The sequence below is a fragment of the Erinaceus europaeus genome, chromosome 1 (assembly GCF_950295315.1).
Source record: "Erinaceus europaeus chromosome 1, mEriEur2.1, whole genome shotgun sequence".
Taxonomy (NCBI): Eukaryota; Metazoa; Chordata; class Mammalia; order Eulipotyphla; family Erinaceidae; genus Erinaceus; species Erinaceus europaeus.
In genome coordinates, this window is record NC_080162.1 from 37467571 (window position 1) to 37589466 (window position 121896).

The window sequence follows — 121896 nt, forward strand, 5'->3', positions numbered from 1 at the left end:
TTACCCCATCCAAATACCTGGACCCTTCCCTGCTTTTTTAACGTATCTCAGTACTTCGCACAGACCACTCCTATCTGAGTTGCCTTCCTTCTATTCTGCAGTCGCATGGGAGCAACCTTCAAAGCATGGTCCTTCTGATCACCCTTCTTTTATACAATCAGGCTCCCCTTGTAGATGACACTCCATGATGATCAGATTTTATCTACTGTACCTTGCTTCACCTATAACCTAGCACAGTGCTTGGATCATACAGGTGCTTAATTAAGATTTGCTGAATTAGCAACTTTCCCAAAGTGGAATTCCAGGCAGAGAGAACAATTTTTATTTTATTTTATTTTACTTTACTTTACTTTATTTTTGCCTCCAGGGTTATCGCTGGGGCTCAGTGCCTGTACCATGAATCCGCTGCTCCTGAAGGCTAGTTTTCCCATTTTTTGTTGCCCTTGTTGTTATTGCTATTGTTGTTGTTGTTAGATAGGTCATCAGACCTGCTTCACCACTTGCAATGCGACCCCTCTGCAGGTGGGGAGCCAAGGGGCTCCAGCTGGGATCCTTGCACTGGTCCTTGTGCTTTGTGCCATTAACCCACTGAGCTATTTACCTGGCCCCCTAGTTTTTCTTTCTGCCACCAGGGCTATCACTGAAGCTCAGTGATGCCTACACAATGAATTCACCACTCCTAAGGCTCTTTTCTTCTTCTGTTTTTCTTTCTCTTTTACTTTGCTAGACACAGAGAGAAATAAGAAAGCAGGGAGAGAGGGAGAGAGCTGTAGCAATGCTCTACTGCTCATAAACCTTTTCTGCCCCTGCAGGTGGAGGCTGGATGCTCGAACCCAGTTTCTTGAGCATGGTTACATGTGCACTATACCAGGTGCAACACCATCCAGCCCCAAGGGTGACGTTTTTGAGGTGATGCCACAATCAACTCTTAAAAATCTACCTGTACATAATTCCAGCTTTGTTAAAGTCACTCACGAAACCAGATGAAGCTGATGAGATGACAAGCTTTCTTTCCTTCCTTCTGACCACCGATGGGACTGATGAACATGTACGCCAATTTTCATAATGAATTCCACTTCTCTCCTAAAAATAAAACAACCTCTTATTGTCATGTGGAAAACTGAGAAATGTTACGCATGTACAAACTATTGTATTTACTGTCAACTGTAAAACATCAATCCCCCAATAAAAGAATAAAAAAACCCCACCCCTTGTTGGAGCGTAAGGTAAGAGACTGGGGGGTGCGGATTGGGTGGTAGTGCACCAGGTTAAGGGCACATAGTATGAAGCTCAAGGACCAGCGCAAGGATTTGAATTTGAGTGTCTGGCTCCCCACCTGCAGGGGTTCTGTTCACAAGTGGTGAAGCATGTCTGTAGGTGGCTATCTTTCTCTCCTCCCTCTCTGTCTTCTCCTTCTTCTCCCAATAACAGTAACAATAACAACAACAAAAATGGGGGAAATGGCCACCAGGAGCAATAGATTCATGGTGCAGACACCAAGCCCCAATGATAAGCTGGAGGCAAGAGAGAAAGAAACACTAGCTGAGTCCTCCACACTGAGATTCCTCCTGGAGTATCACTGTGCATTCACCAGATTTGCAGAGAACTCTCCAGAACTCGCTACAATTACCCCAGAGAGAAAGCATGGGTCTCTGGCTGCAGCAATTTCTTCCTGCTAGTTCAGCTGCTGCAGCTGCTCCATGTGCCCTATCCCACCCACTGTCCATGCAGTAACCTCATACTTGGGGAATGCTGTTCTGTAATTAGACCCCTCCATCAGGACCTGGCTGGAGCTGTTTCAGAATTCTGTAGTTACTTCAAATGCTTGAGGTCCCCCCACCCCCGCTGCCTTCTTAATTAGATAATGTCAGAGGGAGGTAGTCACACCAATTTCACCAGAAGAATCCTTTTCAGCTTGTGGCTTTGCTGTTTGTCCTTAGAGAATTCATTTTTAGCTTCTAATAGGATACTAAGCACAAAAATTCTCAAAGTAATTCCCATGTTCTTGAACATTAGTGATATCCCATCCAGCAAAGACCTACAGGTAACCCACCTATGCCCACCTAACAGGATAGGGCTGAGTGAGATGCCAGAAATCATGGTGCCCCCTCACCTTGACTTCCTCCTCCACTAGCCCTACACTCTCTGTATCAGCTATTCTGCAAGTCCTATTGTTCCCTGAACACACCATAACCACCATACTGAATGCCAGCTCTGAGTCTTTGCATGTACTGCTTCCATTCCCAAAGAGAGCTTCCTCTTTTACCAAACTCCAGAGCTTCTATGCATGCATCCAAACTCAGACTCAATATCCCATCTTCCAAGGAGCCTTCTCTTACTCCAACCAGAAAATTCAGGTGCTCTTCTCTATGTTTCCCTAGCCTGCCACACACAACCCAGATTATCCCCCTGGCAGTGGGGGTGACAAAGTCATCTTTGTACAGCATCTTACACATAAGGGCTTTGGAGTTAGCTGCTAGATAGTGGGCACCACTAACTAAGCACTGCACTTAGAACCATTGGCTTAACACTTAGATTGGACACTAATTACCTATATAACTTTAGGCGAGTCATATCACTTCCAGGTCCCCCAAATTTCTTGCCAGTAAAATAAGGGCTAAACGGGATTCAAGAGATGGCTCATCTGGGAGGGTTCCTGCATAGCCATGCACAAAACTGAGGTTTGAGTCCCCCAATATACCACATGGCAGTACTACATTACAGAAGGAAGCTTTGATCTGTCTATCTACCTATGTGAAAAAGTAGACCTGGTGCAGTGATGTTCCACCACCAACAACAAAAATTTGAAATAAAGAATGCCAACCTGGCTGGGTTGTGGTGAGGAGGGAAAGAACGAAAGGTACACCTTTATTTTTTTAAATAATCACTCCGAGAAACTGGGCGATAGTGTACCAAGTTAAGTGTACATGGTGCAAAGCTCAAGGATCCCAATTCCAGCCCCCAGCTCCCTACCTGCAGGGGAGGTCACTTCACAAGCCATGAAGCAGGTCTGCAGGTGTCTTTCTCTCCCTCTCTGTCTTCCTCTCCCCTCTTAATTTGTCTCTGTCCTATCCAACAAGAACAGTAGCAGCAATAACAACAACAATGGGAAAAAAATGACCGCCAGGAGCAGTGGATTCACAGTGTAGGCACAAAGCCCCAGCGATAACCCTGGAGGCAAAATAATAATAATAATCACCCCAATAAAAGGGTTTTCCACTGTCTCCTGTCTTCTTTTTTATTTTCAGTGAAGACTTATGAAACGTCCCTAATTTTATCCAAGTTATAGTAATAACACATGTGTGTACCTTTTTACATTCAATTATAACATATGCTTCAGGTTCTCACCTTTAAAACTATATATATATATATACAGGCCACATTAAGTTCACCACTGAAAGTCTTATTCTATCCTTCAAAGTCTTACTCTATTTTTCATACCCTTTTACTGAAGGTAATCACCTCCCTCATCCCATTTACCTCATGGTAACAAAGTAATTGGTCTTCTGAATATAAGTGAAATCACACTGTGTTTGCCTTTCTCCCCCTGGCTTATTTTACTAAGCAAAATACCCTCTAGGTCCATCCATGATGTTGCACGGAGGCAAAGCTTAATATGTGAATAGTATCCCATTGTGCATGCAGGCCACATCTTCTTTAACCATTCATCAGTTGGTATGCCCTTAGGCTGTTTGATTATTGCAAATATTGTTTCAGTAAGCATGGGGGTGCACATACTTCTTCAAATTTGTGGTTTTTCACTTTTCAGATAAATATCCAGAAGTGGAAGAGCTGTCTCATAGATTTTCTATTCTCAGTTTTTTTTTTAACTTTTTAATTTATTTTATCGATAGAACCAAGAGAAATTGAGAGGGAGGACAGAAAGACAGAGATACTTGAAGAACTGCTTCTCCATTTGTGAAGCTTTCCCCCTCCAGGTGGGGACCAGGAGCTTGAATCTGGTCTTATGCAATGGTAATACATGCACTTAACCAGTTGGGTTAACAACCACCACCCAGCCCCTAGGTGGGTTTTTGGTTTTTGTTTTGTTTGTCTTATTTTTTGAGGAACTACTACACTGCTTTCTTTTTTCCTTTTAATTTTTTTATTGGAGGGACTAATAGTTTGCAGTTGACTGTAAATACAGTTGTTGGTACATGTGTAAAACTTCTCAGTTTTCTGCAAAACACTCTAACGTTCCACCTAGTTCTTTTTCTACCATCATGCACCAGGACCTGAAACCCCACCCACACCATGATTCCTTTACTTTGGTGCAATACACCAAACCCAGTCCACGTTTTGCGTTGTGTTTCCCCTTCTGTTCTTATTCTCAACTTCTTTGAGTGAGATCATCCCATATTCATGCTTCTCGTTCCGGCTTATCTCATGATTCCTTCAAGCTCTATCCAAGATGAGATAAAGAAGATTAATTCATCGGGAGTTGGGTGCTAGCACAGCAGGTTAAGTGCATGTGGCACAAAGCGCAAGAACCTGAGTTAAGGATCCAGCCGGTTCCCCACCTATAGGGGAGTCGCTTCACAAGCGGCGAAGCAGGTCTGCAGGTGTCTGTCTTTCTCTCTCCTCTGTCTTCCCCTCCTCTCTCCATTTCTCTCTGTCCTATCCTACAACAACGATATCAATAACAACAACAATAATAACTACAACAATAAAACAGCATGGGCAACAAAAGAGAATAAATAAATAAATCTTTTTTAAAAAGAAGATGAGTTCATCATTCTTTTTTTTTGCAGCTATTTTGAATAAAACTTTTTTTTTTTTTTAGACACAGGAATCAAGAGGGAAGGAAGGGATAGAGAGGGTGGGAGACAGAGAAACACCTGTAGCACTGCTTCACCACTTGTGAAGCTTTCCCCCTGCAGGTGGGGACTGGGGGCTCGAACCTGGGTCCTTGCGCATTATAATGTGCACTCAACCAGGTGCGCCATCACCTGGCTCCCTTGAATTGATTTTTTAAATTTCTTTATTGGGGAATTAATATTTTTACATTTGACAGAAAATACAATAGTTTGCACATGCATAACATTTCCCAGTTTTCCATATAACAATACAACCCTCACTAGGTCCTCTGTCATCCTTCTTGGACCTGTATTCTCTCCACCTCCCCCCCACCCCATCCACCCCAGAGTATTTTACTTTGGTGCAATATGCCAATTCCATTTCAGGTTCTACTTGTGTTTTCTTTTCTTTTCTTTTTTTTTCCATTTTTATATTTTATTTTTTTGTAGAATTCATTTGTAAAACCATCTGGTCCAGGACTTTTATTTTTGGGGAGATTTTTGATAACTGTTTCAATTTCATTAGCTGTGATGGGCCTGTTCATGTTATCTACTTCCTCTTTACTTAGTTTTGGAAGTTGGTAGGTATCTAGGAAATCATCCATTTCTTCCAGGTTCTCTAGCTTGTTGGCATATAGTTGTTCATAGGAATTCATCATTCTTAATAGCTGAGTAGTATTCCATTGTGTATAGGTACCACAACTGGCTCAGTCACTCATCTGTTGTTGGACACCTGGGTTGCTTCTATGTTTTGACTAGTACAAACTGTGTTGCTATGAACATAGCATAGGATGGGCATGTTTGGTTTCTTAGGATATATCCTCAGGAGAGGAATTGTACAGTCATTTCTAGACTTCTGAGAGTTCTCTAGACTGCTGTCCACAAGCGTTGGACCAATTTACATTCCCACCAGCAGTACAGAAGGGTTCCTTTGCCCCCATGACCTCTTCAGCATTTGTTGTTGCTATCATTTTTGATATCTGACATTCTCACATGGGTGAAATGGTATCTCAGTGTTGTCTTCATTTGCATTTCTCTGACAATGACTTGGAACATTTTTTTCATATGTCTGTTGGCCTTTTGGATCTATTATTTGGATGTTTATATCCTCTCCCCATTTTCTGATACAGTCATTTTGTTATTGTTATTGCTCAGTTGGGTGAGCTCTTTATACCTAAAATAGTCAAAAACAATCTTGAGAAAAAAGAACAGAATAGGTGGAGGCATGATACTTCAAGATACAAACTATATTACAGAGCTATTTTAATCAAAATTGCCTGGTACTGAAACAAAAATAGACTCACTGGCCAGTGGAATAGAATTGATAGGCCTGAAATAAGCCCCCACACCTATAGACATATAGTTTTTTATAAGGGGGCCCAAACTATTAACTGGAGTAAAGAGAGTCTCCTCAACAAATGGTGTTGGGAAAATAGGGTTAAAAGGTGCAGAAGAATGAAACTACATTTCACCAGAAACAAAAGTAAACTCCAGATGGATCAAGGACCTGGATAGTTAGACCAGAAACTATCAAATACTTAGAGGAAAATATTGGAAGCACTCTTTCCATCTAAATTTTATAGGCATCTTCAATAATACAAATCCAATTGCTAGGAAAACTAAAATAAAAATAAACTAATGAGACTACCTCAGATTGCAGAGCTTCTGCTTAGCAAAAGAAATTACCACTCAAACAAAGAGACTCTTTACAGACTGGGAAATCTTATTTTCTTTGCAAGTGGTGAAGCAGTGTTGCAGGTGTCTCTCTGTCTCTCTCCCTCTCTATCAACCCCTTCCCTCTCTATTTCTGGCTATCTCTATCCAATAAGTAAAGATAATACCAAATTTTTTAAAAGAATTATTAAGAAAAGTACCAGCTTGAAACCCCAAAGCTTCATGGCTCTGAAAGGGGGCCTCCCTCTGGGTGAAGCTCTGCTGGAGTTAGCCACCCAGTCCCTGCACCATTTCACCACTCTGTTAAGACTCAATCGATCTCTCCAGCAAAACCTCCTGCAACAGCAAAACTGTGGCCAACAGATTATAGAAGGATTAATCACCCACGCCCCCATGCTCCCACGACATTTTGTATCTAAGTCCTCTAAGTACAGTTAATCAAAGGATGTACAGAGGGCCTCCCCCACCCGCCTACCTCAGTGACTTTACTTTGTGCTGTAAGACACCACTCAGGCATTAACTCCCAAGTGGGGGGGTGGGGGGCTCTGAGTCCCTGTGCCTGCCTGAGCACATGCTTCAAGCAAGATGAGCTCCACCCACCCCCATTTCCCTGCACACCCCATTGTCAAACTGTCTTGTTGGCCTTATCTGCTGATTTCTCTTGTAGCCCCAGGGGCCTAGAGTCCTGCATGGCAGGGTATAGGGCCTGGAAAGCTGACTCACATTTTCTTAGATCCCTTTAGACCCACTCAGAAGGGGGTAAGTTGAAAAATTCAAATCCAGGCAAACCAACTTCCTGAACCTCTAAGCAATTATCTAAAAATTGTGATTTTTTTTTTTTTTTTTTGCAGGAGACCCAGAATTGGTTTTCCTACTCTGGTGCTCAGTTTCTTCATCTGCTAAATGGGGGCGGCGGGGGGGAGTTCATCATGATTCTCTTGCCTCTTAGGGTTGACAGAAGCTCTTAAGGAAAGCTCAGGCATAAGACCCAGGTCTTTTAAAAGCCCAATAAATACAACTGAGTTGTGTTGATGTTATAATCAAGACAAATACATATTGATGCATCTCAATGGGGACATCAGGAGTCCTGGCGGGAGAGAGAAAGGAGTCAGTTTATTTTGATGGATGAAATGCAGTAGGTTTCCACTATTGCCACAAGTTTAAGGTAGGGGTAGGGAAGTGGGGAAGAAGGTGCTGAAGAAACAGTGGGCCTTGGGGTGAAATTTCAGCAGTTCACATCCCCCATACACACACACACACACACACACACACATTCACCATAGCCTAAGTGATATTTCACTTCATCAAGGGAACCAGGGGAACACAAACAGCACCCCTGGAGTCATCTTGAGGTGGAAGCACACGTCTCATCTGACCGATGAGAAATCTGAAGATCAGAAAAGGGACAACCATAAAAGGGAAGGAAGTAGTAGTACATCGTACAAAGCACATGAACCACCAGAACATGACGCTGCATGAAAGAAGCCAGACCCAAAAGGACCAGTCATGTGGGGTCATTTATATAAAATGTCCAGAACAGACAAATCCATAGAGACAGAACTCAGATGAGAGGTTGCTTTAGCTGGAGGGGATGGGGAGAACAAGGTTTCTTTATGAGGTGATTAAAATGTCCCCATTTGGACTATTGTGAGTGTTACATATATCCCTGAGTATCGTTTAAAACTCATTGAGTTCTATGTGTTAAATGGGTGACTTGTACAGTATGTGAGTTATATCTCAATAAACAAAAAGAAAACAAGAAGAGAAAACACATTAGCTCAATGCCACACAGCCAGAAAATCCCAGAACCACAAGTTAACCCAATGTGCTGCCTGAAAGACCTTCAGCAAGCTCCCTGGGCTGTTTCTCCAGCCCCCAGTCTTCACAAACAACACTCAGGACTCAATATTTGGAGAATAGCTCATTCAGGACAAAGCCCATCTACCCCTTTCTGCCCACCCCACCAGACGCTGTGTTTTGAAAAGTGTGAGTTGATGATCCATTTCCCGATTACATAAACAATCTGAGGATGGTACTTTCTGGAAGCCCCCCACCTCCCTGAGCCCCAGCTGATCTGATCTGGCGCAGATGACTATAAATAAACAGTTACAGACTGCCCTGTCTGGATGAACCATTTTCTGAATTCGTATGAACTTGCTTTTAAGTAGCAGCTTTTCACAGATCGGTTGCTATGAGGCACTTTATTAAAAACCACCCATTTGCAGCTAAAAATCCAGCTCCGACCAAATCCAATTTTCATATCTAATGCTTTTTTAGACATAATGATCAGGACATCATTTCTGTTTCTATGGGGAAGAATGGATTCAAAGGGTTGTTTTTCTGTGTATTTTCTCTTTCTTAACAGGCAGGTGGACTCTGCATGTTTAAGGCTGCTATTTGCCATGGCCCTGGAGGCCTTCAATAGAGAACAAATATTTATGCTTTGTTAGTGCACACAGACTTCCTCAGCAATGCTGATTAGCGTTCTGGGCTTATCCAGCCAAGGTCAGGGACTTATGTTCTCCCCCACTCCCCCAAACTGGGCCCATTAGCTTCTCTTAGAAGTAAAGTTTCTGCTTCCGCCCCCACACCAACCTCTCTCTGACTAATATATATTACCGAACATACTGGAGATCGAACAAAATACATTGGTGGGTGGAAAATGCGCTGCACCAGGTGAAAACAAACAACATGTCCTTTTCCTAATGGGTCCTCAATGGAACTTCTGTACCCTGCAATGTTTTTAGAAACCTGGAGATGACATGCATGGAAGAGGGAAGCAGGAAGCCACGTTGATCAGCATGAACGCCATTGCTTAGTTCAGGCTTATTGCCTGGTTCTGTAATATTGGCCAAGGCTGTCTGAATTTCTACCATTTCCCCTCCTACAAGAGTCAGGACAGAATTTCTTGCTGAGTGCTAGATGAGGTCTCTGATGGTCTATAGGGATATAAATGATGTTCAGCAAAGCCCTTGTCTCAGAGTCTAACACAGACTAGGCGTTTGATCCGTGGGAGTTATGATGACAGTCACGATTATCAATACATCCCCAAGGTGCCCTTGGGACACTGAATATCTTGTCAACTTTTCAAAATTGTCATTTGGTTTAATCATGTGGAATAAAATAAATCAGGGCAGATTAAATTTAAAATTATTTCTTAGGCTAGTGTACATCAAATCCTCCTTTGAATCTCTTTCCCTACCTTCTGGATTTGAATACACACCAATCATTTGATAAATATCAATACTTGCAGAGACCTACTGTGTATCAAACATTACAACGGGCAGGGGCAGACCATGCTAACAGGAATACATATCTCTGCAGAAATGGCAATTGGGTAGGGGTGGGCTCATTTGCACTTGATGGAACAAGGACAGGAAGTTTCCACTGGAAGTGACAGCCCCAGAGGAAAGAAAACCTATTCCAGTAACATAACATTTTAGTGTTATATATGTTTCAGGTGTGCATCATAGAAAATTGGCATGTACATACACTACATATGCTCACCACTGAATGTCCAGTTCTACCCTTTGCCATACAGTTGTTTCTTTTGTCCAGATTCAGCCACTCCCCTTTTCCCTTTTATTTCCAGTAACCACTAACAAGCCTTATAGCCCAAAATTTTACTTTCATTTTCTCTGTTTTCTTTATACACTACTAAATATGTGTGAAACCATATAGTATTAATCTTTTTCTCTTTGGGTTATATATTTTAAAAATCTTTTTATTTATAAAAAGGAAACACTGACTAAACCATAGGATAAGAGGGGTACAACTTCACACAGTTCCCACCACCAGAACTCTGTATCACATCCCCTCCCCTGATAGATTTCCTATTCTTTAACCCTTTGAGAGTATGGACCCAAGGTCATTGTGGGATGCAGAAGGTGGAAGGTCTGGCTTCTATAATTGCTTCCCCGCTGAACATGGGCATTGACAGGTCAATCCATACTCCCAGCCTGTCTTTCTCTTTCCCTAGCGGGGAAGGGCTCTGGGGAAGCAGAGCTCCAGGATATATTGGTGGGGTTGTCTGTCCAGGTAAGTCTGGTTGACATCATGCTAGCATCTGGAACCTGCTAGTTGACAACAGAGTTAGCATACAAAACCAAACAAATTGTTGACTAATCATGGATCTAAAGACTAGAACAGCGCAGACGAAGAGTTGGGGGGTGGTCTCTGTTTCTCTGTTTTGTAGATAGCTAGTAGGCATATTTTAGTTATATTCCAAAGGACCTGTGGCTATACTATTTTGGGTTTTTTGTTTGTTTGTTTGTTTGTTTGTTTGTTTTGCCTGAGCCTAAATTCCGATATGCAGGTGGATCCTAATTATTGTCTGGGGAGATGATATCATGGCTGGCAGAAGGACCAGAAAGCTGGATCAGGGAAGAGAGTAGCTCCCAAATATGGGAAAGGTGTATAAATATTGTTGACTGTAAACCCCATCGATTTGATGTGATCTGGGGCCCATATTCAGCTTAGGAGCCTATGTGATCTCTGCATCCCTGTATATCTGAGCTCACATTCTGTAGTCATAAGTAGGAACGTTCCAAGCTGCCCCAATATCAGGATTCATCTTCTTCCTCAGGTGTAGCATAGAGTATATTGTCCAGCCTCCCTTCAGAGGATGAAACATTCTCTACTATTGTTGATCCAGGTTGAGGGCAAGGTCTTATGGGGGCCCACAAAGGGGTCTATTGTATTGATCCTGATAGAAATGACCAGTAAAAATGGAGAGAAGGATTTATTTGAGGTCTAGGCTCATCATGTCTGTTTGGGAATCTCAGGACTCCCCGAATAGGGCCCCAGTTGATGGGGTGGCCTGATAGTGACTAAAGAGTCATTGTTAAAGTATGCCAGTCTCTTGCCCTTATTCAGCTTTTTCAGTCCTTGCTTTGATAAGGTTAGCTTTGGAGTGAGTGAGAGAACTGTAATAGGAAGTAGGTGAGGAGGGTATCTAAGTCTAAGTAGACACTATTTCATTATGAACTTTATACTGACTCACTACAGACTATTGTGTATTTTTGCTTCCAGGTATATATTTTGCCTTAATTTATGGATACATGTGAACATAGGCTCTAACTCATGGGACCTGGTCTATATCTAGGTTTTGGGATTATGTTAGGAAGTGAACCTCCTGGAATGGAGTTAGAGAATACTATGAAAGGAAAGGTCTCAACTGAGTTATGAGGGTGAAGGGTTGGCATTCCATGCCTGACTTCTCTGGACACAGTCTAAAGTGAAGCATGCTGAGGTGGAACTCGTTGCATTGATTAGGTTGGGACTGGCGGATGCAATATCATTTGGTATGAATTGAGAGAAGCATACAGGAAAGTGAGCCCCACCCTAGAGGTTCCAGGACTGGGGGAAATACAGGCTCTACAGAGGAAGCAGGAGGTTCCTGCTGTTTTAGGATTTAAGAAGACAATAGACAGTTATTGCTATAATCACATTATTCAGCAGTTGGTTAACTCTGAAATATCCCTTTGTTAGGATTTGCTGTATCATACACAACATCACCATAACTTATGTCCATTGACATTATTTGTATATAGGTGTGCCACCGGTTGCTTCTGTTCTTCCTGGTCTAAGCTTTTAAGAGAGTCAAGATTTCAAAGACTCAGCCTATGTTTTAAAAAGACTCAGTCTGTGATTAAAAAATTTTGAGACATTCAATCAATTTTTGCCCTCTCATATTAATTAGTCATTTATATGACTACAAACTGATAGGAGTGTACATAATCACCATTCCCACCACCAAAAGACTGTGTCCCATTCCATTCCCCCTGCCCCCCTACCCCGTGAAGCTGAACATCCACCCTCACCCTCCACCCAGGGTTTTTACTTTGGTACCCTACTCCAAATTCAGTCAAATCCTGTGTTGAGTTTCCCTTTCTGTTATTCTTTCTCAACTTCTGTTTATGAGTAGGATCATCCCATACTTATCTTTATCTTTCTGACTTAGCTCACTTAACATAATTCCTTCTAGCTCCATCCAAGATATCTGTGAGTTTTAGGTGAGAAAGTGTTTTATCAATGTTTTCCTCTAAGTATTTGATAGTTTCTGGTCTAACATCCATGTCCTCAATCCATTTGGAGTTGATATTTGTTTCTGGTGAGATAAGGTATTTCAGTTTCATTCTTCTGCATGTTTCATATTTGGGTTATTTTTACTCAGCATAACATCCTTTCTAGGTGCATCCACGATGTTGAAAATGGCAGATTTTTATCCCCTTTTATAGTCTGTTTGCATCATGTATATATAGAGAGAGACCAAACCTCCTTTAGTGTGTTGTTTGGTTGTTTGGGTACTTTGGTTGTTTCTAGTACTTGGCTGTTGTAAATAATGTTGCAGTACACATGAAAGTACACAGATCTCTTCAGTTAATGTTTTCATGCTTTAGGGCATAATATCCAGAAGTGGGATAACTGGAGTGTATAGAATTTCCATATGCCCAGAGGGTTAAAGAATTGGAAAGCTATCAAGGGAGGGGATGGGATACAGAGTTCTGGTGGTGGGAATTGTGTGGAGTTGTACCCCCTCTTTTCCTATGGTTTTGTCAGTGTTTCCTTCTTATAAATAAAGTAAAATAAAATAGAATTTTACTTTAAAATAAAATAAAATAAAAAAGAAAATTTTACTTTAAAATAAAATAAAAAAGAATTTCTACCTTTAAAGTGTTTTTTTAATCCCCAGTAACACTTATTTCTATAATGGTTTCATCAGTTGACATTCACACCAGTGTTCCCTTCTCTCCATATACTCTCCAATACTTGTTACTTCTTCTCTTTTGGGTAATAGTCATGCTCATGGACATAAAGCAATATATCATTGTTTTGATTTAAGTTTCCCTTATAATGAGATATGATGAACATCTTTTCATGTGTTTATTGGTCATCTGTATATGTTCTTTGGAGCAATCACTATTCAAATCATCTGCCTACTTTTTAAATTGGATTGTTGTTGTTGAGTTTCATGAATTCTTTGTATATTTTGGATATTAATCCTTTGTTGAATGAATTGAAACAGTTAACATTACCAAAATAGCTATACTGTCTAGAATAATATATAGACTCAAATCAACCCCTATCAGAATCCTAATGGGTAGCCAGGTAGTGATGCACTTGGTTAAAGACACATATTACCATGTACAAGGACCTGAGTTCAAGCTCCTTTGGGGAGCCCATAGATTTCCCTAAAACCCTATCATCATACAAACTAGCAACAGCACTAAACCAGCTCTTCAAGCCCTACACTAGGCTGTGTTCAGAAATTGGCCTCTGGACTTCAGTGTTTGGGGAGAAATAACTCACTACTTTAAAAAATTAAAACACCAAGTCATTGGACTGAAATAAAACTCTTTCCTCTGCCAACAACTTCAAAGTAGAGATTAAAGGCTGATCTTAAGACTTAAACACACTGGCTGATGGCTTTGGGTGGGAGCCTGTTTCTGCAGAATTAATAGTAATAGCAATTCTAGAAACAGGTTATAATAACAGCACTCACCAGAGACACACTATGTACTAAGGTCTCTGGATGATAAAGTGGATGGAAATAGCTTATTTCCATCCCCAAATTCACTAACAGCGAGCAGTTAGCCAGGGCAGATCATGGGTAATGACGCTCAGTTGTCTGTGAATTAATTTCTGGACGGTACTGCCAGGAGCTAATGCATTTTTCAGTGAAGAGGAACGTCAAGAAATCTTGATGCTAGTACAGACTGGTTAATCATTATATTTACATCGTCTCGGTGGGGTGAGGGGCCAGCTGGAATGTCCTCTGGGGTTAATGGACATTTTGGAAAATGTGAGAATGCAGGCTTGGCAGGGCAAAGATACGTAAGCCATCTATTTCAACCCCGGGGCTGAGGCCTGTCGTCAGGACTGTTGAATTGCCACTAGGTCATTTCGAAATTAAAAATGCATTTACTTTCTGGTTAGCAGAGTTCAGCTTCTTTTGTCAAACTTCTTGGACAGTTTACTCCATATTTATTCTCAAATCTTTCCTCTGAGAGGACAGGAGTGTCAGGGCAGAATTGATTTGGCAGCCTGGTGTGAACATGATTTATTGATAGCAGTGTGAGATACTAGACAAATTTGGCTTATCATTTTGATATATTAACCATACCTGATGATAAGGCATGCATTACTATAAAAATAAACTTATTGTGGCTTCTGAATGCCTTCCCCCCCCCCTTTTTTTTTGGCTGCACAGCATTCCTGGGAAATGATTAATAAGATGTTTCATTTAAATACCTAGCAATCTAGACACTGAGCAGGAGCCCAGGAGCCCAGATGCGGGAGAGCTTGAAATTAACAGGCAGCCATAGAAAGTGTAAGATTAATTTCATTTTCTTTCCTTATCTTATGCTCTCTTTTATGTCTTTCCCTCTGTAACGGAGGAGATTAATTAATCCAGAAACGATCTTTTTGTTGGCAATTTTATATTATGTTTGACTACTTAATAGAAATCTGAACTATGGTGAGGCACCAAATAGAAAGCATGTCCCGCAGGAGGAGAGAGAGAGAGAAGTCATTTCTGAACAGAGGCTGCAGATTTCACAGCTACTGTCAAAAGCCAGGAGCTGGGAGAGTAAAGCAAACACCACTAGGCATTCATTCATTGGCAGGTTCTTTCATTCCCCAACATTTCTTGACACCTGCTGTGGGACCTACCTCCCTCTACCCTCTCGTTGAGGAAACCTTTGAGCCATACCTGACCAAGTTTTTAGGGTGATTTGGAACTGATCTGAAATTCATTTCCATTCAGTAAATATTTATTGAGCAGCAGCCATATGTTCAACACCATCTTGGCTGTGTGGGGAATATCAAAAGGGGGTGAGACACTGCGCCTGTCACTGAGGATGGAGCATCTAATTGGGGAGATGAGATATATGCACACAACACAAGGCAATTATGGTAATAGCACACATTTAAATACCACTCTCCTTTTTACCCACATTTTCATATCATTCGCTCATACATTGTTAGAACCTCTCCACAACTCAGGGAGGGGAGGCAGGGCAGATATGATGAGTCTCATTCTGCAAATGAGGGATCGCATGCTCAGCAGGGTGGGTAGGCCGACCTCAAATCACCCAGCCATAAATGACAGCGGTGGGCTGCCAGCCAGGGTACTCACCATTCAGAGCTACATTTCAACTAATCAACTAAACTGATTAAATGTCCAAAGAGGAGGCGCGGGAGTCACGCTGGAGGCAGCCCCTCCGCTGCCTTGGTTGAAGCTGACCTCTAGTCTGTACCTGGGATGGGGTGTGTGACATTCATCTGGCTTTGAATTCTGCCTCATTTTTTCACCAGTGACCCTGAAAGTGACCTTGAAGGAGAATCCCACTCCTGGATGAATCCTGCCCAGCTAGCACAGCAAGAAAATACAAGTCATCCTGAAGATGGCATAGGAAACAGGTGGTCCATCCAAGGACACTGGGCATTGACTGACAGGTGGTGCTGAGCACTTGCAGACTCCCGTCTGACCACAGGGGGAGTATCACCTTTAGGGTACTAAATCAGCAAGGGCACAGATGATACTGAAACCCAGGTTTCTGCAGGGTCCTAGTGTGGAACACAGCACTCAGTAGGGACTTTGGGATAAGTGTTGGAATAAAGAGGTCATACCACACACACACACACACACACACACACACACACACACCAGCTCTCTAATACCCAGTCTGTCTTTTCTCCATTTCTCCTTCTGCCTCTCCTTCTGAGTCAAAGGACACATGAAATCATTTCTCCTCGGGCCCATTAACCACAAGGATCGATAGCAAAGAATAAAGTTTGGAGTTTTCAAAAATCTTCTCAGCAGACAGTCCCAGGAGACCAATATGACAAGGTTTCTAATGAAATATAATTAAATAAGCATTAAGAGACAGACTGATACTCCTTTCCCCACGTAACACTACGGTGTGCCAAAAAATACAAAACCAGACATGACTTCCTCCAGTAAAAACCACAGTGATGGTACAGCTCCACACTCCTTGGGGCCCCACTGGGAAACTGAGAGCAAGGGGGCATAAATTCCATCCACCAGGGTGTACAGGAATGTGGGGCCAAAACCAAAAGGTTGATTAGAAGGAGAACCCAACCCAAGTGCCCTATTCTAGGGTCCACCTGTTAGCGTCTCAAAGGCCCAGTCACAGCACAGTGTGCAGCCTTAGTCATTTAACCTCTCTGTGTTGCCTTCATTCCTCCAGACCAGCACCAGCCAAGCAGCAAAAATAGCATGTGAACTTCATTTGTGATTTAAAAATATATATATTCTAGCAGTCAGCATTTTATAAGCTGGAAAAGCAAAAGCACAGAATCTAATAATACAGTTTATGTAACCCCATCAGGTCCGTCTATCTAGTGTGCAGTCAATATAGAAAATGATTAGAGGAGCTGGAGAAATAGCATGAAGTTTATGCAAAAGGCTTTCATGCCTGAGCCTCCTAGGTCTTTGGTTCAATCCCCAGTACCACCATAAACCAGAATTGAGCAGTATTCTGGTCTTTCTCTCTGTATCTCTCTGTTTCTCATTAAAATAAAAGATATATATATATATATATATATATATATATATATATATATATATATACATATATTTATTTTAGATTATTAGGTCACACTAGGAAGGGCCCTTGTCTGGGGGATAGTTGCGGGTGGGGAGTGGATGTTACCATCATAGTCCCTCTCAGTTTAGACCAGTGATAGTCGGGTGCTCAAAGAGTCACCTGTCCATGGCTGCCCTGCAGGAAGGGCTGATGTGAGTCCAAAAGCCAGGCCTCAGAACCAGCTCTAACTTTGCTGTGAGTTTTTAAAATAAACAAGACATGGAAAGCTCTTGGCAGTGTCTCTACATGTCATTAGCACCCAGTAAACATTAGCTTCAATTATTATCAGAAAACCAATGTCCAAACAGCTCAACCAGAAAGGACTGTGTTCCCCAGCTCCTATTTACGAAATTTCCTCTCTCAAATCCTTTCCACAAAAATAACCTCAGACAGAGCAATTGGTGGGATTTCTATAGTCTCTGGGTAAAGCTACGGAAAACAAATGGGGGTTTGTGGCCCTGGCCCTTGAAGCAATTGGTGAATCCTAAGATTAAAATTCAACTGCAGCCAAATTCTGTTATAAACGGCTTCACTCCACCTGGGGTCTGGGAGCCAGGCAGATGTAATCCCCTCTCCTGGGCATACACTGATGAAAACCCCGCCTCACTCCATCACCCAAAGCCTTAAATCAGCCGTTATTCCTGGGTCTGACATCAGAGTTATAACAGGCTTTTGCTGGTCTTCTGTAGAGCTCTCTCAATTTTGTGGCTGCAGCTTCCTAGGGCTTGTTCTTCCCCAGCAATCCAAATAAAAATAGTGCTATTGATCACAGAGTCATCAATAACGTCAGCCCTAAAGCTACTCGTGCACATTTTTAATTGTCCTGTCCCTTTTTATATCTTTAAATATTACTGTAAGCTTCTAGGAGACACTACCCCTTGTTGGGAGGGAGGAAATCACTCTCAGCCCTACACATCTGAGAGCAGCGGGGAGTGTGACTCTCCCACTATTCATAATGTGAGGTCCCTTATTTTTTTATGGGAGAAAGAAAGAAAGGAAGGAAGAAGAGAGGAAAGAAAGAAAGGAAGGAAGAAAGAAAGAAAAAAGGAAAGAAAGGAAGAAAGAAAGGAGAGAAAGAAAAGAAAAGAAAAGAAAAGAAAGAAAGAAAGAAAGAAAGAAAGAAAGAAAGAAAGAAAGAAAGAAAGAAAGAAAGAAAAAAGAAAATCAAACACTGGCTAATCCCGTTTGGGACTCAGTGTTATAACTCGTCAGGAAACGCAGTCCAATTACACCTAATTTCTCATTGTTTTTCCGACTAGTTCACATCCCAGAGACTATGCTTCATTTGCTGTAACAGAGAAAAGTAAAATGCCCAGCTGGTGGGCAATTTCCCTGTGATTAAAGCATTGGGCTGATCAGAAAGCTGACGTCCCAGAAATTAATCAAGAAATAAGGAATGAACGCCCATGTTTGATGTTTGCAGATCACACATGTGGATCTCCAGATGTTGCCACTTAATTTTTTTCTCTACCACCATAAAAACTATGAAAGGGAAAAAGAAAAGGGACCTCAACAGCCAGCGACCTCCCTCCCCCACACACATCACCCCAGCAAAGCAACCACAGCTGCTTCTAGAAGCTTCTCACTTCCAGCAAAGACTTAGTTTTCTCCTCAAATCTTCAGTTTCGGGTCTTTCTGGGGCCTGTTCAAGTGTGTGCAATGTGAAGGGGAAAAAAAATTATTGACTCCACAACTCAACAAGAAAGCAGCAAAATCAAAATTAATAAATGCTTCATTAAACACCTGCCAAATGCAGCAATGAGGCCTCCTGGCCGCTTGTTGGATGCAGTATTCATGATGTAGTAGTCATAAAAACTTCATTACATTTGAGAAAATAGTCGCAAGAATTCCTACAGACGCTATTGGTTGTGGGGGGAATCACAGGTAATTGCGACTTTGATGAATTACCCACCGCTGGATAATTTAAGAAGCAAAATCATTAAACTCCTTTCAAATATTTTTACTGCAAATAAATTATAGTTAAAGTAAAGTGTGGGTGTGTTTTAATTTGTTGGAGATGATGGGGAGCCAGGCATCAAAAGAAACACTGCCTGAGGCTTCCAAAGAGCCTATGTTGACATCCTTCAAATACCTCCTGGGCTGGAGGGCCAATGGCAGACTTCTTTCCCACACTGAAAAGCTCAGGAAACACTATGCATCCACCAGGACACAGAGCCTGTGTCTGGAGAAAGAACTGCTCCATGTACCTCTTCTTCATCATCTTTGACATTCTCATCACGCTTGAAAGACACCACCACCACCCTGGAATGAACTACCATTACTGCTGCTCTCTTGCACATCCATGGCCTGGGGTGCAAGCTGGCAATTTGCATGCTTGCTCAGACATTGTTGTTTTCAGGTAACACCAGAGAGCTGACGAGTCACCTGTTTTGCAGGCACAGACTAAAGGGGTGTCTGCAAGGCAACCACACTCACAGGTAGCATGGTGGTGCTAGCAGATACACAAGAAGTGCTCTCAGAGTCTGAAGGCTCCATTCTCCACCACCCCTCAGTCTTAGTTGACCAACCAGATACCCTGAATATTTTAACTATTCCTGGGTGACCCTTTTATCTGGTCAGCATGAGAAGCTAGCCAGGGACAGTCTTGAAAGAGTTTGAAGCCCACAAATGGCAGTATAGCAGTCAGGAGAATTTTGCATGTTTTCTAGCTGAGCCCAGCCTCACCCAACCCGCTCTGAGTCTTTTGGCAATGTCTGAAAACAGGTTTCCCTGCTGCAACGCCTATTTGGGGGAAAACAGCGATGCTGCTAAACATCCTATGACATAGATGACCTTCCCAATGCCAAATGACCCTGAAACATACAAATGTCAGAAGCTTCCTGATTGAGAAGCCCTTATTTAAGAGGACCATCTAGATTAGTGTGGATCTTGGGAGCTGTTTACTACCTAAAGGGACTGGAAAATTCAACTGAGGGACCTCCCAGGTCTCCAATTTGGGCTACAGAGGCAGACCCCCCTTTTTTTTTTTGTAGTTCTTGCCCTGGACATGTTTTTGATGGAGTCAGACCCCAAATGAGCTCATGAATCACTAACTTTAATGGGGGGGATTTTTTTTTTTTAAAGAGCTCTTCATTTCTAAGTCATAAATTACAAACCAGACTGCTGAAAATCCCCTCAGCCTCAAGCCCCCTCTCCCCCCATCACTGCTGTGTTCATGCCGTTCTCCCCCCATGAGCAAAGCTCCCTTCTTTCACGGAGATTTCCCTTTTCAGGAACATTGATTCTGTCTGGGGCCGGTTTTTAGATTATTCTTTCAAATAAAATAACACCAGAAGAGATTAATCATAGCCTGAAATTGAAAGGGATGGAGCTATATCCCATTGTGACCTTATAATTTCCATTGTGATGTGGGCCCTGCCTCAGATGAAAATGGATCCGGGGGTGGGTAGTGATTTTTTTTCAAAGTGGCCCTCAGCTCTCTCTGAACCCCACTCACTGCAGTGACTGTGACAGCTTCTTGGATTTATGAATTAAGTGGCGACCTCATAAGTATTAGTTGGGAGCCTCACAATGGAGATAGTGATAATAAATACTGCTCATCAGTGGCTGTGCTATCAGATATAATTTGGAGGCTGCAGGCGAAGGTATGAGATTAGCACTCAGAAAAACAGTGACTAATTCCTGTGCTACTGTGAGCAGGGTGGATATTAACTCTATTTTCCAGGAGATGAAACTAACACACAAAGGTTAGGCCAGGTTTGGTCCACTCCATGGGGAGTCAGTCCTGGGGTGGAAATTAGAACCCCAATGTTGTAGCACCAAACGATATAAAACCTCTATCCACTTGATAAATTACACTTTGAAAAATCCTTGCATCAGTGTTCAGGCATGAGAGCACAACACAATCATTGATTTGAATGAAAATAAGGCTGGGGAAAGAGCAAGGGGGCTCCAGGAGGAAGGGCAGAAGTGGGAAAGGGCCTGATTCCCAACAGACAGAAATGGGAAACCTATTGGCTTAGTGTTGACAATGTTCCTACCTCAGCCCCTGCTTCTTTCTTAATTCCAAACCCCTTCCTACTAAGTAGGAGCATCCAAGAGGTATCTTTGGAAGCCAAGCCAAGCCAGCTAATTCCATAGCTCACAGCTCAGCACTGAGGTCCATTAGAGACTCAAGACTGATGATTATTAATCGTGAGAAACGGAGTTCTGAAAAATGACCCCTTGCTTGCTTTCATAACTTTTCAGGAAACGCTGCACAATTATCCTTTCTCTACCCTCATTTAAAAGTTGAGCTGAAATAAATTTTTTTTAAATGAGCCGGTTATAAAAGAAAACCATAATGCCTTGCCACTGGGTAATTCCTTTCTGATTAAAGACAGGAACTGTTGATAAAATGGATGCCCACAAATGCTCATAATGGATGAAGACCTGTGTCTGATGCTCATTTATGACTGGATGAGTTTCCCCAGCAGAGAATGAACATTTGGGAAAGTAGGCTTTCTCACAAGAAAGAGGAACAAGGCAAATAGAAAAGGGATCATTAGGAAGGGGATAGTAATGAGTGGGGACAAGAAAAAGGTACCAGTAAACTAGTGATTTTTTTTTCCTATCTAGAATTAATTTGCAATTGTTCATGTAAGATCCCACTTTATTTAGTGTTGAAGGCTCTCAGTGCACCACAAGAGTCATATGATGTGGGTTTGCAGAAGTGATACCTCCCAGCTCTACCCCCTCATCCAGAAAAGACACAAAAACCAATTCAATTCTATACCCTCAAACAAATTCCTACTTCAATAATTGGAAACAAGGTGCCCCCCCCCTTTATTGTAGGTGTCACAAAATAGGCAACTTGCCTTTTACTGCTGAAAATCTTTTTTGACACCTAAAGGAAGAACCTCCTGAGAACAGAAAAATTCCAGTTCTGATGCTGAGTGGTAGTACCCCTGATTAAGTGCATGTGTTATATACTATACCCAAGGATACAGGTTCAAGTTCCCAGTCCCTATCTGTAAGGGGAAAGCTTCAAAGCAGTGAAGGAATGCTACAAGTCTCTCTCTCTCTCTCTCTCTCTCTCTCCCTCCCTCCCTCTTTCTCTTTCAATTTCTCTGTGTCATATCAAAGAAAATTAATAAAGTTTAAAAATTTTAAAAAATAGAGAAATTTAAGTCCTGAGAATAATCCTGGGGCTACCATATACAGTTGGGCAGATTGTGCACTGCACAAGCAAGATGTTCCAGTTGAAGGGCCAGTGAAGACAGAAAACATGCCCACAATGTACTTATCAGGCTACACACCTGGAAGGGTAACAATTTCTAATTTTCTCAAAGGTATGAGCTACTTACTGGAAAGGATTCTTATAGGACCATGTCTACCAAGAAGGATTGTTCTTCAAATTCACAGAAAATCACCAATATAGGACAGTATTGACACAAATACAACTATGTCTGAAGCCACCATGGCCTGAAACTCCTAGTTAAATAAACCAATAAATGATTGGTTGACTGATTGCTTAGCAAAAAAAAAAAGAGATTAAAGACAATTACCAAATGGCTTCACTCAGATGTGAAATCTAGAGAACTGAAACTTGGACTTGTAAAAGCAAACAACAAAACAGAAGTAAACAATCTCAAAGGCTTTGTGAGAACTATGGTTATCATTGGAAAGGGGAAGGAAGGAAGGAGGGAAGGAAGGAAGGAAGGAAGGAAGGAAGGAAGGAAGGAAGGAAGGAAGGGAGGGAGGGAGGAAGAGAGGAAAGAAAGGTGAAGGCACAGAATTTCAGAGGTGGGTTTGATGAAGAACTATACCTTGTAATCTTACAATCATGTAAACCATTATTCATCACAAATATAAACAAATAAACAAGCAAAAGGAGTGAGCAGGTGGGAGTTTCCCTGTGGGTGGAAATCACCTAGTAAGAAGACCGGAGGGGTGTTTTTTTTTTATTATTTCTTTATTGGGGAATTAATGTTTTACATTCGACAGTAAATACAATAGTTTGTACATGCATAACATTTCTCAGTTTTCCACATAACAATACAACTCCCACTAGGTCCTCTATCATCCTTCTTGGATCTATAATCTCCTGCAGCCCCTCCCCCATCAACCACAGAGTCTTTTACTTTGGTGCAATATGCCAATTCCAGTTCAGATTCTACTTGTGTTTTCTCTTCTGATCTTGTTTTTCAACTTCTGCCTGAGAGTGAGATCATCCCATATTCATCCTCCTATTTCTGACTTATTTCATTTAACATAAATTTTTCAAGGTCCATCCAAGATTGGCTGAAAATGGTGAAGTCACCATTTTTTTCTAGCTGAGTAGTATTCCATTGTGTATATATACCACAACTTGCTCAGCCACTCATCTGTTGTTGGACACCTGGGCTGCTTCCAGGTTTTGACTATTACAAATCATGCTGCCAAGAACATATGTGTACACAGATCTTTTTGGATGGACGTGTTGGGTTCCTTAGGATATATCCCCAGGAGAGGAATTGCAGGGTCATAGGGTAGGTCCATTTCTAGCCTTCTGAGAGTTCTCCAGACTGTTCTCCACAGAGGTTGGACCAATTTACATTCCCACCAGCAGTGTAGGAGGGTTCCTTTGACTCCACAACCTCTCCAGCATTTGCTGCTGTTACCTTTTCTGATGTATGACATTCTCACAGTAGTGAAGTGGTATCTCATTGTTGTCTTTATTTGCATTTCTCTGACAATCAAAGACTTGGAGCATTTTTTCATGTGTTTCTTGGCCTTTTGGATCTCTTGTGTGGTGAATATTCTTTCCATGTCCTCCCCCCCCCTTTTTGGATGGGTCATTTGTTTTCTTGTTGAGTTTGGCCTACTCTATATATTCTGGTTATTAGCCTCTTGTCTGATGTATGGCATGTAAAGATCTTCTCCCATTCTGTGAGGGGTCTCTTGGTTTGGGTAGTGGTTTCTTTTGCTGTGCAGAAGTTTTTTAATTTGAAGTAGTCCCATAGGTTTATACTTGCCTTAGTCTTCTTTGTAATTGGAGTAGTTTCATTGACGATGTCTTTAAAATGTATGCGGAAAAGAGCTCTGCCAATATTTTCCTCTAAGTATCTGATAGTTTGCGGTCTAACATCCAAGTCCTTGATCCACTTGGAATTTACTTTTGTATTTGGTGAAATACAGTGGTTCAGTTTCATTCTTCTGCATGATTCAACCCATTGTTTCCAACATCCTTTGTTGAAGAGACTCCCCTGTCCAAAGGGGTGCTTTTTTCACCAAAACCCAGAGATGCTGTAAAAAGGACACTAAGATAAGCTAGACTTCTCCTCTGAAACATGAAAACTATAAAATCACTGATACAATTACAGGATAAAAAAGGAATACTTAAGTGAAATAATAAGCAGTTTAAATGAGAATATTTGCAAACAAAGAATTAGGAACCTGTTTATTAAGTTAGTGGCTTAAGCCAGGGGTCAATAAACCATATCCCACAATGGGTCAAATCTGGCCTGCTGCCTCTTTTTGTAAATAAAGATTTATTGGCCTGCAGTTTTATTGTAAATAAGGTTTATTTATAAAGCCCAATTCATTTACACTTGGCCTATCTAGCTGTGTTTGCACACAAGGACAGAGTAGAGTAGTTGCAATGAAGAACAGAAAAGGTATAAACTTCAAAACTGAAGGAAAAAAATTCACTCTTTGGATGTACATCCTGGTGGGACAAAAAGTACCACAAAGAAACCTGAAAGCTACATTTTAGGAGTAATAATAATAGTGTTAGTAGTATTATTGGCTACTGTTATTTTAAAACATACACACTTATGAGGGTCAGCCGGTAGAGCAGTGGGTTAAGTGCAAGTGGCACTAAGCTGCAAGGACCAGCGTAAGGATCCTGGTTCCAGCCCCCGGCTCCCCACCTGCAGGGGAGTCACTTCACAGGCCGTGAAGCAGGTTTGCAGGTGTCTATCTTTCTCTCCCCCGCTCTGTCTTCCCCTCCTCTCTCCATTTCTCTCTGTCCTATCCAACAACAACAACATCAATAACAACAACAATAATAACTACAACGACAATAAAAAAACAACTAAGGGCAACAAAAAGGGAAAATAAATAAATAAATATTTTTTAAAAATACATGCATAAAGTCAATAAGCAATTATTCTAACTTGAAGAGGCTTCTCTAACCAAGGATGGGATCATTTAAACATAAGGAAAAATAATCACTATAATGAAATAAAATATATCAACTATATTAAAATTCATTAAGTGTATAACTGGCATAGTGACAGGAAATTTTCCCCTACCCCTCTGGTCTCCTCAGGCTAGTTGAATAATCAGTCTTAAATTACAGATTAGAAAGAGGAAACAAATTTAATTACATACATATAAAGAATCTACATGGGTGTAGAGTCTTAAGTCAGTGGGGCTGGCTAAAGAAATAACTCACTTAGGTGGTATGTGGCTTTGCCGTGTGCACAAACTAGGTTCCCAATGCACTGAAAGAAGCTTTGGGGGTTGTGGTCCCTTTAACACTCTCTGCCTCTCTGTCTCTATCTAAAGTCAGATAAAATAAAGTCAGTGGGCCAACATGAGTATATAGTCTGATCTAAGGAATGAGATGGGTGGGGGTGACAGGGTAGTGGAGCACCAGCTAAGCACACATAGTACTATATGTGAGGACCTGCACAAGGACATGAGTTCGAGCCCCTGCTTCCCACCTACAGCAGGGACACTTCACAAGGGGTAAAGCAAGTCTGCAGGTATCTATCTATCTTTCTCTCTCCCTCTCCAACACCCCCTCCCCTCTCAATTTCCCTCTGTCCTATCAACAAAATGGGAAAAGAAAAGAAAAAATGGCCACTGGGAGTGGATTCATAGTGTGGCACCAGAGCCCCAGCTACAACTTTGGAGGCAAAAAAATAAAAAAAGGAATGAGATAGGCAACCAGGACTTCAAGAGAAAGGAGAAGGACACATAGTGAGGGGAGGCCAACTAATGACAAAGACCAGATGCTTAGATGTCCCCACCATTTAGAAAGCTTTCTCTGATAACAAAGGTTCCATCTGGTAAGTAATAAGTTATATTATAAATTAAGATCTCCATTTTTCACTCTTCCAGGTTGTTAAAGTAGTAGTAAAAGTCTCTCATGAAACTACAGGGCTTCAAAGATATAGCTCAAAGCAATCCACATGTTTGTGTATGTGCAATCTTTACACCAGTGGTTGCTTCCATAATACCTCATCATCCCATTCATGCTCCAAACCCCCATTTTCAAGGAAGATTCCCTAAAACCCTACTATAAGCTCCTATGTCACACTAGAAAGTCATTATTTGTCATCAGCGTGTGTATGTGTGTTATTTGTAAGCCCCAGGCAATGCACTCATTACTGTATCACTGACATAAGCATGCCTGGCATATGGTAGAGGCTCAACACAAACTTATTGAGAGAAATGTTGAAGACTTAATAATAGTTGATGTTGAATGAACATTTACTATGTGCTAGGTTCTTGTAAGTATTCTCTTTCCTAATCCTCTCAACCACAATGTGTCACAATAGCTAATAACAATACATATATTATGCCAGGTCCCATCTTGAACACTTGACCTATGAGACTTCATTCACTCCTCACATCAATTCCATATTATGTGTTCTGGTCAAGTTCATGGATCAGTTTAATGAGACATTCTACCTCATTGTTCAAACACAACCCTACATGTTGTTGTGAAGTTGTTTTGTCAGTGAATTGGCATTTACTTTGAGGGAACTTAAACTTAAGGAAATGACCCTGAATAATTTGGGAGGCCTCATCCAATCTACTGAAAGGCAAAGATCAAGTTTCTCTGAGAAGAATTTCTATCTGTGGGCAGTAGCCTCACCGGCTGCCTACATGTTTCAGTCTGCTACCCTGCACCAAAGAATTCAGACTTAGTTGATGAGACACCACCAGTAACCCCAGCCTCATGAATCAATTCTTTAAAACACATTATCTTAGTACACACACACACACACACACACACACACACACACACTTTTATTCCATCTCTAGAATAACTCTGACCAGTGCAACATCTAAGTTTATAAAAAGGGAAACTGAGGGAAGGACATGTTTCTAGAGCTGTCCAAGGTCACATCATATAGCAGAGCTAGGACTCAAACCCTGTCAAGCTCCAAGCTAGTACTTAATAACCAGCATGTGCTCCATGCCTAGCAATGAAACCTTTCCCCACCCATTGTTCTGAACTAAGGAAAGGTGTTGTTTCAGGGGCTCAGGGGTGAGTCAAATTCTACTAGAGCCAGCGTTGAGTTAGAGATTCTTGACACAGTTGGATATGTGTTGAGTTGGGCCAAGGATAGCGATCAATAAGATTAATAAAGCATAACTTGAGTTTTTAGTCTCACTGTCATGATGGATGAGGCCTTTGAAGCAACTGGCGGAGGCCTCACCCTGAGCATCCAGTGAAGATTTGTGGACACATTTGTATGAAGGATCTCTTTCCAGCTCCCAGGAGTGTTTAAGTCAACTTGCTTCAAAACAAGATCAAAGAACAGACTAGAGATATTGTTTCACCAATTTGTATAAATCAGTCAGATAAACTGCGGCCTCGACAACTACTGATGTTTCTTCAGTTGGAGGCAACTTGTTAAGAAATGTGTCAGGCAGCTGCAAAAATCTGAGTGCCTCCTTGGGAAAGAAACTTCAGGAAGAATTGATCACTTGCCACTTGCCTCTACCTTAACTATTTCTGAAATAATTGAGAAGGCCCTGAGGTCCACTCTTGAGATATCCTTCAACCTTTCAGAATGGATCCGAGTGATCGTTTTTAGCATTAATGCCTTAGATATTTGTAGAATTTTCAAGTGGTCACAGACATTGTCTTCTTTCTGCCTCATACTCACTATATGAGGTAAGCAAGGGCAACAAAGATTTCTGCCATCTTGCTGATAAGAACTTAAAGCTTGAAGAAGTCAAGGGTCTTGTCCCAGATCAACCAGACACATGACTGACAAAAGTGAATCAAAGCTGGGGGCCTATGTCCAACCTCTCTCCAACTGAAGATTTCTTTCTTATTATTATGTTGCCAGTGTTGACTGAATGATTGCTTTCTATAAGCCCAGTACCGTCCTGGATATTTCTACCTTTTCTGAATCTTTTCAATATTTCATTGAATACACATTTCCTCTTGCCTTAGGTTATGTTTCCGTGGTGGGAGGAGTGATAGAACCTTGTAAGGAATTTCTATCAGGGTCTCATAAATACACACACCAGCAGGAGTCCAGGAGAACTGGGAAATCATACAGGGTAAAAAAAAAAAATCAACTCATTTTACGCAGCGGGTTAAGCACACATGGCACAAAGCGCAAGGACCAGCATAAGGATCCTGGGTCGAGCCCCCAGCTCCCCACCTGCAGGGGAGTTGCTTCACAGGCGGTGAAGCAGGTCGGCAGGTGTCTATCTCTCTCTCCCCCTCTCTGTCTTCCCCTCCTCTCTACATTTCTCTCTGTCCTGTACAACAATGATGACATCAATAACAACAACAACAATAACTACAACAACAATGGAAAATCAAGGGCAACAAAAGGGAAAATAAATATATAAATATATTTAAAATTTTTTAAATCAACTCATTTCTTCACTGTGTACATCTGTAGCTTCCCATGCTACAAAAATGGTCTGCGTATCTATGAAAATTAATATCCCACTGACAGAACACTTCCCACAAGCCAAGTACTTTTACATATTAACTCTAAACCTCTAGCATAGATCACCATTGTACAGATGGGGAAAATGGACACTGAGACTCAGTGAAGTCACATCCCATCCTCAAAGTCTTTGGATAGCATGAAACAGAATGCTAGTTCCAAAGTTCTTGTCCCTGAACCAGTGTTTCCCCCAATCACCTACAAAACCTCCCTATTCTTTCCCCTATCATCTATGAACTCTACTACCTCTTGTACAAGTTTATTATTATACAATAACAAATACAGACAATTTGAGTTTTTTCAACTTTTTCTCAAATTCAGCAGGTTGCTGAGGAGTTGGCAGAGAAACCAACCAACCTGAAATCTAAAGAGTGTCCATAAGGAGGGAACAGCAGAAAAGGAACTTCTAAAAAAATTTTATTTATTTATTCCCTTTTGTTGCCCTTTTTTTTTTGTCATTGTTGGATAGGACAGAGAGAAATGGAGAGAGGAGGGGAAGACAGAGAAGGGGAGAGAGAAAAATAGACACCCGCAGACCTGCTTCACCACTTGTGAAGCGACTCCCCTGCAGGTGGGGAGCCGGGGGCTCGAACCAGGATCCTTAGGCTGGTCCTTGCGCTTCATGCCACCTGCGCTTAACCTGCTGCACTACTGCCGGACTCCCAGAAAGAGAACTTTGCCTGCATCCTTCTCCCTATCTTCCTCAAGTCTTTTCTGGAAAGCACAATAGAATCCAATACCCTGGGGGGCACCAGTGGCAACCAATCAACTCAACTAATGGAAACAGCAACAAACACTTCAGTCCTGAAGTAGGTGGGATAGTGGGGAATATACCCTGAACCCAGACCTACAGCAGGAAGCTGAATGGGGTCAAAAGTGCTTGGCTACGTGGGTTGAGAGTGGGGCACCCCATTAAGCACACACATTACCATATGCAAGGACCTAAGTTCCAGCCTTCATTCCTTATTTGCACAGGGAAAACTTCACAAGCAGTGAAGCAGTGCTGCAGGTGTCTTTCTTTCTCTCTCCCTATCTCCTTCTTCCCTCTTCATTTCTCTCTATATATCCAGAATGAATTTAAAAAATTTTAAGTGCTTCCTTGTCTGAGGTAAAGGCATGTTCAGAACAACAGAAAATACTCCCCAATCCCCACCACTAGGCAGGCCAACTTGGAGTAATAAGCAACAGCAGCTATACTACTAGAAAGAGTAAGAGTATGGAGAGAGATTCCCCTTAGCAAAGCGCAATGGAAGACTTACAGTAAAGACCAAAGCACAAATGGAAGAAAGCCTTCTAGCAAGCACAAGCTAGCACAAGAGGACTTTGAAGCTGCTGTTGTTCTTAGAGTAAGTATAACAATAATAAAACCTAAACCCACCTACCTGGAGATAGCTCACCCAGTAGAGTGCATATGTCACCATGAGTGAGGATCCAGATTCAAGCTTTTGACCACCCCCCAACAGGAGTACCTTCACAGAGAAGCTTCATGAGTGATGGAGCAGTGTTATGGTATCTCATCTCTTCTCTCTCTCCCTCTCTCTGCCCTCCCTCCTCTATCTAAAAGTAAAGAGTCTAAAGCTGGGAGATAGCATAGTGGTTATGCAAGAAGACTTTCATTCATGCCTGATGCAACAAAATCCCAGATTCAGTCCCCCACACTACCATATGGCAGAGCTCTGATAAAATAAATACATATTTAAAAAAAATTTTTTTAAGAGTCTGGCAAAAACAGTGGAATAGTGCAGGCGTGCAGCCCCAGTGAAAATCCTGGCAGCAAAAAACAAATAAATAAAATCTAAACTCAGCTGAATTCCTAAGAAGATTGACTCAACTTTCTATATTAGCAGAATCACAAAAATAAAGATATGCTTTATTTCCATACATAAACACCAAGCATCTCAACCTATTTTCCTACACAATGTCCAACTTGCAACTAAAGAAAAAAAAAAGTGAGCCTCCAAATATACTGTCAAGAGACTAAAGAATCAATAGAATCAGACTCAGATATGGTGCAGATGTTAGAAGTATCAGGCAGGAATTTAAAATGACAATGACTAACTTATTACAGATTCTAGTAGAAATGATAGCACCATGAATTACTACATGTGTAATTTCAGCAGAGTAGAAAACTACAAGACAAAACAAGGCACTTCATGTCCCTCCTGATCTCTCTTTCACTCAGAGGGTCACACACACCTAAATAATGAAAAAGTTCAGAAGGAAGACTGTCATGTGAGAGGAAAGCCACTCCTGCTAGTCTGTGTCACCTGCTGTCACCTCTTATTTGCTAATTGCAAATCCTCCTCCTATCAACATCCCTAAGAAGCACCAGGATCACTAAAAACATTCTCCGCCTTGGGTGATGGAGGGGAATGCCAATGCCTAATGTGCATCTGTTTTAGTTGTTCCCTAAAACTAATGGCATATTTCCTAATTTCCTGAAGCTTTGGACAAATGGGGGAGCTACACAGGAGAATAGCCTCTACTTTACCTTTTCTCCACATTCTGAAAATGAAAGAGAAAACCAAATGAAGGCTGTGATTGATAAATGCCAAGCGGCTTAAATCAAACCTCTGCTTCCCCAGTTGAGCCAACTACGTAGCTCCCAAGAGAGTTGGAAGCAGCTCCTCTCAACAGGTTTCACTGAGAGCCTGCCAGCCACAACTGCACAAGTGAGTCTTATCTGTTCACATCCAAGTGGATACCACCCTGAAATCTCATGGGAAGATGCTCCAGTGTGGGGAGAAGGTGGTGGAGGATAGGTGAGACCGTATCTTGTTAATCCTTTTTCTGGGGGCATTTTTTCATTTTTATATGCCTCACCCCACCCCCATCAGCACCACCACCAAGTTGAATTGACCTTGGCCTCAAAGAATTAGGACATTCTGCAGAACAGACTATAAATTCACTTTTTAAGCTAGTCTGAGCCAAATATAACAGGTAGCTGTCCAAACCTGTTTAAAAAGGATAAAACCCAGCTAAGCACATAAATAACACCCCACTGCTTTTATCACATAAACATGGCCAGAGAGCCAAATGCATGAAGGAACCTAAACACAGGTTCTCATTGTTATCTCATTAAGTCCATTAAATATGTAGAAAAGAAAATGCCTCACATCTTGGGTCTGGTTTAAGCTATCAAGGAACAGATTAGAGTTAATTAATGTCATGAACTCTGAAACCACCAGCAAAGAGGCTCTCCATGGAATCCATACCTGTCAAACACACACACACTCACACACATTCCAAATGGACACTGATGTCCCATCCTGAACACCTCATCTATAATTCCCAGATCTGGTTCTAGAGATAACCCTCCCAACCCTTGAGACAGAAAAATGGTGGACTCCAAACAGAAGCCATGCTCAGGTCTCTTGCTGGCAATCCACACATTGCCAGGGGTTCCCAGCCACAAGGCGAGACTGCTAAGTTGCTTCTGGCAAGTTGGAAAGCTTATCAATTATTCATGCAACTGGATAAACAGGGATTTTATCTTGTAGCATGAATCAAGAGATAAAAATTCCATTTCAAGAGGGAGGGTGGAAACTAAGCCCTGAATGTTAATTGTAAATTGGGGGTGTGGGTGGAAGAAATATGCCAGATCTTCTGCTGGAGTTGTTCCATGAGCAACTAGAAGCCCTCACCCCTAACCCCAAATTTCTGTGTGTTCACCTTGAATGTATGTAGCTCACCTGCTCCTAGGGCAATGTTCTAAACCTCTCCTACCGACCTAATGAACCAGCTAGAAAACCCTCACTTGACAGTTGATTATGTGGGCCCTTTTGGATGGCTCTTTTAAAAACCCTCAGACAACACCACCTTTAAGGTATTTCTATTTAAAATCAATTTGCAGCTTCCAGTCTTATATCAGAAGCAGAAGAAAGTTTGTAAACAGCTGCCTAACAAGGCAAAAATCTCAAACAAAACAAAGGCAAATCCAATGCACAAAATATTTAGGCCAACAGAGAATGTGACTATGCCTTCTGCTCTCCTTTCTCATTCCCCTATTGCCCCCACCACCACCATGACCTTGCACCTGCCAGTTCTTTAAAAACTGGGAAATCAACTGGAAAGATGACATTGGGGAATTCGTGGTTTATTTAGGCAGTCACATGATCAAATTGATTTGACCACAAAGTAGGAAAATATGCATACATTGAGGGAAAAGGTGCATCCCTATGGCAGCAGGGCTTGCCCGCAGGCAGTAGGTCCACCTACAGCTAGCATTTTTATGAAATAAAATTGTATATTTAAGTGCTGTTAATTTTGCAATGGGAAAGAAATTTGTGAGCGTGTATGGATTTCTATGGTGAGGATAACAAAGCAACTTTAATTGGTAAGGAAATAGTAACTCAATCTAAAGGCACCTAAGTGCCCCAACTTTTGTTTTATTAGTGATTTTAATAAGGATCAATAAAATTGTGGGACAAGAGAGATTCAATTTCACTCAATTCCCACCACCAGAGTTCTGTGTCCTATCCCCTCCATTAGAAGCTTCCTTATTCTTTATCCCTCTAGGAGTTTGGACCAAAGATCTTTCTGGAACCTGGTGGCTGAAAGAAGAGTTAACATAAAAAGCCAAACAAACTATTGACTAATCATGAACCTAAAGGCTAGAACAGTGCAGATGAAGATTTGGGGATCTCTGTTCTATAGATAGTTAGTAGGCTATTTTAGTTATATTCCAAAGGGCCCATGACTATACTAGTGGGTTTTTTTTTATTTGTTTGTTTGTTTATTTGTTTCCTGAGTTTGACATCTGATATGAATGTGGATACAAGTTATTGTCTGGGGAGAAGATGTCATGGCTGGAAAAAGGACCAGAAAGTTGGTAGCACAGCAGGTTAAGGTCACATGGCGCCAAGCGAAAGGAGCTCTCCACCTGCAGGGGAGTCACTTAACAAGCAGTGAAGCAGGTCTGCAGGTTTCTCTCCCCCTCTCTGTCTTGCCCTCCTTTCCCCATTTCTCTCTGTCCTAGCCAACAATGATGACATCAATAATAACTACATCAATAAAACAAGGGCAACAAGAGGGAATAAATAAATAAATAAATATTGAAAAAAGAAAAAGGACCAGAAAGCTGGATCAGGGAAGAGAGTAGCTCTCAAATATGGGAAAGGTATACAAATATTGTTTACTGTAAACCTCATCAATCTGGTCTGATCTGTGGCCCGTATTCAGCTTAGAAGCCTATGTAGCCTCTGCATGCCTGTAGATCTGAGCTCACATTCTGTGGTCATGAGTAGGAAAGTTCCAAGCTGCCTCAATTTCAGAACCCATCTTCCTCAGGTGGAAGACAGAGTATGTTGTCCAGCCTCCTTTTGGAGGATGGAACATTCTCTACCGTTGTTCATCCATGTTGAGGGCAAGGTCCTCTGGGGGCCCACAAAGGTGTCTATTGTGTTGTTCCTGATAAAGATGACCAGTACAATGGAGAGAAGGATTTATTTGAGGTCTAGGCTCATCATGTCTGTTTGGGAATCTCAGGACTTCCCAACTATGAAACAAAGATCTTTATTGGGTGCAGAAGGTGGAAAGTTTGGCTTTTGTCATTGTCTCTCTGCTGGATATGGGCACTGACAGGTCGATCCATACTCCCAGACTGTTTCTATCATTCCCTAGTGGGGTACAGCTCTGGAGAGGTAGGGTTCCAGGACTCATTTGTTGAGGGTGTCTGCCCAGGGAATTCAAATTGACATCACAGTAGCATCTGTAACTTGGTGGCTGAAAAGCATTAAGATATAAAGCAGAACAATTTGCTTAGTAATCAGGAACCTAAAGGATGTATATAATCAGATGAGATTTTGGGCCTTCATGTTGGAAGAAGCTAAGAAGTCTATTTTAGGTATATTCCAAGGGGCCTATGACTTTAGTAAATTTTGCCTGAGCCTAATAGTTAACATGCAGGTAGGCTGAAATTATTATCTAGGAAGATGGTGTCAAAAGAAGACCCACTGGTCAGAAATTCTAGCTCCAGTGTGACACCCAACTGCCACCTATGCTGCCCCTCTGTCTCATCCTGTGCCTTCCTGTTCTTATGCTCTTTTGCTCAGGAAAAGAGAATCCACACTTTCCTCTCCATTTTGCTCATCTTGGGATCTTCCATGCAGAAAGCTGTAATAATATTCCTGAGTTCATGCTATAGTAATCACCCCCCAACTGTGTAATGACCCTTACTTATTATATTTTAAAGTTGTTTTCCTTTCCTCAAACCTCCATGCCCATTTCCCTCCTCTCTCTCCTAGAAGGTGTCCACTCAGTGCCTGTGCTACAGCAGTTCAGATGACTATGTGGATGAAAGCATATTATCTGTGCAGGTTTGTGTTTGGAGTTTACATAAATGGGTGTTGCTTCCCACTTCTTTCCTGAGACACTGCACTTTCTAGGTCTCTCTATGTTGTCCTATTTGAATCCCATTTAGTGCTTGACAGGTACCTGAAGACAACACCTCCCATCGCCACAATGATGTTAACACTGACATCTCTTGGCTTAGGAGGTAACACTAGAGCCAGACTTACAAGCATGAGGTCCTAGGGAGTCAGGCAGTAGCGCAGCAGGTTAAGTACAGGTGGCACAAAGTGCAAGGACCAGTGTAAGGATCCTGGGGATCCCCACCTGCAGGGGAGTCGCTTCACAGGCAGTGAAGCAGGTCTGCAGGTGTCTATCTTTCTCTTGCCCTCTATGTCTTCCCTTCCTCTCTCCATTTCTCTCTGTCCCATTCAACAAATAACAACATCAATAACTACAACAATAAAACAACAAGGGCAACAAAGGGAATAAATAAATAAATAAATATTTAAAAATAAAGAATGAGGTTCTAAGTTTGATCCCTAGTATAACATAAGCCAGAGTGATGCTCTGGTTTTCTCTATCATTAAGAAATAAATATTCTTTTTCACCCCATAATGATCCTGGGTCCATACTCCCAGAGGGTTAAAGAACAGGAAAGCTATCAGGTAGGGGATGGGATACAGAGTACTGCTGGTAGGAATTGTGTGGAGTTGTATCACTCTTATCCTATGCTTTTTGTCAGTGTTTCCATTTTATAAAAAAAAAAAAAAAAAGAAAGAAAGAAAAGAAATATTCTTTTTAAAGACCTGAAAATAAATAAACAGAGACTTTTGGAGAAATGGCTATGGAGTAGGAGCCATTTCAGATCACTCTCCTGTAAAAGTAGGGGGGAAAAAATCACCTGAAAACTCAACAAAATACAACTAGGATTTCTTGAAATTACTAAGCCATAGTCACCAAGCTGTAGATGCTACTATGATTCCATCCTGAACTTCCTGGGCACATGACCTCACCAATGTGTCCCAGAACCTCATCTCTCCAGAGACTTATCCTACTAGAGAAAGATAGAAACAGGCTAGAGGTATGGATCAACCTGCCAACATCCCTATCCAATGGAGAAGCAATTACAGAAGCCAGAACTCCCACCTTTTACATCCCACAAAGAATTTTGGTCATACTTCAGAAGGTGGCTCAATAGATAAAGCATTGGGTTCCCAATCATGAGGTCCTGAGTTCAATCCCTGGCAGCACATGCACCAGAATGATGTCTGGTTCTTTCTCTTTCTCCTACCTTTCTCATGAATAAATAAATAAATCCTCAGGGCTGTGCAGTGTTATACCAGGTTAAGCACATATAGTATGAAGCGTAAGGATCCCGGTTCAAACCCCTGGCTCCCCACCTGCAGGGGAGCAAGGGGGTTTCACAAGTGGTAAAGCAGGTCTGCAGGTGTCTATCTTTCTCCCTCTCTATCTTCTCCTCCTCTCTCAATTTCTTTCTGTCCTATCCAAAAAAAAAAAATCAAAAAACAATGGCCAAAGGAACAGTGGATTTCACAGTTCAGGCACTGAACCCAGCAATAATGCTGGAGGCAAAATAACAATAACAACTTTGGTCCACACTCCAGAGGTGGAGAAATTTTAGGGGGAGATGACTCCAGAGGTGGAGAAATTTTAGGGGGAGATGACTGAACTACAATTCCACCAGGACCCAGAGAGAGAAGAAAAAAAGAAAAGACATTTTGAAATAGTAACAGGTGTAGGTGCAACTTAAAAAGGAAGAGAATACAGGACTATAGGAAAAAAGGATATATATATATATATATATAGTCATAGAAATAATATATGTTTATATATATGGATAGATAGATAGATAGATAGATAGATAAATAATAGTCAACCCATATCTGTGATGTTGGGAGAACTGCAGTTTCCAGTGGTGGAAATGGGGACACAGAACTCTGGTGGCAGGAAAGGTGTGGAATTATACCCCCTGTTGTCTTATAATTTTGAAAATCAATATTAAATCACTAATAAAAATTAAAAATAGATAAAATTAAATGGCTGGCATATCTATGTTCCCATCTCTGTAACCCACCCAGTTCCCCCCCCCCCAGCAGATCTCCTGGACTCTCTGGAAATCAGATAAATTACATGATCCCCGGGAGTCGGGCTGTAGCGCAGCGGGTTAAGCGCAGGTGGCACAAAGCGCAAGGACCGGCATAAGGATCCCGGTTAGAACCCCGGCTCCCCACCTGCAGGGGAGTCGCTTCACAGGCGGTGAAGCAGGTCTGCAGGTGTCTGTCTTTCTCTCCTCCTCTCTGTCTTCCCCTCCTCTCTCCATTTCTCTCTGTCCTATCCAACAACAACAACAATAATAACTACAACAATAAAACAACAAGGGCAACAAAAAGGGAATAAATAAATAAAATAAATATAAAAAAAAAGTTTAAAAAAAAATTACATGATCCCCGGTGACTCTCCCAGCTCCCACACCCTGCAGTGGCTCCGTGTTCAGGAAATGCAGCCATAGCTGGTGGGCACCTAAGCAAGGACCTCACAATAAGAACTTTTTTTGCTTGATTCTCACTCCAAACTCTGGGGGATTCTCACTTTTTCACATGAGCAAAAAGGGCAGCCTGCAAGTCCTGGTATAGCCAAATAATTCCAACTCTTCATCAGTTCTATGAACAGAGGTAACCAACTGTCTACATGCTGTATAAATGAAGCTGTTGGTGGCCAGACCAAGTGGAATCAGCTTCTTCCCAAGACTCCATCTCACTCCAGCAATGTAACCATGAACTTCTCTGCAGAAAGGCCTGAGGCCTGAGAAGAGGACATCACATTTTTATTTAAAAAACATAATTTTCCTCCTTAAAGATGCATTTATTTATTTATTTATGAGAAAAAAGTAAGATGAAGGAGACCAAAGCATTGACCAGCTCTGGCATATAGCAATGTTGGGAATTAGACCTATGACCTCAGACAAATAGGTTGGCATTCTAAAAGGCTGAGCTATCTCCCTGGCCTGATGCTGTCTTTTTAATTCTACAGGGAAGCATGGGCATTGTCACCCCCATGGACATTGTCACCCCCATTTTTTGTAGACAGGAAACTGAGGTATTCATCCGCCCTAGCCCTCCCTGCATGAATCTAAAAATGACTGATACAACCCAGACCCTGGTGTGTTGCTAAATGGTAGCATTCAGATCCACAATCAACTCTTCTGACATGAAGGCAGTGCTTGTGCTGTGACAGTTGATTTGCTCATTCATTCATTCTTTCAACAGATGTGTGGTGAGATCCTATTGTGCACAAGTCCTAGCCTAGAGAAGCAAGAGAGCACCAAGACAAAGACCAAAGAAGACACAAGAGTGTAAGTTACTCAAGGAACATGGCTTCCTGCCTCAGTGTCTCCATCTGTAACATGGGGGTGGTGAGGAGTGGTCGCCAAGGGGTGCCTCTCTGAACTGTCCCTTACTTCATCTAGCGCACCCCCCCCCCACTTTCTCACCCCAGGAAGTTTCCTGGATGTTTATTTGGTTACTAGATAACCAGACTCAGGCACCATTTCTTTGATCAGACACCCTTGATAACAAGCAGAGGAAACAGACCATTTTATAGCAAGATTTCAGGGAGGGGGGTATGATCTTATCTCCCCATGATGTTTTGAACAGGGAAGGGGATGAGGTTGTGGAGGGTCAGTGGGGAGGTGGAGGAAAAGGTTCTCTTCTCTGATGCTTTCCTATCAACCCACCCCAGGGCTCTGATTTCAGGGAAGTGGGGTGGGGGTGGAGTGAGAAATCAACACAGACGTCTCCCATCTTGGACATCTAGTTAGTGGTCATTCCTCTCCCTCTACTCCCCCTTCCAATGTGCATGACCCCAGAAAAACCCATCAATGGCCTCCCCTTGGCCCCATAATTCTAAACCTGGGAGAGCCCCTGTGGTTAACAACCCAGAAAAGCCCAGTTCTGGAAACCGAGATGCAATAATGCCCATGAACTTGACTCTCTCCTACAAAACTTCAGGGCTCAAGAAAGAATTTGCTTCTCCCCCAAACAACCTTATAATTACTACCATTTCAATGTTCCCTGGTTACAGTTCCATGTGTAATGGGGTCAGGAACTGAGTATACACCAGCTTTTCCCTAGAAAATTGCAAAGTCTGGACAATATAGGTGTGTGAGTGTGTGTGTACGTGTGTGTGTGTGCGTGTATGTGTTTGAAGCCAATAAATGAATTTTAGCTTCAGTTCCTTCTTTCTACTTGTTTGATCTCCTTGTAACTAGAGGAGAGACTTGTTCAAACACTATTTGTTCATTTTCTTTGCTTGTTTATTTTTCAGAAGTAAAATCAGCATTGCTTGAGAACAAGTCACTTATCTGCCCTGTGCTTCTGTTTTCTCGCCTACACATGGAGAGGCACTACACAAGTCCACCTCAAACACTTCTCCCAGCTTACCCCATTCTCTCAAGTGTCACCCATTATTAGTGTGAGGATCAGGTAGACTTGCACCCCACCTGTAGCTCTCAGTTTCAATCACAGGATTTTGCTAAGACTTAGGAAGCCTTTTGGAGCTAGCATTCCTAAATCTCTTCAAGGGACACTGTCACTACAGAATGACCTTTTTCAGATAGAATCTTCAGATTCAGAGTGGAACTAACAGCAAGGGGAGATGGGGCACCCCAAGGGGCTGGTGAAACAGCTCACTTGGATACTGTGCTGCTTTGTCATGTGTGGAGCCTATGTCTGTGCCCAGTCCCTACAGCATTGAAGGAAGCTTTGATGTGTGGTATCTTCCTCTTTCTCTCTCTTCCTCCTTCTCTCTCTCTCTCTCTCTCTCTCTCTTCTATCTAAGACGAGAGCATCCCACAGTAATGTGGAGTTCTGGGTCACAAATGAGGCCTTAAGAATTCTGTGACCTTCCTGCTGTGTGAGCTTGAGACAGCAGCCCAACCTCTCTGAACTCAGTTTCTTGTTCTGTAAAATGATAATTCCTACCTCTCATCAGGTTATTTGGACATAAAAAATAGATGAATGTAAAGCACAAATACCACACTTGGTTTTCAGTGATTTTCAGCAGTTCCTCCTTATTTCCAAATTAGCTGATCTCATGACTAGAACTTGAAGTCCAAACACTGTGAAGGAAGTTCTCACTTCTAATAGTAGGACAGTAAGTTCTGAAAGTGATAAATTATAACCACACCTGGGCCAACAATGTAGGCCCCACCACACACACAAACACACCAAACCACAAGTATTCAAACACCAGCCCAGAGTCTCAAACTTCAAGACATCCACCTTTAAAGGGCCCAGCAAGTACACTCTCAAACTGCTAGAGAGAGAATTACATGCAATTGTTCAAACTATCCGTAATAGAAAATTTTGCTAAATTAAAGAGACATGATTGCCACAAGCATTCATAATTATACAATTATAATCACCTTGTACAACTCTCCTCCTGCCCATAAGTTCCCCTCCCAACCCCCTTTGAAGGGAACTGTACCTGTGGTGGGTGCATTGTCTCCCAGAGAGAACTGGTACCCACCTAACTTTCAGCAAGGTCACCTCACAGCTCATGCTGTTCTCAGTAATCCACAGAGACCAGGAAATAATGTCATTTTCAAGAAGGGAATTGATCTTTTCTCTCACATTTCCATTTGTGTAAGATCATGCTGTGATCTCATGATCCTCATTCTGTACTTTCTGCTGTTCTCTGTGCCTCTGCCTATGAGGCAAGCTAAGGCTGGTTCAGGGGGACCCAGGCTGGGGGTCTCTGTGGCTGATATTATAGAGCTCTGGAAACCTCTGGTAAGGCACCAAAAGGAAGAGGCTGTCTCTAATCTCCAAATCTTGGGCAGAATGACCAATAAGCTCTTCAGAGGGGTATGCCAGCTGCTTGGACATACACCCAGGGATAGTCTTGGCCTCCAAGTTCCCAAATCCTTCCCCAAGAGGACAGTCTCCATCCTCTTCTCTTAGATTCTGTTTTTAAAATCCTCCTTTCGCATTATTTTTTCTCCCTCCATTTCACACCCTTCTCTCTTCCTATTTCCATGCCTTTGCCTCATTTTCTTTGTTTTGGTCTCTTTTTCCTTGGCCCTTTGCTTTCTCTCTCTCTCTCTCTCCTCTTCTCTCCTCTTCTCCATCATTGCTCTGTCTTATCTGTTTCTCTCTTCATCAGTAAATGGCAAACAGTAAAAATGGGTACCATGATGGTTATACCTCTCCAGTCTGCCTTTGCCCCCACACAGCTTTGTTTCAGTATTTCTGATGATCCTTGCAGGAAAAAATAATTCAATCACACTTTTCCAACCAAGTGACCATCTTATTTCCTTCATGCCTGAACCCTATACACTGCTGTGAAGGTCTCCCTGCCCAGATGCTTAAACCTTCTACACTTGCCAGCACTACTCCAAGGGTAGATCCAGACCAGGGGTGGGGCCTGAGGGTCATTTGTTTGGGGCACCCTACCTACCCTCTCTTCCCACCATTTGGGGGTGCGGGGACCCACAGGGGAATAGAAGAACACACACACACACACACACACACACACACACACACACACACACACACACACACACACACACACACCTTGCCCTTTCCTGGGAACAGTCAGACTAAGGGGTGCACGCCCCAGAGGCAGGATGAGCGCACGACTCCCATCTGGGCCTGGATAAAGTTTGAGAGTGGTCTCTCTGCTCTCAGAGAAGACATTGGGGGAAGGGAAGGGCAGTGGGGACGGAGGGAGGGGGCTCAGCTGAGGGGTCTGAATGGCAGGAGGAGCCGAGCAAGAGGGCCCGGCCCGGTGTGAGCAGCCCGGGGCTGTCTCCACCTCTTCTGGCAGTTGGACCTATGAGTGCGCAGCTCGACTTAAAACTATCAACAGCAGGGGAGGGTGAGCGCGTGTGAGAACCGACGGGGGCGCGGGACCCTGGCAACTTCTGCTCAGGACCCCAACCCGGACGCCAACGTGCCCTGCCCGCTCCAAGAGCCCCGCGCCAGCCAGCGCCTCCCCACCTCCGAGGCGCCCCGCGCCCTCCTGCCAGCCCCGACGGGATGCCCGCAGCCATGCTCCCCTACGCCCGCGTCCTGGTGCTTTTGGGAGGTAGGTGCCACAGCTCGGCTTGGCTCGCCTGAAAGGGAGGGAGCTAGATTTCAGACTTCCCCTGAGAGCCTTTGGGAACTATTGTGGAGGCTCTGAGCACCTTTGCTGGTGATGCTGAGCAAGAGCTTCTGCAACCTCACCTGCATAGGCACCTGCCCCACCTTCTAGGAAGTGCTGCATATGCCCCATAGTCAGGCCCAAGGTTCTCCTGGACACTGCTTGAAAAAGCAGCATCACAGGGGCATGTGCACTTCTCCTGAGAGCTTGGTCTCCAGGTAACAGGAGCAATCCCTGCTGCCTGGTGCCAGGAGGAACAAGACATCCAATAGGATGCAGGAGGATCTCTGGACTTACTGAGAACCTTTCCCCCTTAACCCCCATGCATATATGCATATACGCCTCAGCCGCAGAGGAGAGCCAAAGATTTGGTCTTGCCTGTTGAATTCTACACCTGTGGGTGCTCAGACCTCTGTCCTGGTACAGAAATAGAGAGGTTGGGAGTAACTTTGAGCCCAGACTGATGTCCAGTAGACTTAATGGAGATTCAAGGACTGCAAATTCCCCTGGTATAGGAGACCCTGCCTTCACTGCCTGGACTAACTGTTCCCCATAGACTCTTCTTGGGGAATAAGAGGAAAAGAAGGGAGGGGCAAGACTCTATAAACACAAATGAACCACGGTGTGTGGGCATGGGTTCCCAATCATCAGCATCAAAACTGACTATAGCAACCGCAGTCATCCTCACATTGTGAAGGGTTAGAAATTCTGGCTCTGGGATCAAACCACCTGGCTCAGAAGCCAGATGAGCCATATATTAACCTGTGCGGCCTTGGGCAGGCATGTCCATTTACCCAGTTAACCTCTGGTTCACCATTTCTCTTGTGTCAAATGGGTTGCCAAATGCAACCCCCCCCAATCTGGGATCATTGTAAGGATTGCAAGGAATTTGGAGGTGCAACTCGACCCCAAGGAAGTGCCCCATACACCCAGTAGGTGCCAAAGACCAACTGCCCAGGGCCCCACCCATTAGGTTCTCTTTGCAAGGAGTAAAAAAGTCACATCTACCTCCAGAAACTCTTCAGTCATAGCCTTTACCTTCCAGCTTCCAGCAAAAAAAGAAACAAAGAAACAAAGAAAGAAAAGAAAAGAAAAAGATGAAAGAGGTCTGAGGGAGGGTTAAGGCAGGATGGGGAGGGGAGATAGATTAGAAGTTTTAAGAGTCACAGATGCATTCATCAAAAGGGTACATTCATCAAGGCTGGAAGCAAGAGGTCACACAGCCTCCTTTGCCATGGAATCTTCCATCATTGGTGGGGAAAGAAAGCCTGTTGTTCACAAGAAGGAAAAGAAAGGAAGACAGGGAGGGGGTGGTGAGGGACTGATGAGAGAAGGGAGTCTCTTCTCCCATGGGATGCTGAGATAGTAAAGGATGAACTGCGTGTGTGGGAGGGGTATTTTTATTTATTTATTCCCTTCTGTTGCCCTTGATGTTTTATTGTTGTAGTTACTGTTGTTGTTGATGATGCCGTCATTGTTGGATAGGGCAGAGAGAAATGGAGATAGGAGGGGAAGATAGAGAGGGAGAGAGAAAGATAGACAGTCACCTGCAGACCTGTTTCACCACTTGTGAAGTGACTCCCCTGCAGGTGGGGAGCTGGGGCTCGAACCGGGATCCTTACGCAGGTCCTTGTGCTTTGCGCCACCTGTACTTAACCCGCTGCGCTACCACCCAACTCCTGGGAGTTGTGTTCTTTAATGCGTGATCCACCTCTTCCCTGAGCAGCTCTGTCCTGAGAGAGGAAGATAGTCAAGAACAGTAGGACAGCTTACCCCAGACCTGCAGGATTGGTCATAGCACAAGGTTGTTGTCCTTGGCAGACCCTGAGCTCCCTGAGCTTCTTGTCATGCCAATAAAATCACTGCAAATTCAGCATTACCACTTGCTCTTGGGGGGTCCTACTGCTTCTCTCTTCAGTGACCTTTTGCCATAGCCAGTCAGACAGATTCCACAGGAGAGCAGCCAAGGGCACCTGATAGGTCCAGGCTGATGGAGAAGGAGGTTATGGACCCCTGGGGTTCTGACACAGATGTTGGGAAGGACAGTGGATCAGCCCTGCTGCCTTGGCAGGACCCATTCTCCATGCAGCCCTTTTCTAAAAGTCCTTTTTATCACTGGCTGCATCATCAGGCAATGAGAGCTTTTTTTTTTTTTTTTTGCTTTAGTGAAAGGAAAAAGAACCCAGTTTATCCTGCAGATAATTACCTAATTTAGATATCTGAGCTGAAGCATGCCTGAACTTTATGTCTCCATGTTCCAGAAACTTTATGTCAGATAACACACCAAACACCCCACCAACTGCACTCATGTAGAGAATACACACATCAAGATTTCTCCACCTCATCACTGTTGGTGCTGCGACTTAGAATATTCTCTCTCTCTCTCTCTGTCTCTTTTTCTCTCTCTCTCTCTCTTCTCTCTCCCCCTCCTCGGGGTGTGTGTGTGTGTGTGTGTGTGTGTGTGTGTGTGTGTGTGTGTTCCTGTCACTTTAGGACAGTATTGCTGATCTTTATCTCCCAGACCCCAGTAACAACATCAACCCAGGTACTCTAACCACATACCTTGCCCAAGTTCCCTCAAGGAGAGGAGACGAAACAGTCCAAACTAGTGAAGAGCCACTAGCTTGGATAAATCCAATTCAATTGGTAGTTTCTCCATGGATCCTTGTCAAAACCATTAGGTTGGATAGATTTTGTTATTCTTGCCCTAAGCAATCAGGAAATCAAAGGCACAATGGGACCCCAAGAAAAACAACACAGCTTAAGGAGTTTCTAGTTTGAATGTTGAGTTTTTCCATTTGTTCCCTCTCCCTCTTGCTCACGAAAATGCGCTCTTTACAGACAACAGGAGCCAGGCAGCTAGCTAGTTCCCCAGGCTAAGAACCCTCCTGAAAGCCCTCTCCTGCCAGATGTGCCAGTTCTCCAGCTCCCCATTCTTGTCCACTCCACAGCAATTTCTGGCTTTTAAAAATCTCCTTACTCAACAATTTATGCTTAAGGGGGGGGGGGATGAGAAACCACAGCTTCTTTTTCTCCTCCTTTGTATTTTTCCCCCTAATTTTGCCCCTGCTTTTATCTCTAGCCATATACTCTGTAATGGTAAGTTATCATTTAGAGGCAAATTAAGGAGGACAAAATCATAGGCTACTCCATAAGAAATTAGTTGTCGGTGTGGAGCTCTGTTTTGAAATCCAAAGCAAGAACTAGGGGTGATGGGGGTGGGGATTCACTTTAGGACACTCATCCAAAAATTAAATGTGAATAGAGGTCAGTAGTTCTATGAATTATTTAAAATAAACAAAAAAAAAGATCAACAGAAGCTTCTTCTTGCTTTGTGAGGCACCCAACACAGGCGACCCATCACAACCAGCTGTCTCACATTTCTTTTGACCAAAGGAAGCTGTAATCTTCAAATTCAAAATAGTGAGCTCAAGGCAAATACAGCAGCTTCCTTGATTTCAAAACCATCTGGATGGCAAATCAGTTAGAAGCTACACATGAGGAAACATTTGTGCAATGTATTGGAAGCTAACTATGTTAATGAAAGCTTGAAGCCAGAATGAACCCTTGATTAAACTTCCAAGATACAGTGGTTCACCACCACAGCCAGTCTGGAAAATGAAGATCAAGAGCCCATTGCGAAGGAGGGGAGGTTATGAAAGCACTTTGAATTTGAGGGCAATGAAGCTCAGGGACTCTGGGGAAGGCATGGAATTCTGATGTTGCTCTGGGGTGTCTCTGAGTTGTGGCTGGCAGGTTGGTAGGGTAATTCTTTAAACCAAAATGGCTTTGGGAAATGTTCTGTGCAAAGCTAGTTCCCATATCCCATGGATTTTCAGGGTTTCCTAAAAATCCTGACACATCTGGTAAATGAGTTCTGCAGTGGGGGATGAGCATCACCATGTTAAAGCATGCCCCACTTAATGCCAATCTTCCCAGTTGGAGAGGTGACCAGTGGCCCAGTGGGCACTGAGACAACTAGGGGATTGAGGGAATAAGACTGCACTCTTCTCCCCACCCCTCAGTGACCATTACCTGAAGTTCAGCTAGGTGTGTGCCACAGAGAGATAGAGAACAGCATTGTAGGAATGAGAGACTTAGGCCTCACTCTCTGAACCCATTCTCACTAAGCTGGGAATGGTTGTAGCTCTGGTCTCAGGGACCACTAGAAGGACGGACTGAAATGATGTGTGTCAGTACTGTATACCAGGATCCCAGTGACCCCTCCCTGTTGTTACCATGAAGAGCCAGGTCTGCAGGAAATTCTGTAGGCCCTATGCTCAGCCAGTCACCAGTTCAACTCAAGTTTAGCAAAGTGAATTCCCATCTAGCACCCTCAGGCTGATGATATACTTCCTTGCTTGGGTGTTCTGTGTCTCCTCAGGGGTACCTATGACTGCTTTCATGATACCCCCCTCAGAAACAAAATTGATCCTGTTTCCTATTTAGTGAGGCAAACTTGACCCTCCCTGTACATTTTATTCTCTGAACCACCTTCAGTCCCTGCCCAAAGGGCCATCATCGTGTGCTTCCTTATCTATGAAACTAGAGTGGGAACTCACTCAGTAGAGTCACAGAAGGCTCATAAAATGAAGAATTGTCTAGCAAAAAGGTTCCCAGTTGAGTTTCAGGTCAGCAAACGTGTATGGGGTACCTGACTACATTACTGTGCTGCTTTCCCAGCTGAAGTACTGAAGCCAAAGGAACAAAAAAGGCACCTCTTGCCCTCTTTGAAGGCAGGGTCAAAGAGGAAATTAAATTTTAAAAAGAGCAGTTAATGTCAAAAGTGTTAAGCACCAAAGAGAGAGCACCAGACTTGGGTTAGAAGGGTAAGGAATGTCTCCCTAAAAAAGGTGATACAGAGATCTGGTGGTGGGAATTGTGTGGAGTTGTACCCCTCTTATCCTATGGTTTTGTTAATGTCTCCATTTTTAAATAAATTTTGAAAACTTTGTATGGACAGCATACTATATGCTACACCTGAGGAAGATGGGTCGATATTGGGGCAGCTTGGAATGTTCCTACTCATGACCACAGAATGTGAGCTCAGATCTAGAGGGATGCAGAGGTCACACAGGCTCCTAAGCTAATTATGGGCCCCAGATCACATCAAATCGATGGGGTTTACAGTCAACAATATTTATACCCCTTTCCCATATTTGGGAGCTACTCTCTTCCCTGATCTAGCTTTCTGGTCCTTTTTCCAGCCATGACATCATCTCCCCAGACAATAACTTGGATCCTCTGGCATATCAGAATTCAAGCTCAGCGGCAAAAAGAAAAAGGAAAACAAAAAAAACTAGTATAGCCACAGGTGCTTTGGAATTTAACTAAAATATGCCAATTTGCTATCTACAAAATGGAGGACCCCCCCCCAACTCTTCATCTGCACTATTACAGCCTTTAGGTCCATGACTGGTCAACAATTTGTTTGGCTTTGTATGTTAACTCTCTTGTCAACCACCAGGTTCCAGATGCTAGCATGATGCCAACCAGACTTCCCTGGACAGACAACCCCACCAATGTGTCCTGGAGCTCTGGTTCCCCAGAACCCTTCCCCACTAGGGAAAGAGAGAGGCAGAGTGGGAGTATGGATCCTCCTGTCATCGCCCATGTTCAGCGGGGAAGCAATTACAGAAGCCAGATCTTCCACCTTCTGCATCCCATAATGACCTTGGGTCCATACTCCCAGAGGGTTAAAAAATAGGAAAGCTATCAGGGGAAGGGATGGGATACAGAGCTCTGGTGGTGGGAACTGTGTGGAGTTGTACCCCTCCTTTCCTATGGTTTAGTCAATGTTTCCTTTTTATAAATAAAAAATTAAAAAAAAAAAAAGAACCAGGATTTAAAGCAAAGTCTGGGCCCCAGTAAATACACATACTTTCAAGCATCAAGCCAACCACTTACATAATACACTTTAATGTGCAGGATCGAAGTGGGGAGACCACAAGCTTGCTAACAAGAACAGATTTTAAATCCCCCAATTAAATGCCCATCTGAGAGTTGCTGAAGAGGGAAGGACTCTAATTGTCCATCTGCAAAGACTGCAGAGTGGGCTGGGCTCTGGAGTATGACTGCCTATTTGCATATTCCAGACTCTCCACCGACTCACTGGCTACTTAATCCCTCCATGCCTCAGTTTCCTCCTTTGTCAAGTAACATCCTCCCCACAGGGTTATTCTGCGGACAGGTGAGGAGAATCTAGCATAGTAAGCAGGCACAGAGCAAGGGGGTGGCAGACATCATTCCTATTATTGTTAAAGTGACACAGCAGTTCCAATCTTAGGGCCAAGAGGCACTATTTCTCTCTCTTTTTAAATTTTATTAGGGATTTAATATCGACTTACAAAATTACAAGATAACAGGGATACAACTCCACACCGTTCCCAACACCAAAGTTCTGTATCCCCAGTCCCTCCATTGGAAGCTATGGCAAGTCTCCTAAAGTGGCAGATATGGGCTATTATTTCTACAACTATCTGTCTATATTTTTATATATTTGCCCATTTTTTTTTCCATGGTCCCATCTTCTCTTCCTTTCAAAGTCACACATACACCTGTTACTATATCCAAATGTCCCTCTCCTTTTCCTCTTCTTTCTCTGGGTCCTGATGGTGTTGGAGTTCAGAGTCCTCCGGTCATCTTCCTCCTATCTCTTCTCCCCTGCTGTGATTATGGACCAAAATTCTTTATTTATTTATTTATTTATTTTATTCTTGAGAGAGATGCAGACAGAGACACAGAGAGAAACACCAGAGCACTGCTCAGCTCTGGCTTACAGTGGTGTCGGGGATTGAACCTGGGACTTTGGAGCCTCAGGCATGAGAGTCTGTTTGCATAACCATTATGCTATCTCCCCCAACCCTGGACCAAAATTCTTTATGAGGTACAGAAGTGGGAGTTCTGGTTTCTGTAATTGCTTCTTTCCTGGACAAGAGTGCTGGCAGGTCGATCCATACCCCCAGCCTGTTTCTATCTTTCCCTAGTTGGGCAGGGCTCTGGAGAGGTGAAGTTCTAGGACACAATGGTGAGATCATCTGCCAAAGGAAGTCAGTATGCCAAGGGGACTGTTTTGTAGGGGGGCTGTAATATATACTGGGGCATAAGGTATCTGGGGAGGAAAGAGCAGGTATGGAAGTTAGATAGGGTCAGAGAAGTATGGGTTGCTAAGCATAAAGCAGGGAAATCAGAAACTCAAGTCCCTGCTTTTCTAAGGTATAAGGAGTTGGTGTTGCCTCCTACTGATGATCCAAGCCCACTCTGATGGGTGAGTCTGTCTCATGTGTTTGGGGAGAAAGGATTTGTTTCCTGGGACTACTGTATATAGAGCACCACAAGCTAGATGCCTTACAGCAACAACAATCTCCTGTTTCACTGCTCTGGAGATCTGACATCCAGAAGTCAGTGGGGTCATGTTCCCCTAACACCTCTAGGGCACAGTCCTTTCTTGCCCCTTGTAATGCCAGGGGTTTGCCAGCAGTCACTGGCATCCTTGATTTTGACTACAACACCCATCTCTCCTGCCATCATGTGACCACCTTCTCCTCTTACAAGGATGCTAATCATGTTCCTGTGCTACCACTCTTGTCCCCCCTCAGCCCCCTTGTCCCTTGCAGTGGGTTATCAGCATAAGTATTTACATCTGTAATGATCAAGCTCCTAAATAAAATGTTCTTCTTTTTTAAGTGATTTCATAATTATTTACAAGACTATAAAATAGTAGAGGTATGGGAGTCAGGTGGTGGCGCAGCAGGTTAAGTGCACGTGATGCAAAGCGCAAGGACCGTCGTAAGGATCCCAGTTTGAGCCCCCGGCTCCCCACCTGCAGGGAAGTTGCTTCACAGGCGGCGAAGCAGGTCTGCAGGTGTCTATCTTTCTCTCCCCTTCTCTGTCTTCCCGTCCTCTCTCCATTTCTCTCTGTCCTATCCAACAACAATGACATCAATAACCACAACAATGTTAAACAAGGGCAGCAAAAGGGAAAATAAATAAATAAATATAAAACAATTTAAAAAAATAGTAGAGGTATTATTCCATACCACTCCCACCACCGAAGTTCTGTGCCCCCACCAATGGTAACCACCATGGTTCTCTCTCTCTCTCTCCCTCTCTCTCTCTCTCTCTCTCTCTCTCTCTCTCGCCTCTAGTCACTGGGGCTCAGAGCCCATGCTATGAACTCATCACTTCTAGCAGCCTTCATTCAATAGGACAGAGAAAAATTGAGAGGGGAGGGGAGATAGAGAAAGGGAGAGAAAGATACACACCTGCAGATCTGTTTCACCTTGTGTACGTATTATCCCATAGTCATCCTTCCTTTTTCCTAAGATTAAGGTCTGAGTTAGTACTTGAACATAGCTTTTGGAGGAACTCTGTCCAGTTCCTAACATTCACTGTTGTATCTGGAAGGCCCACTCTGGTGGGTGAATGACACCAAGTTAGTGTCTAATTTTCCTGCACATGATGTACTCTACCACTTTTTTCTGCTAAAACTAAGTTGTTCCTCATTGGCTAATCCTGGAGAATTTGTCAGTCAGAATATATTACTTCCAATGCACATTATGACATGTGCACTCAACCAGGTGTGTCACCACCCAGCCCCTGTTTGGGGAAATTAGATGTTAACCCAAGGGTCTATACACCGTGTGCAGGAAAATTAAACACTAACTTGGTGTATTGCACAAAAGTAAAGGAGTCTGAGACGGGGGTCCAGGGGAGTGTTCATAAGCTAACCCAAGGACATGCACGCCATGTGTGGTAACCAGAAGCTAAAAAGCACTCACACCCACAGAAGCATCCTGGAGAAATAGTAGAATAGTTTCCACTAACTGGGGCAGAGGGTAGATAGCAAATGGTTATACAAAGAGAGTCTTGTGCCTGAGACTCCAAAGTCCCAGGTTCAGTCCCCCATACCACCATAAGACAGAGCTGAGCAGTGATCTAGTAAATAAATAAATAAATAATTTAAAAAATAGTTTCCACTAACTGGATTCCCAAGCATCCCTCAGTGCAATATCCTTCCAGAGGATTCCAATCATACCCTCCTCTTGTTTTTAGCTCAGGTGAGTCTGACCTTATCTTGTTGCCTATAATCAAAGCTCCTAACCAATATAACTCAATGTCCTTTCTGAAATCCTGTTTCCTGAGCTGTTAGCTAAATGTCCTAAGAATTCAATGTGCATTACAAAATCTCAGCTACCCTCCACAAGTCTCAATATTAAATTATACGTAAAAGGGGAAGAAAAACTCACACCCAACACCTTTCTTTCTCCAAAATACGCATAAACACAGAGAGCAAGCTATGGGTATATTTAGCTTGGAATTACCAGGGACCACAGTAAAAATAAATTACTTGCTCTTCAAAATATACAATTAGAGTTGTTTTAACATGTGTTCTTGGCTGTTGGGTGTGGTTTCTGGATAGTTTGAAACTTAAGTCTACTGTTTGGCCCATCATCTTTAACCAACTTCTCATGGGCTCCAATTTCCTTAACAGCAACCCACAGTTACTGAAATGAAAACTAACTTATTACTGAAAAAGACTTGGGCTTTAACAACAATCAACATTTAGACTTGTTCCTTTCTCCAGCAGTTTTCTAATACTTTTGCATTTTCATCTGCATCATGCTAGGAGTTGACTTAAAGCAACCCCGGGAATCTCAGCTGGAGTAGTAAGCAATTCAGTGAGGAAGTGGCCAGCAGCATTTTCCTTGTAAACCCTACCCACCCACCCCAAGCTTTGGGGGAAACATCCATGCCTCTTTGGGACAATTCAGAGATTTGTGAGTTTCAACCTCTGTCGATGTTAGAGGTAGCATAACATACTAAAACGTCAGAGTTCTGAGTTACTTGTGAAGAGCTAAACCTATTCTCATCCAGGGCATTCATTCCTACTGCCTATAGTGTCCTGAAGAAGTAGGATCCCAAGCAGAGACAGCATAATGATTATGCAAAGAAACACTCATGTCAAAGGCTCCAAAGTCCTGGGTCTAATCCCTCATATCATCATAAGCCAAAGCTGAGCAGTGCTTTAGGGTGGGGCTGGGGGTTAAAGGTGGTGTGGATAGCATAATGGTTATGCAAAGAGACTGTCATGCCTGAGGCTCCAAAGTCCCAGGTTCAATCTCCTGCACCACCATAAGCCAGAGCTGATCAGTGCTCTGGTGAGGGATGGGGGGGGACGGGGGGGGGGGGGGGGGGAGCAGTGAGATGTAGGACCCAGAGTCTCCAGGATCCTGTACAGGCATCAGTAAGAAGGCAGAATCACTTGGAATTTGCATATTCATAACCACAGAGCTTCTCACAGTGTTTGAAACCAGAACTGCTGGAGTTCATTATGAAGAGGGTGAAACATATTCTCTGTTTACATAGATAATTTGCTCTGAAAGTTCTCTTCATTTTCTATCCCACTTATATACAAAAACAAACTTCTTTCTCTGCTCCAAATTCTCATCTAGGGAAGCTTGAATGAATGAGTGTGTGCTACTGTATTTTAGGATAACTTCGTATAGTATCAACTCAAGGGTGGAAATATTTCTTCATTCAAATATTCAGCTGCTAAGTGGGCATTCAACTGGTGACAAGACACTGGTCTACACCATGGGGACACTCTCAGTGAACAGGATAAACCGGACATGGGCCTCATAGGGACTTGCATTCTAATTGGAGGATGGAACAATGTGGCACAGACTATAAATAAAAAAACAAATATGTTCTCACTCATAGACAGAATTTAAGAAACAAGAACAGAAAGGAGAAACACAAAGAAAGACTGGGGCTGATTTGGTGTTTTGCACCACAACAAAATGTCTGGGGAAAGAGACATGGGAGAGGGGTGGGAGGAGCAGGGGAGAGGGTCTTTTCATCCTGGTACATGATGATGGACCTAATTAGAGGGTGAGAGTTTTGCAGACACCTATCTTGGTGAGATGAGAAAGAAGAAGGAGGAGGAGGAAGAAGAGGGGAGGAGGAGGGGAAGGGGGAGGGAGGGGAGGAGGAAGAGCAGAAGAAGGAGAATGGAAAAGAAAATAAGTAAATGGGAGTTGGGCGTAGCAGCGGGTTAAGCGCATGTGGCACAAAGTGCAAGGACTGGCCTAAGGATCCTGGTTCGAGCCCCCGGCTCCCCACCTGCAGGGGAGTCGCTTCACAGGTGGTGAAGCAGGTCTGCAGGTGTCTGTCTTTCTCTCTCCCTCTCTGCCTTCCCCTCCTCTCTCCATTTCTCTCTGTCCTAACAACAATGACATCAATAACAACAGCAATAATAACTACAAAAAAAAAAGGGCAACAAAAGGGAAAATAAATGAATAAATACTTTAAAATATTTTTAAAAAAGAAAATAAGTAAATGAGAAAATGACCATTGGCAATAAACACTAAGGAATGGAGACAAGAAAGAGGTACGTTGTAGTGGAGCCAGATGATGGCACACCTGGTTGAGTGCACATGTTACAATGCACAAGAACCTAGGTTCAAGCCCCTGGTCCCCACCTGCAGGGGGAAAGCTTCACGGGTGGTGAAGTGGTCTTTATCCCTCTCTATCACCCCTTTCCCTCTCAATTTCTGGCTGTCTCTAGCCAATAAAAACAGATAATAAAAAATTTTAAATTAAGTCATCACAAAAGATGAAAAGGAACCCTGTGAAGATCCAGGACCAAAAGAATCTAAGTAGGGGACACAGCAGGGATGGAAGATTAGGAAATTGACAGAAAATCAGAATAACTAGCTCAGAAGAAACTGATGGGGACATGTCAGAGGTGGGCAGTCCAACTTTTGTATGGTTGGAGGAAGGTTATGAGCTTTAGGGGAGTCCAGGAGAGGAGGAGCTACCTGGACATTATGACTAGCTAGCAGGGCATTTGGGGGGAGGGAGTACCTAGTCTGTGGCAATGTCCTCAACAAGATAAACACCAACTGAGATGCTAGGGTGATAGTACATTACCTTGTAAATTCATAGACTGTGAATTACCCAGAAATTTTCCAAGAGCAGATGTCTAGGGGAATTGGAGATGTGAGTCTAGACACAAGACAGGATGGGATTAAAACCTGGTGGATGATGAGTGAGGGACACAGGGTCACAACTTCGCTGTCTTTAAAACAGGAGTGTGACACTGATTCATCTCGAGACACAAAACAGAAGTTAAACTAGAACTATGTGTGCATCAAAAACCTAGTGAAGATTCATTCTTCAAATTTTTCTGAGGACCTGCTAGAACCAGGCACAGGAAAGGAGCAAGAAACAGACAGGGGGTGTTAAATAGATGGGTGAGGAACTCACAGTACAGCAGCCAAGCTCACCATAAAGAATCCCACCAATGAGATATGTGTTGTGAATGGAGATCAGGGAGACCAAAAAGAAAAAAAAAAAAATCCATCATTGACTGGGGTCATTCTGATACACACACACACTGAACCACAAAGCAGTCAGTACAAAGAACACAACTGGAGGTTAATTTGATGGGAAACAATTTCTAAAGAATCAGTGAGAAAAGCAGGTTATCTCCAGTTTAATTTATACATATCCTTGCTCCCTCCCAAGAATATTCCATAATCTGATAACAGTTTTACTTCAGAAGAGAAGGACTCGGGGGTAAAGGAGACGAAAAAACTTTTTTTCTTTAACACATGCATATTTATTTATTTATTTATTTATTTTATAAAAAGGAAATATTGACAAAACCATAGGATAAGAAGGGTACAACTCCACACAGTTCTCACCACCAGAACTCTGTACCCCATCCCCTCCCCTGATAGCTTTCCTGTTCTTTAACCCTCTGGGAGTATGGACCCAAGGTCATTGTGGGTGGAAGGTCTGGCTTCTGTAATTGCTTCCCTGCTGAACATGGGCATTGACAGGTCGATCCATACTCCCAGCCTGCCTCTCTCTTTCCCTAGTGGGGTGGGGTTCTGGGAAATCAGAGCTCCAGTACATATTGGTGGGGTTGTCTGCCCAGGGAAGTCTGGTTGGCATCATGCTAGCATCTAGAACCTGGTGGCTGAAAAGAGAGTTAACATACAAAGCCAAACAAGTTGTTGACTAATTATGAACCTAAAGGCTGGAATAGTGCAGATGAAGAGTTGGGAGGGGTCTCTGTTTTGTAGATAGCTAGTAGGAAGACTTATTTTATACTTTCTGGGACAGGACATTTTGGGATCTATTGTTATTTAACTTAGGTGACATTTAAAAAGCTAAATATTCCCTTTTTTTATCCTGGTAGGAGATGGAAATAACTGGTTGGTAGTTGGCACACACAGTATTGGTTGAAAGAAAATATGGAGTTATTAAGATGGAGCCAGTGGAGAAATTAGGCCAAGGGGCTAAGTGAGGGTAGAGCAGGCCAGCTGTTTCTTAAGAAAGGCAGGAGAAAGGAGGTTCGGTATTTGGAAAAAGAAGAGAGAAAAGCATTGTTTTGGAAGATGAGACAGAGATAGGATGGATATAAGCCTGGAGAAGTTATGTTGTGAGGCACAAAGAACACCCTATGCCTGGAGGTCTCGTGCATTGAAAATATGGATGCCTGCTGTCCTGGTGACACAGGTGGAAAATGGAGGTAGATATAACCTACACAGCTTCAAGATTGAAAACTGGAGGTCACAGAGAGAAATAAATGTCCACCTGCTTTGGTGATGTCTACTGAGGAGGTCTGCTGTAACAGCCAAAATGCTATCCTAGCTAGTGCAGCAGAGGGAGAAAATGAAGGGCCAGAAGGCTCAGAAGCCAAAGGGGGGCTCTGCCACCCAGATGAGTGTGTTATGGAAATGAAGTTCCAATAAGAGAAATAAGGATGAGGATGAGGTAGATGGCATAGTGGTTATGCAAAGAGACTCATTCCTGAGGTTCCAAAGTCCCAGGTTCAACCCCCAGTACCGTCATAAGCCAGAGTTGAGCAATGCCCCGGTAAAAAAATTAAATAAATAAATAAATAGATAGATAAATAAATAAATAAAATAAAATAAATAAATAAGATAGATAGATAAATAAATAAATAAAAGTGAAACTTTTAAGAGGGCTGGGCAGTAGTGCACCAGGTTAAATGCACATAGTAAAAAGTGTAAATGCCCACACAAGGATCCCAGTTCAAGCCCCCGGCTCCCCACCTGCAGAGGGGTCACTTCATAAGAACTGAAGCAGGTCTACAGGTGTCTGTCTTTTTCTGTCTTCACCTCCTCTCTCAATGTCCTATCCAACAACAACAACAACAATGGAAAAAGATGGCTGCCAGGAGCAGTGGAGGCACTGAGCTCTAGCGATAATCCTGGAAACAAAAAAACAAAAAAAAAAAAGGAAAGGAAAGGAAAGGAAAGGAAAGGAAAGGAAAGGAAAGGAAAGGAAAGGAAAGGAAAGGAAAGGAAAGGAAGGAAGGAAGGAAGGAAGGAAGGGAGGGAGGAAGGAAAGAAGGAAGGAAGGAAGGAAGGAAGGAAGGAAGGAAGGAAGGAAGGAAGGAAGGACAAATTAATGGAAGAGAAAAGGATGTGGGATCGATGCCCCCTGGCTCAGTGAAACCAGAGCCATGGAGATGGCTTCACTGGGTAACAAGTATAGAGCAGCCTCTAAGAACAATGGTGAGCCACATTCTAATCTGCCAACTGGGGAGCTGAATTCAGGTCGAGACCAAGGTTCTTGGAGGTGGGAGGCATGGGCTCAGAGGAAAAAGAAACTCGGATGACCGTCATTTCTTACAGCCCTGCCAACCCCTTAGAACTCTTTCCCTGCTCCAGCCTGTCCCTATCAGTATCCACCTGGAAAGGCAGCAGCTGGCCTTTCTTTTTTTTTTTTTACACAGGGGTTGATTCAGGAAAAGCCAAACATATTAACAGAATTCTTTTCTTTTCCTTCAAGAAATTATATCCTTGTTAATCAGGAAATGCGATATCTGAAACTGCATTTAAGCATTCCTTAATAGGTTCCCAACTACTGAAGGGGCTCATTTTGAAGGCTAAAATTTCAGCAGTGCCAGAGCCAGTTTATACCAGGCTGTGATTATAATACTGCCCCTTGGAACAAATTTCATTATTGAGCAAGACACTTCTGAAGCTAGTTTACATTGTTTTTGCTTGGCTGACCTTGTACGCTATTGAATTGGAAAATGTGGTTTGTATTGTAAGGCCTCTTAATAATGTATTTTTTTTGAAACAAGGGACTTTTCCATTGCAAATGAGACAAAGAACACCGTATTTAGTACAAAGAACGCCTCAGTCTATTTTGAAACATCATTTTCATTAGCCAGGTTTTTCACCATAACAGGAACTTAAATTTTGCTTTAAAAACAGCCTTCCTCCCCCCAAAACATATTTATGTATATTCCACCGTAGAAAAAAAGGTCTGAAAAGATGCACAAATTAATAATAATGGTTGCTGCTGGGAAGGGGAGAAGGCTGTTGAGTGCACTAAAGGGAATCTGCTTCCCTGCATTGGATTATTTTTTAATAATGAGAATATATTAATAGAGGCTCAATAGGCTCCAGCTGCCTACCAGCCATGTGAGCACAGATAAGTTTTATGGATTCAATTGTGTCCCCCCCACCCCTTCTGAATTCACATACTGAAATACTAGTCTGCAGTACTTCTGAATGTGATCTTATTTGCAGATGGGACCCTTAGAGAAGTGATCAAATTATAATGAGGTCATTGGGGTGGGCCCTAATCCACTATGACTTGTGTCTGCATTAAAAGGGGGGAATTCGGGAGTCAGACAACGGCGCAGTGGGTTAAGCGCAGCAGGTGGCGTGAAGCACAAGGACTGGCTTAAGGATCGAGCTGGGGCTCCCCACCTGCAGGGCTCCCCACCTGCAGGGGAGTCGCTTCACAAGCAGTGAAGCAGATCTGCAAGTGTCTTTCTTTCTCTTCTCCTCTCTGTCTTCCCCTCCTCTCGATCCATTTCTCTCTGTCCTATCCAACAACAACGACATCAATAACAACAATAATAACTACAACAAAACAACAAGGGCAACAAAAGGGAATAAATAAATAAATATAAAAATATTTTTAAAAGGGGGGGAATTTCCCATGGATGCACCTACAAATTGGACAACTGAGAAAAACAGTGGGGGAAGGGATCTTAGAAATGTTTAACTTCCAGAATAAATCAAACCAAGAAAGAAAGAAAAAAACAGAAGGAAGGGAGAAATCTGAATAGGCCAATTACTAATAAGGAGTTTGACTCAGTAATCAAAACTCTTCCAACAAAGAAAATCAGGGCCAGATGGCTTCACTAGTAAATTTTACCAAATATATAAATATTTAACATCAACCCTTCTCATTCATCCCTAAAATCAGAGAGGAAGGAATACTGCCAAACTAATTTTATGAGATCAGTATTAATCCTTATGTCTAAACCAGAAAAGGATACTAGTAGAAACACAGCAACAACAACAACTATAGGTCAATATCTCTGATGAAAAGAAATGCAAAAATTCTCAACTAAATGCTAGCAAACTCAATTTAACAGCATGTTAAAAATACCACTCACTGTGATTTAGTAGCTTTTGTCCCTGGGATCCAAAGAGAGTTGAACATACATAAGCCAATTAATACATTAATAGAATAAAATAAAAGCCATGTGATCACACTACTAGACATGGAAAATACATTTGACATAATTCAGTATCATTCATAATTTTTTAAAAAGAAGAAGAACTGTTAAGGAGGCCAAGCATACATAGTACAAAGTACAAGGACCCATGCAAGGATCCATATTTGAAACCTGCTCCCCATTTGCAGGGGGACACTTCACAAGAGGTGAAGCAAACCTACAGGTATCTCTCTTTCTCTCACCCTCTCTCTCCCTCCATCCTCTCTCAATTTCTCTCTGTCATATCCAATAAAATGGAAAAAATGTCCACCAGGAACAGTGGATTTGTAGTGTCAGCGCTGAGCTACAATGATAACCTTGGAGGCAAAAATAAATTAACTAATTAAAATAAAATAAACTGCTAACATATTAGACATAAAAGAGGCTGGAAGGTGATGCACCTAGAAGAGCATACATGTTACAGTGCATGATCCAGGTCCCAGCTACCAGCCCCCACTTGCTTCATGAGCATTGAAGCAGTACTGTATCTCTCTTTCTCTCTCCATCTCCCTTTCACTTCTCAATTTCTCTCTGCCTCTATCCAAAGTAAGTAAATAAATAAGAAAACAACTTTTAAATAGACACAGAAGTTTCATATCTCAGCATAATCAATGGCAATCCCACAGTCAACATCTTAGTCAAAAATGAAAGGTTGAAATTTTTACCTTTTAGAGAGAAATGACAGTGAACATTTAAGAAATCCAACGTGTCATGTGAGGGCCCTATGAACAACCATCAAACTACAGAACCTAGAAGATATAGATAAATTCATAGAAGCATACAACCTCAAGACTGAACCAGGAGGAACTGGAAAATATGAACAGCCCAATTACCACCAAAGGAACTAAGACATTAATTAAAACACTCCACAGCAACTAAAGTTCAAACCCAGATGGTTTCACAAATGAACTCGACAAAACCTTTAAGAAAGAGCTGCTACCTATACTTCCCAAGTTCTTCCAAAATATCAAGGACACAAGAATGCTCCCTACCACCATCTGTGAAACCAGCATCACCCTAATACAAAAAGCTGGCAGAGGCAAAAAAGAAAGAAAGAAAAGGAAGAAAGGAAGGAAGGAAGGGAGGGAGGGAGGGAGGGAGGAAGGGGGGAGTAAGTAAAGAAGAAAGGAAGGAAGAAAAAGAAAGGGGAAAAAGACAACTATAGGCTATTATCCCTAATAAGCTTATGTGCTAAGATAGTGAACTAAATTTTAGCAACCGGATACAGCAATATATTAAAAAGATTATACATCATGGCCATGTAGGATTTACCCCAGGGATGCAAGACTGGTTCAATATATGTAAATCAATAAATAGGATTCACCACATCAACAAAAGGAAAACCAAATACTACATGATTATTTCAGTAGATGCAAAGGAAGCCTTTCACAAGATTCAACATATTTTGATGATCAAAACATTAAAAAAAAATGGGAATAGGTGGAAAACCTCAAACTAGTCAAGTCTATATACAGCCAATCCACAACCAAAATCACACTCAGTGACAAGAAACTGAAAGCTTTCCTTCTTTGATCATGTACAAGCAAGGGCTACCCACTGTTACCATAGTCTTGCAAGTCCTAAACATAGGAATTAGGCAAGAGAAGTAATTAAAGGTATACAGTTTGGGAGAAAAGTTAAGTTATCGTGGGCTGGGCGGTAGCGCAGCAGGTTAAGCGCACGTGGCCCAAAGCTCAAAGACCAGCTACGGATCCTAGTTTGAGCCCTCAGCTCCCCACCTGCAGGGAGTCGCTTCGCAGGCGATGAAGCAGGTCTGCAGGTGTCTATCTTCCTCTCCCCGTCTCTGTCTTCCCTCCTCTCTCGATTTCTCTCTGTCCTACCCAACAACAACAGCAATGACAACAACAATACTAATAACAATAATGATAAACAAGGGCAACAAAAAGGGGAAACTAGCCTCCAGGAGCAGTGGATTCGTAGTGCAGTCACTGAGTCCCAGTGATAACCTTGAAGGCAAAAAAAAAGGGGGGGAGGAGTCGGGCGGTGGCATAGCGGGTCAAGCACACGTGGCGCAAAGCTCAAGGAAAGGACCAACGAAAAGATCCCGGTTGGAGGCCCCGGCTCCCCACCTGTAGGGGTGTCTCTTCACAGGCGGTGAAGCAGGTCTGCAGGTGTCTTTCTCTCCCCCTCTTTGTCTTCCCCTGCTCTCTACATTTCTCTCTGCCCTATCTAACAACCACGACATCAATAACCACAACAATGTTAAACAACAAGGGCAACAAAAGGGAAAATAAATAAATATTTTTTAAAAGTTGTTATCATTTTTTGGAGATGATATGGCAGTATACATAGAAAATCCAAAAGAACCTAATAGAAATTACTAAGCAATATAGTAGGGTGGTGGTAAGCTACAGAATTAATATACAAAAATTAATGATGTTCCTCTATGCAAATACTAAGCTAGAAGAAATTCAGGAATTGTGGTCTGAGAGATGGTGCAGTAGATAAGGCATTGGATTCTCAAGCATGAAATTCTGAGTTCAGTCCACAACAGCACATCTACCAAAGTGATATCTGGTTCTATAGTTTATGTTTTTTTATTTTTTTAATGTTTATTTTCCCTTTTGTTGCCCTTGTTTTTTATTGTTGTTGTTGTAGTTATTATTATTGTTGTTATTGATGTCGTCGTTGTCAGATAGCACAGAGAGAAATAGAGAGAGGAGGGGAAGACAGAGAAGGGGAGAGAAAGATAGACACCTGCAGACCTGCTTCACTGCCTGTGAAGCGACTCCCCTACAGGTGGAGAGCCGGGGGCACCAACCGGGATCCTTACGCGGGTCCTCGTGCTTCACGCCAGGTTCGCTTAACGCGCTTAGCTACCACCCGACTCCCTAGTTTATGTTTTTTTTTTTTAGAAAAGTAAACCACTCCTTAATATAATACCACAAAAGATTACAAACAGAAAAAGAAACCCCAAGAAGAACAAAGCAAGAAGCATTACAGTTCTGATTTCAAGCTATATTATAAAATAAAACAATACTTTAGATTAATAAAAGTGTTTCTGGCATTTAAAAAATGATAAAAATCGACCAATGGAAAGTCCAGAATTAACTTAAACATGTGGAGTCAAATAATATTTGGCTAAAAAGTCAAGAGTACTCAATGGAGAAAATAATCCAGTTAAAAAGTAGATAAAGGAGTACTGGGTGATAGGTCTCCTAGCTGAGTGCACATTTTGTCACGTGCACTCAGGAATCAGGTTCAAGCCCCTGGTCACCATATGGAAGCAATTTTCATGAGTAGTGGAGTGGTACTGTGGTGTCTCTCTTCTGTCTCCTTCTCTGTCTTTCATTCTCTACCAGAAAAAAAAAAAAGAGTTTGCAGGAAGCAGTGGAATTGTATAGGCACAAAACTATGGTGAAAATAAGTAATAAACAGATAAATTAATAATGACAAAAGAACATAAACAGACATTTACCCAAAGACAGAGGAAAAGCCAACAGATACATAACTTCTTATTGGAGAAATGTAAATGTAAAACAATAAGACATCTCTTTATACATGTTAGATTGATGATAAAAAACCAAAGACAACAAATACTGGCAAGATTATAGAGAGCGGGGCAGTAGCGCAGCAGGTTAAGCACAGATGGCTTGAAACGCACAGACCAGGGTAAGGATCCCAGTTCCAGAGTAAGAATCCCAGTTGAGTCCCCGCCTTCCCACCTGCAGGCAAGGAAGCAATAGATTGAGGAATGGAGAACTGGTTGGCTGCAAGTGCGAGAGAGACCAGAGTTCTACTCTGCTTTGGCTTATGGTGGTATTGGGGATTGTGCCTGGGACCTCAGAGACTCGGACATGAGAGCCTTTTGCATAACCATTATGCTTTCTCCCCAGCCCACTACAAGTGTGTATGCCACCCTGCCAGGGATTCTGATGTCCCATAACAGCATCCAACCTACCTCCCACCTGGACCCACAGGCCCCTCTCTAGCTGCCCTAGTGCAACTCAGCCCATTGTAGCCCCTTCACATGCCAAGTCTCGATCTTCCTGCCCACCTGCTTGTCCCAATCTATTATCCATCTGTCACTTCCCAAAGCCTCCAAACTCAGGTGACCCACCTTACTGATTATCCCCAAAGGAAACTCTCCATCTCCACCAAACTGTCTGCATTTGTCATAGTTTACTACCTGAGGGATGATGTGGACAGCTGCCTGTCCCCCATCTACGTACCTTCACAATAAGGACAGCATCCTGGTGTGCACTGCCACCACCATCCCCACCTCCCCTTGCACACAGATGATTTATCGGGAGTCTGGCTCCCAGAAAGGGCTGTGACCTCCTCCAACACCTCAACATGTTTCATCCCTCTTCACATGCCTCACATGCCTGACCCAGGGCCTGGCATGGGTTATTGAGATATAAAAGCAGTAATTGCATGCACTAACATTTCTTTTCAGGATTCAGAAAACCAGCCTGAACTCATTAACCTTGGGGGAAGTGGGACTGGATAGAAATGCCCCTTGCCCTCATCTGCACATAAAAATAGTCATAAAGAGCCAGTGCTGTTCAGCCCTCCACACTGCAGGCCCTGTGAGCAGTCCCCCACCCCACCTCACAGCCTCCCTCCTGGGAATGACTGATGTGGCAACCTTTTCCCTGAGCTGAGAAGGAAACAGAGGTCTTGGAAGCAGGAGGGAGGAGAGGATCTTGCCTTCCTCTGAGGGCACCCAAATACTCTGCCAAATACCCTACAGGCAGGAGAGGAACCTTCAGTGAGTCTGAGTCAGGGCATATCCATCACAGCTCCATGTGGAGGGAATACACTTGCTGCTCATACTGAAACAAGAATTGCTCACACAACTTGAGCTTTTCCCAAGGGTTAAGGGCTACAAAAAAGAAGGAGGGGGGGGGGAAGGGGAAGAAGAAAATACTTCAGAGAGGGTATCTCACAGTGAGGGCCAGTACTATCTCTCAGAACTTCAGTCTCCATTGTCTTCCTGGGTACATGGAAGTGTGCACATGTGTGAATGCATGTATCTGTCTTCACATGCAGGCCTACATAGCTGGCCTTAGTGGAAAAAAAAACCTTCCTGTGAGACACAAAAAATATTTGCAAGTCACTGGTTTCTCATTATAAACTTTTATAAAGTTAATTTCCAAAAAAAAATTAATTTACAAGGATTATTTCACAGAGTAGTTATCCCAATTTATGTTCCCACTGGCAAGATGCCCACTAATCTTCATCTACACTTGCTATTCTGGGAATTCATAATTTTGCTAATCTAATGAGTATAAAATGTTACCTCACTGGGCCTTAACTTGCACAGCCCTGACTATTAATGAGTTTAAATGTCACTTCATGTCTTTATTTAACATTCTGTTTCCTCTTTTGTAAAATGCAGTGTTGTGCCTTGTGCCTATTTTTTCTGTTGTATTGTTTGTGCTTTCCTTAAGATTTGCAGTACTACTTTACATATTCTGGGAATGAATCATTTGCTAGTTACATGTGCTGCAGATATCTTCTGGATCATAGCTTTCCTTCTTATTCTCTTTATGGTGCCTTTTGAATAATAAACATTCCTAGTTTTAATGTTACTATAAGTTTGCTTGCCACTGTTAACCCTTGTCTTGTTTAAGAATTCCATTCACTATTTTGAGCTCATAAAGATATTCTTCTACACTTTCTTCTAGAAGTCTTGCCCTTTATATTTTCAGTGTCCGTTGGAAATTGATGTGATGTATGGGATGAGGAAGGGATCCAACTTCTCTTTATTTTGCGTGTGTATAGGCAATCGCCTTAGCTTATTTATGAGACAGTCATTTCTTGTCCATTGCTCAGCATTCCTGTCATACATTGAGTTTGTACACTGTACAAACATTGTACGTGAGTCAGTGTCTGAGTTCTCTATTCTTTTTTTTTTAATATTTTTCCCTTTTGTTGCCCTTGTTTATCGTCGTCATTGTTGTTATTGTTGTTGTTGCTGTCGTTGTTGGATAGGACAGAAAGAAATCGAGAAAGGGAAGACAGAGAGGAGGAGAGAAAGACACCTACAGACCTGCTTCACAGTCTGTGAAGTGAGCCCCCTGCAGGTGGGGAGCTGGGGGCTCGAACAAGGATCCTGATGCCCGGCCGGGCGTTTTGCGCTATGTGTGCTTAATCACCACCGCCCGGCTCTCCTCTATTCTTTTCTTTTAGCCAATCTGTTTACTTCTTCACAGAATATAGAATGTTATAATTACCCTAGTCTCAAATAAATCTCGATTTCTGATGCATACACCACCACATCTTAATTTTCTTCCATTTTTGTTAACACAGCTCTTTCATATAACTTTTATAACCATTATATTAAAATCCTCCAAAATAAAATAACCTACTAGATTTTTACTGGAATCCATTGTCTATAGATGTTTTGTGAAGGGCAGATATCACTTCTTGATGCACACATTGCTCCAATTATTTATATAAAATTTTTCTTTGTGCCTTTTATATTTTCCCCAACTATGCCTTGCTTATTTTTATGAGATTTATCACTAGGTACTTTATACTGTTTATTGCAATTGCAATCAGTATATTTTCAATCCTACTTGTTGTTACAGAATATAATTGATTTCTGTACATTGATTTCTTTTACCAGCTTGCTAAAATGCCCTTATCATTCCTAATAATTTTCCTGTAAATCTTGACTTTTGAGCATAGATAATCATAACATCTAGATTGAGATCATTTTATTTCTTTTTTTTTAATAATTTATTTCTTTATTGGGGAAATAATGTTTTACATTCAACAGTAAATACAAGAGTTTGTACATGCATAACATTCCCCAGATTCCCATTTAACAATACAACCCCCACTATGTTATTCATCATCTTTCATGGACCTGTATTCTCCCCATCCAACCACCCACCCCAGAGTCTTTTACTTTGGTGTAATACTCCAATTCCATTTCAGGTTCGACTTGTGTTTTCTTTTCTAATCTTGTTTTTCAACTTTGGCCTGAGAGTGAGATCATCCCATATTCATCCTTCTGTTTCTGACTTATTTCACTCAACATGATTTTTTCAAGGTCCATCCAAGATTGGCTGAAAACAGGGAAGTCACCATATTTTACAGCTGAGTAGTATTCCATTGTGTATATATACCACAACTTGCTCAGCCACTCATCTGTTGTTGGACACCAGGGTTGCTTCCAGGTTTTGGCTATTACAAATTGTGCTGCCAAGAACATATATGTGTACACAGATCTTTTTGGATGGATGTGTTGGGTTCCTTAGGATATATCCCCAGGAGAGGAATTGCAGGGTCATAGGGTAGGTCCATTTCTAGCCTTCTGAGAGTTCTCCAGACTGTTCTCCACAGAGGTTGGACCAATTGACATTCCCACCAGCAGTGCAGGAGGGTTCCTTTGACCCCACTCCCTCTCCAGCATTTGCTGCTGTTACCTTTTCTGATGTATGACATTCTCACAGGATTGAAGTGGTATCTCATTGTTGTCTTGATTTGCATTTCACTGACAATCAGAGACTTGGAGCATTTTTTTCATGTGTTTCTCGGCCTTTTGGATCTCTTCTGTGGTGAATATTCTGTCCAAGTCCTCCCCCCATTTTTGGATGGGGTTATTTGTTGTCTTGTTGTTGAGTCTGGCAAGCTCTTTATATATGTTGGTTATTAAACTCTTATCTGATGTATGGCATGTAAAGATCTTCTCCCATTCTGTGAGGGGTCTCTTGGTTTCTATAGTGGTTTCTTTTGCTGTGAAGAAGCTTTTTAATTTGGTGTAGTCCCATAGGTTTATATTTGCCTTAGTCTTCCTTGTAATTGGATTCGTTTCATTGAAAATGTCTTTAAAATTTATGCGGAAAAAAGTTCTGCCAATATTTTCCTCTAAGTATTCGATAGTTTCTGGTCTAACATCCAAGTCCTTGATCCACTTGGAATTTACTTTTGTATTTGGTGAAATACAGTGATTCAGTTTCATTCTTCTGCATGTTTCAACCCATTTTTTCCAACACCATTTGTTGAAGAGACTCTGCTTTCCCCATGTAATAGTCTGGGCCCCTTTGTCAAAGATTAGATGTCCATACGTGCGGGGCCTCATTCCTGGGCTCTCAATTCTATTCCACTGGTCAGTGTGTCTGTTCATGTTCCAGTACCAAGCAGTTTTGATGACAATGGCCCTATAATACAGTTTGAGATCTGGGAGTGTGATGCCTCCAGTTCTGTTCTTTTTTCTCAAGATTGTTTTGGCAATTCTAGGTCTTTTCTGGTTCCAGATAAACATTTGTAGCATTTTTTCTATTCTCCTAAAAAATGTGCTTGGGATCTTGATGGGGATAGCATTAAATTTGAAGATGGCTCTGGGTAATATATTCATTTTGATGATGTTAATTCGTCCAACCCATGAACATGGAATATCTTTCCACTTCTTTGTGTCTTTTTCAATTTCTTTGAGTAGTGACTCATAATTTTCAGTATACAAGTCTTTCACTTCTTTGGTTAGGTTTACTCCTAGATATTTTATTGTTTTTGTAGCTATAGAAAAAGGAACTGATTTCTGGATTTCAATTTCTTCTAACTTAGTGTTTGCATAGAGGAATGCCACTGACTTTTGAATGTTAATTTTATAGCCTGACACCTTACTGTATTGCCTGATGATTTCCAAAAGCTTCTTGCTGGATTCCTTAGGTTTTTCCATGTACACTATCATGTCATCTGCAAATAAGGAGACTTTGACTTCTTCTCTTCTAAATATGTCTGCCTTTAATTCCTTGCTCCTGCCTGATTGCTATGGCAAGAACTTCCAACACTGTGTTGAATAGTAATGGTGATAGTGGGCAGCCCTGTCTAGTACCTGATCTGAGGGGAAATGCTTCCAGTTTTTCACCATTGAGTATGATGTTGGCTGTAGGTTTGCTATATATAGACTCCACTATCTTCAGGAATTTTCCATCTATTCCCATTTTTTGTAGTGTTTTGATCATAAAGGGATGTTGTATTTTGTCAAAGGCTTTCTCTGCATCTATTGATATGACCATGTGGTTTTTGGTCTTGCTTTTGTTGATGTGGTGGATCACATTGATTGATTTACGTATATTAAACCAACCTTGCATGCCTGGGATAAACCCCACTTGGTCATGATGAACAATCTTTTTGATATACTGCTGTATCCGGTTGGCTAGAATTTTGGTCAATATTTTCGCATCTATGTTCATCAGAGATATTGGTCTGTAGTTTTCTGTTTTGGTTGTGTCCCTGTCTGCTTTTGGTATCAGGGTGATGTTGGCTTCATAGAAGCTGGCAGGGAGTATTCCAGTGTCTTCAATCTTCTGGAAGACTTTTAAAAGTAGAGGTATTAGTTCTTCTTTGAAAGTTTTGTAGAATTCATTTGTAAAACCATCTGGTCCAGGACTTTTATTTTTGGGAAGATTTTTGATAACTGTTTCAATTTCATTAGCTGTGATGGGCCTGTTCATGTTATCCACTTCCTCTTTACTTAGTTTTGGAAGTTGGTAGGTATCTAGGAAATCATTCATTTCTTCCAGGTTCTCTAGCTTGGTGGCATATAGTTGTTCATAGAAGCCTCGCATGATATGCTGAATTTCTGCAGTGTCTGTTATGATTTCTCCTCTTTCATTTACTATCCGATTTATTTGGGTCTTCTCCCTTTTTTGTTTTGTGAGTCTGGCTAAAGGTTTGTCGATTTTGTTTACTCTTTCGAAGAACCAACATTTACTTTCATTGATCAATTGTATGTTTTTCCTATTCTCAATGTTATTTATTTCTGCCCTAACTTTAGTGATTTCTGTCCTTCTGGTTGCTTTAGGATTCCTTTGTTGTTCTTCTTCTAGGTCTTTAAGATGTGCAATCAGGCTGTTTATTTGTGCCTTTTCTTGTTTCCTAATGTGTGCTTGTATAGCTATGAACTTCCCTCTTAGGACTGCTTTAGCTGTGTCCCACATATTTTGATAGCTTGTGTCTTCATTTTCATTGAACTCTCGAAACATTTTGATTTCTTCCTTGATTTCCTCTTTGACCCAGAAGTTGTTAAGAAGTGTACTGTTGAGCTTCCACATTTTGGGACTGTTACTAATCTTTTGTTGATTGTTAAGTGTTAGTTTAATTCCACTGAGGTCTGAGAAGATGCTTGGGATGATTTCATTGCTCTTGAATTGGCTGATGCTGTCTTTGTGGCCTAACATATGGTCTATCCTTGAGAATGATCCATGTGGATTTGAGTAAAATGTGTATTCCAGTTTCTTGGGATGAATGACTCTGAAAATGTCCAATAGTTCTAGTTTATCTATCTCTTCATTTACCTCCCTTATGTCTTTACTGATTTTCTTCCTGGATGATCTGTCAAGTTGAGATAGTGGGGTGTTGAAGTCCCCTACTATGATTGTGTTACTGTTAATATATTGCTGTAGCTCTTTCAGTAGAAGTTTGATGTATTTAGATGGCTTCTCATTGGGTGCATAGATGTTAATAATTGTTAAGTCCTCTTGATTGACTGATCCTCTGAGCATTAAGTAGTGTCCATTCCTATCTTTTTTAATCTTATCTATTTTAAAGTCTATCATGTCAGATATGAGAATAGCTGTTCCGGCCCTTTTTTGTGGGCCATTGGCTTGTATGATAGTTTTCCATCCTTTCACTTTAAGTCTGTGTTTGTCTTGTTGACTTAGGTGAGTTTCCTGTAGACAACATATTGTTGGGTTGTGTTTTCTGATTCATCTTCCTACCCTGTGTCTTTTAATAGGTGAATTCAGACCATTGACATTTATTGATATCAAAGATTGAAGATATTTTAACACCATTCTTGTAGAGTTTTAGAGTGTTTTGATATATGTCCTATTTGTGGTGGTCTGGTTGTTTATAGGAGACCTTTCAGAACTTCTTTCAGGGCAGGCTTGGTGATGGTTGCTTCCTTCAACTGTTGCTTGTCTGAGAAGGTTTTGATGCTTCCATCTAGTCTGAATGACAGTCTAGCAGGATATAGTATTCTTGGCTGAAAGCCTTTCTCATTGAGCACTCGATAGATATCTTGCCATTCTCTTCTGGCCTGTAGTGTTTGTATGGAGAAGTCTGCTGCTAATCTTATGGGTTTTCCTTTGTAGGTGACTCTTTGTTTTTCTCTTGCAGCCTTCAGGATCCTTTCTTTATCCTTATTCCTTTCCATTCTAAGTATGACATGTCTTGGTGTCTTTAGGTCTGGGTTAATTCTGTTTGGGACCCTCTGGGCTTCTTGAATCTTTATGTCTTTGGTGTTGTCTAGACTAGAGAAATTTTCAGCTATTATGGCCTGGAGAATGCTTTCTTCCTGTCCTTCTCTTTCTTCCTCTGGTATGCCAATAATGCGTATATTGTTTCTTTTGAAGTCATCCCATAGGACTCTGTTGTTGTTTTCAGCATCTCTTAATCTCTTTGTGAGATCTCTTACTTCTTTTTTAGTTGTCTCTAATTCATCCTCAATCTTGCTAATTCTGTCTTCAGCCTCATAGATTCTATTCTCTCTGCCCTCTGCTGCTTTCTGGAGTTCATCTATTTTGTTGCCCTGCTCTGATACTGTTTTAGCTTGTTCAGCTAGTTGCCTTCTTAGCGATTTCAGCTTTCAGCTCTCTAATAACCATGAGATTATTAGAATTTTCTTCCATATTCTCATTTGTTGTTCCTGCATTTCTGATTACAATTTTTTCAAATTCTTTACTCACTCCTGTTATTATTTCCTTAGCTAATGTTTGGATGTTGAACTCGTTGTTTTGTGCTTCACCCTCTGGAGGACTTTTAGATGGACTCTTGTCCTGGTTCGAGTCTCCAATATTTTTTCTTGTTGTTTTAACCATTTTATATATTATGTTATGAGTTCCCTTTATCAGTACTTTTTAAATTATTGATCACTATTGCCTGGATTGACTTGTGTCTAAGTAAGTTAATTAAAGGGTTTACCGTGGTGGAAGTTAACAGTTGTTTCAATCCCTGAGTTGGAGCTCAGTGGTGTAAAAGCCTCTTTGTTTTTCTTCCCTGTAGGCTATGGGAGCCTGAGGGCTTTTAAACTATCAATAGGCTTCTTAGCTTAATCACTGACTCCTGACCAAGAGATAAAGCAGGGTGTGGCAGAGATAATCCAGTGGTTATGTAAAGAGACTTTCATAGCCCCTCAGCTATGCCACCGAGGTATAGGTCTTCTCCTGAGTTTCCCGGTTAGATCTCTGTCCCCTGGTGTCCCTCCCTGTTGCTGCTCCAGATTCTGAGGGTAGTAGCAATGGAGACTCAGAGTTGCACTTGGTGAGTCTCTGGGGAGTCCTTTCCTCCCTTCAGCTGTCCCCTTGTTGTGGAGCAGACTGGAGGTGGTGTCTCCACTGATAAACTGTTGAACTGTTAGCAGTCACTTAATCTCTCCTTAGGCCCCTCTCTCCTCTCTGTCACCAGCCACGCGTGTTTGTACTCATGGGTGATTTACTGGGTTCCTGTGGTCATTCTAGTCCTGTCTTGTTTCGGTCCGGGTGGTCTCCTTTGGTATTCCTAGTTGATCCGGGAGAGGAGAGGAGAGGAGAGGAGAGGAGAGGAGAGGAGAGGAGAGGAGAGGAGAGGAGAGGAGAGGAAAGGAGAGAAAGTGATCTGCTGCTCGTAGCTCCGCCTCCGGAAGTCGAGATGATTTTATTTCTTTTCTAGTCTTTATACCTCTTTTTCTATCTCACTGTTAGCATCTTCAATAAATATTGAAAGCAATTGGTATCCACTGTGCTGGAAGAAGACTTTGTTTTTCTTGATCTCAAATTCAATATTTTACCATTAAGAAAAGCATCATTTAATGTAGGGATTTGGGGCAATATCTTTAATCAACATAAATACAGTTCAAATGATTTCCCTTTTGATAATTTTTTTTTACATTTTGAATAGGTGTGGAACTTTATCAAATATTTTTTGAGCATATATGAGTATAGCATGTAATTTTTCTGGTGTTACATAAACACTCTCATATTACTAGGGTGAAATTCCTATCCTCCACATACTACATATTCCATTTACTAAGTTTTCAATGCAGTGCCAGGGAGCAAAGCCAGGACCTCATACAATTGCTCTAATACTGAACTACCCCCTTCTCCCAATTTGTAAAATATATTTTATGACAAAGAGAAGAAAAATGGAGAGAGAGACTAGATCACTGTTCCATCATCAACGGAATTTCACTTGTCTTTGTCATTAGTGTTCTTTTTTATTTCTTTATTGGGAGATTTAATGGTTTATAGTCGACAGTAAAATACAATAGTTTGTACATGCATAACATTTCCCAGTTTGTCATTAGTGTTCTTTTTCTTTTTTTTTATTCCCTTTTGTTGCCCTTGTTGTTTTATTGTTGTAGTTATTATTGATGTCATCGTTGTTGGATAGAACAGAAAGAAATGGAGAGAGGAGAGGAAGACAGACAGGATGAGAGAAAGATAGACACCTGCAGACCTGCTTCACCGCCTGTGAAACGACTCCCCTGCAGGTGGGGAGCTCAAACCAGGATCCTTAGACTGGTCCTTGCACTTTGCGCCACCTGCGCTTAATCCGCTGTGCTACTGCCCGACACCTGAAATATATTAATGATTCCTTAATGCCTTCGAGCATTTTCTCCAAACATGCCAAAACTGATATATATCACCTGTATGTGATATATATATGATATATATATTATATATCACCTAGGCTCCCACTTGCTAGTAACTTATTAAAACTTCTGCAACCATGTTTATAAATAAGATTGTCCCATAACTTCCCTTCATCATACTGTTCTATTTTTGTAATATGTTTCATTTATTTTATTTATTTATTGGATAGAGACTAAGAGAAATCAAGAGGGGAGGAGGAAAATAGAGATGGAGAGATACAGAGACACCAGCAACACTGCTTCACTGCTCATGAAGCTTTCCTCCTGTAGGTGGTGACTTGAGCCAGGGTCCTTGCACATTGTAACATATGCACTTAACCAGGTGTGCCATCACCTGGCACCTATTCTCAAAAGGTTTCAAGCTCACTCTCATCCTCCATAGTCTTGAGGAGGCAGGGACCCTGTCATGTCTCAAATGGAATTCCATTTTTGTCGACATTAGAGACATGAGATGCTTTGACATCAATTAGGTGACAGTTTCATTCCATTCTTTCATTACATTTTGACTTCCTACCATAATTTAACTCCCTGCTGTCCAGTGTTGGAGTGATCACAGGCATTTGAGAGCGTCAGCCTAAGAAGCTGAGCTGAGGATTCTCTGACCTAGTAGGATTACATTTGTGTGTTCTGCAGCCACATCCATGCATAGTTCAGTTATCACTCTGTCAGACACTGCGGTTGCCAGAGACACTCTGGCCTCTTACAGAACCATGTACCCCCCATGATGTTATGGAGATGCGTCTGAATTTGTCCTCTCACCCCCATCACCACGGTAATGAGGGTGAAATAAAGCATGAACCCTAGAGTGCAAGAAGCTAGTCCTTGGGAAGCTATTTCTACCTCATAGCTCATTTGTGAAAGAAACTTGATAGAGCTTTTCCAAAATTTATAAACACCTGAAAATTTTATGATGTTATAACAATGGGTTGTGGAACTGAAAAAATACTTCCTAGATTATCAACAACCAGACATAGTTTTAGACAACAAAAGGGAGAGGAGGGCATACTGAATGACCTTTCTACTTTTGTCACCAAGTATTACAGACTTTGTCGTGTAGAGGTAATCAAAAGCATACAACTCTCTTATGTATAAAACCCATGCAAACAAACCCATCTATATAAGCTAACAACTCCAAAGTGTAGGAGGAAGCTGCTGTAGGAGTTTCAAGCTACTGATCCACAAAAAGAATATATTATTTTCCTGGATTCTATCAAGTTTGTGGCACTTGTCTGCTTTGTGAAATGTGTAATTTGCTACTATCTTTTCTCAACCTAGAAATATATTAGTATGCCAGTTTTGAATTTTTGTATACATTTGCACCTTTGACTAAACTTGAGACCTAGGAGCTTCAGATATGAAGCCTCTTTTTCTAGTTCCCCAGCCCAGCACTTTTTTTTTTTTTTAACACAGTGCCAAGGAACGAACTCAGGAGCTTATGTGAGTATACTACTACTGAGGGACCTACAGGGCCTGTTTTTTCATTTTTCATTTATAAAGAGATGTCACTATCCATGGAACTCCACTGGTGCCTGCCATGGTTCCCCATATGGCAGTGGGACTTGAACCCAGGGCATTGCACATGGCAAGGTGTGTGCTCTAAGTGATGAATTATGCACTGGTCCTTAATTATACTTTTTCTTGTAAAAGACTTCCAAATTTAATGAACATCAAACTACAAAACCTGGGTATGCTGTTGGAAAAAAAAAATGAAAATTCAGTTGTTGGTGAATGAACCTTCTTTTTCTCTACTCTTTATATGAATTTATGTAAGATATTTCTCCCCTGTGGTCTGGGAGGTGGCGCAGTGATAAAGCTTTGGACTCTAAAGCATGAGGTCCTGAGTTTGATCCCTGGCAGCACATGTGCTAGAGTGATATCTGGTTCTCTCTCTCTCCTCCTATCTTTCTCATAAATAAATAAAATCTTTAAAATACATATATATATATATATATATATATATATATATATATATATATATATATATATATTTCTCCTTCACTTCCTTTCTACCTTTCTTCCTTCCTTCTTTCCTTCCTTCCTTCCTTTCCTCCTTTCTCTACCAAGGAACTACTCAGGTCTGGCTTATGATTGTGCTGGTGGGGGCAGAACCTGAGACATCAGAGCCTCAGGCGTGGAAGTCTTTTTGCATAGTCATTATGCTACCTTCCTAGCCCGAAAGATTTTTCCTTAGAATTTGATGAAACTCATCTGTTGAAACACCCAGCCCTGGATTTTTTTGTTTGTTTTGTTTCTTCGTTTTATTGGGAAGGTAGCAGGAGTGTGTGTGTGTGTGTGTGTGTGTGTGTGTGTGTGTGTGTGTGTACACATGTGTGTGTTGTTTATAAATTTTAAGGTCTGTCAACTTTGAATCATAGCAACTTTACATTTCCATTATTATTAATTTACCTTCTTCTTCCCCACCCAACTGCTTCATCCAGAAAGTTATTCAATTTATTAAGAGTTTCAGAAAACAAACCTGGACCTTGTTGATTTTTCTTTCAAGAGTTTTATTTTTGGCTTCATTAATATCTTCTTTTTTCTTCACAATCTCCTGTTTATTTAGACTTACTCTTTCTTGTTCTAAATTTTTTAAGTTGCATAAGTATCTTTAATTTTCAAGCTGTCTTCTTTTACAGTTTGCTGTTAACTAGAATGTCACTCAGCTCTGGCTGTTAATAGTGACAGGGGTCAAATCTGGGGCCTCTCAGAGATAAGTCTTACGTACTACTTACTGCATAGTTACCTGGACCCCGGGGCTTCTGCTTTTTTTTAAATATTTATTTTATTTATTTATTCCCTTTTGTTGCCCTTGTTGTTTTATTGTTGTAGTTATTGTTGTTGTTATTGATGTCGTCATTGTTGGATAGGACAGAGAGAAATGGAGAGAGGAGGAGAAGACAGAGGGGGGAGAGATAGACACCTGCAGACCTGCTTCACTGCCTGTGAAGGGACTCCCCTGCAGGTGGAGAGCCGGGGGCTCGAACTGGGATACTTATGCCAGCCCTTGCGCTTTGTGCCACCTGAGCTTAACCCGCTGCGCTACTACTGCCTGACTCCCGGCTTCTGCTTTTTAACACAAGCTTGTAAGCAAGTGTGCATACCTCAAAGCCCTACATTCTCTGCATTCCACAAGCTTTTTGGTTTCTGGAGTAGAGTCTCAGACATGCTTCACTGCTCCTGCACTGACTTTTTCATTCAGATAGTGAGGTAGAGAGAGAAGGAAAAATCTTACACCCAGTTTCCCCCATGCTGGGCCACATTCATAATAAGACACATTCCCTATTGGGTGAGATATTGCTAAGCTGTTCCACAAATTTTAATAGGTTCTGGGGCCCAGTGGTGGTGCACCAGGTTAAATGGACTTATCAGCATGCACAAGAACCTGGGTTCAAGCCCCCAGTCCTCACCTGCAGGGGAAAGGCTTCACAAGTGGTGAAACAGTGCTGCAGGTGTCTCTCTGCTTCTCTCCCTCTCTCCCTATCTCCCCCTCTCTCACAATTTCTCTCTCTTCTAATAAAATTAATAAAGTTTATTTTTTTATTTTAATAGGTCCTATTTCACTTCTTGATTAGTTAACTAAAATCTGGTTTATTTTTTTTAACTTTTGTTATTTCTTCATTAGTGCATGTTTCAAAAATGCTTTTGATTTCCCAATACATATAACTTTTTGTTTTTATTTCTTTTGCTTTTAATTTGTTTATTAGGGAAGTCATGTTTTACATTCAACAGTAAATACAATAGTTTGTACATACATAACATGTCAGTTTTCCATGTAACAATACAACCCCCACTAGGTCCTCTGTCATCCTTCTTGGATCTGTATTCTCCACCACTCCACCCACCCACCCCAGAGTCTTTTACTTTGGTGCAGTACGCCAATGCCACTTCAGGTTCTACTTATGTTTTCTCTTCTGATCTTGTTTTTCAACTTATGCCTGAAAGTGAGATCATCCCATATTCATCCTTCCATTTCTTTTTTTATTTATTTATTTCTTTATTGGGGAATTAATGTTTTACATTCAACAGTAAATACAATAGTTTGTACATGCATAACATTCCCCAGTTTCCCATTTAACAATACAACCCCCACTATGTCATTTATCATCCTTCATGGACCTGTATTCTCCCCACCCATGCACCCACCCACCCCAGAGTCCTTTACTTTGGAGCAATACGCCAATTCCAGTTCAGGTTCTACTTGTATTTTCTTTTCTGATCTTGTTTTTCAACTTCTGCCTGAGAGTGAGATCATCCCATATTCATCCTTCCATTTCTGACTTATTTCACTTAACACGAATTTTTCAAGGTCCATCCAAGATCGGCTGAAAATGGTGAAGTCACCATTTTTTATAGCTGAGTAGTATTCCATTGTGTATATATACCACAACCTGCTCAGCCACTCATCTGTTGTTGGACACCTGGGTTGCTTCCAGATTTTGGCTATTACAAATTGTGCTGCTAAGAACATATGTGGACACAGATATTTTTGGATGGGTGTGTGGGGTTCCTTAAGATATATCCCCAGGAGAGGAATTGCAGAATCATAGGGTATGTCCATTTCTAGCCTTCTGAGAGTTCTCCAGACTGTTCTTCACAGAGGTTGGACCAATTGACATTCCCACCAGCAGTGTAGGAGGGTTCCATTGACCCCACAACCTCTCCAGCATTTGTTGTTGCTACCTTTTCTGATGTATGACATTCTCACAGGAGTGAATGGTATCTCATTATTGTCTTTATTTGCATTTCTCTGACAATCAAAGACTTGGAGCATTTTTTCATGTGTTTCTTGGCCTTTTGGATCTCTTCTGTGGTGAATATTCTGTCCATGTCCTTCCCCCCGCCTTTTTTGGATGGGGTTATTTGTTTTCTTGTTGAGTTTGGCCTACTCTATATATTCTGGTTATTAGCCTCTTGTCTGATGTATGGCATGTAAAGATCTTCTCCCATTCTGTGAGGGGTCTCTTGGTTTGGAGGGTAGTTTCTTTAGCTGTACAGAAGTTTTTTAACTTGATGTAGTCCCATAGGTTTATGCTTGGCTTAGTCTTCTTTGCAGTTGGATTCATTTCATTGAAGATATCTTTAAAATTTATGCAGAAAAGAGTTCTTCCAATATTTTCCACTAAGTATCTAATAGTTTCTGGTCTAACATCCAAGTCCTTGATCCACTTGGAATTTATTTTGTATTTGATGAAATACAGTGGTTCAGTTTCATTCTTATGCATATTTCAACCCATTTTTTCCAACACCATTTGTTGAAGAGACTCTGTTTTCTCCATTTAATAGTCTGGGCACCTTTTACAAAGATTAGATGTCCATAGGTGTGGGGGCTTACTTCTGGGCTCTTAATTCTATTCCACTGGTCAGTGTGCCTATTCATGTCCCAGTATCAAGCAGTTTTGATGACAATGGCCCTATAGTACAATTTGAGATCTGGGAGTGTGATGCCTCCAGTTCTGTTCTTTCTTCTCAAGATTGTTTTGGCAATTCTAGGTCTTTTCTGGTTCCAGAAAAACATTTTTAGAATTTTTTTCTATTCTTCTAAAAAATTTGGTTGGTATCTTGATGAGGATAGCATTAAATTTGTAGATGGCTCTGGGTAGTATATTCATTTTGATGATGTTAATTCTTCCAACCCATGAACATGGAATATCTTTCCACTTCTTTGTATCTTTTTCAGTTTCCTTGAGTAGTGACTCATAATTTTCAGTATACAAGTCTTTCACTTCTTTGGTTAGGTTTACTCCTAGATATTTTATTGTTTTTGTTGCTATACTAAAAGGAATTGATTTCTGGATTTCAGTTTCTTCTAACTTAGTATTTGCATATAGGAATGCCACTGACTTTTGAATGTTAATTTTGTAGCCTGACACTTTACTGTATTGCCTGATGATTTCCAAAAGCTTCTTGCTGGATTCCTTAGGTTTTTCTATGTATACTACCATGTCATCTGCAAATAGGGAGAGTTTTATTTCTTCTCTTCCAATCTGTATGACTTGAATTCCTTGCTCCTGCCTGATTGCTATGGCAAGAACTTCCCAACACTATGTTGAATAGTAATGGTGATAATGGGCATCCCTGTCTAGCCTTTCTCATTGAGCACTCAATAGATTTCTTGCCATTCTCTTCTGGCCTGTAGTGTTTGTGTGGAGAGGTCTGCTGCTAACCTAATGGGTTTTACTCTGTAGGTGACTCTTTGTTTTTCTCTTGCAGCCTTCAGGATGCTTTCTTTATCCTTATTCCTTTCCATTCTAAATATGATGTGTCTGGGTTAATTCTGTTTGGGACCCACTGGGCTTCTTGAACCTTTATGTCTTTGATGTTGTCTAGAACAGAGAAGTTCTCAGCTATTATGTCCTGAAGAATGCTTTCTTGCCCTCCCACTCTTTCTTCCTCTGGTAAGTCAATAATGCATATATTATTTCTTTTGAAGTCATCCCATAAGTGTCTGTTGTTGTTTTCAGTATCTCCTAATCTCTTTTTGAGATCTCTTACTTCTTTTTTAGGTGTCTCTAATTTGTCCTTGATCTTGTTAATTCTTTCTTCAGCCTCATTGATTCTATTCTCTCTCCCCTCTACTGTTTTCTGGAGTTCATCTATTTTGTTACCTTGTTCTGATACTGTTTTAGTATGTTCAGCTAGTTGTGTTCTTAGCTCAGCTATTTCAGCTTTCAGCACTCCAATAACCTTGAGATAATTAGTGTTTTCTTCCAGGGTCTCATTTGTTGTTTCTGCATTTCTGTTCTTTTTTCTTTTCCTTTTTTTTTTTCAATTGTTTTAAATTGTTGTAGTTATTGTTGTTGTTATTGATGTCATCATTGTTGGATAGGACAGAGAGAAATGGAGAGAGGAGGGGAAGACAGAGAGGACGAGAGAAAGATAGACACCTGCAGTCCTACTTCACCGCCTGTGAAGCAACTCCACTGCAGGTGGAGAGCTGGGGGTTTGAACTGGGATCCTTATGCCAGTCCTTGCGCTTTGCACCACCTGCACTTAACTCACTGCGCTACCGCCCGACTCCCTGTTTCTGCATTTCTGATGACAAGTCTTTCAAACTCTTTACTCACTTCTGTGACTATTTCCTTAACTAGTGTTTGGATATTGATCTTATAATTTTGTGCTTCAATCTTTAGGAGGCTTTTAGCTGGACTCTTGTCCTGGTTCATTTCTCCAATATTTCTTCTTGTTGGTTTAACCATTTTATGTAGTATGTTATGAGGTCCCTCTCTCAGTACTTTTCAAATTACTGATCACTCTTGCCTAGATTGACTTGTGTCTAAGTAAGGTAATTAAAAGGTTCACAGTTGTGGAAATTGACAGTTGTTTCAATATTTTTTAAAAATATTTATTTTATTTATTTATTCCCTTTTGTTGCCCTTGTTGTTTTATTGTTGTAGTTATTATTGTTGTTGTCATTGTTGGATAGGACAGAGAGAAATGGAGAGAGGGAGGGGAAGACAGAGAGGAGGAGAGAAAGACAGACACCTGCAGACCTGCTTCACCGCCTGTGAAGCGACTCCCCTGCAGGTGGGGAGCCGAGGTTCGAACCGGGATCCTTATGCCAGTCCTTGTGCTTTGCTCCACCTGCGCTTAACCCGCTGCACTACAGCCCGACTCACTCAATATTATTTTAATCCCTGAATTGGAGCACAGTAGCTGAAAACGCTCTTTTGTCTTTTTCTTCCCTGTAGGCTATGGGAGCTTGAGGGCTTTTAAACTATAAGTAGGCTTCTTTTCTTAATCCCTCACTCCTGACCAAGAGATAAAGCAGGGTGGGGCAGAGATAATCCAGTGGTTATGCAAAGAGACTCTCACAGCCACCACGGCCCCTGAGGTATAGATCTTCTCCTGAGTTTCCTTGTTAGTTCTCTGTCCCCTGGTGTCAGCACAGGGCCTCCCTGCCACTGCTCTAGAGTCTGAGGGCAGTAGCAATGGAGACTCACAGTTGCATTTGGTGAGTCTCAGGGGAGCCCTCTCCTCCCTTTAGCCATCCCCTTGTTGGTGAAACAGACTGGGGGTGGTATCTCAACTGGTAAACTGTCAGACTGTTACCAGACACTTAATCTCTCCCTAGGCTCCTCTCTGTCCACGAGCCACACATGTTTGCACTCATAGGTGAAATGGTGGGTTCCTGAAGCCGTTCTAGTCCTGTCTTGTTGCAGTCACAGGTGGTCTCCTTTGGTATTTCTAGTTGACCCAGGAGAGGAGAGAAGCACAGCTGCTGCTGCTCCATAGCCCCGCCTCTGGCTGTTTTCATTTCTGATTGCTACTTAGCTACACTGTGATCCAAAATGTGGCATATCTAGGGGTATGGAATAGCCCACCAATGCCCATGTCCAGAGGAGAAGCAATCACAGAAGCCAGAACTCCTATCTTCTGCACCCCAAAAATAATTTTGAACCATACTTCCAGTGGGGGAGAAGTGATAGGAGGAAGAGGATTAAGAGGGCTCTGAAGTCCAGTTCCATCAGGACCCAGAGAGAGGGTAAGAAAAAGGGAGGGACATTTGGATGTAGTAATAGGGTTATGTGTGGCTTGGAGGGTAAGAGAGGACTGTACATGGAAGAAAAAGGGGGCAATTATGTAGACAGATAGCTGTAGAGATGATAGTTAACCTATGTCTGCAACCTTAGAACTGCTCTGCCTGGCAATGGTGGGATTGGGGATTCAGAACTCTGGCGGTGGGAACAGTATGTAATTATACCCCTGTTGACATGTAATTTTGTAAATCAATATTAAATCACTAATAAAATTTTAAAATATATATGGCCTATTACAACAGTTAGTTGAATTCATTTGACATGATTCATTTGACCTTTCTGACCCCACTAGGGAAAGATAGAAACAGTTTTTGTAGTGTTTTGTGTGTGCTTAAAAAGAATATGCAAAAGTGGGGCAGATAGCATAATGGTTATGGAAAAAGACTCTCTCTCATGCCTGAGGTGAAGCTCTATGATTCCAGATGAAATCCCCTACAACACCATAACCCAGAGCTAAGTAGTGCTATGGAGAAAATTTAAAAATGAAAAGCTGGTGCAGATGAAGAGTTGGGGGGGCCCTCATTTTGTAGATAGCTGGTAGGCATATTTTAGTTATATTCCAAAGGACCTGCAGCTATACTAGTGTTTGTTGTTGTTGTTGTTGTTGTTGTTTTTGCCTGAGCCTGAAATTTGGTATGCAGGTGGATCCTAATTATTGTCTGGGGAGGTGATGTCATGGCTGGCAGAAGGAACAGAAAGCTGGATCAGGGAAAAGAGTAGCTCCCAAATATGGGAAAGGTGTATAACTATTGTTGACTGTAAACCCCATCGATTTTATGTGACCTGGGGCCCATATTTAGCTTAGGAGCCTATATGACCTCTGCATCCCTGTAGATCTGAGCTCACATTCTGTGGTTATAAATAGCAACATTCCAAGCTGCCCCAGTATCAGGACCCATCTTCCTCAGGTGTAGCATAGAGTATGCTGTCCATCCTCCCTTTGGAGGATTCTCTACCACTGTTGATCCAAGTTGAGGGCAAGGTCCTATGGGGGCCTACAAAGGAGTCTATTGTGTTGTTCCTGATAGGAATGACTGATAACAATGGAGAGAGGGATATTTTTAATTTTTTTAAATTTATTTTAAAAAGGAGACATTAACAAGACCATAGGATAAGAGGGGTACAACTCCACACAGTTCCCACCACCAGATCTCCGTATCCCATCCCCTCCCCTGATAGCTTTCCTATTCTTTAACCCTCTTTCCTATTCTTTAACCTTCTGTAATTGCTTCCCCGCTGAACATGGGCGTTGACTGGTCAATCCATACTCCCAGCCTGCCTGGAGAGAGGGATTTATTTGAGGTCTAGGCCCATCATGTCTGTTTGGGAATCTCAGGACTCCCCAAATAGGGCCCCAGCTGAACTCTTCATCTGCACTATTCCAGCCCTTAGGTCCATGATTGTTCAGCAATTTGTTTGGCTTTGTATGTTAACTCTCTTGTCAACCACCAGGTTCCAGATGCTAGCATGAGGCTGACCAGACTTCCCTGGACAGACAACCCCACCAATATGTCCTGGAGCTCTGGTTCCCCAGAACCCTTCCCCACTAGGGAAAGAGAGAGACAGGTTAGTAGTATGGATCCTCCTGTCAATGCCCATTTTTCAGTGGGGAAGCAATTACAGAAGCCAGACCTTCCACCTTCTGCATCCCACAATGACCTTGGGTCCATACTCCCAGAGGGTTAAAAAATAAGAAAGCTATCAGGGGAGGGGATGGGATACAGAGCTCTGGTGGTGGGAACTGTGTGGAGTTGTACCCCTCTTATCCTATGGTTTAGTCAATGTGTCCTTTTTATAAATAAAAAAATAAATTAAAAAAATAAAAGCAACACAATGAGATATATATTTGGGGATAAGATCATAGGCAAATTAAATGGTCATATAAAACACACACACAAAAAAAAGCTGGAAGAAGGGGGGAGAAAAGAAGAGAAGAGAAAGGAAGGGAAGCAAAGGGGAGGGGGAGGGGAGGAGAAAGGAGAGGAGAGGAGAGAAGAAAGAAGAGGAGAACAGAGGAGAGGAGAGGAGAGGAGAGGAGAGGAGAGGAGAGGAGAGGAGAGGAGAGGAGAGGAGAGGAGAGGAGAGGAGAGGAGAGGAGATAGCATAATAGCTATGCTAAAATACTTTCTCATTCTCATTCCCTCCACCATCATAAACCAAAGCTGAATAGTGTTCTGGTTAAAAAGTAATAGGTACATAAATAAATGAAGGTCCTCCCTTCCTTCACTTAAAAAAGTTTTAAAAATAAAAGAATTTAATTTAATTTATTTATTTATGCATTTTCTAAATGTATATGCATAAATGCATACACATACATATGTGTATGCATGCAGTAAAATAAATTCAGTTTGCTGTGTTTTTAGATCGTCTGCATCATTACTGGTCTTTTGTGTGCTTAAACTGTGAATAATTGGAAGTTGTGATAACTTTTTCATTATGGTGCTCAAGAAGGTCACTCAGAGGTCCAGTACTTGTTTTGGACTGAAACCCTACATCCAGTCCACAGCACTGAGTGTAGCCAGGAGGTACTCTTAACAACTTTCTTTCTTATAAGATAAATAAGTAAATATATCTCTTTTTTAAATATCTCGTTGTGATGGATTGTCAGTATTTCTCTCTATCTATTGCAACTTTTTAAAATTTTTTAAATTTTTGATAACTATTTTATGATCATATCTTCCTAGAAGACTGAACCTTTCATGGAATTATCACCTCTGTCCTTAAAGCTTCCTATAGTATATTCCCTCTTTTATTTAATATTGTCACCTAGTTTCCCTGTATTTCATATTTAGTAAATCTTTTCCAATTCCTTTATTTTTTCCTCCTTCTCACTTTTGTTTTTGTTTTATTTTAGAGAAAGAGAGAAGGTGCCACAGCACTTCTGGTTTTTTAAAGAGAGGAAAAGATAGAGATGATAGAAATAGAGACAAAGACAGAGAGTGTCTGAAGAGACCATACCACCAGGTTTCCTTCATTTTACTGTTGAATGTAAAACATAAATTCCCCAATTTTTATTCTTCCTCTATTCTTTTCTTTTAACCAGAGCACTGTTCAGCTCTGGTTTATGGTGGTGTGGGGATTGAACCTGGGACTTTGGAGCCTCAAGCATGAGAGTCTGTTTGCATAACCATTATGCTATCTACCCTCCGCCCAGTTTCTCTATTCTTTATCCCTCTGGGAGTATGGACCAAAATTCTTTATGGGGTACAGAAGGTGGAAGGTCTGGCTTCTGTAATTGCTTCTCCACTGAACACAGATGTTGGCAGGTTGATTCATATTCCCAGCCTGCTTCTATCTTTCCCTAGTGGGGTAGGGCTCTGGAGAGGTGACACTTTGGGACACATTGGTGAGGTCATCTGCCCAGGGAAGTCAGGATGACATCATAGTAGTCAAGATGGCATCATCTGCAACTTGGTGGCTGAAAGGCCGTAAGATATAAAGCAGGACAAATTGTTTAATAAACAGAAGCACAAAGGTAGGGATAAAGCAGATGAAATTGGGAGTCTTCGTGTGGAAAGAAGCTAGGAAGTCTATTTTAGGTGTGTTCTGAGGGGCCCCTGACTAGTAATTTTTGCCTGAGCCTGATAACTAACAAGCAGGTAGACTAAAATTATTGTCTGGGAAGATGGTGTCAGTGTTTACAATAGGGCTAGAAATCTGGATTAGGGAATCTAAATTTTTAACTGATATTTTTAAATCCTTTGCTTATCATCTTAAAAATCATAGCTTCCTCAAGCCCCTGGCTCCCCACCTGCCGGGGGGTCGCTTCACAAGAAGTAAATGCAGGTGTCTATCTTTCTCTCCCCCTCTCTGTCTTCCCTCTCCTCTCTCCATTTCTCTTCGTCCTACCCAACAATGATGACATTAATAACAACAACAGTAATAACTACAACAATAAAAAACAAGGGAAACAAAAGGGAAAATAAATAAATATTAAAAAATCAGAGCTTCCAGATAGTCTGTGGGTACATGAAAAAATGCTTATTATCAAGAAAATGCAGGTCAAAAATACCATGAAGAATCACCTTACACTTGTGAGAATGACCTGTATCACAAAGAGCGGAAATAAGTGTCGGCAAGATTGTAGGGCTAAAAAAAGAATCCTCATACATTGGGACCATGAACTGACCCAGCTGCTTTGGAAAACAAAATGGAGGCTTCTCAAGATGGTAAAAAACAGATTTACTATAAAATCCATATATTAGATAACTTCTGTTTATCTAATCAATGACTATAAAACTAGTAATTTAATGGGCAGGGGTAGATAGCATAATGGTTATGCAAAAAGACTCTCATGTCTGAGGCTCCAAAGTCCCAGGTTCAATCCCCACACCACCATAAATCAGAGCTGATCAGTGCTCTGGTAAAAGGGGTGGGGGGAAAACCCCACTAATTTAAAAGACCATATGGGCACCTGGTTGAGCACACGTTGCAATATGCAAGGACCCAGCTTCAAGCCTCCCGACCCCACCTGCAGGGCTTTGTGAGTGATGGAGCAATGTTGCAGGTGTCTCTCTGTCTCTCTCCCTTTCTATCATCCCCTTCCCTCTTACCTTCTGGCCGTCTCTATCCAATAAAGATAATAAAAAAAAATTTAAAGAACATATACTTTCTCATGTACATTATAGTACTATTTTCAATAGTCAAGTTATAGAAACAGCCTAAGTGGTCAATGACAGGACACACACACACACACACACACACACACACACACACTGGAACACTACTCAACTATAAGAAAACATAAAAATCTTGATATGAGTGACAAGATGGATGGAGCTAGGGTGGTGTTAAGTGAAAAAAAGTTAGAAAGAGAAAGATAAATATGGATAATCTCACTGATATGTTATATAAAGAAACAAAGCAAAGGGACAAAAGAGAAATACCAAGTCAATCCTTAGATTCAAACCACAGAATTGGGGCAGTGACAGAAACTGTGGCAGAAATTTGACACTTGGGTGGTGGTTATGGTGAGATAACATATTTGAAGAGGTGTGGAAAAAACACCCCTGAAACATATACAATGAGGTGAGGTAATGTTGCATCAATTAAAAATAAAACAAACTTTTAAATTTTATTTATTTTTATTTTATTGGATGGAATAGAGAGAAATTGAGAAGGGAGAAGGAGATAGAAAGGGAGAGAGAGAGAGAGGGAGAGAGAGGCCTACATATCTGCTTCACAGTTGGTCCCAGAGTTGTGGTTTATTGTTAAGCTGTTTAACATATCTGCTTCACAACTCATGAAGTATCCCTCATGCAAGTGAGGAGCAGGGGCTTGAACCCTGGTCCTTGCACATGGTGATATGTATGCTTTACCAGTTCAGCTGTGTCACCACCTGGCCCCCAATAAAATAAACTCTTAACCTCAAAAAAAAAAGTTGATAACTTCTTTCTAGTTAAGTTTCCTTCTTAGTAAAATACTTTGTGTAAATAGCTATTTAATATACTGGCAAATTTCTTGGTATATTTATCTAAAAATGTCTTTGTCGGGAGTTGGGCTGTAGCGCAGCGGGTTAAGCGCAGGTGGCGCAAGGCACAAGGACGGGCATAAGGATCCCGGTTCGAACCCCGGCTCCCCACCTGCAGGGGAGTCGCTTCACAGGCGGTGAAGTAGGTCTGCAGGTGTCTATCTTTCTCTCCTCCTCTCTGTCTTCCCCTCCTCTCTCCGTTTCTCTCTGTCCTATCTAACAATGACGACAACAACAATAATAACTACAACAATAAAACAACAAGGGCAACAAAAGGGAATAAATAAATTAAATAAAATAAAATATTTTTTAAAAAATTTTAAAATAAAAATAAAAATGTCTTTGTCTTATCCTTATCTTGAAAGAATATTTGTCCAAATACACAAATCTAGGTGTATAACTATTTCTTTTTCTTTTTGACTTCAATGTTCTTTAGATTTGAGTAATGAAAAAATTTGTTTTAATTCATCCTGCTTGCATTTACTGTATTTCTTTTACCAGGAATTCAGTGTCTTTTGCCACTTCTGAAAATATATGATTTTTTTTCTACACTTACTACTTCTCTTCTACCCTTTCTTTTCTTTCCTTCTGGAAGATATTAGTTAGACTTTCTCCTTATAGCTCCTATGTGTCTTCATCCCTTTTACTTAGTTTTCAATATTCCATTCCCTGAATTTTGGGTAATTTCTTTATATCTGTTTTCCAGTTTATGAAGCCCCCTTTTAACTGTATCTAATCTGCTCCTTCATCTAGTTACTACCATTTTTTTATGCCAACAGTTGTATTTTAATTTCTTAAAGTCTTATTTGATTCTTCTTCAAATCTGCTTACCCATTTTACAGGTTCACTTTACTGTTTAGTGTTTACTTTATTTAATTCCACATTTTATTTCATTAAATATTTCACACATATTTTTCTTTGTTCTCTGATAGGTCATTTAAAATCTGATGGTCTTTTGTTTCTGCTCTTACTCAATAGTGGATTCTGACATTTGATGGTATTAATTTGAAACTTACTTCTGTTTGGTGTTAATCTGCGGGAAATATTGGAATCTAAAATAGTTGTTTTTCTCAAGAAACTATCTTTACTTCTCCTAGCAGTCAGGGACTACAGTCAAGGACCACTATAGCTCCTGATTCCCACAAGCCCCTTGGCACAGGTAATGTTGACACTGACATGTGCCCTAAGAAGAGTCTCCATAGCTTCCTAATTAGCTCACTGTAGGAGTCAGGGAACCCAAGTTTCCCTACTTTCTAAAAAATTACATAAAATCTAGTTGAGCATAATAAAGGTATCCCTTACAATATTCAGATAACCGCACTGTAGCAGTTAACTAAGCAGGAAACTTAAACATTTTAAAATATTTGTTTATTATTTATGCATTTGTTCATTTATGAGCGAGGGATCAGAATACTGCTAAATTCTTGCATATGGACAGGGCTTTAAGGACCCTCAGGCATCAAAGTCTGTGCACTAACTCAGTGAACTATTTCCCAGGCCGAGAAAGCTCACAAGATTGCATTTAAAAAAAAAAAAAATGGCTTCTCTGTAAAGAGTATATGACATGGAGGGTGGGGGAGATAGCATAAGGGTTATGCAAACAGACTCTCATGCCTAAGGCTCCAAAGTCCCAGGTTCAACCCCCCCTATACCACACCATCCCCAACCTGCACCCCCATAAGCCAGAGCTGAGCAGTGTTCTGGTGTTTCTCTGTGTGTGTGTCTCTCTCTCTGCATCCCTCTAAAAAAAATAAAATAAATAAAATATTTTTTTTTTAAGTTTTTTAATGTGGTCTGGGAGGTGGCATAGTGGCTAAAGCACTAGACTCTCAAGCATGAGGTCCTGAGTTCAATCCCCAGCAGCACATGTACCAGAGTGATGTCTGGTTCTTTCTCTCTCTCCTATCTTTCTCATTAATAAATAAAATCTTTCTAAAAAGTTTTTTAAAAAAAAGAGTATATGACAGGAGGCAGAGAGAATGTTGGGAAATAGTGAAGGGTCATTATCAGCCCTTCACGTGAGCAGTAATGGTGGATTGACCCAAAGTGATGGCCATGAAATTAAGGGGTCGGAAAGAAATCCAACTCAGTAGATAACCAATAACCCTTGCTTAACTACAGGCATAAAAATGTGTGTGGCCATACACAAACTTTCATTAACCAGTAGTTTCCTTGCCATTGTTCATGTTAGATTTACAAGAAATAAAACACTGTGGGAGTAGCACAGAGGGTTAAGTGCAGGTGGCGCAAAGCTCAAGGACCAGCGTAAGGATCCCAGTTCGAGCCCCCAGCTCCCTACCTGCAGGGGAGTCATTCACAGGCGGTGAAGCAGGTCTGCAGTTGTCTATCTTTCTCTCCCCCTCTCTGTCTTCCCCTCCTCTCTCCATTTCTCTCTGTCCTATCTAACAATGACGACAGCAACAACAACAATAACAATAACTACAACAGCAATGAAAAAAACAAGGACAAAAAAGGAACATAAATAAATAAATAAATAAAACATTGTATATTGGTCAGTGTGGTCAGTGGTATAAAGACAGAGCTACTCACACACACCATCAATGAAGGGTAAATGAAGCAGCACTTTTAGAGGACAAGTTAATGAACATACAATGTCTATGTTGAGAATTTTTCCAAAGGACACACACAAAGTTTTACACCAAGAGGCATTAAAAAGAACAACAAACTATTGTAATATATATGTATACAATTGACCACAATAGAAATGACCATCTGCAGACGGACAGTAGGCTAATTTAATCAAGATGAATCTATATAATGGGATACTATTTTGTCTTTTCCATAGAGAGATAACTCTAAGATGGAAAGATATCCCTGATAATTTAAGTATAAAAAGCAAAATGCAGAACGATATGTATAGAAAGATCGCATTCATAAAAAAATTTTAATAGCCAAATAAAAGCATATACATTTATATGCAGAGATCAGCATGAAACCATTTTCTGGGAGAATACACAAGAAACTGTTAAAATGATTCACTTTGGAGGGAGTAACAGGGGCTTCAGGGTAGAAAGGAACCTTCACTTTTCATTTTATACCTTTTTTATACATTTTGAAAATTCCACTGCAGACCATGGACTGCATTAGTTTGAGGGGGTTAGCCTTTTTTTATTGGACTCTTCTTGATTAGGGCACCTGCTTCCCTTGCTTATTACAGCTCCTGCTTCTGCCATTTCATTATTTCCTTCAGTTCCTTCCCCCAAAGACTGAATATGCCTTCATCCCTCTAGTCTAAAAAAGCCAACCTTCCTCAAAGACTTCTAAAATCTATTATTAAGTGAGAAACAGATTTCAAACAATATGGATAGTATCATTCCATTTTTACCAAAAAAAAAAAAAATCCTGGATAAATGCATTTTTAAATTTTTCTTATTTTAATAAGAGAGAGAGATACAAAGAAGACAGAGCACTGCTCAGTTCTGGCATATGGTGGTGCTGGGCATGGAACCTGAGACCTCAGAACCTCAGGCATGAAAGTCTTCTGAATAACCATTATTCTGTCTCTTCAGCCCCTGAGTAAATGCACTTATGTGTATAAAAAGAAAAAGGTCTAGCTAGATGTATTTACTCATTCAAGGAGAATGGTATCTGTTCCTGCCCTGTTCAAAGCAGTGACGCAAAAATAAAAGTTCAGCAGGGAGCATGGTCCCTGTACCCGTGTGTCTCCACATCCTGGATCCCAGAATCTATTATGGAAGGTAGCCGCACCCAAGGTTAATGACATTGCAGTCTGGGTGCAGCAATGAGGGGAAGAATTTTTATATCACTTTCATGCTTGTCCATATCTTCTGATTCATTGTCATGCCCTGTGTATGACATAAAAGAACTTATAGATAAAAGTAATAATTAAGCCATAAAGCACAATCTCTCAGTCCCTCTGGTTTTGTCTGTCTGCTCTGACCTATGCTCATCTCCACGGTATTTAAGACACACTGATGCTGAAAAGATTGCTCGCTCTGTATCTGGAAGTCCAGTGTAAGTGGGTGGCCTGTATTTCATCTGTAGTCTGCTTATAAACAACCTGTTCCTGGAGTTTGGACTCCTCTCTATGTCTCTCCTGTGTCTTCACCCCGTAGAGCATTTTCCTTGTAGTTCTGTCTCTGGCCAGCTTCTACCCTCTGTCCTCACCCCTGGAGGATACCTTGGACAGAGTCTGGTCCCAACAGGGCCCTCAGGAACCTTTTCTCCTGGTTGCCCCTCCTGCTCCTCAAATGGCACAGCTCCAAGGCAGACCTCTCCCTGGGCCCTGTCTCCAGGGCCCACACAATGTCCCCTTCCTTTTGGGATGGGACTCTGTACACACACACACACACACACACACACACACACACACTCCATTCTCTCTGTCTTCCCCTCCCATCTCAGAAGCACCTGGCTGGCCTTCCCACCTCCTGTCCAGCCCCTCAAGGCCGCATTGGTCTGGCCCCACCAGCAGTTTGAGGATTTGGCAGGGGACATCTCACAGGCCGCACCATAAACCACATCATTCTTCAGTCAGGCCAGCAGGCCCTTAGAAACTTGGTCCCCCAGTGCCTGTCACAAGGTGCCAACAGGGCAATCTGACCACATCTGATCGCTACTGGCCTATAATTGAGTCAACATTTCTCTCCAGATCAACTAATTCATTTGCACTTGTTTTTTAAAAATAACCGACCCCTGTAAGCTTTTGCATGATGCTAACAATGTCCCAGGCTGGATGTGTTAGTTATTGACTGAAGACAAAATAGACATGTAACTAATCAAGTCGAGACAGCCCATCAGCACTCTGGAGCCCCAGGCAGATGCCTGTTGGAAAGCACTGCTTTACAAAAATAAATTAAATTAAAACAAAGCCACCAGTTTGCACCTTCCACCCTCCCGCCCATGATTCCTTATGTGAGGAACACTCCAGATCCACCCACCTCCCCCCTCCCCAAATAGTTAACCAGTCCTCCTTCACATCCCCTGCTGTTCTCTGCCTCTCCATCCCTCCGTTTCTCTCCAGGCCTGCCTGTCACCAACTAATTATGTGTCCCTCAGCCCAGCTGTGGTTTCACACCTCCCTGCCACCTTCGCAGTCCCTGCGCAAGTGCCCATTACCGTCCTTGTCTACCTGCCAAGCATCTACCGCATCCTGCCAGGCTCACAGCGAGCTCATGGGCAGCCGCCCTCCCCATGGCCCCTTTTAGTCTTTCCCTTCTGCAAACTGGCCGCACAGCAGGCAGAACTTTTCCAAGGTTCTATTGCCCTGGCTCAGAACAGAAGACCCTTGGCCTTTGTGGGAGCAGCCTCACTACAGGGTGCTCTGGCCAGATAGATGTTGAACAAAGCCCAAGGGCTGCGTGGAAGGAGCCCAGAGGCCGCAGGTAGCAAACCTGGTTGGGGCCTTTCCACCCACCAACCGTGTGACTAAAGCTAGACGCCCACCCCCACCGACCGCCCCCGCCCACTGCCCTTTCCACAGCCTCCGTCTCCAGGTCTTTACTGGGGACAATCACAATACCTCTCCCCAGGGCTTGTTATGAACATCGAGCTAAGACGTAAACGTGGGCTTTGCAGACTCTAGAGCTTTGCAGAAAAGCGCAGCTTATTACTGGGATGGTAACAATGATACCGGGTGACTAATCCGCTGTGGTCACCCAATTAGCACTGCCTCGCTGTCCCCCTTAATGAAGGCTGCACGCTAGCCCCGAGAGAAAACCGCCACAGGTCCAGGGTCGCTAGGGAAGGTAAAAATTACAAGCCTGTTTATTTAACATTTAGGAAACCAACGCATTTTCCTGTACCTTGTCTGCAACACTTAAACCAATATTTGCGTCTTTGGGATTCTATTTGTATGGTAATTTAAAAATAGGGTTCGGAAGTACAGCTGGCCTTTCTCTTGAAGCTCCGAAAGCACATTAATTTTTCTAGACGGTAAAAAATAATGCCATAATTAAATATTACCATTTCTCTTAAAATAAAATCTGGTAACTCCTAACAAAATGAGTTTTTCAAAACATGATGTAGGCTTTCCCACAAAATTGCACTCTAGGGAAATTCCTTATTTTGAATGTATGAAAGAGACCACGAATTTAATCTCAACACACTGTAAGAAAAATTGATTTGTTAAATTACAATAATTTTCTTGCATTTAAAATCTCCGCGTTTCGTGTCCGCTGCTGACCCAAGAGCCCCCCTATATGTGTCCTTGGGGGAATGGGCTGAGGAGCAAAGATGTTTTTGTTTTATTGTTTATGAAGTCTCCCGGCTGCCCTTTCTAGTGGTTCCAATTGGAGAATTGCTTTGTGTTGCAAACTTCCTGAAAGGAGAGACCTCAGGCTATGTGACCCCATCACCCTGTAGCGCCGGTCTCAAAGTCGATTTTCTATGAGTGAAAGGGGAGATCTGCCACCTGGAAAAAAGCGTGGACCCCAGAACTCACCTCCAATGGGCTCTCTTGCCCCAAAGTTTGAGTTGACCAAGAAAGCTTGGTGGCCTTGGGTATGAACCGAGGTTGGAGGAGGTGGTGTTGGGTTTCACCGGGGGCGCCCAACAGCCCCAACCAAAGCTCAAGGGCGCCCCCTTGTGGAAACTCCCAAGAACAGACTAGTAAGTGGTATATTTGCCCTATGCTGGGGCTACTACCCCTTCCACCTCTGGGCAACTCTCAGACCAAAGGCAGTCAAGGAAGGTCATCAGCTTCCATCATTCTCTTCTGAAGACTTAGAAACTCCTGAGAAACGAGAAGGTTCTTGGCCACTCCAAGAAGAACTGGTAGAAAACCAATTCCCAAGGCTCCATGAAGAGTTAGGTTCTCTAAGGTGCCACCTAGCTGATTTCTTCTTCTCCTGCTTCCTTTTCTGAGAATCTTCACCCAGAAATGGTCGTCTTTCTAACTGAGTGGGTCAGAATCTTCTGATTATCTTGCCAATGCCCGTTCTATAGAACAATGAAAGCTTCAGTCTTCTGCCAAGAGCAAAGGAGGATTCAATACGATGTGAGCCTTCTAGAGATAGGTTCTTCTGAGCAAACACTGACTTACAACTTCTACAGCAGGCACTAGAATTTTCTGTGAGATCAGGTATGTTAAGAAACACTGGGAAGGGAGTTGGGCAGTAGTGCAGTGGGTTAAGCACAAGCACCGGCGTAAGGACCCCGGTTCGAGCCCCTGGCTCCCCACCTGCAGGGGAGTCGCTTCACAGGCGGTGAAGCAGGCCTGCAGGTGTCTTTCTCTCCTTCCTCTGTCTTCCCCTCCTCTCTCCATTTCTCTCTGTCCTATCTAACAACGACGACATTAATAACTACAACAACAACAAGCAACAAGGGCAACAAAAGGGAAAATAAATAAATTAATTAAAAAATAAATTAAATTTAAAAAAGAAACACTGGGAGAGTTCAGCACCCTCTCTGCCCTAATCTTAGCCCCCTCCCCAAGCTTCCCACATCCCCCCCCCAAAAAAAAATCCCCAGCCTGACTCCTCAAAGCACAGAATGGAACATCAGCATCAACAAAGAGCACTGACCAGATTTGGTATAAATTATGAATATCTGAGGGCCAGCATGCAGATCTGGGAATGTAAAAGTCGAGCTAACGAAGCCTTGTCTCCAAGACACCAGAACATCTGGGTGAAAAGGGAAAAATATCCATCAATCACCCTGATGCCTCTGCTATTTAGAAACAGCTGGGCTTTGGCTGGAGTTTTCCAGTTTTCATCTGGGTAGAAACCCCAGCCAGATCGAGGAGTAATTAGCATTATCAAGGGGCCAAGAGAGTGATTTTTGATGTGAACATTTTTTTGTACTGGAGCATTCCTAAAACAAACAGAATTTTTTTTTTTTTTTTTTGGCTGATGAGCCAAGCCAGACTTTGTCTCCCCAAGTCCCCAATTCCTTTCCCATTCCGTGTGCTGTTTGCTTCCTTTTCCCCAAGCAGGAAATGCTAAGCAGAGACCAAGGGGCAATGTCTGCATGGCTAGCTGTTCTTTTTCTCAAAATGTTCTCAGTTTTTGGAGACACATATATGAGACAAGCATCATCTCCAGATGGTACCAACCAGCCCTCCTTTTCCACTGACCCCCTGGTCCAGCCTGTGCATGGAGACAGAGAGACCTTTCACCAGCCTTTCAACACACTGACATCTCAGTCAGATGCCCTGCTCCTTCTCACCTTTCCAGAATCTCATCCCTCCAAAACTCCTCAGAAACACTTTCAATTCTCTCAGTCCATCAAGCAAAAAGGGAACATTTCAGAGACCTGGGTGCTGAGGGGAGCATAGTAGACTTTTTCTAGAACACACCATTTCTGAGTTTCCCAGAAATGCAAAGCCTGCCTTTCTTCTCCCTCAGCCTTGCCCAACACACACACACACACACACACACACCTTGGCCTCATATACAAAGGCTATATTAGATTAGATGGGTGAGGGAATTCAATGATGGTCAAATGAAGGACATTTGAGGATTCCAAAGAGGAATCATTCATACCAAAGGGGACATTTAGGCTCCTAAGGACTCCAAGTTTGTCTTCATATTTCTGTGATTTGCTGAGACTGTCCTAGCATGCCAATCCATAGTATTAGGCAGAGAAGAGGGGTTGTCAGTGGAAACTATGTGCCTGTGTGCAATGACTTCATTAGAATAGCACATCTTTTGTTTGTAGCAACACAGTGATGGCTGCCATTTCAATAGCCAGTTTCTGGAAGTTTCTGTCAGGGTGGTTTCTGTACCCCACAGCATGCCAACACAGCTCAATTTGTAACGAGCGATCAGTTCTAATCAAGAGAGATTATTGGGGGGCGGGGGGTAATTGTTGCAGAAAAGTGTGTGTGTGTGTGTGTGTGTGTGTGTGTCCAAGTTCAAACATTCTAGGTGAGTTACCTCAAACTGAATATCTTGAAATAAACCAGAGAGTTTCAAACTCACTCCCTCCCTTAAATAAGAAACTTTATTGCACCGTAAATCTTAACTAGAATCAGTTTTGGAGCAGGGTCAGGGGGAGTATTCAAGCTAATGCTGGGATTGAGAGCCTTTTATGAGGTCTACTCTTCTCTTGGGAAAGATAGTACCAGGGCTGTTAAGAGAACAGTTTGAAAACTTCTGATCCAGCAGAATAGATATGCATACTCCATTTCTGAGTGACAGCTGTGCTGTCCAATACAGAGGCCACATGTGACCACCAAGTTCCTGCAGCATGGTTATTCTAAATTGAGTTGATCTATGAGTACAAAATATACACCATGTTCCAAAAGTTGAATTTTCAGATTTTGGTTTCTAAACACCATCCTAAAAACAAATGAACAGAGGCGATGGTACATAACAAAATGGTTATGCTAAGAGACTCTCATGTCTGAGCAGTGCTCTGGGAAAAAAAAAAAAAAAAAAGGCAGGTAAATTTTTTTCTTTAAAAAATTAAAGAAAAAAAGAGGCAGCTCCCTTGGATATTGAACTGCTTTCCCATGTGTATGACCCGGGTTTGAATCTAGCCTCCATGGAATTGAAGGAAGCTTTGGTGCTGTGGTTTCTTTCATTCTTTCTGCCTTTCTGTCTTCTCCGTCTCTCAAAAGAAAGAAAGAGAGAGAGACAGAGGGAGAGAGAGAAAAGAAAGGAAGGAAAGAGAATAAGAGAGAGAAGAAAGATAAAGAGAGAAAGAAAGAGAGGGTGGTGGTGGACCCAGTTAAGTTCACATTATTAGGTGTAAAGACCTGGGTTGGAGGTCACCTTCCCCACCTGCAAGATGTCCACTTCGTGAGTAGTGAAACAGGTCTGCAGATATCTATCTTTCTCTCCGTTTCTCTATCTCCCCATCGTCTCTCAATTTCTCTCTATCCTATCTATTAAAAAATTAGAAAGAAAGAAAAAAATGGCTGCTAGGAGAGGCAATTGAAGGGGGGAGCAGATAAAAAGTTGCCTGCTGTAATTAGTGCTGCACATAGGAGAGAGAAAGAGGAGAATATCACATGGGGAGGGTTCTACATGAGCCCTCTGGGAAACACCAGTTCTGCTGGAACCTTGATGAAGGGAGAGAATATCAGTGACAAAGGGGAAGGAGGCACTAGTCTCCTGTGCAGAAGCCCTGAGGTAGGACAAATCTACCTGCTCATCCATAGGAGTGTGGAGGGTTCTGCCGGATCACAGATTATGAGGAAAGACATGAATGTTAAACTATGTACATTGGGAAGCCAAAGGAACTTGAGGACCATCATGTAAATTTCCTTTTTTTTTAAGATACCCTGAGCCACTTGTCACCAGCGAAATACACAGCCCTTATTAAATACTACTCAAGGTGGGAGTCGGGCGGTAGAGCAGCGGGTTAAGCGCACGTGGCGCAATGTAAGGATCCCGGTTTGAGCCTCTTGCTCCCCACCTGCAGGAGAGTCACTTCACAGGCGGTGAAGCAGGTCTGCAGGTGTCACCCTTTCTGTTTCCTCTCTGTCTTCCCCTCCTCTCTCTATTTCTCTCTGTCCTGTCCAACAGTGACATCAATAATAACTACAACAATAAAACAAGGGCAACAAAAGGGAATAAATACATAAACAAACAAATAAATAAATATTTTTTAAATGAACAAAAAATACTACTCAAAGTAAGCTTGATATTTCAAAAATTAAGTTCAGATAAACCCCTGTGATCTGTCTGGCAGTCTAGACTTTAATACTACAGCCACGTCTTAGTTCTAACACCCTCTAAAATCAATGCCCACCTGCAGGAAGAAGAAATGTGTACCTCAGCACCTACAGGGCCCTGGCACACCCCCTGGAACCTCAAAGCAAGCGAATTAGGATGGGGAGGGGAGGGAAAGTGCCTTTATTTTGATTGTTGCCCCCATAAGACAAGTATCTGAAGACCTGATATTCTCTGCCTGCTCTGGCTCCAACCCCCGTGCCTTTTCTCCTCCTCTACCCCTTTCCATTCACATCTGCACTTTTCTGACCTTTGAAAAGAGACAGTAGGTTATAGAGCTGAGTGTAAAACTCCTCAGAATGTTTGTTTTCCATCTGTAAAAAGATGGCTACCATGTCTGCCTACCAGAAGATTGTGAGTAGCAGATAAGAAAAGGACACATTTTTATTCCACTTGTAGGAAATATCCAGAATAGGCAAAGGCATAAAAACAGGATGTGGATTTGTGGTTGTCGGGGACTAAAAAGGAAGAGGATCTGGGAGTGGCAGAAAATAGGTGCAGGAGCACCTTTTGGGGCAATGAAGATGTTCTGGAACCAAAAGTGATCGCTGTAAAGCTTAGAGATGTTCTCAATGCACTGAACTTTAATTAAAAAGCTATTTTTTTATTTTATTTATTTTCCCCTTTGTTGCCCTTGTTGTTTAACATTGTTGTGGTTATTGCTGTTGTTGTTGTTGGATAGGACAGAGAGAAGTGGAGAGAGGAGGGGAAGACAGAGAAGGGGAGAGAAAGATAGACACCTCAGACCTGCTTCACTGCCTGTGAAGTGACTCCCCTGAGGTGGGGAGCAGGGAGCTCGAACCGCGATCCTTAGGTTGGTCCTTGTACTTTGTGCCATGTGCTTAACCCGCTGCACCACCCCGACTCCCTATTTTTATGAGAGAGAGAGAGACCAGAAAAATGCTCTATCCAATAAGCCCAGAGTCTCACTCACTCAAAGCATCTACTCTGCTGCTGAGCCACCACCCCTGCCCCCTCTTTTTGACTTATCTTCATGCGGAAAAGATTAATTCTATATTTTAAATGGTGAATTTCACATCAAGTGCAATATACAAAAAAAAAAAAAAAAGTATTTTGCAACTGAGTAAAACAGGACTGCCCAGGGTAGGGTGACACAAGCCTCCACTTTACTGCAACTCACACCTGGTTTGCAAAACCCACACCTGTTATGTATAGGGACAGGTAGTATGTGCCAATGTACTGCTAGTTCACTGGAACTGCCCAGCGGACCACCACCCTAATACAGATGGGATAGCTGATCCCCAAACAAGCTCAATTGAGCACTTACACTCAGGGGAGGCTTACAAAGTGTCCTTCCCCCTTAAGGCCCCAGGCAGGTGTTACATAGTGTCTGCCCATTAGCCTGTTCCTGGCACTCTGACTCATGATAACACATCAAGCTAGAACAGATCATATTTTAAACCCCAGGAGCCTGGTCTGAGCAATTGGACGCTCTGGATTTAATTCTGCAGGTAATTTGAACGATGCTATCTAATTTCAAATGTCCCTGCTCTTATGAGTGCAAAAGCAGCATAATTTTTAATTAGTGAGTAAACAGTAAATAATGGATGGCAGTAAGTGGACACCACTGTTAATTAAAAATCCATGGTTGATAAAAATCAATTTGGCCCATGCATTTAACTCTGTCTATCAGGTCCCCGAGAAAAGTTGTGCAAGCTGGCCCCCAGCACCATGGCTCCCAGAGGTTGTTTCTCTAGTGGAGATACTGTTATAGGGGAGGAGAGTGGGGAAAGAAAAGAGAAGAAGAAAAAAAAAAAAAGCAACTTCCAAAGCGGCAGCTGAAAAAAGCGTGTGTATTCATTGATAAAGAGCTAATTTTATTTCTGCAACCTTGAAGCAAAGCCGGGTTCTATGCTTTCATACAGATGGCCCCCATTGTGTTCGCTGGGTGCATGTTCAGAATATGGTGAGCTTGAATGGGATTCATAGTCTCCCGACTTCATTAAATCCTAATTTCCCACAGAAAAAGAAGACAAACTAAAACACATCATCAGAGGATTCATAAGCAAACATCACGAGGCAGCCACCTTTTCTCGGTGCCTTCAAAGAGTTGGGGGACAAAAGGCTTGTTTTCTTTTGAACAGAAATTTCCCCCAAGAAACCATGCTTTGTGAAAACAATGCCAAGATAATTTTCAGAGCCCATTCACTACTTTGCTGTGAAATGGAGGCCTGATTTCTCCACCAGGCAAATAACACTGACCCCTTTTGGTCCCATCCTTCCCTCGGCTTCTCTCCACCGCCAAATCAACACTGTTGCTCGGGCTTTGTTGACACCAGTGATGTTCAAATTAACCCGTGGAATTGAATCTGGGGCACTACAGCCTCCCGATGGAGTTGATAACAGAGGCTGGAGAAGGTGGGAGACACTGACAGCAATGGGTGTGTGTCCCCCTCCCCCACTAGTAGAGTAATCAGACTCATTTTGTGGCTTTGTCACATTTGGGGAGCATGCACCCCTACATAAGCTAAGCCCAGCTCATCGAACCCTTTTTTTTTCCCAAAAGAAAAAGAAATCGCTAACAACAGACTTCTAGGGTTGCTGCAAAGATTTGCTCCTATAAAAAAATAAAAAATAAAAAATAAAGTGTGCTTGGAGTTTATATTCATTTAAGAGAACCTCTATCATTATAATTGTCACTGCAATCAGCATGAGTCCTGCTTTCTCAACTGCCTTCCAGGGACATCCAGAATCTCTAGGTGAGACTCCTGATCTCCAGGGAAGTCAGGGACCCACTCTATTTCATTTCCAGAGAAGACATGGCTAAACATAAGAGTTTGGGGCCACATGCCCAGTCAGACAAATGCAAAAAGGCACAGTCATTCCTGAACCCAAGATGGGAGGATGCAAATGTTTGTTGGGGAAAGAGCCATCATTCATTCAGTCCTCCATGCAGCCTACACATTTTCCTAGGCCTTCTGGACCACCAGTGCCTGTCTCCTTGGCTGGGTCTCCGTTACCCTGGCCTAGTGCCCTGAAGAATCAAAGGTGTCACTTCCCCCCTCCCCTCATTGAGCCATAGGCAGGGTGGGAGAACTGCTGTTGGAAATCCAGCTGCAGGAGTGGGGGCAGTGGACCAAGGTTGTCACTCCTGAGCATTGCTGTAACATTTGGACACTCCATGCACCAAGCTTCCCACAACACCCGCCATCTGGGCTGTCTCAAGCCATCCCCTCGGAGTGGAGATGACAGTTTCTCGGGAATCGCTGCCTTTAGCAGCTGAAGGCCTTGGTACTTTCACTACTGAGCATCTCCTGAGAGAGAATACAAGCAGTCCCACAGCTGACCTGGCAGGCTTCCATGAGATGAGCACATGTGGGGGTCCCTCAAGAGGACCTGGCCATCCTCCCTGAGGCTGGGCTCTGCTTCAGGCCCTGTTGCTGGGACATCAGCTCTGACACTACCACACTCTCATTGAGTACCCACTATGTGCAAGGTGCTGACCTGCATCCCTTGGAGGTAGCAGAAAACAACACATGGGCCTGGCACCCAGGAAGAACAAGAAGGAAGTGTGTGTGTGTGTGTGTGTGTGTGTGTGTGTGTGTGTGTGTTTGGGGAGGGGGGTGTTTGAAGGGAAAGTAGCCAGCCAGTCTTGCTCCATGTGGGGAGGCAGAGCCTAGGCTCCTCAGTGTAGGAAAGTCCACTCCCCTGGCTTCCCCACTGAGAGCAGAGTATGCAGGTCACAGGAGGGCATGGTCCCACAGCCACTACCTAGCAGATCTCCAGAAGGTCTGGCCTTCCAGCAGTTTGACTTGACACTATAATCCTCAGAGGCTTCCTGTCCCAGAATCTGGGGCTTGTGTTCATGGTGGCCACATCTGGGAACCTAGGAGATGTCAGGAGAGCAATTCTAGGCAACTCAGTTGGAGGAGCTCATCACTATCTCAGGGACTAGGGGAAGGCTGAGGGTGACCAGGCATCTTGGGGAGGGCTAAGGTGGAGATGGAGGTAAGAGGCAGCCCCTGGTGGGCTCTCTGCAGCTCCCTGGGCCAGCTGGGGGCTGGGAGTGGCAGAATGGATAACTCCAGCATCTGCTTTGCAGCCCTCACTGCAGAAGCAGCCAGAACAGCAGGAGGCAGCTTCCTGCGTTGGGAGCCCCGCTGCCAGCAGCTCCTGCCCAGCAGATCACCCATCACCACACTGCTGCCCCCGCGCCTCAATGGACCATGGGTTTCCACTGGGTAAGTTCCCATGATCACTCTGACTACAGGCAGTTGGGCCTGGGCCAGGAGATTTCACCCTCTCTGAGCTCAGTGTCCATATCTGTGAAATGGGCATGATTTATGCAATAGCCCAAGGGACCTTTGGCCTGCCAAACACAAGCCTTAGCCTTCCCCTTCTCCACAGAGCAAAGCAGTGGTGCATGGAACTTTATAGGCCCAGTCATCACAGCACATTGAAAAGTTCTGTGTATTCAGTGTACTGGGCAGCCACTTTACAAGTACTGGTCACATGCCTGCTAGGAACTAGCTACAGGAGTATCTACAGTGCTTACTAAGCGGGCAAACACAGAGATGGGAGCATAGACGATAGTATAATGTTTAAGCAAAGAGACTCTCATGTCTGAGGCTTTGAAGTCCCAGGTTCAAACCCCCACCCCCCGGCCCAACCCATCCCACACCACTATAAACCAGAACTGAGCAGTGCTCTGGCAAAAAATAAATAATAATAATAATAAATAAAATAAACTGAAGATGGTGCTGAGCTCTGCAGTGAAGGAAATAAAGCCAAAGAGGTAACAGTAAGTGAGCCAGGAAGATGCTTTTTAGAGTGATCAGAGAAGACTTCTCCAAGGTGGTGATATTCTGAGAGAATAGGAGTCAACAATCCAGAAAGCCAGGGGAACTGCCCAAAGTGAGAAGCTGGTGCAAAGGTCCTGAGGCAAGAAGTAACCAGCCCCAAAGGTCTAAGGGTCTCCTGAGTATTCCCTCTAATTCTCTCTTTTCTTTCTTCCTTTTTTTTTTATTCTCTCTTTTCAAAAAAAAAAATTACTTACTTTATTTACTTATTTATTTATCTGATAGAGACAGAAATAACTTGAGAGAAAAATGGGAAAGAGGGCAGAGAGTAGACAGCATAATGGTTATGCAAAGAGGCTCTCAAGCCTGAGGCTCCAACATCCAAGGTTCAATCCCCCGCACCACTATAAGCCAGAACTGAACAGTGTTCTAGTAAAAAAATAAATAAAATAAAATAACAAGGGACCAGGCAGTGGCGCACCTGGTTAAGCGCACACACTACAGTGCACAAGGACCTGGGTTCAAGCCCCTGGTCCCCACCTGCAGGGGGAAAAGCTTCACGAGTGGTGAAGCAGGGCTGCAGGTGTCTCTCTGTCTCTCTCCCTCTTTACCTTCCTTTCCCCTCAATTTCTCTCTGTCTCTATCCAATAATAAATAAAGTTTAAAAAAAAAGAAAAATGGGAAAGATAGGGAGGGAGAGACAAAGAGAGACACCTGCAGCACCGTTTCACTGCTCCCAAAGATTCCCCCCTACAAGTGGAGGGACAGCGGCTTGAACTCAGGTCTTTACACACAATCGTGTGTGCTCAACGTGGTGCCACCACCTGGCCTATCTAGTTCTCACTTGAGTTTCTGGGTGACTCTGGACCAGGGAACTTTTGTTCTGTCCTCATTTGGGGGCAGTTTACAGAATCACCCTCCCAACGCAGTGGGGAGAAGGGAGAGAGTAGCCTCTTCATACCTAGTACCCAAATCCTATTTTCCCTGCTCTGCTTTTACAGAGCAGTTCTGTCCCAGGGTCAGGCACTGAACTCTCTGTGTCCTCTGTACACCTTCTGAGGTCAAGGAAAAATCCAGCTGCCAAACATCTGCTAGCACTCTGGGTGGAGGGAAGGGACTTAATTCCTGCAAAACCTCATTGGAAGCATTCCCAGACTCTGACACCTCCACATCCCCCACTCCACATACCAGGTGGGACTGGCTGGGGTCACTCTGAGACAGAACTGGGGTGTGGGAAGGTGGGAGTTGGTCACAGCGTTCTCCTGCCTTGAAAAACAGTACTCTCAAAAAGTTCTGGAAGCTTCTAGAGCCTTTTTTTCCTAGAAAGTTCCCTGTTGTGCTCTCCACACAGGTTGGACTGCTTCCTGGAAATAGTAACGCAAAGGACGCAAAGGATGGCCAGTGTAGACAGTTTTGTCTTCTCTGGCCAGTCTTTTCTCTCATGAGCCCCATGCTGCAGCCCTGACAATTTTTAACTATCGCCTATACTAGAATTGTCTTACGACTTTTCTTTAAACCAACTTGGTCTTGTTCACTTAGATATGTTCATTTATTTCTACAGCTTTATTGCGGTTTAATTGGTATACAGTAAAGTGCACACATTTACAATGTGCCATAATTATTTTTAAAGGAAGCGTAATATCACCCTGGATATGAAGCGCAAAGTCTCTTACCATAAATAGGAGCTAACTGTAAAAAAGAAAGTCAATGAAAACAAAACAACATAATTAAATTCTCACTAGATTCTTTGACCGCCTAAGGCTCTAGGTCTGTTCTCCTTGGGAAAAAAGAAAGGGGGGGGGACGTTGGTGTTAAAGACACATTAGCTCCAATAGAGGCTTTCTCCTTAACATAATCAGAGAAATTAAAAAGAAGAGGGAGTGTTTCTGCATTGCGTGGAGAACATGTTTCTCCTGTTCCAGGTGTCTTGGTATTAAAACTGTATCAAGAAAACAACCCTCCATGTCAGAGTGGCACTCTGACATGGGCTCAGTATAGGGCTCCCTGCCTATGCTTCATTTCAGAATTCACTCCACATCCCCTCCAACTAAGCCCTCGGTAAGAAAGTTCCAGCAGCAGTTTGGTTCCCAGTCCAGGGCATGACGGTAGGTCTGGGAGTCACTTATCTCCCCTTACCTGCACCACCACCACCACCCACCTTCTGCTTGTTTCCATTACCAGCAAGAGAAGAGGAAGTAAAATGATTCACAACCCATTTCTGTAAATAAAGTTTTAATGGTACACAGTCTTTCCTATATTTACATACAATCTATGTTTTAAATCCACCATGTTGGGTAGTTCCAATGGAGACCACCTGGCCCACAAAACAACGTTCTTTGGTACTTTTTTCCCAGCATAACTGTGACCACTTGCATTCATGATGTCACCATTCCTAGGCCATTTTTCTCATGATAGAGAGACAGAGACAGAGAGAGATAATATAGTCAGGAAAAGACATCTCAGTCACAGGACTTCCTAAGGTGTCTCAGTACCTTCCATACGGTGCCCAGCTCCAACTTGGTCTAAGTGCTTGGTAACTATAGTGCCCTACCCAGTAAACTCTCTCCAGCCCCAACAACAGTTATTAACAGACCTTTTCAGGGGCTGGGTGGTGGCGCAACTGGTTGAACGCATGTTACAATGCGTAATGACCCGGGTTCGAGCCCCAGTCCCCACCTGCAGAGGGAAAGCTTTGCAAGTGGTGAAGCAGAGCTTCGGGTGTCTCTCTGTCTCTCTCCCTCACCCCCTTCCCTCTCTATTTCTGGCTGTCTCCATCCAATAAATAAAGATAATTAAAAAAAAAATTTTTAAGACCTTTTCTAGAGGACATTTGCTGACTTTGCTTCCCATTAGCCAAACTGTCACCATCTCTAGTGAAAGTTAAATGTGTACCAGGTTTGAAGCCAGATACTGGGAACTGGAAGGACAAAAAGCAGGCAGAACCCTGCCTCCCAGTGTGAAAAGTACAGGGGTCACCAAATGGTTGCAAACAGTGCTGGATGCTTTCAGGGAGCTTGGGCCCATCACAGAGGGTGGAGCAAGGCTCTTGTTCCTGGTGGGGTAAATACAGTCTGGGAAACTTGCCTAGCAAAGGGGAAAATACGGTATAAACAGTCATCACTCCTCACCAGAGAGGGTGCAGAAACTGGATTCAAACCCAGGGCCTTTGGCTGCAAAGTTTACATGCTTCTCAGACCCAGAGAATCCCCAGGACCCACAAGGAAGGAGAGCTAGAAGGCATTTTGAAGACGATGAAGTATCCAAGGACAGAAGCAAGGCTAACAGAGGCCAGTCAGGAAAACAGAGATTATGTGGGCCCAGCTCTAAACTGAGGCCTGCAGTAGAGGCTAGGGGAGGAGAGCCAACATCCTGGTGCAGCTTCTCATTGCCCCCCAAATCTGTCTCCCCTCCCCAACCCCCCCCCCCCCCACAGCTGTGAAGTACGCCCAGGACCCGAGTTCCTCACCCGCTCCTACACCTTCTATCCCAGCCACCTCTTCCGAGCCCTCCAATTCTACTACGGGGACCCCCTCTGCCGGGAGCCTGCCCACTCCCTGCTCATCAAAGGCAAAGTCCGCCTGCGCCGAGCCTCCTGGGTCACCCGGGGCGCCACCGAGGCCAACTACCACCTGCACAAAGTGGGTGTTGTCTTCCACAGCCACCAAGCACTGCTCGACGTGATCTCGCGCCTCAAGCAGAGCCCGGCAGGCAGGGACTGTGCCCAGCGGTTACCCCCGGCACAGGCCTGGCAGCCTGGGGCCTTGTATGAGCTGCTGAGCGCCCGGGCCGGGCAAGACTGCACAGCCGCACTGGGCTTCTCCATGCACGAGCTCAGTCTGGTCCGCCTACAGCGCAGCCTGCAGCCCCAGCCCCTCATTGGACCCCGACTGGTGGAGGAACTGTTTTTGGGCGACATCCATACAGACTCCGTAGAGAGACAGCACTATCGACCCACGGGCTACCAGCGCCCACTGCAGAGTGCCCTGGTGAGTCTGGGGACCTGGGAAGGAGGGAGGGTGAGTTCTGAGCTTCAACCCAGCAGACTTTGTCCCTTGACCCAACACGGTCCCCACGAATGGTCTGCTGAGCTCATAACATTTGCACATGCTATTCCCACTGCTTCAGAATTCCTTATTGTTCATGATTTAATATGAGCTAGCACAACTTTTAAAATTCAGGTGCATATCTTCATAACTCCACATGCATAAGATTCATCAAGCTCAGGGTCAGGGCATAGCTAACCCAGTAGGGAGCTCACCTTGCAAAGAGGGGGGGAAGGGGCAACAATGTTCCAGTCTCAGCACCACATGGAAAAATCATGACACAGAGGAACCTCTGGTACCATGGTGTCTGCCTCTCTTTCTCTCTCTCTCTCAAAATGAAAAATTCCAGGATGGAATTGGAGGTGATTATGCAGAGTGAAGTGGGTAAGGAGGTAAAAGACAACTAGCAGATAGCTTTCCTCATTTTGTGGAATATAGGTAACTGAAATACATGAACTTGCAAAAAAAAAGGGGGTGGGCTGGTTAGAAACTGACATGAAAATTATGGAGGTTATTTGGTGGAGTGGGGGAAACTAGGGGGGATACAGAACTTGGTGGTGGGTGTGATGTGGAACTACCCCCACCCCCAATAATCTTAAAATCTTGTAAACCATTATGAATCACTAATAAAATTGTAAATAAAAAAAAGAGAGAGATAGAATCATGCATGGATAAGGCCCTAGCACAAAAAACAAACAACAACAAAACCACACCCCAAAGTTCCAGTGTTCTCTTACTATCAGAAAGAGACCTCTTCTCATTCCTCTCACCCACCCCCACCCCAGTAACCACCATAGTTTTCACCAAATCTAAAGGTATTTTTGTGAGACTTTGCCAGCTCATTTGCTTTAGTTATTTGTACTCCACATGAATGGAAACATCTGGTAACTGTCTTTCATTTCTTTATTTCACGTCTCATAATCATCTAAGTTGCATTCATTTTATCCCACATGGCACCATTTGATTTCATCTTTAGTGAGCCACAGAGTGGTGTTCTACTGAGCACTACCAAGACCTCTATAGAGTGGCTCTTCCAGAAGGAACCACTGTTCAGCATACCCAGGTATGAGACTGCTGACACAGTGCACATAGGCTTGGGTCCTCCCACCTCCTCAGCGCTCAGGCCCATTGGCCCCTCTGATCCTCGGTGTTTACATTTCTGGTGTCCAACCCTTCATCATTTTCTCCTGGGTTGCTGCCCTGTCCCTCCTGGGAACTAGACCCTCCAGAGGGATGTGTGTTTGTGTGTTCGTGTGTGTGTGTGTGTGTGTGTGTGTGTGTGTGTGTGTGTGTGTGTGTGTCCCCACCTCACCCAGGGTCTGACACAAGTCCAGGAATGCACTAGGGAGCAGGGCAGCCTTGCTCCAGGGCTTTGCTGAATCACTCTGGGAAATTTCCCTCCACCTACCATGCACCTACAGTGCTAGCTCCCCAGAATTAGGCTCCTGCATTTCTAAGGGCTCCCAGAGGATCTGTGAATCCCATGGGGTGGGAGGCTAGTCTAAAGGGAGCTCTCCTTTCTTTTGAGATTCACCCCCTGGACTCCAGAGTGAATTTCACATAAGCAGATTAGCCTAGATTTTTAATTAAGCTGTCACAAATACATTATACCAGTGTGTGTGTGTGGGGGGGGGGGGGTCTGACAACCTCTCTTTGCTTGATGAACACACAGGCAAAAAGAAATGGAGCTTTGTTAGACTGTGGCATTACCAGCAATAGCACAGAGGCTGGCCAACAAAAGGGGAGAGGTCCCTAAGGACCCCTCCTCAGACAAATATTTGTTGAAGCACATCACATTTAAACAGAAAGCAATTCTATTAAATTAGTTACCCACGCCTTAAAACACTGATCTGTGATATATGAATACCGTGAATATGAATTCTTTATTCTAATGAAAAAGTAGTGGTGAATGTAAATGATGTTACAAGTCTCTGCAACACGGTTAATATGACAGAGGCAGCCAAGGCAGGGCTCCCATAGAAGCCGCAGGGGTTTGTTGTCCACATGCACAATTAGAGGAAATGTTAATTTTGTCATTTAAAAGTCAGGGGCCAAGTTAATATCTATACTGGGCACCCAAGGAATTGTTTTCAAAAGAGAATGAGTGAGAGGATGGACAGAGGGACAGCAAGATAGGTGGGTGGGGTGGGTGGATGGATCTGTGCACAAGTAGGTGAGTAGACAGATGAGTTCAGCTGTCCCTATCAACTGTTCCTTGAACCCTTAGGTAATCTTCACATTGTTCAGCATATTCTCAGCCCTGGGAGTAGCAACTTATCAAAGCATCCAAGGTGGGGTGCAGGTAATGAGTCCATGTGCCCACCCCCCCTTCATCTATCTCCTCCCAACTCAGGATCTAGGCAGCAGAGAAGCAGAAGGTTTTTTCAATCAGAGAGTTCTTTTCGTGACCTCAAAATTACTCTCTTTTTGGCAGCCAGTATTCAAGGCTGCTCTGGAGTTCATCTTAGAGAGGAGCAGTGCTGATGGTGGGTGATTACTAGTGTCCACCACCTCATTAAGAGGTAAAACTGCTCGGTATGCAGAGAGGAAACACCTCCCTGCCTGCCCAGCCCTGCCCCTCCTCCCTCAGAGGATGATAGTTCCCTACTTCCCCAGGCAGGGGAGGGAGACATGCCTGCCCCACCCCCCCCCCACCTCCCCTCGCCCCACCCTGCCACCTAAGCAGTGAGAATGGCCTATGCAACTTGCAACGTGATTGAGGAGCAGAGCACACTAGAATATGTGAGCTGACGAGCAGAGCCAGATGTACAGACATTAAATTAAATACCTGCTCACCAACCACCCCCCTCCTCAGAAAGAAGGGGGAAAAAAAAAGGTAATGTCAAAGAAGGAAATGCTGCCAATAATCCCCCAAGTAATGAATTAGTCGTTACCTTATGCTCTCCGGGATCCCAGTTTTGCCCACAACCCAAACCAGATGGGAAGCATGAACAGTCTTAGAAGTTAATTTAAAACCAATTTGATCCCCAAATTCATTGCCTGGATAGAGAACCCTAATCAATCAGCCAACACTCGACCAAAATCATCTAAGCCTGGTGTCACCTCTGGGGGTTAATCAGAAACTGTGATGTGCTATTTGAAAAACAACTTAATGTAACAGACTTAAGCCAGTAAGTTTGCCTTCTGAACAAGTGTGAATTCTGCTGGCCTTGTTTATTAACCTGTTCAACTCCAGACTTCTCTCAGATGATACCTGGAAGAGATTTGATAGAGGCAGGCATCTTCTCTCTCTCATTCCCTTCAAAAGTATCAAAGGAGAACATGCCTTTTCTCCCCCTTCTTTCACCTAGGAAGCTTGCTGCTTCTCAATTTGTCTCTACTATGTAGAAAACCACTTGCCCCAAATGATGGACTATCATCTCCCAATATTCTGCATACACAGATTTGTCTTGGGGAGAAGGGGAGAGGGAAGGAGAGCAGCCGTGGGCTTATTTTGATGTAATACATTGTGTCCTGTCAATACACATTAGTGTGACAAGAGTTAGAATGTGGGTTAAAATGCCTAAATTAGAGTACTCTCTTATCAGCTGGCATTCCAATTACCAGTGCTCCAGCTAACTACCCTGCCTGCTCAATTCTTTCTGTCACAAACATTTTCACAGCCATTTACTACCATTTCAATGTGCCTTCCAGCTCTCTGGGTCAAAATTCCTCAAACCAAAAACAGTATAGTTCTCTACATTATGCAAATCATAGCAAGCTAACATTCATCCTAGAAGTAAACAAGAAGTTGTGATGTGGGAATCCAAAACTGAAAGAAAAACTGTACTTAAATCATCCTGCATTCCCTTTCTAAATCAGAACTCGCAAATGCCACTTGGTTGGCATGAAATTTGCCCATCAGAAAATTGGAAACCTTTTCAATTTCCACAAGAAAAAGAAATGGGGATGATTTTTAAGTCTGAGCCCTCAACACAGACAGATGGACACGCGCACGCACACACTTCCCTGGCCCACCCTAAATGTACCTCTGGTAGTTGTTGCTAGTTCTCAAGTCAGCCTTGCTATGACATTCCAAGGTCATATATACCTTTGGAATGATGCTCTTGACTAACTCTGGGCAACAGCTTCCTTAAACACACACACACACACACACACACACACACACTGTATCTAAATGCTTTCCTTTTTTTCTTCTTTTTTTTTTTTTGGCCTCTACTGAACCTTTTTATTCCAAAATACAGATTGACTGCTCCCACACAATTTGGTTTAGCATCTGTTTCCTGTTGACGTGTTTTACTATAAACCCAGCTTGTGAGAATTTGTAGGGCAGGTTCAACTGTAAATAAGGCCAAAGACAGAGGAAATCCAGTCTGCAGCCTGGGGCAACAGGACTGCAGCTGTACCTGATGGCATGAGGTGGGGAAGGTCTTCCCTGTTATAAACAACACCAGAATGAACATCTTTCTTCTGCAGCTCTTGGCCAGTTTTCAACTACTTTCTTACTGCAGACTCTAGCAATGGGGCTCCCAGGGCATGAATATTGAGATGACTCTTGATCTGTGGTGTCACATTCATTTTCTGGGGTAGTAAAGAGAATGATGTTCATTTGCAAGGTGAAAGTTTTGGATATAAAGCCTCTTTTCCCCTCAGGTGGTGAGAATTACAGTAGCAGTGAAAGTCTTAGTATAGAAAGGGAGTGGGAGAGACCAGACCAACAGGGTACAGTTCTGCTCTAACATTTCTAGGCTGGAGAAGATTGACAGGCTACATGGTCCACAAAGTTTCAGCCTCCCCTACCATAACACGAGAGACAGGTGCAAGGAGGAGGGCATAGCACAGCTCCTGCCACTTAGAAAGTTAACTGAAGAATAATATAAATGGGAGAAATATTTAGCAAGGATCCAATTTTAGGATCAAGCAGTCAAGGTGGGAGAAAGGACAGCTCTGTGGCCTGGGAGAGGGTAGAATCCCTGACTTGCAGGCTGAGGTCCTAAGTTCAGTCCCCAGAATCAAATATGCCAGAATAATGCCCTGGTTCTTCCTTTCTCTTTCATATATATATATATGGAAAAATAAGAAAAATTCAGGGGCAATGTCTTTCAAATTCAAGGACATGAAGTCACCTGCATTTCATTTCTCATTTCAAGACATTTCCATTCATTTCTCATCATTTACTCAACCATTCAGTCATTCCCTCCCTCTCTCCTTCCCTTACTCACTCAGTCATTCAACAAATCTGTGATTGCTGGGAGCCAGAGTAGTTGCAGAGAGAGTTCCAGCTTTCCAGAACTTAGAATCTACTGAGGGAGAAGAGGTGGAATGATACCCGTGAGGACAGTAAGAAGATGAGCCTAAGAGGGCCTGAGGGCCACTTTATATGCAATGGTCAGGAAAGTTTCCAAAATATTGACTTATTCATTCAAATAAAATCTTGTTCTTTGCCATTGGTTTTCAATACTGTAAAATTTCCAGAGTCCAGCTTCACACCTCTGTATTTGTACAAGCCTCACTCATCTGCCACCAATCCCAGTGCTATCACACTAGCAAAATGCCCCCTCTGTCATTTCCTCCCTGCCGCTTTCCCCTACCTCTCTGATAGCCTCCTTATTTTTCAGGCTATGAGTTAGTTCTGTTGTGTTTTGCACTTGGTTTGCTTGGGTTATTTATATTCTACATACGAGCAAAACCATCTGGTTAATGTCTTTTGCTTCCTGACTTATTTCACTTAGCATAATCACCTCGAGCTCCATGTTGTTGCAAAAGGCCCAATTTCATCTTAATAACTGAGAAGGGTTCCACTGAGCATTTAGACCACAACATCTTTATCCAGCCATCTGTTGATGGGTATGTAGGTTGATTCTAGGGAAGGCCCTCTGAGGCTTCTCTGAGCTGAGACCTGACAGTGGACTGGTGCCCAGCACCAGTCCGAGTGTAGTTCTAGATAGAAAGGACAACAGAGACTCAGGAGGAGCCTGTTGAGGTAAGGGCTGGAGGCAGGGCCTGCAGAGAAGGACCCATACACCATGGACTAGGGGCCCAGAGCTGGGCCTCCATCCTGATTGCACCCTTATCTCCCCACCTAGGGCAGTCACCGCTCTGCTCTCTGTCTCTCTCACCAGCACCACGCCCACCCTTGCCCAGCCTGCAGCCTTATTGCCTTCTCAGATGAGCGCCACCCACCTGTGCTGCCACCCGGAGCAGTATTGCCTCTGCACTTGGATGGCCGGTGGGTGAGCCCTGGCTGTGAGGTACGCCCAGCCGTGCTGTTCCTCACCAGGCTCTTCACCTTCCATGGGCACAACCGCTCCTGGGAGGGCTACTACCACCACTTCTCGGACCCGGCCTGCCAGCAGCCCACCTTTACCATCTACGCAGCAGGCCACTACACACCGGGCATGCCCTCTGCCAAGGTCTTGGGTGGCACCGAGCTGGCATTCCAGGTCACTCAGGCCCGTGTGACCCCCATGGACCAAGTCACCACAGCCATGCTCAACTTCTCTGAGCCAAGCAGCTGTGGGGGCCCAGGGGCCTGGTCCCTGGGAACTGAGCGAGACATCACAGCCACCAATGGGTGCCTGCCGCTGGGCATCAGGCTCCCTCACGTGGAATATGAGCTTTTCAAGATGGAGCGAGACTCCCTAGGGCAAAGCTTGCTCTTCATTGGGCAGAGACCCACTGATGGGTCAAGTCCCAGCACACCTGAGAGGCGCCCCACTTCCTATCAGTCACCCCTGGTGCTCTGTGATGGGATAGCCCGGGACCTTTCCAGGGCCCCAGAGCACAGGCTCCTACCACAGCAGTCCCTGAAAGGTGGGGAACCTTATTCTACAGTGGCCCGCATTCCCTTCCTACTCCTCATTCCAGGGCTGGCCTTCCTCCAGCTATGATGCTAGAAATCAGTCTCCAACTCCTGGGAGTTTCTCCAGACCCTGTCTGACCTGGTCCAGTCCCTCCCAGGTATAGATCTCACCTAAGCCAGGAAGGTCACTTATTTCCCTCTGTTCTGCCATGGATGGTCCTGTGGTCCTGCTGTTATATATTAGTGGAGTCTGTGTTGGGGGGGGGGGGGAATCTGAACATGATTTCAATAACACCCTCAGATCTAGCCCACACCCTGACCATGAACTGGGGTGTCAAGTAGCATCCGATGCTCTAAACTCCTGAGCTTTCCATCTTCATGGGCAGATGGGGGAGTGATGTCCAGAGTGGGCCATGTGGACACCCCACACCACCACACCTCCTTTCCCCATCATGCCCTAGGAATTATGTGAACCTAGAGCACAGTTCCACTCAGAAAGCTGCCTCTGCTCAGCGGGATCTGAAGTTTGTTGTTTAAAGATGATTCATTCAAACTTAGCAAGACAAACTCACACAGGAGCCATGAATTAAAGATGCCACTGCGGGCGCTCAGGGCTTCTTCACTTCCTGGCAGTGCCTGTTTCTTCAGGGGCTGCTCAGCTTGCTAGAGTTGGCACCACAGGCATCTGTCTGTGCCTGCCTCGAGCTGTCCACACTACATGGTGGGGGTGAACCGCCTCCTCCCCATCCAAGGCTTGCTCACCCAGGCAGCCACCCTTCATTGTGCTGTACTGGCCTTGGGGACAAACCTACAGAGGAATGCACGTCTCCATTCAGCCTTTGGAAAGTAATTAATCCTAATGAGAGAGACAACATTAACATGCTCTGTAATTAGCCCAGCACAGGCTAGTGTGCAAGATTCTCTTTTGCAGGATGCCTGTGGGTTGACTGACAAGGAGGGATGGAAACTTACCATTTGGGACCATTCAGGGGCAGAGCTCAGGGTCAAGAGGCTGCCCAAGGATATGGAAGAAGGAGGCAGCAGACATCTTCCCCTCGCTCAGCCTCCTCTCCATGATGCTAATGCACTGATAGCCCCTTGTGCTTTCAGGGGCCTGTCATCAAGGTGGGGACAGGCTGTGCCTCTCCAGGGACCCTGCCTGTGTTCCTGGGGCCTCGTCTGTACACTGTAAAATTAACTGGCATCCTGGTGGGCTCAAGGGTTTCCGGGACACTGTGCTGATGATTCGCCCCCTTCTTCTTCCGCCCCATTCTTATCTCTGGCTCTTATCACAGATCTTGAACAACAATTGTCTGTGAGGCTAATGATGCTTTCAGAGGGAAGCCCTTGTCCTCTGTTAGATTGTGTGGGGTTCAATCAGCCCACTGAAATTACTCTAACTTATCTACCCATTCTTCCCTTAAAAAAAAAAAAGCATCAAGTTAATATTCTCTGTAGGTCTCAGAGAGCTACGAGTATTCCTAGCATATTTACCCAAGTACAAGAAATAATTAGATTATTTACAGTCTCAGACTGCATCAGGGTTGGGGGGAGAGGGTGGCGGGTTCCTGGTGGGGATGAGGGTGGGTGACGATAATGTGTCCACGGCTGAGTAGATCTTGTCTCTGAGGCTTGAGGCAACCATGCCACCATTTATCATCAAATTTGAATCTTTTAATAAAATTAAACAGCCTGAAAAATGTACTTGCTGGTTATTAAAGTCAACCAAGGGGAGTACGGTTCTAAAGAAAAGAAGTGAAGTGTCTTGTCAGGAATGTGTGAAAGAGAATAAAACCATTGGAGGCAAACCCCACTGTCTGTTACAGACCTTCTGTTCCTGCCTTGCCCTGCTCTGCTTCAAACTCTGTCTGTGCAACCCATGCTGACAGACTAAACCTAGCTCCTTGCTCACCAAATTCTGCACAGCCCACCCGTCTGCAACCTAGTGCACAAGCTGTCTCCTGCCCCAGGGCCTGTGCACACACCACACCTCAGTAGAAAATTCCTTCCCCAGTACCTTCAGAGGCTGATATCTTTCTCTTCACTTAAGTCTCAGGCCAAATGATTCCTCTGCAGGGAGGCCATGAGCACCTCCAAAAGCAGCCTCACTTTCCCATCTGGATTTCTGTCTACCCCTTCCACCCCTTCTATGTTATGCTCCTTGCATGCCTACTGGGCTGTCTTAACTGGCTTTGTTTATTCATCATTTGTTCTCTATCTCAGCAGGAAGGGGAAGGTCTCAGTCACTGCCATCTTTTCCAGCAGGTTCTGCAGTGTTTGGCCTATGGCAGAACCCCACCAAATACCAATGACCATGCAAGTGTTCATCCACACACCCACTATCTAGCGCCACAGACAGTAAGGGGGCACAGCTGCATCTCGTGCAGGAGAATGCTCAGACCTCCAGCAGGAAAGGGACCTGTGTCACCTGCAGCTTATCTGCAGCTGGGCCACGAGGTCCTGAGACTTTTTATCTCCATCTTGGATTGTCCTATACTCCAGAAAAGCAATCAGAGCTGCTTTATGAGACCCAGCATGAGCACTACTAACTAGAAGGCAGGTAATGGAGAAGCAAAGACATTCCTAGGCACCACTGGCTGGATTGAGGTCCCTCACTCCCCACCAGGGTCTTCTAATTCTGGAACAGTGGATGCTGAGTGAAAAATATCAAAGCCGAAAGAAGGTCAACTGGCCTTTCCCTCCTGGGCAAGAAGCCACGATTGCTAGATTCTGGGTACCAACTGGAGGTAGGTTTGGTGGGGTGAGTAGAGGGGCTGAGGGAACAGTGAGGGGCCCCCAAACACCAGCCACCTGACACTCTTCATGAGCCCCAGTCTTCCCCATCAAGCCTGGATAGCTGTAACCACAAAAAAGAAATTAAACCCAGAGTTCTGATTCAAAACAAAACAAAATTAATGTTCTCCATTGTATGTTCAGTCATGTTTAAAAGAGGAAAAACAAACAAACAAACAAGAAACAACTCCATGCAGTCTATAATTTCACAGCGCCAACTCCCAGGAGAGTAAATGAGCTTTTTTTTGTTTGGTTTTAATAAAAAGTCTAAATTGTATACAGCTCTCAGAGGCCTATTAACTAACAGATGCTGGTTATCAAAAGAAGTTATTTCTTTGCTTTTTTCTAAGTGAATGTGTTTAATCTCCCAGCGGTGCATCTGGTCTGAGAAAGAACAGGGAGCGGTGACGCCGCCAGCACTTGGCCCTGCTCTCCTGGGGACCCAGTGACTCAGGCTGAGGAGGCAGCAGCTTCCTGCCGCTGAGGACACAATGGTATTAAAACAGTGGCCTGGCTACTTCATGGTCATTAGTGGGGGCCAAACAGGGGCCCTCCCACTCACAGGGGATGAACTTGGGTAGTAGTGTGTGACCTTCAGTCTGCTCTTAATGGTCCTAGGTAACTGAAAGCTGCCCCCTTCTAGCACACACAGCCCCCGATTCATGAGGGTGAGGATGACAGCAAATTAACCACTGACATTCCCAAGAACTTACCTTCAAATCTTCCTGGCTTACCTTCCTCTGACCCCCTGTGCACCTGCCATCTTCCACCACAGCCTTGGAGATTCCTCCCTGCATTCTTGTTTGTTTTTATTTACCAAAGGACAGCTCAGCATTGGTTTACAGTGGTGCCTGGGATTGAACCTAGGGGCCTTTGGAGCCTCAGGTATGAAAGTTTTTTTTTGCATGACCATTATGCTTTGTTCCCACCTCCTTACATTCTTTTTCTTGTTGTTGCTGTTGTTTTCTAATTTTTTTTAAATAGGTAGAATAGAGATAAGTTGAGAGAGGATGGGGTGATAGAGGGAGAGAAGGATAGATAACTGCAGACCTGCATCACCACTCGCTCATGAAGTGGACCTCCCGTAGGTGGGGAGCAGCGGGAACTCCAACCCAGTGCCTTGTACTTGGTAGAATGTGCAGTTAGCTGAGTGTACCACCACCAGTTCCCCCTCGATGCATTCTTAAATCATAAGAACTCTGGTCTCTGTCCAGGGACTGGAAGCTCCTCCACTGCCTGACCCCCCCCCCCAACACCCTTTTCTTTTTTTTATGATCCCATCGTTTACCAGATCCAAAAAGCCTCTGAGCTCCCTGCCTTGTTTCTTATTGGCTTCTCTCCTCTAGAACGGAGCCTAGGCTTCAGGCCCCTCTGTTCCCATGGGGCATGAAAGGGCATCTGGCAGAGTAGGTGCTACAGAAATACTGCTCTAGTGGAAAAACAATGATACTGGCTGGGGATTCTGAATCCCAGACTCATGATGATAATTTTGTTCTCGAAACCAGCTTGGAATCTGGATGAGTGTTTAACAAGATGGGCAAAGTGGACTCCAGAACCGTGTACTTGAAGGGGCCTGACATCTAAGCCAAGCACTGTCTAGAAAGGGTATGGGGGATGATAGCTGTCCCTGGCCCAAATCACAAAAGTCCATATGGGTTTTTCATACCTGAAGAAGACCGGGAAATGTGAGACCAAGGGATGCCTGAGTCCTTCTGCCCTCACTCCCACCCACCTTGCCAGCTCATCTTCATCTTCACCATCCTACAAAACAAACTGAACCAAATGAGTCCTGGAGCAACCCAGCCCCAACTCCTAAAAAGACTATAATTGGGTAAGTAGCTGAATAGGAATCAGTGATGTATCTTAAAGGAATAGCTTTCAACAAGGAAACCAGTGAGGATACTTCCCAGGGATTATTAGTTAATAAGCAAGTACTTTTCTAGATTTTTGTATATTTTTTAATCCCTCAAGAGCAAAAAAAAAATTAACAAAACATAGTCAGCCATTACTTTTATTAAAATCCACTGGGTCCATTTATTAAGACGTGTGCATGTGAATATCACTCACTCAGTGGCCAATGGAACACGTGTGTGTTTGCTTGTTTGTTTTAATTTGGGGGATTAATGGTTTATAGTCAACAGTAAATACAGTAGTTGGTACACGTATAAAATTTCTCAGTTTTCAGGGCCAGGTCTTAGTGTACCTGGTTGAGCACATGTTACAATGCCCAAGGATCTGAGTTTGAGGCCCTTGTCCCCACCTGAATGGGGAAAGCTTTTTGAATAGTGAAGCAGAACTGCTGGTGACTCTCTCTCTCCTCTACCCTCTCGGTTTCTGGCAGTCTCTATCCAATAAAGATAAATTTAACTTTTTTTTAATTTCTCAATTTTCTGCAATTTTCTCTAACCCTCTGTCTACATCCTCCTCCATCATCATGATCCAGGACTTGAGTCACACCCCCCAGCATCATTTACTTTGGTGCAAGGAACACATGTGTTTATCTCCACCTCTTCCTGAAGTCCCCAAAAAAATATGGGAAAATAATTAAAAGGTACCCCATAAAGAATTTTGGTTCATACTCCCAGAGGACTAAACAACAGGGAAGTTTCCAATGGAGGGGATGAGGCATAGAGCTCTGGTGGTGGAAACTATGGAATTGTACCCCTGTTATCTTACAATTTTGTTAGTTATTATTAAATCACTAATTTATAAAAAGAATTAAAAAGAAAAAAATTACATGGATAAGCAGAGAAGATAAACAACATTCTGTAAAATTTGTGAGTTTCTTGTGGAGAAAAGATTCTTGGTGGCACTCCAAAAAGAATTTTGGTCCATAGACCCAGAAGGGGAGAAATGTTAGGGGAAGATGACTACAGGGCTCTGAAACCCAAGTTCATCAGGACCCACCCAGATAGAAAGGAGGAGGAAAGGAAAGACATATGGAAATAGCAATAGGTGACTTAGAAAGGAATAGAGGGTAGGATAGAAAAAATGGGTAAAAAGGAGGTCCGGGTGGTAGCGCAGCAGGTTAAGCACATGTGGTGCAAAGTGCAAGGAATAGCATACGGATCCCGATCCCGGTTCAAGCCCACAGCTCCTGCCTGCGGGAGTTGCTTCACAAGCAGTGAAGCAGGTCTGTGGGTGTCTAGCTTCCTCCCCTCTCTGACTCCCCTCCTCTCTCGATTTCTCTCTGTCCTATCCAACAACAACATCAATGGCAACAATAACAATAATAGCAACAACAACAAGGGCAACAAAATGGGGAAAAATGGCCTCCAGGCGCAGTGGACTCATAGTGCAGGCACCGAGCCCCAATAATAACCCTGGAGGCAAAAGAAAAAATGGATAAAAATATAGAGAGATAGTTATAGAAATAGTAGTCAAACCATATCTTTGGCCTTGGGAGAACCACTACAGTTTCCAATGGAGACAAATGGGGACACAGAACTCTGATGGCAGAAAAGATGTGGGACTGAACCCCTGTTATCTTGTAATTTTGTAAATCAATGTTAAATTAATAATTAAAAAATAAATGGGACAGGCGGTGGCGCACCTGGTTGAGTGCACATGTTACAATGTGTGAGGCCCCAGGTTCGAGCCCCTGGTCCCCACCTGCAGGGAGAAAGCTTCACAAGAGGTGAAGCAGGTTTGTAGGTGTCTCTCTGTCTCTCTGCCTCTCTATTTCTTCCCTCTCAATTTCTGGCTGTCTCTATCCAATAAGTAAATATAATAATTTTAAAAAGTGGTGGGGATTGGGTGGTAGTGTAGCAGGTTAAGCGCACATGGCGCAAAGCGCAAGGACCAGCATAAGGATCCCAGTTCGAGCCCCCGGCTCCCCACCTGCAGGGTGGTCGCTTCACAAGTGGTGAAGCAGGTCTGCAGGTGTCTATCTTTCTCTCTCCCTCTCTGTCTCCCCTCCTCTCTTGATTTCTCTCTATCCTATCCAACAACAACATAAATGGCAACAATAACAACAATGAGGGCAACAAAATGGGGAAAATGGCCTCCAGGAGCAGTGGATTTGTAGTGCAGGCATGAAGAAAAAAAAAATTGGGGGGCTGCAGTGGATAAAGCATAGAACTCTCAAGCATGAGGTCCCGAGTTTGATCCCTGAAAGCACATGTACCAGAGTAATGTCTGGTTCTCTCCTCCTTTCTCATTAATAAATAAATAAAATCTTTTAAAAAACATATTTACTTTTTTTAAATGGGGGGTTGAGTGAAGGTAGATAGCATAATAGTTATGCAAAGAGATTCTCATGCCTGAGGCTCCTAAGTCCCAGGTTTAATCCCCCGCACCACCAATAAGCCAGAGCTACGCAGTGCTTTGGTGTTTCTGTGTCTCTCTCTGCATCTCTCTCAAAAATAAAATAAAATAAAATAAAATAAAATAAAGTAAAATAAAATAAAATAAAATAAATGGGGGGTAGGGGTAGATAGCATAATGGTTATGCAAAAAGACTGTCATGTCTGAGGGTTTGATGTCCCATGTTCAATCCCCCCACACCACCATAACCCAAAGCTGAACCACACACTCTGGTAAAAAAAAAAATAGAACTGCTTGACTTTCTCTAAAAAGAATCTTACCCCTAGATCCTCTTCCTCACCCCTCCAAGAAGCAAGAAATTTAATCAAGCAAACTTTGGACTTGGAGACCAGGGCAAGGGGTCATGCTAAAAATATAGGTAGTAAATAAACCTCTACATGCTAAATGCTGAGACTGCACAGTCTCTTTCTCCATGAAATTCAGTGACCCTCAGGTTTATGTTGCCCAGGAGTCTAGAAGATTCTTCTCTGGAAAAATATGCAAAGTCAAGCACAGATGTGGAGAGGTACTAACTCCCAACAAAACATTTCTTAGGTTTCTCTACCCAGTTCACATTCATAAGAACCCATGTTCAAAAATCCTGTCCACCCATGTGCATCCCTCCCAAAGAGATGGACCAGTCTTCCGTTGGGGGTATACACACGGAGCTGCACTCCCCTGCTAGAACCTCCAAACAAGCTCTCAAAAATTCTATCCATTTATGTGCAACTTCCCATAAACGATCTAGTACTTGACTCAAATACATAATTCTCAGTCAGGGATCATCAGGAACATGAGGAAACCCCTTCAAAATAAGAGAATGACACAAACCTAATCAAAAGTGTAGGCATCTACAGGGGATATGATACAGGGGGTAGAACAAAGAGAACCATCCTATCTTCAGTGAGAAAAATGTTAATCTTATAAAGGCCACCAGCATTTTTTTCAGAAACTCTGAGAAAGCAACAACAAAAGCTATGATATCCTCAGTAAAAGGAAAATATGCACTAGCAAGAGCTACTATGGGCAAATGACATTAACTGGAAAAGGATTCTTGAAAATTATAAATTTCACAATAGAAAAATACTGAATGAAAGCTGGAAACTAGAGATGAAAAATTTCCACGGAAATAAAGTTTGGGAATTTAATGGCATTTTCCACCTTAAGGGCAATGCTAGATGCTTCCACTTAGCAAATCAGACATTGACAATATTAAAGATGTTTTTTTTTAAACTTTGATTTTTTTATACCCAATACAACTATTAATCCAGTGGAAGAGAAGAACTAGACATTTTCAGATATGTGAAGCTCCCAGAAAAATAATCTCTCTCCCATATACTACTTGCTCATAAATCTTTTTTTTGGCATATGCATACAAACCGGGTTCCAGTCTGGCCCTCATCACACTGGGGTCAGCTTCAGTGTCATGGGTTTTGTTTGTTTGTTTGTTTGTTTTTTCCTTTCTCTCCCTGTGTCTCCATATCTCTCTTTTTTAATTTTTTATTTATTGTTATCTTTATTTATTGGATAGACAGAAATCAAGAGGGAGGAGGGTAATAGAGGAGAAAGAGACACCTGCAGCCCTGCTTCACCACTCCTAAAGCTTTCCCTCTGCAGGTGGGGACTGGGGGCTCAAATCCGGGTCCTTTCTCATTGTAATACATGTGCTCAACCAGGTGTGCCACCACCCAGGTCCCCATATCTCTCTTTTTAAATTTATTATATTTTGGATAAACAGAGAGAAATCAAAAGGTAAGGGGTTCATAGAAAGAAGAGACACTTGTAGCGCTGCTTCACCACTCCTGAAGCTTTCCCCTTGTAGGTGGAGAACAAGGGCTTGAACCCAGGTCTTTAAGCATTATATCATGTGTGCTCAACTGGGTATGCCACACCCAGCCCCCTCCATTTTTCTACCTGAAAAGTTAGCACAGAGCGGTAAAGCCTCAGCAATGAAGCAGGGAAAAAGTGCTCTAACAAAATGAAGTAATAAAACAAAGGAAGCAAGGAAAGAAAATAAATTTAAAAAAAAAAAAAAAACAGTGTCCCAACTGAGAAAAGAATAAATGGAGAGGGTTGGACAATGACACACCCAGCTGAGCGTACACATTACAATGTGCAAGGACCCAAGTTCAAGTCCCCACTCCCCATCTACAGCAGGAAACTTCACAAGCTGTGAGGCAGGTGTCTATCTTTCTCTCTCCCTATTACTCACCC

General features: G+C 42.9%; 1 protein-coding gene and 1 long non-coding RNA gene across 4 annotated transcripts in view; both read left to right on the top strand.

Annotated features, from left to right (window-relative positions):
* LOC132541797 (uncharacterized) overlaps positions 1-1178 on the top strand; it is a 6429-nt gene extending 5251 nt beyond the window's left edge. The window contains exon 3 of the long non-coding RNA XR_009552876.1: positions 813-1178. This is a non-coding gene — a long non-coding RNA (uncharacterized LOC132541797). The remainder of the gene's footprint in view (positions 1-812) is intronic.
* Positions 1179-41819: 40641 nt separating this feature from the next.
* On the top strand, positions 41820-114387 carry APCDD1L (APC down-regulated 1 like). Of its 3 annotated transcripts, XM_060183950.1 has the most exons (5): positions 41820-42117; positions 49390-49441; positions 101082-101220; positions 105212-105764; positions 111869-114387. In XM_060183950.1, the coding sequence occupies exons 2-5, from the start codon at positions 49438-49440 to the stop codon at positions 112670-112672; spliced, it is 1500 nt and encodes a 499-aa protein (XP_060039933.1). In that variant the 5' UTR covers positions 41820-42117; positions 49390-49437; the 3' UTR covers positions 112673-114387. The 3 variants fall into 3 exon arrangements, with proteins under 3 accessions (XP_060039933.1, XP_060039843.1, XP_007525206.2); XM_060183860.1 differs by lacking the exon at positions 49390-49441 and having other exon boundaries at positions 41823-42117; positions 111869-114386; XM_007525144.3 differs by lacking the exon at positions 49390-49441 and having other exon boundaries at positions 41825-42117; positions 111905-114385.
* Positions 114388-121896: the final 7509 nt, after the last annotated feature.

Bases quoted from the DNA above. Each gene is read 5' to 3' on its own strand.
- APCDD1L (XM_060183860.1), top strand. From the start codon at position 42,069: ATGCCCGCAGCCATGCTCCCCTACGCCCGCGTCCTGGTGCTTTTGGGA. The intron at 42,118-101,081 runs GTAGGTGCCACA...TCTGCTTTGCAG, and splicing joins CGTCCTGGTGCTTTTGGGAG to CCCTCACTGCAGAAGCAGCC. The intron at 101,221-105,211 runs GTAAGTTCCCAT...CCCCCCCCACAG, and splicing joins GGACCATGGGTTTCCACTGG to CTGTGAAGTACGCCCAGGAC.